At 39.0% G+C, this 144,179-nt stretch overlaps 11 protein-coding genes and 1 pseudogene across 18 annotated transcripts; 10 read left to right on the top strand and 2 right to left on the bottom strand.

Moving 5' to 3' along the window:
• Nucleotides 1-37,428: 37,428 nt before the first annotated feature.
• fyco1b (FYVE and coiled-coil domain autophagy adaptor 1b) lies at nt 37,429-63,733 on the bottom strand. Of its 5 annotated transcripts, none has more exons than XM_085141081.1 (18): nt 63,608-63,733; nt 62,984-63,067; nt 61,903-62,009; nt 60,471-60,596; nt 59,037-59,143; nt 54,761-54,904; nt 53,301-53,397; nt 50,750-53,191; nt 49,606-49,698; nt 48,227-48,345; nt 47,676-47,843; nt 47,175-47,315; nt 45,656-45,864; nt 45,367-45,508; nt 43,344-43,448; nt 41,531-41,741; nt 39,475-39,584; nt 37,429-39,383 (listed from the first exon to the last, which is right to left on the bottom strand). In XM_085141081.1, the coding sequence occupies exons 2-18, from the start codon at nt 63,042-63,044 to the stop codon at nt 39,308-39,310; spliced, it is 4,458 nt and encodes a 1,485-aa protein (XP_084997207.1). In that variant the 5' UTR covers nt 63,045-63,067; nt 63,608-63,733; the 3' UTR covers nt 37,429-39,307. The 5 variants fall into 5 exon arrangements, with proteins under 5 accessions (XP_084997207.1, XP_084997209.1, XP_084997210.1 ...); XM_085141083.1 differs by having other exon boundaries at nt 45,367-45,505; XM_085141084.1 differs by having other exon boundaries at nt 45,367-45,502.
• Nucleotides 63,734-64,700: 967 nt separating this feature from the next.
• On the top strand, nt 64,701-69,166 carry LOC146497563 (chemokine XC receptor 1-like). 3 transcript variants are annotated; one of them, XM_085141088.1, is made up of 3 exons: nt 64,701-64,969; nt 65,872-65,910; nt 66,835-69,166. In XM_085141088.1, the coding sequence occupies exon 3, from the start codon at nt 66,847-66,849 to the stop codon at nt 67,888-67,890; it is 1,044 nt and encodes a 347-aa protein (XP_084997214.1). In that variant the 5' UTR covers nt 64,701-64,969; nt 65,872-65,910; nt 66,835-66,846; the 3' UTR covers nt 67,891-69,166. The 3 variants fall into 3 exon arrangements, with proteins under 3 accessions (XP_084997214.1, XP_084997213.1, XP_084997212.1); XM_085141087.1 differs by lacking the exon at nt 65,872-65,910 and having other exon boundaries at nt 64,702-64,969; XM_085141086.1 differs by having other exon boundaries at nt 64,703-64,969; nt 65,872-69,166.
• A 99-nt stretch (nt 69,167-69,265) lies between these two features.
• On the top strand, nt 69,266-71,195 carry LOC146497562 (chemokine XC receptor 1-like). The gene is made up of 2 exons (XM_085141091.1): nt 69,266-69,382; nt 69,556-71,195. The coding sequence occupies exon 2, from the start codon at nt 69,584-69,586 to the stop codon at nt 70,589-70,591; it is 1,008 nt and encodes a 335-aa protein (XP_084997217.1). The 5' UTR covers nt 69,266-69,382; nt 69,556-69,583; the 3' UTR covers nt 70,592-71,195.
• LOC146497561 (chemokine XC receptor 1-like) lies at nt 70,829-73,427 on the top strand. The gene is made up of 2 exons (XM_085141090.1): nt 70,829-70,944; nt 71,506-73,427. The coding sequence occupies exon 2, from the start codon at nt 71,538-71,540 to the stop codon at nt 72,549-72,551; it is 1,014 nt and encodes a 337-aa protein (XP_084997216.1). The 5' UTR covers nt 70,829-70,944; nt 71,506-71,537; the 3' UTR covers nt 72,552-73,427.
• A 2,201-nt stretch (nt 73,428-75,628) lies between these two features.
• On the top strand, nt 75,629-77,770 carry LOC146497560 (chemokine XC receptor 1-like). The gene is made up of 2 exons (XM_085141828.1): nt 75,629-76,102; nt 76,243-77,770. Exon 2 carries the CDS (start codon nt 76,253-76,255, stop codon nt 77,270-77,272), a length of 1,020 nt encoding a protein of 339 aa, XP_084997954.1. The 5' UTR covers nt 75,629-76,102; nt 76,243-76,252; the 3' UTR covers nt 77,273-77,770.
• A 1,900-nt stretch (nt 77,771-79,670) lies between these two features.
• Nucleotides 79,671-81,858, top strand: LOC146497559 (chemokine XC receptor 1-like; annotated as a pseudogene).
• Nucleotides 81,859-90,165: 8,307 nt separating this feature from the next.
• Nucleotides 90,166-91,225, top strand: LOC146497558 (chemokine XC receptor 1-like). The gene has a single exon (XM_085140177.1). The coding sequence runs from the start codon at nt 90,218-90,220 to the stop codon at nt 91,223-91,225; it is 1,008 nt and encodes a 335-aa protein (XP_084996303.1). The 5' UTR covers nt 90,166-90,217.
• Nucleotides 91,226-98,150: 6,925 nt separating this feature from the next.
• Nucleotides 98,151-101,380, top strand: LOC146497557 (chemokine XC receptor 1-like). Its single transcript, XM_085141849.1, has one exon. It carries the CDS (start codon nt 98,276-98,278, stop codon nt 99,272-99,274), a length of 999 nt encoding a protein of 332 aa, XP_084997975.1. The 5' UTR covers nt 98,151-98,275; the 3' UTR covers nt 99,275-101,380.
• Nucleotides 101,381-111,787: 10,407 nt separating this feature from the next.
• On the bottom strand, nt 111,788-116,527 carry LOC146497556 (chemokine XC receptor 1-like). Its single transcript, XM_085141543.1, has 2 exons — nt 115,676-116,527; nt 111,788-115,514 (listed from the first exon to the last, which is right to left on the bottom strand). Exon 2 carries the CDS (start codon nt 115,502-115,504, stop codon nt 114,539-114,541), a length of 966 nt encoding a protein of 321 aa, XP_084997669.1. The 5' UTR covers nt 115,505-115,514; nt 115,676-116,527; the 3' UTR covers nt 111,788-114,538.
• A 6,433-nt stretch (nt 116,528-122,960) lies between these two features.
• On the top strand, nt 122,961-131,823 carry LOC146497555 (chemokine XC receptor 1-like). Of its 2 annotated transcripts, XR_014870892.1 has the most exons (3): nt 122,961-125,213; nt 125,368-129,918; nt 130,041-131,823. XR_014870892.1 is itself a non-coding variant. In XM_085141542.1 (2 exons), exon 2 carries the CDS (start codon nt 125,378-125,380, stop codon nt 126,356-126,358), a length of 981 nt encoding a protein of 326 aa, XP_084997668.1. In that variant the 5' UTR covers nt 122,961-125,213; nt 125,368-125,377; the 3' UTR covers nt 126,359-131,823. The 2 variants fall into 2 exon arrangements, 1 of the variants encoding a protein (XP_084997668.1); XM_085141542.1 differs by having other exon boundaries at nt 125,368-131,823.
• An 858-nt stretch (nt 131,824-132,681) lies between these two features.
• Nucleotides 132,682-135,786, top strand: LOC146497554 (chemokine XC receptor 1-like). Its single transcript, XM_085141540.1, has one exon. The coding sequence runs from the start codon at nt 133,064-133,066 to the stop codon at nt 134,072-134,074; it is 1,011 nt and encodes a 336-aa protein (XP_084997666.1). The 5' UTR covers nt 132,682-133,063; the 3' UTR covers nt 134,075-135,786.
• Nucleotides 135,787-137,106: 1,320 nt separating this feature from the next.
• On the top strand, nt 137,107-142,723 carry LOC146497553 (chemokine XC receptor 1-like). The gene is made up of 2 exons (XM_085139714.1): nt 137,107-138,253; nt 139,592-142,723. Exon 2 carries the CDS (start codon nt 139,632-139,634, stop codon nt 140,613-140,615), a length of 984 nt encoding a protein of 327 aa, XP_084995840.1. The 5' UTR covers nt 137,107-138,253; nt 139,592-139,631; the 3' UTR covers nt 140,616-142,723.
• Nucleotides 142,724-144,179: the final 1,456 nt, after the last annotated feature.

Below are 144,179 nucleotides of genomic sequence, written 5' to 3'. Positions count from 1 at the left end.
AGAGCTACGTGCTGTAGTATTTATGGAGAACTGCACTGGAGCATATTTCTGTAGGTTGAAACCCCTCCTAGTAAGCGCTCATTGGGCAAATATCTATGCAAAAGAATACAACCATGGTACCATAAAACAGGAATTAAAGTTTTTCTCAGCTTCAAAGCAAGCAATTCCAGCAACTATAGCAATGAGTGGAGGTTACTGTTGATTGACTGAAGACAGAGTAGGAAATGCATTAGAGGGTTACCTAGGCAACTGGAGTTTGGAATGTTAGCTAGCAGCCAGCGACAAAACAATGCACGATGAGTTAATCACTTCCTGTGCAGATGTCCTTAAAGAGTTTTGAAGTCATTAATGCTGCAAAACTAATGCAGTAGACGATCTCTTGTTTTGATCTGTGTGTGACATGAAGAGCCTATCGCTTCCCCCTTCTAAAATGGCGCACTTTCTTTTTTCTGTTCCTGCAGCATTTTCCTTGTAAGAACACGTTTTGTCTACTTAGTTTCAGCATTTGTTGAATTTCTGGAAGCTCGACTTGTTTTCATTAATGTTTGTGCTTTCTGTCCTGCATTTCCTTTGTCCCTAGGAGCCACTGTACTTACACACAGCTTTGTAGAGTCAGGTTTTCATTACCACCACATTCGCTTTCGTAAAACAAAAACAGCAAGCAAATCATATCAATCAAGCCTTCTTTTGTCTTTTGATACATCGACAGTATGAAAACTTGCACGTGTTTTTGTTGTATGAGGATCATAAATAACCTGAGGCCGTGCCTTTTCAAAGCCAAAATACATAACCTAGGGATGAGGGATGAATTGGCTCAAAAATCTGTTGTTCTACTGTTGTTATAGACAACATTATGTAGACCATCAAAGAAATTAGTGTGGTTATGGTCAATTGTGTCTGTAATATGCCAGAAAATACAGCAGACACAATCTGCTGCTCATAATAACCAAAATTGTTGTTTCATTTGTTGTAGTCGGTGTATCTAGGTACAGTTTGTCATGTGAAATGTAGGTAGCAAACAAAGAGTTGATGTTACAGAGAAACAGGACAACAGAAAAAATTGCATTTTCATCAAACAACAACAAAAAAAGGAAATTATATGATGGTTTTTACCCAGAATTTAATTTGGAGATAGTTTGGGTCTAATTTTGTATTCATTGCCACTCTGTTTATTCTAAAACAGTGTGGCACTGATGTCTTTGTTTTTACCACTATGACTTTTATTTCTTAGTCACTGCCTCGCTAATGACGGCAGGCGACAGCATTGCAAATGATTCCAAATGGCCTTTCGCAGGTTGTGTCTAAATTTAATGGTTTGTTTGCAAAATTATGCATCTTCTGTTCACATTAAAGCCCCATCCTGTGAACAATCATGCTAAATGCTCCTGAATCCAGACAGAAGCAGAAATTATCACCAGATGATGACTGTCATCAGCTTTTCTTTTTTTTCTCTTGGCTACAGAATATTAAGATTTTACCACTTATCTCACTACTTAGACATTCACATTACTCACACTCTCATAACACATACATATAGGATCTTGGGGGTGGGCACGCTACACGGAATCCAAAAGACCATCAGGGTGTACACCTCACCCCTGGCATCGTTGCCCACCTCTCAATTTTAAATACACGTAGACATTGAGGACTAGCAGGAGGGGCTATGCGCTTACCTGCTGCTCTCTGGCAGGGGGGGGCTAGGAGGAGAAATTGGCCGTCCGACTGCTGCGGAGTTGGGGCAGTTTGCCTCAGACATCGGTGCGTTGGCGGTTCTTTGTGTCCGGGGATGGGCGTCCAGGAGCACACCGGCTCACTCATTGGTGGCTGCTTGTCGGGGCCTGGAGCCTGGGGCTCGCTCGGGCCACTTCGGGGGTGGGGTGCCCTCGGCCTCTCGGCCTGGGGCTCGGTCACTCTGGCACAGCTGGCTGCCGGCGGAGCTCACGGGCACGTCACTGCAACCCCCCTGGCTTCTGCTCCGCGGCTGCTGAGTGACCCCTCATCTGGGACTCTTCTCAGCTCTTTCTGGGATAGTGGCGCGGCTGCCCCTCTGTTGGTCTTCCTTGGTCTCTTGTGTTCTGAGGGCCTCTGGATGTCTGGAGTTTTGATCTCCTCCATACCTGCTTGATGCCCTGGTGGACGGGGCTGTGGCTCCCCACACCCTCTAGCAGATCATTACATGAAGGAACCTTTTAAAAACAAGAGCGCTCATGCTCACAGGTGCACAAACGGGTGCTCACACACACAAACTACACCCTTTTTGGCTCCTACATCAAAGCACACGCTGCCGATCTTACGTGCTGCACAATAATGTTTAATATTATTGTGCAGCAAATTTGGGAATATTTACAGTTATATTCCCATATATCATCATGATGTTGTTTATTCTATTGCTCTCGTTTTCTTCTGCTTGTTTTCTTTTTTCATTCTCAACAGGTGAAATTAAAAAAGTATCTACTGTTATCTATTAAAAAAAAAAAAGATTTTACCACTTGGATTAGAGAGGTGCGTGTTTCGGCTTCTTTTTCATTCTAAACATTTACCCAACATATTCTCAGGATTCAAACCCTCCTGTGAGCCAAGATTTGCTACATTAATCACTATGCAGTTGCTCAGTTGATTAATGGTTCCACATACAACGTAGTAATCACTGTCATCCTACTTTAGATAACTAATTATAAGTTGAGTGGAAGCCAGCTGCATGACCTCCAGGCTTTGCTCGAGCAGCTGGAGGTTTCAATGCACTACAATGACCATTTGGCCTGCGCTGGTGACTGAGATCTAATGAGCCTCTTGAGGCAAGATTACAAATGTATTACTTAGTGCTACTTGTTGGTGATCCATGAGAAATTCATTTTTAGTGGATTTGTAATTAAGAGATTGATTTCAGGTTGTTTAGCCTCAGAGTGATTTGCCTGGCTAACATTTGCCATATTTGGAGTGTGTCTGTTTATAAATTCACTGTTAATTTACTACTAGATACCGAATAATAAAGTGAAAACACGACTCCTTTTTTTTTCTGCAAATTTGCTAAAGGTAAAAAAAATTGAAATTTGTTCCCAGGTTTTGCACAGCTGGACTCTTCCTGGCAGATCCTGTCAGACTGGATGTGATGCATGTGTGAACTGCAGTCTCCAGACTTCTCCACAGATGATCTAAAGGCTTTGACTCGGCCACTCAAAGACAGTTGGAGACTTGCCCTGAAGTCACACCAGCCTTGTCTACATGATGTGATTCACTGTTGGGCTGATAGGCAAACTGCCACCTCAGTCTCAGGTTGCTGCACTGTGAAGGAGGTTTTTACCCCAAGGACCTCTCTATATTTTAGTGCATTCATTCTAGTTTAAATTATGAAAGGTGTCCCTGTCTCTACATCTGAGAAGCACCACCCAAAAATGTTGCTGCTATCAATAGTAGTGTGTGATATTGAAAATTTTCGTATTGATCCAATACCAAGAAAAGACAGGGTTAGCTTTGGTGTTATTGACATATACTGAACTTAGAGGATAGAAACAAAGTATTGATCCTCTTGCACTAATATTAATCCAATACCAATACCTGAGTTGGTATCGATACTATTGATATTTATTGATACAATCCACCCACCTCGAGCTACCACAGTTCTTTAATATCTGCTTCTTAAGTGATTATCAGCCCAACTTTTGGATCCTACTGCATTCATTGAGGCTATTGTTGTTTTATTGTGTGTAATAGTTTTTATCCTGTTTTAATAAATATAAAGAAGGCAACAGGCTCACAGTTTTCCAGACACTAAATAACTGAAAGCTTCAGAAAAGAATCCTTCTCAGATTGAATAAGATGGTATTGACGATAAGAAGCTCAAGATCACAAATTGTTCATAGAGAGTCATCCAAACCATGCACTAGATTATTAATGACTAAACTCAAAATTTGAATTTATTTTCAGTGTCTTCTTCCTGCCATGTGTGTGCATTTCTCTCTGTCGATTTGAAAAACTCAGTGTGACATTTACTTAGGGCAAAAACGTAAACCCTCAGTCTCCATCTCGAATGTGCTAATGTTTTTATATTATTCTAACCATAGCCACCAGGTAGCAGACTATTATATGTCAGCTAGCCTAACTTCAGAAACCAACAAAAATCACTGCTGTTTAGTTTGTTGTTCTTTATTTATGTCCAAAGTGACAGCAGAGCTGTACACTTGAGGGGTTTTTTCCCCAAAAAATCTTTCAGTCAGAAAGTGGTCCACATCATGTTGATAGAAACTAGCAAGCTAACTTCCTGCTAACATCTAATTCTGCTAAATCACGAAAATTGTTTTTGATGGATGCCTGAATTTTAAACTTTATTGAAACACCTGAGTGAACAGATACACTGATTATTTATTGGAGATGAAAGAAATTGGATTGCTTTTAACGCTCAGTGATGCGGCTGCTTTATATTGACAAATTCTAAGGAAACTCTCGTGTGTCTTGCTCAGAGTTGCTTCCATCTAGGTAGTCTGCTATCAATGCCTCATTAATAAAGTGAGCTGGTGAGCAGGTTCTTGTATTGCTGCAGAACACATTTTTGCTAGAGTGACAGCTTGATTCCATATTTATTAGATGGAGAGATTGTTGTTGAACTTTTTAATGTGGTCTTATACTTGAATACCATCTAGATTATGCATTTAAAAGCTGCAGTCAAAAAGCTCATTGACTGCATCCATTAAAGCAAAAAGCATACCTAATCTAAAGTTGGCTGTTAGTCATCTTGCGCAGCAATACACCACTCCAGGGCTCCTGTCACGCCTGGAGCACTCACTGGAAGTCCTATTTAGAAAGCGCATTAAACACCATCTGCGTCACATGCTGAATATCCTACACTGTATCAAAAATTGGGAGAAGAGCATGAATTCACAGGGAGCCAAATCTGGTGAGCTAGGTGGGAGGGAGTAACATTTGTGTTAGTGCCAAAAATCTTGCATACTGTCGTGTCTTAGTTTAAGTTCCCTCCCTCAGGCGCCTCAGGATGTTATAGCAGTAGACTGCATTGGTCCTGGGAGAAACATTAATGGTCTACAAATGAACCTCAAGAGAATCACTGGCACTGCTGATGGTCACCCCTCTGATCTTTCTGGCTTTGAGATAGCAGAACAATCCTCAACACAACGGTTGGTCATCTATTTACAGAGATCCTCAGAGACTTTGACCAGGTACAAATTGCACTTTCAAGAGATGAAAAACTGTGTGTAACACAGGTCTCGATGCAGATCAGGTAATGCCACATGCAATCTTGACTCATGAAAGTTACCAGAGGCACTACTTGGATTCCCACGATGCTTTGTGTTCAACAGGCCTCAAAACTTCATCTTACCACTTACATACACACTTTAGTTAGCCAGACATGGACTCCAGCCAAAGTTTTAACAGCACATTCCATATGATTAAAGCAAATGTTATTTATTTTATCCATTTAAAACTACAACTGGGCAGCACAGTGGTGCATAGGTTAGCCTTAGAGCAAGAAAGCCCTGGGTTTGAATCCACCAGCTGGGGCCTATCTGTGTGGAATTTAAGTGGGCTCCCTTCTGTCAAATGTGGGTTCTCTCCATGTACTCTGGCTTCATTCTACTGACAAAAAAAATACATGTTAGGTTACTCTGGATTGACCATAGCAGGGGTAGGCAACTCCAGGCCTCAAGTGCCAGTGTCCTGCAGGTTTTAGATCTCACCCTGGGTCAACACATCTGAATCAAATGATTAGTTCATTACCAGGCCTCTGGAGAACTTCAAGACATGTTGAGGAGTGTTTAGCCATTTAAATCAGCTGTGTTGGCTCAAGGACACATCTAAAACCTGCGGGACACTGGCCTTTGAGGCCTGGAGTTGACTATCCCTGGACTATAGGTATTAATGTGGGGCTCTGTCTATGTTTTAGCCCTGACCTTTCACCCTATCACAGCAGGTCCCAGTGGAAGTGGAAGAAAAAATGGATGTAATAAATTAGCAACTTATCGAAGTCAAGGGGATCCAAAATCATCACTTTGATTTGAGTTTTACTTCAGTTGACGAATCAGTTTCAGAAGTTCCCATTATTCTTTTAAACTAATAAGCAAATGTTATGCTAACAGGTTAAATTAATATGGCAAACAGTCTAAAACAAAACCCTTCTAAGCACCGTTTTAGGATCTCCAAACTAAGCTGTGCTCAGGTGTTGAGGTGCAAGCATTTGCAGACTGTTCTCTTTTTTTATGTTGCCAGCTCCTGCAGAGTTAATCTTCTTGACCCATGTGGATTTTTTACATTTTCAGCTTTCGTGAGCTTTTTAGAAAAAGTTCATTATTAATTACTGCCTTTTAAATCTTTGCATAATGTATCACTTTTTTCCTGTCAGATATTAACACCTACTCATTTTAATGATTTATCTACACACATCCTCATATGTATCCTAGGTAGTTAAGTACTGGATGTCTATTGATTTTATTATCCCCTTACATGTAAATTTAGACTTAATGGAATCTTCCACATTAAACCCAATAAAAGGGTTCTTACATTAGACTAAAAGCTTCTTTCTGCTTTTGACACAGAGGCTTTTGGCCTCCTTGATGCATTTCTTTTTGACCATGAGTCTGTTGTTTGAAGACCTTTCACTTGCTAATCCTAAGACTTGATACTTTCTCATCACACAGCTGAACTTTGATTTTGCAGTTTAATTACAAGAGACATTCTCCACCACAAAGGTTATTTCAGTCAGGATGGCATTCTTTCAGCAGTCTTTGTGTATAAATCCTGGACTGTATTCAAAGTCAGCAGGCAAAAATCAAATGACCTACCTCCTGACAAATTATCAAACTGAAAGAGAAGCTGAATGCCAGGGAAAAGCAAATGAGTCCAGTTCCTCAGAATAGCTTTGAACTTGTTGCCAGAAAGCAGTTAATTATGCAAAATTACCTCATTAGCTTATCTCCAATCAGCAAAAAAGAAATACATTTCCCAGTACTTTTGCTAAGTTGTGAAATTTAACAGTATAATTTGGGGTATTGTTTGGCATTTCGAATGTATTTAGTTCGTAGCATTAACTATATTGGTGAAAGAAGGCAGGATTATTGAAAGATTCAATCATGCTATTAGTAGTTTTAAAATGATGGTCATATATTTTTTAAAAACAGAGATCCATTAGATCTTAGAAACAGAGATCAGTTTCAACCTTATACAGATTTCAGCTTAATTCAGAAAGCTATCATCCAATAAAATTCAGCAACAACTGAAAACAACAAATTTTATGTTTTTCAACTTGGAAAACAGTGAAACTGTTTGTTTTAGCGCCAGGCAGTATCATTTATTACTTCTTTAATTATACAATGCAGTATTCTGTTAATTACCACATTAATATGCATTCAACTGGTTATCTATACCTGATACAATCCAAGTATGATTACGAAGCATACCGAAACCAAGCAGTTTTAAACAGGAGCAGATTTTGGCAGCAACGCACTGTTCTGTATGGATGTGGCTCCCACAGCTTCAGAAAAATCAAGGCACAAAATTCCCAGTTGTCATGGAGACAAAAGAATCTGAGGTGCTTTGTATATAAACTACTTGTTGGTAATGTGCAGAACTGAGATGTCAGTCTCTTCCGTTAGATCTCTTAAAAGATAATAAAACAAGCAAACACGATTTAGAAAGTAATGTAAGAGTCAAAAACCCTGGTTCTTTGCGTCTAAGTGCATGTTAATACAACACATAAACACAGACTCTGCTCAAGAATCTGCAATCGAGAAGCGGATCCCTTTCTCAAAGCTTGAGTCACACTGCAACTCACAGTTCTGTCAGTTAAATAGACCAGATTAAAATGAACCCCTTTACATGTACAAATGTACAAGCAGGAGGCAGAAATGAATGGCTGAACAGGACGTTAACATGAAAAGTTGTTTTTGTGCCTTAAACTGCAAGAACTGCAAAAGTATGAAAAAAATAAAAATGGAAAAAGTTCATCACATCAATCAGAATATCTGCTTGTTTACAGACTCTGAACTCCAGCAACCTGATTAGCAACAAATTGCTGAAGATAGAAGGAGGGTTATAACATAAAGGTATGAAATGCAAAGGTCACTTTGAAATCTTGATTTTCTAAACATTTCAAAGATCTGATGGCCCCCTGCACAATTGTAATAAAATAAAATAATTAAATGGCCTTGCTAGGATCTAAGAGGGTATCAGGCCAATGTCAGTCACTTATTTAGCCACTGGAAAGTAGTTCATAGCTAATCTAATATTATTCTCAGCTGTTCATTCAGCAAGCCAAGTCAACCCTGTAGCTATAATTGGCTCGGCTCATAAAAGCCATTACTTTTGGATAATGGGTGTGTAGGCTTAACTCAGACCAGCCGCTGGATATGTAGCTGCTAGTTAGCTAATACCAGGCAAACTCTAAAAAAAGAGAGCTAATGAACTGCTGTTTCATTTCATTAGAGAGCTTTTTTTAATATTTTATTTTGAGTCATCGAGATGCTTTTGTTTTCTGACATGCATCGAGTTTGACTTTGACATCATGAAATAAACTTGGCGTGGAGAAATAAAGTTGGACAGTGAACCATGTTAAAAAGCCCAAATCAAATTACCTACCTGTTAAATTCACAATGACTGGGCCGTTTCTTACAAAATCCTATAATTTTGTGTAATTGGACTGATGAGAAGCATGAAAAATTGGAAGCACAAGACAAACTGTACTTGTTTGGAAAATAGTATAAGAAAATAGTACTCCAGATGGTAGAAAAAACACATTAATATGGCTGTGACTAATCTTAAACAACATTAACTGAATAAAAAAGTCACTAAAGCTCTTAGATAAACATTAGAAATGAAAAGTGTTATAATAAAAAGCAAAGCTGTCAGTTTACCTGTTGATCTATATTTCTACGCTTGCTTATGGTCTGGGTAGTGTAGTAATGAGATCATCGATACAAGAGTCGGAAATTAGTTTGCTCTAAAGGGTGGCTGGCCTCTTCCTCAATGATAAGATGAGGAGTGCAATCATTTCAGGGGGATTCAGGGAAGAGATGCGACTGTTCCACATCAAAAGGAGCCAGCTGAGGTGTCTGAGTATGATACCTCTTGGCTGCTTCCTGAGTGAGATGTTATGAGCAGGGAGGAGGTTCCGGGGAGGAGGTCCCAGGAAAGCCCCATAACATGCCGGAGAGATTACCTCTTGGCTGGCCTGGGAACATCTTGGTATACTCCAGGATGAGCTGGTGGAGGTGGCTGTGGAGATGGAGGTCTGAGCCTCTCTGCTTAGGCTGTGGCCACCAATATTTTTTAAATAGGGTGTGTCATTTTGAACATTTTAAATTCAGACTACATGGACAAAGACATAGATAACAAATGTGTGTGTCTCTTTTAAGCACACTGAAACTAAATGGCAGTAGTGTAATCAAGCTCAAATGTTGCAAACAAGACTGAGTTAAACATTTTATAATACAAATATGGTATCATTTTCTCTTAAGGTTCTCCTGAAAAACAGTTTGCCATGGTACTTAACAAAAGTTTAAGCCAGTCTACAATTTCTCAGAGTCATACAACATGTGAACGCTTATATGTGATACAGGTTTGGTTCTAGCCTGCATGCAAAGACATTATTAGGCATAACATATTTTTTAAATGAGAAAATGTACCACAAAAGGCACCAGCCCACAAGCATGTAATAAGTTCCGTCCTATGGACATGCACACACAGATGTTTGGCTTGGATAGCTGAAGAAAAGACATGCCGTGCAATTCTGAAGCTTAGCAATGCGAGCAAGCATGAAATGTTTGGCAGCCTGCGATGAGCACAGACTCTGGTGAGACATGGCAGAGGACAAGTAAATCAAAAAGGGCTTTAAAAGCACAAAGTAGTATGCATGAAGAAGTTCAACAAAGAAAGTAGTGCTGGCTGTGCGCAGAATGCGTAATTATGAATGGTTAAATACATTTTTAAAGGACTACATGATAAGTGTGCTTTGAAGAAATGCATACATCACGAGAGCTGAGCGCTATACAGTGTACACTGTTCAGACAGTTTGCAGTTTAAAGGTCACCAGAGCTGAGACTGTGTGTCCTGACCTCATCTGCTGTGGCTGAGTCATGTTACAGCAACTCCAAGCAGTTATATAGAGGTAGGAAGTCAAAAATACTCACAAAGTACGGCACGAATTAAACATGCTCATTAAAAAAAGAATTGATTTCAGACCCCCTTTTTGTCACACAGAAACATAAACTATTCCAGGCCATTCATCCATCCATCCATCCATCCATCCCACACCCTGGATGGGTCACTGATGTATCATAGGGCTAACACAGAGAGACAAATAATCTAAAAAAGGTTCAGTTAACTAAACATCTACATCAGAGATGTGTGTGTTTTTGTGTAGATGTGTCTCTGACCTTATATCCCTCTCTCCCTTATCAGTTTACTCTTTAGCTGTTGTCACACTATCTATCTATCTATCTATCTATCTATCTATCTATCTATCTATCTATCTATCTATCTATCTATATATATATATATATATATATATATATATATATATATATATATATATATATATATATTGTTACGAAATCAGTTTTACCCCGGTTCTTTTTATTCCTCGAGCATCCAGAGACAAATGTTGAGACCTTTCACAGTTCAACTGGGGGAGGGGTCTTCTACAATCTACTCCTAAGTTCATGACACAGTCAGGCCTTTATTACATTACAGTGTCAGTGTCTCTACAATAATTCTACATTCTATGTTACAGTTTTTCTCCATTGGTTTGGCTCATTTCTTTAAACAGAAATTACATTCTCAAAACTCTAAGATCATTTGGCAAAACACTCTTACAGTTTAGCACAACACTATAGCTCACCTGCAAAAGCTCATATCTCTTCCAAAACTGTTCACTCAGGCTTCAATCTAAATCCCTTTCTCATTTAAACAGTCAGTGTCTCCAAAATGGCAAAGATCCTTCTCAATAGCTTTGGCTCATTTCTCGACACAGATCGGACATTCTCATCATTCTTGGTGCTTTTGTCAAAATAAACCTGGATTGTTGATCACAACAACATGGTCCACCTGCAAAAGCTCATATCTCCCCTAAAACAGTTCACTCATGTGTCAAAACTACATTTCTTTCTAATCTGAATAGTCAGTGCCCCCAAAATGCATCGTCCCTTTGGCATTGTGTGAGTACTGCCATACAAAATGTTTAGATGTTTTGTCACTATGGCAGACGACCAACAATATACAACAGAAACAAGTAGCCTCCAAGGTTTGACATCACAGATTGCACTCACACTACCAAGGAAATGATAACCATTTTTTATTCACACGCAAAGAAAGTTTCATACATATGTAAAAAGAAAATGTACATTACAGTAGTAAATTGTATGAACACAAAATCAAAAAACAAGGACTTATTCAGTGGTCGCTGTACTCATTCTCCCGCTACACAGTGACTGGAATACTTCTCTAAACTGTATGAATTATGTAATTCCATAGTTTACAGTAATTTGTTCAATATATTTCTTGTCATATTTAGTATCAAAACATTCCACTAGTCCTCTCCACCTGCTAGTATAGACCTACCACTGTAGGCAGGTGCACACAAAATCTCTACAGTAAGTTATACATTTTTTGCCTCACGCACAGTGCCCTGTCCTATACAACATATAATTCCATCATAGATTACATAGAGTACATACCTGTTTTCCCTGCGAAAGGTTTGGATAATGGAGGAGACTGTAGAGCAAGGCAGATTAGGCTGCACTCGATGACCTGCCTCTGACATTGTGAGGCCATGGTTTATGACATGGTCTATAATTGTGGCCCGAATTTCATTCGGGACAGCACAGTGTCTTCGTGCTCCTCGGCCTCCTCTTCCCCCTATTCCTCCACCACGCATTCTCAGTCCTCCTCTTCTTCTTCTTCTTTTTCTTCCTCCTCTTCCTTGAGGAAGAACTTCCCCTTGTCCGTTTGCTTGGCCTTGTCTATCCATGTTCAGAGATCTGACTGGCTCTGGTCAAGCTCTATATATCTGTGTTTGGCAGCACACAATCATGGACACCTAGTTTCACCTGACTGTCAATGACTGTCATCAATTTATCAAATATTCAAAGAAATTCATATATGGTATTCATGGTATTATGTTCTTGACCAATTTTGACAATTGAACAGACGGTTGTGCATGCGAGTATTTATACAATGAAATCATTTTGACATGTTTTGGAGAGAATGATCATTAGACTGATAATCAACTAATCAGTTTAGATCTACAAGATCTATTCATTTGGAAAATGTGCTAAATGTGGGCTAACTGTATAACTGTAGGCTACTTGTACTTAATCATTTGCAAAGATGCACTGAGACAATTGAGACATGTACTAAGGCATTTGCCATTTGATAAAATGAATGAGAAATGCCATTCTGTTGTGAACATTTGCCAAGAGGTTTGGAGGTTTGTCCATGTTATTTTGAGAATGTAATTTCTGTCTCAAGAAATGAGCCAAACCAATAGAGCAAAACTGTAACACATTTCTAAACTCTAAAATAAGCTAAACATTTCTACAATACATATATATTATATATGTATATACATATATAAAAAAAACAAAAACACGGCGTGCTGGGTGTTTTTGTTTAGAGGACCCTTCAAGCTCGGGTCCTCTACCAGAGGCCTGGGAGCTTGAGGGTCCTGCGCAGTATCTTAGCTGGACTGCGCTCTTCTGGACAGAGATCTCCGATGTTAGTCCCGGGATCTGCTGGAGCCACTCGCCTAGCTTGGGAGGCAAGTAACCCCGGCGGAAGGGGCTACATGAATAGGATATATATATATATATATATATATATATATATATACAGTATATATGCTTGATTAAATTTTAAACACAGTCCTAATGAACCCCTGTGGTCCTCACACTGGGATGAGCCTATTTTAAAAACAGAGGTCTTTGGGGAAAAATATACCTTTTAACAAAATAAATCAGTGTCTGTTTTGGCAATCTGACTATGAAATGAAGCGATGAAGATTCAAAAATACAGAAACAGTTGACACAAAGTTGGCCTTTTCTTCCTTGTGTTGACATTTTATTGTTTAGTCATTTAGACAAGCACACTAGAAATCACATGAAACTAAATTCTCCACACTTGGTTTCGCACAAAAATAAACATCGGAAAGGTTTTTCCCCTGACTTTACAATGTGTTAATCCCAAATATTTAACATGGCGACCTGATCTTTGGTAAATGTGCCAATATTTAGTAGTAAACACTGACTGTGGGCTTACAGTGCAGCTTTTCCATGTGGCTATGAGGACATAGGGCATAATAAACAATGCAGCTGTGCAATTACTGGCTTATAGCTTAAATTGAAAAGACACAGATAGAGACAGCTGGTAAAATATTTAGAGTGACTGTACAAAGTAAAAACAATTATGAAGCTTTATATGTTTAAGTGTATCATAATATGCTTTTCTGATTCTTGAGCAGCTATGGATCTAAAATGTATGTCCACAGTAGGAAACTACTGTGGTGGTGGGGGGACTTCATCCAGAAACACAAGGGGCTATAACAACACAGGGCTGCAGACTGGGAGCATTTACAAGAACAAAGAAGGTACATTCGGACAAGACTATTTATATGCTATATAAAAACTGAGGGCTGAATGGGTGCAAGAAACAGGAGGCAAACAACGCACAGGTGAAAGTAATCAAGACAAATAGACAGAAAGTAAAGCAAAAAACAAGGTGCTACAGAAAACCATCTATCAAAGTAAATCCTGAAACACACTATAAAAGACACATGGGACAGACAACCCACATTAAAAATAAAGGCAGAAAGAAGGGAAATACAATACAATACAAATATAATAATACAGTGCAACACATAATTACTAGTTGTTACTAAGGCATACAAACAGTAGTAGGGCATGTTGTGAATTGTGGATGGACACCAAAGCATAATCTGTCACAGAAGTCACATTGTTTTAAATAAGTCATGACAGTTATCATAAATAGACCTTTTTCACTGCACAAACATTTGTTGTGTCTTGATGACTTACGAGTGTATGTACTATCTATTAATTGTTGTGTCATTGTTGTCATGGAGCTGAGTCTTTGACCCAGCATTTTGAGTTTATTTTGCATTTGTGATTCTTTCCTTCAAGTTTTGTATGGTTTAGTTTTGAGTTTAGTTCTGTTAGTGTCTCTGAGTTTATTTGTACTTCTGGTTCATGGTTTCTTGTTTGTTAGGTTTTGTGTCTTTGTCTCGTCCCCGTGTCTTCTGTGAGAGTCAGTTGCACCCTGTGTGTTTATTTATCTTTTTGTTATCCTTCTGTTTGCGACTGCCTCTGTTGCTCTCTCTGTCCTGCAATCTTTCTCTCTCTCTCGTCCCTGTCTCTCGTCTCTAGCTCCCTGGCTCGCTCTGTCTTTCAGCTTTGTCATGTCTGTCTGCTATGGGTGCTATTGTATTCCCACGTCAAGTTGTGTGTCTTAGTCTGTGTCTCAGTGTGTTTCCTGTTTTATTTTGATAGTCCTTGCCTCATGCGCTTGTGTTTAGTTTTGCTTCCTGTGTCTCTGTGTCTAATTTGTTCCAGCTGTGTTTTCCTGCTGACTCCACTCTCCTAATCACCTGCCTGTGTATTTATTGTGTCACTTCCCCTTTGTCTCTTGCTGGAACGTCAGTTTGTCTCCCTCCATGTGTCTCACCTATGTTCCATGTTTCCATGCTACTAGTACTTCCCAGTTTAGGTTATCGTTAGTTTTTGTCTCCTTTTGCCTTTTGTTTTGTGGTTGTCATCCAGCTTACATAAACAGCTCACTTTTTGTTAAGTCCAGTCTTGTCTCAAGTGTCTGCATTTGGGTCCTCTCTTCAAACCCAAATATCATATAGAAAAATCAAATATCATATAAGCAAACTCTAAAACAAGCAAAACAAAATTTAGAGAAAACATTTTTCCTTTTCTATTCAAATATTAATATGTAGTCAGCACTGTGTCCCTGACCTTATAGCTTTCTCTGTGGTTATCAGTTTTCTCTAAAACTGTTGTCACCATCTAATGGATATAATGAACCCCTGTGCTGCTCACACTGTGATGCATCTATTTTTTTTTTTTTTTTTTATGTATTTATTTATGCAAGTTTCAAAATTTTTACACATTCACAAACAGCGGGACAGAAGAACACAGACAATAATGACAATAACAACAAAAAAAAATCAAAAACAAAACACAGGACCAAACAAACAAACAAAAAAAACAAAAACAAAACACAGCAACAAACCCCACAACAGGGTACACGGCCAGCATTTATTAAGACAGCAGAGAGAGGGGGAAAAAAAGCAACTGGTATACATGTCAAACAACTCACAATCCAGTGAGTCCAATCCACAAAATCAAATTCACAAGAGCGCTAGGAGGAGCCGATAACAATTATGCAATAACAGTTATGGGCATGGGAAAGCAGTCAAAACAACGTGTTCAGGACCCAGGGCGTGAACTGTCCTTCTTAATGTGGTCTATAAAGGGCCCCCATATCATCCTGAACTTCTCCATGGAATCAGATGTAGAGAACCGAATTTCCTCCAGGTATAAACAGGAGACCATCTCCTCGAGCCACCTCTTGAAGCAGGGAGGGGAGGCAGATTTCCACTCCCCCAGAATCAGACGTTTGGCAATCACCATACCAAACATGAGGGCCTGTTGAACAGCAAAGGGAAGTGCCAAGGAGTCGCTGGAGCATCCCAGGATCACCATAAGACAGTCAGGATACAGTTGCCTATCGTAAACAGTGCTATAGAAACTAAAAATACTAGTCCAAAAGGCTGTAAGCGTAGAACAGGACCAAAAAAGATGGCCAAGAGTACCGTCCACAAGTTTACATTTATCACATTTGGGGGAAACGTTAGGAAAAATCTTGTTCAATTTGGTTTTGGAATAGTGCAGTCTATGGACAACCTTAAATTGAATTAACTGAAGCCGGGCGTTAACAGAGCATAGTTTTATCCGGCTTAACACTTCAGCCCATAAATCGTCAGTGATAACCAAACCAGTGTCCCTTGTCCAAGCCTCTTTAATATGGCAAGAGGGGGGTGCCGAAGAAAAAAGGTTAACAAACCGAGAAATTAAGTGTTTTGAGGTGGGAGGTTCGTTCATTATATTGTAAAAGACATGCTGTATGGGGATGGTATCTAAATTTGAGAATGCTTGCTTGACATAATTCCTAATTTGTAAATACCGAAAAAAATGACTTGTAGGGAGATTGTACTTTGTCTGAAGCTGAGCAAAAGAGGCAAAATGATTGTCAATATAAAGATCCTTTATAGCAATCAATCCTTTGACAGGCCATTGTTTGAAAGCAGCATCCATCGTACTAGGCGTAAAGCTAGGATTGTGGCAGATCGGGGCAAAAGCTGACACTACCGGGAGGTTCAAGATTCTCTTAATTTGATTCAATATTTTTATGGAGTTGCAAAGAATAAAGTCATCACGTGTACTTTTAATAACCGATTTTGAGAATAAGATAGCTGGCAAGGATGCTCCAGTGTGCTCGATAGCAGTGCTAAGCTCCAATTCGAGCCATTTAGGGCTAGACCCGCATCCCACAGCCTCACCAACTATAGGCAGATTCCAGAAGACCCAGGCTCTGGCATTACAGGCCCAGTAATAATGTCTGAAAACTGGAAGGCCCAGACCACCCTCGTCCGAGGGCTTTTGCAAGTGAGACTTCGAGATGCGAGGGGGCTTGTAGGCCCAAACAAAAGGCATGATAATGGCATCCAACGCTTTGAAAAAGGAAGACCTGAGAAAAATAGGAACGTTCTGGAATAGGTACGTGAATTTAGGGAGCACAACCATTTTGATTATATTGATACGGCCAATCATTGAAAGTGGGAGATGTTTCCATTTATCTATCATACACTTGAGCTCATCAGTTAGAACCAAATAATTAAGCCTGAAGAGGAGTTTTGAGTTCCTAGGGATGTTAATACCCAGGTATGAAAAATAATCCTGGGAGACCTTAAAGGGCAAACTCGACAGGAAATCAGGGCCCAGACCAGACGACAGCGGCATAAGAACAGACTTCTTCCAATTTATGGTGAACCCTGATAGGTGGCCAAAGCTGTCAATCAGCTCAAGAAGTGGAGGAAGGGAGATCTTTAAGTCTGAAAGAGCCAATATGATATCATCCGCATACAGACCGATGGTGTACTCTGACGCGCCACAATTTATATCAGCGATATGGGAATTGGCTCTGATGGCAATGGCCAACGGCTCAAGAGCTAAAGCAAAAAGCATTGGAGAGAGGCAACAACCCTGCCTTGTCCCACGGTGTAAGAGGAACGGGAGCGACCTCTCATGGTTGGTAAGGACCGAGGAACGAGGGCAAGCGTAAAGCAACTTAATCATATTCAAAAAATTCGACCCAAAACCAAATTTTTCAAGAGTAGCAAACAAATAACTCCATTCCACCTGGTCAAAAGCCTGCTGGGCATCAAGTGAAATCACCGCAGAATTGGGCAGTGTCGTTGAGTACATTGCATTTAAGAGACATCTAGTATTAGAAAAAGAGAATCTATTGGGGATAAAACCCGATTGGTCAGGATGAATTAAAGAGCCTATATGCTTATTTAACCGGTTGGTTAGGACTTTAGCAATTATTTTTTGGTCTGAGTTGAGAAGACTTAGGGGACGATAGGATGAAGCATTAGTTTCGTCTCTGTCTTTTTTCAGGAGGAGACATATATGGGCATCGTAGAAAGAATGAGGGAATGAGCCGTTTAACACTGCGCAATTTACCATCCGAAGTAGCAGAGGAGTGATAACGTCAATATGTGTCTTATAAAGCTCTATCCCAAAACCGTCCGGACCACAAGCCTTTCCGTTAGGAAAGGAGCAGATTGCATTTCTAATTTCCTCCAGCGTAAAGTCTGCATCGAGTAAGCCCCGTGCAGCCTCAGGAAGAGTCGGGATGTCTAAAGCATTAAGAAAATTAGTGATTTCAGTAACTGTGGCCGTGGTACTAGACGTATATAACTGACAATAAAAACTGCGAAATCTGTCATTTATCTGCTTGTGATCAGACAACAACTGGCCAGTTGAAGAGAGAATTCTGTGTATCGCCCTATCAGCTTGAATGCCCTTCAGCTGTCTGGAAAGCACCTTGTCAGCCTTTTCACCAAGCTCAAAATGCTTCTGTTTTAATCTACAAATACAATTCATGACCTGCTCCCCCAACATGTGGTTGTAGTCATATTTCAATTTGAGAACGGTACCAAGTGTGTCAGCAGCCCCGGTGTCGCGATACTTCTCCTCCAACACAGCCAGCTCTGCCTCAATATTAGTACGCAGCCTGAGTTTGTCCCTTTTCTGAGAAGCTTGATAAGCAATAATATGACCTCTAATAACGACTTTAAAGGACTCCCACAAAACCGAGTCTGAAACTGCACCATTATCATTGAATTGTAAAAATTCTGCGATTTTAGTAGATAGGTAAACCGTAAAAGAGTCATTTAGATATAAAGAGGGGTTAAATTTCCAATTGTATTGGGGGGTATATAGGTTAAAGTCAATTACCGTTGAGAGAGGTGCGTGGTCCGAAACTAAAATACTGTGATAAGTGGAACTAACCACTTTCGAAATAAGCCTGGAATCAATAAGAAAATAGTCAATTCTACTGAAACTGCCATGGACAGGGGAGAAGAAAGAGTATTGCTTTTCTAACGGATGCTGGTGCCTCCAAATGTCAACCAAGTCCAAAGATTTAGTAAGAGTATTGAGTGCAGAAACAGCTCTCAAGGTTGGGGCCAGGGACGCAGAGGATCTATCCAACAATGGATCGAAATAACAATTAAAATCACCACCGATAATGATATTATGGTCATTGTATTGTGAGACAAGATTGAATATTTTACTAAAGAAGTCAGGGTTGTCAAAGTTAGGGGCATAGATGTTCAAGAGGACTACAGGGGTGGAGTTGACCGTACCTGTAACAAGTATGAACCTCCCACCTGGATCACATATCTGAGTTTTGAATATAAAAGGAATAGTTCTGTGAACAAGAATGGCAACCCCTCTTGCCCTGGAAGAAAAGGCGGACTGGTACACCTGTGACACCCATACCGATCTTAATCGCCTCTGCTCTGAAGGTTGGATATGGGTCTCCTGTAAAAAAATTATATCAGATGACAGAGATTTTAAATGCGAAAATACTTTACCACGTTTAAGAGCTTTGCCCATACCCCGACAATTCCAGGTCGTAAAAGTGATGTGGCTCATCCCCAACTTAAGTGAGTGAATGATGTACGACGATGTGGAAGGACAAAATGAAGGCTTTGACATTTGACAAATAAAGAGCTGGCACTTACATCAAAAAAACAAAAACGACACATATTTAGAAACATGTAGACACCCTCCCACCCACCCCACAACCCACCCACCCACCCCACAAACCGCAGAAAAAAGAAAGCGGAACACCCCCAATATCCAGCAGGGAGGCAGCCGGGAACCAGGGCCAGCCTGACTGAACGCTAATACTCAAAAACTACCGTGGAGCCCCGTGCGCCCCACATATAATCTATTTAACAAACATAAAAAATAAAATTGTGCACAAAGTACGAAAGATCCAACTCAAATATTTAGATGGATATAAAACTTTTTAACCGGTGCAACAAAACTGCAAATATGCAGAAATGAGATAGAGCATACAGAAACATATGCATATTCCAAATATCAGAACGTAACACAAATACTGTAGAAGCAAAGCCCAATAAGCAAAATAGGCACTGTACACCGTTTCAGTGCGGGAAAGAAATGTACTCTAGGTATGTAAATCACAGTATGTGCACCAAAAAACCTTTATATTGCGCATTGATCAACTGAGGACAAAGATGTTGGATCAAAACATTCAACTTAGCTGGGTAGAGAACATTACTGCAGAAAATGCGCAAATATGTAAACATGTCTTGAAATTAGTAAGTCACTTGTGAATTATTAGTCATTTGCAGAGCCAATGGAGTCAGCAAACCGTGCAGCTTCCTCCGGCGACATAAAAGTCTTCGATGTGTTATTATATTCGACTTGGAGCTTTGCAGGAAAGCGAAGAGAGCACTTAGCACCGGCGTCGGTCAGCCGCTGCCTCACACCACCAAAGGCCTGCCGCTGCGCCGAGACCTCCGCAGTGTAATCAGGAAAAATGGAAACTCTGTCTCCGCGGTACAGCAAAGGAGACCTTTGCCTGCTGAGTCGTAGTATGTCAAACACATCCCGGTCGTTGTGGACTTTAGCGATGATGACACGTGGCCGTTCATTGGGCTGTGGCTTCGGTCTCAGGCTACGGTGGGCACGGTCTATTTTTATCGGCCTGCTGAAGTTCTCATGACCCAAAAGCTCTGGAAGTAGGTTAGCAACGAAGTCGGTAGGGCTGCCTTTCTCATCCCCTTCCTTAACTCCCACAATCCTCACGTTGAGTCGGCGAGAGCGCCCCTCCAGGTCGTTGACTTTAGCTTTGAGGAGGGTGTTAGCCACCTGTAGCTCTTTGCACGATGCTTCCAGCGTTGCTAATCGGCTATCGTTAGCGGACATAGCTTCATCAAGGTCCTCAAACCGGCGCTCAGACTCATGATATTTCTTCTGGAGAGAAGTTAGCGTTGCATCAATTGCATCGAGACGGCCCTCAACTGACTTCTTCAACCCGTCCACGAGCGAGGTTATTTTGGAAAGCTCAGCTCCATGGTTAGCGATAGCCGCTAATATGGCATCATTACCTGCCGCCGACTGGCTCGCCTTGGACGTATCCCTCTGGGTCTCATCTTTCTTCGGCATGATGACAAAAGATCGGCTCTGACAGTCCGCGAAACAGATTTTAAAACTACCCAGCTAGAAATAAACTTAAAGTGCAACTTTATGAGTGGAAGGCACGGAGAGCACAGAAAACACGTCTACTCCATAGCTGCACACGAGCGCCCCCGTGATGCATCTATTTTAATAAGTCATAAGATACTATACATATTTTACTCTAAATACACACAATATACAGAGTGAGCATCATTTCTTTTATGGGTTACAGGTTAGATCAAGTCTACCCCCCGATACTTGGTATCAGACTTACATTTCTGGTTTATGTTACAGTTTTCAGATGATGCATTTCACATATAATATGTGTCCCACACAGACTTATATTCACAATGTCTCACTTTCCTTTTAAATATTAACAAATAATCATATGTTTATTCCCAAAACCACCCTCAGAAACAGTGAAACCACACTTATGATGCTACAATTTACAGCAAATTTAAACTGGTTCGGTACTCATCAGAATTAATGATCACTGTCTGTTATGTGAAAGCTGAAATAATGGCAATCTGTTGCAATCAAATCAAAGCACATGTACATTTTTCACCGGAGCCATTCAATCATGAGTCCTTTTCATCAGATTGTCATGGCAACTTGGGGCTTGGAGACTTGTGTGTGAGTCAGGATTTAATCACGTTGTGGGGACCTACATCTGCTTCTCACAGACACATTACTGGGGCATCTCTGCCTTATAACAGGAGAAAAGCAAGACCCCAAAATGTAAGCCAAATTAAGACCTGTTTTAAGATTGTGGTAAGATTCAGACAAGTAGCAGTTTTAATAAGATACAATAAAAAATGATACAATAATACGATAATATGAAGTTATGGATACAAGAAGTGTGTTTTACAGGCACCAGGAAATGCTGGAAATTTCCGATGTCATTTCACTGATGTGAATGTTCGACAAAACATAGAAGCCGTGATGAAATAAGCAGAGCTCTCATCTGTCCGACCTGTGAAGGTTGAATTTGGAATTGGGTGCTGAGATGATTTGAATGAAAAAATGAAAAAGGGCAGATAAAGTCAGAAAATAGAAAACAGACAAATAGGATGAGTGGATAAAATAATTTAATAAATCAGATGCAGCAGATAGGTGGTTCCTTCTTCAAGTGAAGTTGAGCTTTATTATGTTCTCAGCCCACAGAAGATTTTTTTTTGCTTTTTTTCTAAACCAAAGTATGGGTCAATCAGATGGTGCTCTTTGGTAATAATAATTTTAAATTCATGAAGGAAAAAATAGGCTTATGTTTCCAGCACCTGAGGGATTGAGGCCAATGCCTCTGGTGAGAGCGGTGAGATGGAAACAGTAAAACCGTGGGTGGTAAAACCAAAACAATGAATTGAAGAATAAGTTAAAATGTTTGAGGCAGTCCAAGAGTTTCAATGGAAAAATGTTAATAAAAGAACCACAAACCATATACAGCCATGGCAAAAAGGTTTTATATAGGATATAACAAAAAAATGATCTAGTGTTTGCCAGGTTTTAAAATTAGATGAATTCTAACTCATGACCTCTTACACTGTGTTATATTTTTATTTAACAAAAGCTAAGACAAAATATAGTAGCACTGTGTGAAAAATTAAGTACACCGCATAGTTGAGTAGTTTGTAGAGCTACATCTAGTAACAATCTGCCTCTTATGTCTGACGCCACTAGACGCTTCCAGGTCCAATATTCTTCTTCAGTTCCCAAACTCAAACAAACTTCTAAATTCGTTCATCTTTAATAAAATAATCAGTGTGGCTGCCCTACCAGGTGTAACAATAAAGTTTAACATCCAGGCATTCATTAAAAACAGGTTTCATGACGTTTAACAGCATTAGATGTTATCAGGGAGTTAGCTAGCTTTGATCTAACAATGATATAGCACGTTCTGACTGATGGATTTCTGAAAAACTAAGACATACAGTTCTGCTATCACTTTGGACATAAATAAGGACAGAAAACTAAACAGCAGCAATATTTGTAATGTTACTGAAATTGGGCTAACTGGCATATAATGTTATGCTGAGTGGTGGCTAGCTACAGAGCTACAGTTAAGATAGTATAAATGCATTAGCACAGTGAAGCTGGTGGATCAATGCTAGCTTTTTTCCCCTTAATAGTTCATTTGAGGGTCGCCACTGGGCAGAGACACATTCAATTGCAAAAGATGCTGAAAACTGATTAGTAAAGAGAACCTCTGAAATGATCCATATGCAATATGAGGTTAGTCATTACTGCTGTATAGTTTGGATTAGTTTGTGTGAAAAAATGTATACTCCTCAGCGTTATGTACCCATTCAAATCTTTGTTAGCCTCAAAGTGAATCTTTTCTGACATGTTCAGGTATTTGGTTTCTGGCAAACTGTGAGCTAATGGGCTGAAGTTACATCATAAGGTTTTTAAAACTTGAGCTTTAAAACACGCTGCAGATGAATAGAGAAATAAAAACCCAGAGAGGCAGACAGTGATCACAGACTATTTTAAGGGCTTGTTCAGACTAAATAGAAAAAGATACAAAAAAGGTTAAAAAGACAACGGCCTTAATAAACACAGTGTGGTTTGGACCCGGAAGCAGGTTTCATATGTCATCACTTAACAACTGGATAACGAAAGTAATCATTTCAGGTTGAGGAGTGAGGAGTTTGACAAATGCAACGCCTTCTTTTCTTTCATCAACCTTTCCCAGTTTGGGCAAAGTTTTAGCTGTCAGACATCTAGTGTCTTACATTTATCACTAGAATACTTGGGTATTGAGAAGTTTATGGTCCACCCAATGACTGCAAGGTGCCTAGGTCCTGTGGCTGCAAAATAAACCCAAATCACCACACTTCCATCACTGTGCTTGAGGTATTTTTGCCAACATGCTGTGTTTGGTTTCCTCATGATGTGGTGTTATGCACTATGGCCAAACATCTCCACTTTGGTCTCATCTTTCCAAACAACACTGATTAAGTCAGTATCTTAAGTCTTGTGCTTTGTTCAAATGCAGCTTTACAACCTAAGATGTTCTTTTCAGAGAGTTGCCTAGCAATGCTTCCAAACAAGACAGTGTTTCTCTAATTGTATTGTCATGAATGTTAACACATAACATGCTAACTGAGGCCTGCACTGTTACAGCTTTTTCTCTGAGCACTGCATGATCGAAACCTAGCAGAGAATTTACTTGGAATTCCACTCCTGGAAAGATTGACAACTGTATTGAATGTTTTCCATTTGCGAATAATCTTCCTCTTTCAGCCTTTGTAGAAAGGCTGATTCAGATTTTTTTTTTAAATGACCTTCTAATACTTCCTAGAATGAGTAGTAATAATTGCTTCTCTAAGATCACTGCTAACCTTGACAGTATGTCACTACATCTGAATGCTCCAGACCTGCAAACTGCTAAAGATGTCTGCTATTATAGAAGTAATCACACTTACTGATGATCAGTTAATCATAAATAAATTTGATTAAGGGCACTGAGTTACTACGCAAGTCGAAGGTTGTATTTAACTTGACCCGCAAAGGACCAGATTCCTTTTTTTATGCATTTATATGTAAAACCTTTGACTATGAAGAGAGAGAGTCATGTACTTTCTTAGCATCACATAACATCACTACATGCTTTGATTAACTAGCATGTCTAATAATGGCCTCTGCTTTTATTTTTAATAATAACATAAAAAATAAAGTAAATATAGCGACAGTCATTCTTGATGTTCAAATCTAATCTGCAAATGTCTAAAAATGTATTCCAGGAGTTTCCCATTTTCAAAAAGAGGATAAATATAAAACAGGACAAAGTGAGCTGAAATCCAAAAGTTCATTTTCTTCAAAGCTTGTGACTTTTGAGAGGTGAGGTTTTGATCTGGAACCATAGCCAGTCCTGTCCTAACCATCTGCTCTGCTCCGAGGGCCGGGCTGCTGTCATCACATTCTGCCCCCAACTGCCCTCTTGTCCATGACACACACACACACACACACACACACACACACACACACACACACACACACACACACACACACACACACACACACACACACACACACACACACACATACACACACACCCCCTTTCTCTGCTCTCGGTTTTTTTATACCTCCTTCTCTCCTCTTGTTGTCACTCCAGCTGGTGGTTTTCAGTGAGGGCTGTCAGATGCTGAGCTCCCTGATGCGGAGGCGAGGAGTGAGGAGAAGAGGACGAATGGATGAATAAAAGATCACAGGGCAGCTATCACCCTATTCTGTTTTCCAATGAAAGGAAAAATTCTGACGCAGATGCACATGAAATGAAAAATGCCACAGTGTTTTGAGACTGTGTGAGAGAAGGAAAAGGTTGAGCAAGAACAAATAATCAAATATGTGCAGTTTCAAAGTTTGTTGGGTTTTTTTTTTTTTTTTTTTTTTTTTACACGTTGATTTTTTTTTTTTATTTGTTTTTTACATTTTGGCACATTAGTGAGAAGGAGTCATTGTGGACAGAGCAGTGCCCTTTTTGACAGGTTGTTCTTGGACTTTCTGTGGATTATATTTTACTTTCCAGATGAATAAATTGAGGTTTTTTTTGTTTTTTGTTTTTTTTAATTCTGCTCAGTGACTGAATGTGTCATCAAGCTCTACATCCTCTTACATTAAGAGGGACCTAAAATTGTGAGATCTGAGGGAATTACAGCTTTTTTAAAAAAGGGATCAGTGTGATCGTTCCCCGTTAAATTTGCACTGACGAGCGTTTGGAATTGTACCTGTTCTGCCCTTGATCCTTTATTCCACATAAACTGGATACTTCACTCATTTGTAGTTTTTGGCAGAATCATTTGTCTGTTTAATTCCTTGTTGTTCTCTTGGCAAACCCAGTCTTTAGAAAGAATTTCTAAAATAATCTATTTCAAATTATTAAATAAAAAGCTACTTTATTTGATTTAAATTCTTATTTTAATTTATTTGGTATGTGCAGAATGTCACAAATAAACGTGGAAATCTATATGTAGATTTGTTCCTTGCATGCACTGTATATAAAAGATGGCACGACACTGAGTTCTGGACTCAATTTTGAAATTTTAAGTGGAGCGTTTTGGTGCTGTCATGATTATTTTCAAACCAGGTGAAACAGGATAAGAGGCTGCTAAACCGAGAACACTGTACACTCGTATGGTTTCATGTATTTCACTCTAAATATCTAAAATATGCAAAGTAAGTGTCACACCTTTTTAAGTAAGACTTGAAATTAATTAAACCACAAATGTATTAAGAAAATATTTACTGAGGTAACAAGTCAATTGAAATCAATAAGCCTGCAGAGTTGCCCCCTGCTGTACATTAGAAATAATGCAGGTCTCTTGTTACACTAGGAGACAGCTCCAAAGGGCTTTATAGGAGTCACATGTCAGACAGGTGATTATGGAAGATGACTTGTGAGAAATATAGTTTATAATGCCCATTTATTGTGACATCTACCTTTGTGGATAGCATATCTGTGATGGTGGGCACTGAATTAGTTTCAAATAACTTGCAAATGGGATTACATAAATAACCACTCACATATCCAAATGGCATCGATTGTGTAGAAAGAATGTTATTTGTACAACACGTTCACAATATTAGATCCAGAGTGGTAGTAACACGTAAAGAAAAAAATAACATTTTAGGCTTTTGGCTTTGTTTTAGTTTAGCAATCAGGTGGTTGACAAATCAAAATAGCGTTTCTTGACCAATTCTCATCCAAAGACATTTGTAGGTGCCAGGGTAGCCACAATGCTACTCTACACTATTTGTAGAGGCTATTTGTAATTATCCGCTACTTCAGCCACATCCAGGGGGACACAGGAATAGTTATAATATACAGATAAAAGTACTGGCTCATAATCATCCATCCATCCATTCATTTTCTTATCTGGGTCAGGGTCACACGGGCAGCAGAATAAGCAAAGAAAATCAGGGTTCCCTCTCTTCAGCTCCCTCCTCCAGTTATGCTGGGGAACAGCATATCCTGGTCTACCTCATGGTCTCCTCTTGGTAGGACATGCCTGAAACACCTCACTTCTCTCTTCACCATGACTGATACAGTGTGGGTGTCACTGAAGCCATGGTCCCAATCTGTCTGTCAGTCTCCTGCTCCCCTCTTTCCTCACTGATGAACAAGACTCCAAGGTATTTAAACTCCTCCACAGGGTCCTGGAGTGAGCACCACCTTTTTCTGACTGGGAACCATGGCCTCAGATTTGGAAGTTCTTATAGCCACTACCTCACACTCCACAGTGAACCACTCTAGTGCGAGCTGAAGGCCACCACTTGATGATGCCAACAGAAACACATCCTCCACAAAAAGCAGACATGAGATTCTGAGGCTGCTAAGGTGGAAGCCTTCTGCCATCTGGGTACGCCTAGAAATTCTGTCCATAATCTTGGAGTAAAGCCTCAAGAGCGAGGGAGAGCACCTGGTGGCCAGGGCCTAGCCAGTGGGGTCCAGCTAAAGAAGAGATGGGCCTTCCCTTCTGTTGGACCACCATCCACAGGAGGTGCTGTAGGGGTTAGGTGTAGTGTGTGAGTGCTGAGGCCCTCACAGACTGATCTTCTGCTATCAAGGCTATAAAATCATGTTTCTTATTACAACAATAGTGGACATGCTTGAGCTCATCACCAGAGAAAAAATCAGCATCATATTTTCTTGCTGTGTCAGTCCATTTAATTCAATGCCAGCATTTTGGGGGGATGTAATGAAGACCTTACAAATCTGGGACTGACTAACTTTAATTTTCCGCTTTAACTTCAAAAACAACAAGCCTGTTCCTGGGAATCCATCCGTACAAAAAAGAAGCGGTTTTCCACGGTGTTCGCACAATTTGCCCACAAGAGCTCAATTCCTCTGTGCAAACACCACGTCCTCCCCACCTGTGCTCCCCTCTGAATAAAAGAGAAAGTAATTGTGTGCTTTTCCGCGCCCTGAGGTCCACAACGTTTCATCCCTGTGGCTGAACATGGAGCTCGCTGTGGTAATTAGCGGGGTTAATATCCCGGGCAGCATCTCTAAATTAAATCTCCAACTCTGTGGCGATGAGGCTGAGTAATGCACCTGCTCACAGTAATTACAGATACAGCCTGGGAGTGTGCTTGTAATGAGTTGGGATAGTCAAGGTTGAATCACTTTAAAGACACATCCTGCCAATTTGCCAATAATGTTTTTGTCTGTCTACATGGAAATAGAAATTATCTTCTGGCAAATGAAACCTGGGACAGGCTTCACCTTTCTTTAAGTTGGACTAATTCATTTTAAAGTTAGAGCGTGGGCATTTTTGGATAGAGGGATAGGATAGATTACCATGGCCTCCAGAGGGAAAACAACAACAGTTGAGCTTTGATATTTCACCATTTCCTCTAAAAGCAGGCCAGACTTTGTATACATGCAGTGATCTGCTTTATCTACCAGATGGCACATGTTTCTGACCACTTTTGTTTCAGTACTGCTGAAGGTTAACATTTTTAATTTTGAGCAGAATATCCTGACATTGTGTTGAATAAAACAGATGTCACATGTGTTTAGAGGATATTCACTTCGATAAAACGCCAAATACATACAAAAATAATGGCAACAGTATCCTTGGCTAAGACATTGGACTTATTTATACCTGACACTTGATTAGGGTGTGACAGTTAAAGCACTGAATATATACAAGAAAGCACTTAAACTTGGCTTAAATTTAGCTTGTAGCATAAACCTCCTTATTGACTATAGCGATGAGCTATTTAGATGCCTTCACCTTACAAGTCTCAATTCAGATTACACTCTCATATAGTACTCTGTGCACATAGTGTAATAAGTTGTATAGCAGTTGAGTTTAATCTCCATAATGTTGCCTCAAATCAAACACAAAGTGTAAGCTGTTCTCTCACTGTAGTCAGTGTTGCCAACCATGCCTGTTTTATGCATTTTGTTGTGTTGACACTGTTCCCTAACATGAGCACTGGTGGTTTGATGGGCACCAGTAGTACTACTGTTATTTCATTTAGCCTTACGTTTATATGTACTCAGCTTGCCATTTGTCGTTTTGCCTCCTTAGTCTTGCATATGTTCTTCTGTATGCTCCATTTTTGTAAAGTCCTGTTTGTCCCTGCATTTTTGATTACTTCTGCTCTAGAAATTGAATTACTTTTGAACTCATGTTTAATTTTTGGATTTGACAGTCAGCTATTATGACATCGCTTTTTGTTGGTGAACTCTGCCTCCTTTATCCAGCACCAGAAGTCTATATCTAGGTCTCAAATATGATTTTTTCTTTATAGCAGTCTTTATTTCTGGGTTAAGCAGTCAAAAAACACCTACTTAAAATTTAAAAGAATGCTTGTTGTAGCTACTGACATAACGTATACATGATTGGCTCTACAGTTTCCATTGATTGCTGCAGCTTTAGTCCATCTTAGAGTCCCAAGAGTCTTTTTTTGTTTGTTTTGACAATGTCCCAGTATTTAAATGAATGCCATTACGCCACAAAGCTTTCCGCAGTCCTGTAAAGCAGTCTCGGACAGATCCCAAGCTCTTAGATCTCCTCTGACAATTTTCTCCCACCTTTGAGGCTGGCTCTCTGTGTAAGTATGTGCTCAGGCAAGATGGCCTTCTGCACTAATTGAAGTCAATGACACAAGCTGCAGGGGCACGTGAACAAATTGCATCTCCATGGAAACACACGCTGACAAGTGTGTCCACTGAGGAGCCTGCAGCGCTACATAGGATTTGCTGTATACACTCATCTGAAGTCCCTCATCAAGAAAGAGGGGGGAGGGGGTGACAAATCAACCCCAGACACAGTAAATGAGAACAGAGAGCGAGAGAGAGACTCTTATTGTCTGAGCCAAGTCCTGCGTCCTGAGTCCAGTACATGTGGAAAAAGACACATTACATCGTCCCCTGGAAATTAAATCAAACGTATGAGTGAGTTATTCAGATTCAAGTTCACATTAAATGAGGCTTATCTGGAGGGGAGGGTGTGAAAGAAAGAAGAGCAAAAAAAGGGAAAAGTGTTAGATGATAACATAATAAGGACACAAGTTTATTATTAATTTGGTATATAGTAACACAAAATTAAGGGAAAAGTAAACTCAGACAAACACCTCACCCTGTCATGTATAATTAAATATAAACAAAACAACAATGAACCTTGTGTCTGAACTTTAAAGCCAGCACAGATGGAAATTGTAATATTTTAAATACCATGACAGCAGGGCAACGACTTTTAGGCACTAGTGGCACATTATTCGTGAACACAGCAGTAAATGAATAATTTTACTGCAAATATATCACAAGTTCAAAAAAATCCTTACCAATGAGAAAGCGATAAAAACAGTGAGTATTATATTTTTATGTTTTCATAAACTTTACAAGCTGAGAAAACTGTGCAAAAAGTTAAAACGTTTCCGAAACTCACCGTCTTGTTCTTTTGGAACAAACTCGGGATGTACAGGATGTGAGTATCATTGTTTTTCAGTGTCTGTGTTGAACTCTAATGGCATAGCTGCTATTAAAGTCCTACACAAACACGCGGATGTCAAGGCCCTTTGCCGTGCATTTCATCAAAAACGACAACCCAACATTCGCTAATGGTCGACCACGTCTGTGCGAGAATTTGTTTCCCTGGGGCTTCAGAAATCATCTTCTTTCATGCTTCTTTAAAAATAACATCTCTGATCTTTTGAGATGTTGTGGGCAGAGGTTGCTCAAACAGTTACCATGGAAACAGTGGCCATCAAGCTACCTCCACAAAGAAGAAAGGCTGTAATGAACAACTGTGCCCTACCCTCCCCCTCCTCCTCCCCCTCCCCTTTCTGCTTCTATATGTGATTTAAGATGGTAGGGATTTGTGGGTGGATTAATGTACAACTGGAAAAAAAGAAATAAATATGGTTCTCAGGCAGCCACTCACTCATATAAATAGTGTATCCAGCACATATACGAGGACATTTATATTCGTTCTCCTAAGCTCTTCTCCTCATGAATCTGTTTCTGTTAATGATCAGCCTGCTGGATCTATGTGTCAGGCCTCCTGTATCTCCTATGCATTCATCACAACAGCTTCGACAAACCTGGCGGAGACACTGTAAATAGAGAAACAAAACTCCAGACGCATAAAAAAAAGAAAAGAAAAAAAATCACTGCTTCATGTGATACCTGCAGCAAAAAAGTACAGGCTCAAGCTGTGTGCACAGCACACAGCACAGCTGTGATATGTAGTAATAATACTTTGGTCTGCGACCACTGCAGGATAATGCAGCATGATGAGGTCATCATCACTAGTTACTGTGATTTTTATTCAACTCCACATTTTGACTCTCGGAAAAGCCAAGTGTGTTGACCCCACCTATGAAGGAACCGGATAATTTATTTAGGGATGTCCAGGTCAAACCTGCTGGGTATTTGTTATGCAATTTCCTGTGGGTTTTTTTTTTTACACTGAATGTTATTTTTTTTTTACTTAATGTCTTTGTTAGTGACTTCTCCTTTGTGATTGCTGCCCTCCCTTAATCAGTTTCACCTGTGTTGTGTTAGTCACACCTGTTTCCAATTAGCCAATCACCTCCAGAGTACATAGACCTCCAGCTGTTCAGCTCCAATCTGCTAGATTTTAAATCACTATGGCTACGTTCACACTGCAGTCGAAAGCGCATCAAATCCGATTTTTTTGACCCTATGCGACCCATATCCGATCATGCTATGACAGTGTGAACGGCACAAATCCGATATTTTCAAATTCGATCTGGGTCACTTTCGTATGTGGTACTGAATTCAATACATATCCGATGTTTTAGAAAGCGACTGCTGTTTGAACGGTCAGGTCGCATTAAATCCGTCTTTTACGTCAAGACAGAAGCCAATTATCAGCGCCAGAGAAGCGCCCGAGAAGACATCCGAATGCTTCCTGGCCATCCCGTGTAGATGTCAGTGAAACTGTTGGGAAGACAACGTTGGAGAAACGTGAACATTTTATTTGTACTGTATAATCTGCAGATTCTGACAGAAATCTGCAACTATCCCTTGAAGCACCGCTCCTCTCTTAAACAGCAATAAGGATAATTATTAGGTTATTTACATAATAATGTAAATAACAAAATAACTTAAAGCAAAAATTGGGAAACGTGAAGTCCGAAGTCTTTATATTAAGGGCCATCTGACAAACAATATTGTTTGCTCTGGGTCTAAACAGAGCGCGTGTGTGAAGTCTTCTTTTGCGCATGCGGGCTGCTTTGAGCGTTCACACTAGAGCGCGTTTGCTGTTGCATTTTATTTGTAGTGTGAACAAGCAGACAAAAAAATCGGATTTGATCGAAAAATTGGAATTGAGCATTAAGATCTGCAGTGTGAACGTAGCCTAAGTGACTTCTGTTCTTGAAACAAAAGTCACAAAGTACATAAAAGTATAAATGCAACAATTAAGGCATCTGCTCTGAAAGTGGTCACCAAAATTTTGAGATCCTATTTTACTTAAGCACTATATACAATATGCCTCATTCAGCCACACGTGTCTAAGTGCTTTATAAACAACATAAGGACTTTTGTTGCGTCTTCCTCCTCTCACCCCAACCGGTTGCGGCAGATGGCCGCCCCTCCCGGAGCCTGCTGGGGGTTTCTTCCTGTTAAAAGTGAGTTTTTTCTTCCCACTGTCGCCAAAGTGCTGCACCCCATCTGCCATGTCACAAAAACTGTGTAGTTTAAAATTTAGACTATGTGTTGTTTTTAGGGAAGCTTACAGGGAAGTCAGTTCAGACTGTTGGGATGTGATACCATGGCAAAATGTGGTCCTTAATGTAATTACCACAAAGGTTTAGTTTTTGAAAGGTTTGCATTTTATAAATGCCCCATTAGTTGCCTCTTACCCAAAGTAATTAGAATGTCTATTTTTAACTTCTCACAAGGTATCTTTGCCTGATGTAAACATGTAAAACACACAGCTATATACTGGCCTAAGAAGTTTGTGTAACAGCAAGTATGAGTACATTGGAGGACAATTCCTAGCTTGGGCTGTGTGTGCTTGTGCAATTTTTGCAGCACAGGTGTGAAGCCATAAGAAATCGGGAAACAGGAGAAAGTTCAAAAAAAGGAAAGGGGAGTCCAGCAGAGGAAAATGAGATCCGCTGCTGTGTGAGCAAAATGTCTGACTGGCCTGCAGCTTGTGATGGAGGGTCCCAGGGCAGCAGGAGCTGAAAGTGTCTGGTTGAAACTATGAAACTATATTTGACAGGAGCAAACTGTCTGAGGAGCCAACGCGACCTGCCATTACCACTACAGGGGGCTGCAAATCCTGAGCGGAGAAAGTGTTGAGAGAGGAAACACACATACAGTGAGCAAACAGATGGAGGCACATTCACAAAGACACACCAGCGTGTCCGTGTGTCTAACCTCACAATGCATACAGACATGCGTAGACTGCTAGGGACACAGCGGCAAGTCCGGATCAGTGCTGTGCTCTCTGCACATAGACAGGCTGCCAACTCACTCAGACCCATCTTTATTCAGTTATGATAATGCAGTGTCACGCAGGTACAGGTTATGTTAAGGTGTCTGAGGGGAAGACTTTAATAAAGCATGAGAGGTCTCTAAACAGGAGTGTTACTGTGGACAGTGGGTGGTCTGAGACTTTATCCACTGCAAATTGGAGATGTTTAGGTCTACTGTACTATAAGTTATATGTTAGAAACACAGTATTTTGACAAAGGATGTTTTTTGTGTTTACAGTGAAGAGACAAACTGTCCATTTTTTAAAATTATATAAGCAACTAAAATGTATTGTCCCCACTGTGTTGGGCTAATTCGCTGCTCTGACTCTACACAGGCTATCAAACACCCACCTATGCACAGTAAATGAATTTTTCATTTCATTTTACTGCCAGTAATGCTGATATAATACACATTATGATTGATGGACAGTGAGTCAGAAATCCGCACATTAGGATTAACCCATGTGCATGATTCTGCCAACCTCAACATTACCGTGCCAGCATTGTCAACAGCAATCAGTTGGAGCAATGTGACACGGAGAACAATGTGGGCTAACGTCCTGAGACTCCAGGGGGCTGCAGAGCTACAGGCTAAATGTGTGCAAGCTTTAGAATTACACACCATTACAGCATAATATGAGTGAATAAAAGGGCTTTAAAGACAAAACTGTTCTGCATTCCAAAAGAAGTTTATTAATAAGTTCTATTTAATAGGTTAGCCAAGATAATTTTTTAGGGCACTGTCTTGCACTATGAGCTCCATTTTCACATGAACGAAGAAAAAAAAGTTTCAAGAGTTTCTAGTGCATGCTATGATTAACTTCATTAGTAGATCTCTTATAGCATCAAAACAAAGAACAACAACAAAATACTGTAATTCATTTTCACATCAATCATCAGGTAAATAAAACAGACTTTTCTTTTGATTCTTCATCAGCTGTCATCTATGAGGTGCTAATATCTTCCACTCCAAACAAGAGCACATCAGAGATAACGTACCTCACACATTTTACTCTTTAGTTGCAATGTGTTGCATCCCTTTTAATTAAAGTAGCAGAACACAAATACAGTGCGTAACAAATTTATTAGACAACATAAAAAAGAAAGACACAAATATTTCAGAAATCTGTCAAAAATGTGTCTAAAACTAAAAACCTACTTAATGAACTGATGTTTTGTTTTTATACTGGACTTTTCTGGGAAGTCAGAAATAAATCAAACATCCGACCACTAAAACGAATTAATCTGTTCAGGAATGCACATTAAAAAACTGTAATTTGGCATCTTGAAAAACAATAATAATGTGCAGTACTTTTTTCTGTAAAACGGTAAAAAATAATTAGATTTTTAGAATTAAAAATATTTCAATCAAAGAGCTGGAACATGCTGGTGGATTAATGATTACAGACACATAAAAAAAGATTTTTGGTAACTACCAATACTGTGAAGGACTGTGTTTACGTTTTTCAACTAGAAAAGAGAAGTTGGACTGATAAATGAGTTTTCGGGGGGAAAAAGACACACTTCTGTGTAACTGTCAGATACATGACGATGAGAACAGAACAGCAGGGGAGGCTGTAAAGCAGTTTCTCCACATATAAAGGAAAGTGTGATGTGCTGTAATTGTGGAATGACATTTCATATAAATGTGCATCGTATGCACGCTTGTGCAACAATGTGATTTTCCCCTTACATGCTCGCACGTGTGAATGTCCCCATCTACATTCAACACGCAGTCACTATTATAAACAACCGCCTCCGACAGACACGCAAATTCATACATGTGCACAGCAACAGAGCAAATGACAGATTCAATGAAGGCGACAGGCAGGAGGAGAGAAAAGCAGGAGGGGAGTCGGGGAGAGGGAAGGTGGATGTGACATGATTTACAATGAGATCATTAACCTTGAGAAACAGAATGGCCTGTGCGACATAAACACTATCTCTGAGACAAACACCCTCTTAGAACAATACCATGTGTACACACACAGACACAGACTGATGTACGAAAAGGCAAACACACATCCTGTGATCCTTAAAATAACACGACTTAAGCTGTGTCCCAGACACGGTGAAGATGTAATGGATTCACACTAGAAGAAGAACAAGAAGTGGCAAAATAAAGGCATAATGAGAAAGAAACGAGAAGCAAACTATATTCCCCTTCTCCTATTTTCTTTTTGGGGGGTTTTTGGGAAAGAAGACAAATTCTTAAAATGCAATAAACACAATTAATGCAGTAGCCGCTCAGAGCTGAAGTGACTGCTTCAGGAGAAAGGGTGCAAAACTTCAGCTAACCAAAAATATTCAGACATGCATTCTGATTTTAAAAATGATATACTAAGACATTTAGATGTTTATATCTGATCATGATTTTATACAGCAGAGACAGTGGGCTTCAAGCCACAGTACTTCCAGTGTTGGTCCCAAGCCTGGAAAAAACTGGGATGGTTGCATCTGGATGGGCATCCGCCATGAAATCATTGCCAAATCAAACATGCAGATGAGATTTTCATACTGATTCAGTCAGGGCCCAGAACAACAGGGTTCTGGTGGAAAATGTGCAACTGTTGGACAAAGACAAAAGACGAAGAAAGGGGGAACACCACAGAGAAGATTCATGGATAGTGAAGGAGGGTTGGTGTGACAGAGGAGGATAGGGTAAAGATTGCTAGAAGAAGAAATTTTAAGGATATGGGTACAATATCCTGCACTTGAGCTATAAGCTAATAAGAGCATGCTAACACAGGACATTCACAAGGACATGCTAGCACATGTAGTTCTGCGTCTCAGCTACAGACTACCTAACAGTTCTTTGAGTACACAGTATATTTAAAACAGTCTTACTGTACTATTTTAACAGAGTATCAAATAAAATTTATACCAATTATGAATGCAAGTTAACAATCTTAGTAACTAAAATACTCATATATAAATATGATAAAAATGTAACTTACAGTTGTATGCAAGTTACATGTTGTAGTTTCCCTCAGATTTAATATTTCTTTTGTGTTTCTCAGATTTTTAATTTGGACCGTTTCCCCAACCTTTCCCAGCTACATGCTGCCTATGTCTCTTTTAACATTTTAACATACCAACTCTGTGCTTCGAGAACATTTTGTTGCTTTGTGAGAAAAATGCTGTTCAGATAACAACAAATGCAGTTAATGTGAAATTTGAGATTGTAGATGTATAGTTAGGTGGGTTGGGAAATTTATCCTCACCACAGGGAGCAGTCTAACCCACAAGGTGGCTTTGCAAAGTGTGAAAACTACACAGAAATCGTAAAAAATATATAATGTTATCACTCCAACTCCAGCTGGGTGGATATCAGGATTATGTTACTAAAATATGCAAATTAAAAATTGTTCATTCATTTAAAGCTGTTTGAATCATAAATAACGTGCTATTGTTTCTTTCCAAAAATGTAACATAAAAATATTTTCTGCTTTTGTACATACATTGTACATTTTAATAAACGTGGTGTAACAACAACAGATTCAGTAGTCACCTGTTATGTAAATAAATGTTTCACTGAATGTATCCTTTTTCATCCCAAGAGCTGGTAAGATTGCTGTTACCAGCTTCTAGTTCCTGTCCGCCATAGAAGTCGTACAGCCAGGTATGATCATGCTGTGGTCAGTGCAGTCAGGGCGTGACAGTCCCGGTACAGCGCCGCATGAAGCGCATCAAACTCACTGAGTTCCCTCTGGTCTTAATCAGCTCACCGAGCTCATCAACATTCCCCATGATGATCACTGTATCAGCTCCAGCACTGAAACCCTCTTGTTTACACCGTAGCTCCTCTGAGATTACAAGCAAAAATCACCCCCCACAGAGCATCTATGAAGGGGGAAACTATCTATATAGGCCAAAACTACTTTCTGTAAACATGCCTTATAATGCTTTACAGTTGAGGATTTTAACATCAGGCTAGCTTTTACTCCTCGTTAACCTCACAACCTTCAGCAAATTCAGCTGAATTGCTCCTCTGCAAACCGTACATGCATGAATGTGCACGGTAGCTCTTCTGGTGGTTGTCGAGACACTTCCATCGTGAGCAGATTGACATCCACAGACCAGTGTGGCTAAAAAACAATGTGACCATCAAATACACACAGTGATATGCTTCAGATTAAAATGACCAGCAACCACACATTCATCACACAATCCTTATTTATTAACCATAACCTTACATCATTTCTAGTATAAATATTTAGTTCTCATAAGACGTGTCGGCAGATTCCCTCTGGTAAATCCAGCTGTAAACATCTACAATCAAACACTGCCTACATATGGAGGAGAAAAAAAACCTCATTCATCATCTGGCACAAAGGCTCATGGGATACACATAGACAAAAAGCCCTTTCACAAAGTGCATTATACAGCAGTCATGTCGCAGTGTCTTTAAATAGAAAATCCCATTTAAGAATTGTAAAATATATTTGGCAACTTGTCACTCTTAATGAGCAGATGTATAAAAATCAATTATCATTTTTCCTTGTTTTCTTTTCTCCTGTCAGTTCTTCACAACATAAATTACAAAATGGGTTTAAAATGGTGGAAGAGATTTTGTAAAACCTCTGGATAGAGGAAAGCAGTTAAATCAATGTTACTCTGTCAGTATTGTTAAATGATGAGACACTGAGAGGATTGCTGATTGAAAACTTGGATTATCTTCCACATTAAACCCTTTAAACGTCCACATATGAAAAAATTCAAGTATTAAAGTAACAGAATTTTTGGACTTGTGTGATTTGAATGCTGAGGCTCGTGTTTTCTGTTTGACGCACTGCAGGTTTTGCACATTTCTCATAACAAAACACTCTAATTAACTCATCCAGAACATTACACAGCACAAGCATAAAAAAACCCAAGAAAACGATTCTAAAGATGATTCTTTTTTCTTTCTAGAGACAGTAACAGCTTCGTGGTTTTCATGAGAATTTGTCCCATTTTTGCTCACTTTAAATGTAAAACCATCAAGAGTGATGGTTAAACTGATGGGAAAAAACAACTAAATACTGAAGCACTGAAACTTACATTTTGATATATGCTTAATGAACTTGGGAAAGCTTGCACACACACTTAATGTTTGCATGCACAGAACTCAAGCAGCCACATTCCCCTCTGTCTTCAGCTGCAACCACTAGAGACAAAGCACTGAAATAAAGCCTGTTTACTCAAGATAAATAAAACCAAATGCTTTCCGGGTTCTTCCTGTGGTTCTGTTTCTTCCATTTAAGCTTCGTCATGATTGCGACACATCCATTTCATCTAATTTCTGACAGCTGAAAAGGCAACAGTAAGAAAGATATGTGAAAGGACTGCTGGGCTCATTCTACCGCAGCATTAATGTCCACTGAAGCGTCAGTTAAGACTCTGTTAACATCAGAGTTGAATTCTTCCACTGAAAAGTTTTACACTCAAAGTTACCGTTAATAAATCAAGTGATTCGATTTGATCTCAGCTTGCAACCACAGACGCTTTCACAACAAGAGGCTCCCTGTTTGATTATGACTCAATCGCATGTGTTTGCCAGCAGTCAGAGCTTTTCTGGGAACAATGTACAACAATTATTACTGTATATTATTTTTTTTTCTCATAAAGCATCTTTATCTGATGTATTTATGGCCACTTATTTACGCAAAACCCCACATCCCCCCTGTTTTTTTAAGTATATAAACACTTTCTCAACCCTTTTTATTTGATTTTGATACTTTTGGATATCAAAACATAAAACTTCTCATACTGTGAAAAGAAGATTTTAACTGACACACACATTAAGCGGTCACATTCAAATACGAAAGCGCCTGAACTTTGGATATCCTTCCTTATGTATATTTAAACTAGCTTTCATAAAAGTGCATGCTGACATACCGTAGTGTAATATTGTTATTTACTTATGTGTTTTAATGCTGTGACCTTTCTGCTGAGGCTGCTCAGCATCAGAAGACTCTGAAGTGATACCTATGCGCTTAAACAGCCTTGACAGTTTGAAAAAGTCAGTGTTACACATCCTCGTGCTGCTCCTGCCACACTCAGAGGAGGTCTGTTCCATCGTAGACCACAGGCTTGTCTAGACTCAGATGATACAGCACTTTCTTAGAGATGAACCTGACAAACAGGAGAGACAGAGAAGGCTTTATGTTCTGCTTTGTTCAGTCTTATTCTGAACAGTTGTTGCTTAGAGCACAGTGTGACTAACCTGGAGAAGGAGTTGTCAAAGATAAGTGTGTATTCTCCAGGATTTCTGACTTTTAGTTCCCCCTGTATTGTCTCCTTGTGGGAGTTACAACGGGTCAGAGGGATCAAAACCTGCAGAGAGCAAAGGAGAGAAATCTTGGCTAAGGATTTCTTCTGTGTACACAAGATGGCAACAAGAGGCAACATTTTACCAACTGTGAAACCAATTCAGAATCAGCTTACTGAATCTAAATCCCAATAAATGTGCAGAAAAGCTGTCGGACTTTCTCCACTGCTCCGTGACCTTTTTTAACCCTGTCCTGACACATTTTTATGTTTGCTGCCGGGCAGCTTACACAGTGGGCGGCTCTGCTACGGCTGCATAAGAACCACAGTAGAATAAAATATTAGCTCTGCTTTATCACTGAGGAAATATGAACTGAATAATTTAGTTGCTTCTGCATGCACACTGCATATTACATCAGGGGTCACAGAACACAGCCCCACACTATCAGCAGGCTGGGAAAGGCCGCTTGTCCCTCTCTGACTTGATTTATTGCTAATAAATATTTAGGAAAAATCCTGCCACAGTCTGAGGTGTTTTGTTGACTTGGATGAAATAAACTGACACAAACTTCTACTTCAATCACTGGTGGTTAGACGGTTAGGCTAAATACACATCCACGGTATTATTAAGGTTACACTATATAAACAATCTCTAGGCAAGTGACCAGATTTCAATGCCCAGTTTATGGTCCACGCTCTAAAGCAGTGTTACCCACAGAGAATTTAATTTGGTGACCCACCCAACTCATTTTTAAGTTTTGTACCCATCTTTATGAGAAGGCTGAGATGGTTTGCACATGTGTGGAGGAGGGATAATGGCTATACTGGACAAAAGATGTTGAAGCTGCCAGGCAGAGGAAAAGAGGAGGACCAGAGAGGAAGTTCGTGGATGGAGTGAAGGAGGACATGCAGAGGGCTGACGTGACAGAGGGCGATGCCAGGCATAGAGTGAGATGTAGGTAGATGATCTGCTGTGGCGACCCTTAAAGGGAGCAGCTGAAAGAAGAAGGTGAGTCCTCTTGCTGTCATTTTTTAAAGTTGGGTCACTGCTAACTAGTTAGCCCCACCTCTTCTCACTTCTGGTTTATCTGCCAGCTACATCTCTGGAGGTTCTTGGCACCATATATACATGTACAGTTTATCTGTCATTGACTCTCTGGCAAATAGAAAAAATATATGAAAAACACAAAACTATATACAAAAGCATGTGCACATATGCACATCTGTGTATATGTAAACCCATCAGTGCCAGAATTTAAATGGGAAACACTGACCAATCAGGTTTGAGCGGGCTTTGGATGCACATAGCTGAACGATCTGTATGGAAAGCAAAAACATGGTGGCATTTGCCAGAAAACATCTGAAACCATCAGCTATCGTCTGACAGCGATTTCATTTTTCTAAATTAATTTTCATTTGTGAGTAATGACCTGAAACCGACAACTGCTGCATGCACAGGAAGTCCTCCATATTCTAAGACATCAAACTGGCAGATTGATTTTCATATCGCATCAGTGTTAAAAGTTGGCTACTAACACATCCATTACTATTCATTTGAAGTCATGTTTGTGTGGCGGTAGTCACGGCAGTAGTGCCTTTTGGTCACTATCCTCTCCTGAGGGGAACATCTGGCTATTTAGCTGCTGAATGCTCCACTGCGTTCAGCAGCTGTTAGATTGTGTTTGTTGAACACCAAGAACACTGAGTCTGAGTCAGTGCTAAAAAAAATCAGTTTGAAAGATAACCAACAAACCCAGTGTTGTGATGAGCTGCATATGCGAGCGACTGTTTTCTGTAGATCGATTCTAATCTTTCATATTGCTTACCCTTTTCATTTTATAACTATCAAATAAGATCAAATGTTCACGTTAATGTTCACTGGTGAGTTTATATTCCTTTGGAGATCGGTTTACAGTTGAATAAATCCACTTTATTGGAATGGAATTGGATGGAAATGTATCTCTGTGAGGTCGTGTCCTTCACCCATGGTTATACACATGCTGGGCTCTCACCTTGGCTTGTTCCAGTGGAGTCTCACTGCTCTCCCTGTAGACCACACTGAAGGAGATGCTCTTTGGTTCAGATGTGAAGGTCCAGGACACAGTAGGACCAGGGTTGCTCATGGTGATGGGGATGGTGCTGTAACAGCTGGATTTGATGAAGAGCTCTCGGGGGCTGTCGCCAAACGCTGCGATGTCATCCACCGTGAAGTACACAGAGAACCTACAGCGTGTGGAACGAAACATTTCACGCTGAAACAGTGGCACTGCAGTACCCAACTCAGTTTAATCCCATATCATTTATCCATTTTTTAAACAAAATCCTAATTTCCAATTTACTTGATATTTTTCAGGGTTTTTTTCAGTTTATCCAGTCACTGTGCACAAAAAAGTATTCAGATATCTATCAAACACCTTAAGAAACACACCACATTTACTGTTAATGAGCTAGAATAGGTAACTTCAGGGTCATATTTCTGTTAAACTGTAAAAAATATTAATTACAAATATAGTTGGCTGGTATCTTATGCTACATGACTGGATTTGCAGCAGGTTGAGAGCAGCTAAAAAGCTAACATTTCTCAAAACACAGTGGTAATAAAAAGTACCAGAATTCCCGGACTACAGAGCGTACCTGATTAAAAGCCTCATGCTCTAATTTTAGAAAGAAAATCAATTTTGTACTTGTACTTGTACTTGTATTGTACGTTTCACTCGTAATATCAGATATTTACACAGAAATATTACACGTGAGGATTTTTAACGTTTAATTTAATCCGTAAGGTAACATAAACATGGTAACATAAACGTTATGGTAACATACATAAATACATACTGCAAATGCTTCTTTTCCTCGAACAGCGCCTGTAACACGGCTACCTTTAAGTATACGTACATATCAGTAACACACAAAATGTTTTTGGCCGCATGAAAAAAAAAATGCATTAGCCACATGTCAGTATAAGCCGCAGTGTTCACAGTGTGGGAAAAAAGTAGCGGCTTATGAGCCGAAAACGACGGTATGTTGAAGATTTCTGCAGAATTTCATAAATCTCTGTAGAGCTGAAAAGATTGATGTGCAAAAAAACAAGCTCACATTGCAACGTTTCTTTTCTGATTAAAAAGGAATTTGAAAAAGTTATCTTGGAAGTGAGAAACGTCTAAAATCCTACAGACCAAACCTTCATTGATCAGCTGTCAGATTGATTGATAACAAGAATAATAATACTAGTAGTGTGCAGCTAGCAAGCAACCTTGAGCTGCTCACCCCTTGTGGTGATGAGAAAATGATTACAAAAGTCTGGAATTTCACTTCAATCTTTTTGAATCATTTTCATCTTGATTGGCTCCATCTGACGCTCACTGAGTGGCATAAATCATCTGGTCATATGAATCGCTTTATAGCATGTTTACACGTTTGAAGTAGTGCATTCCCTGAATCTATAAATAGACTGTTTCCCTTTTAAAATGTTGAAATTCAAAGTCCTGTTTACAGTTTTTGACCTTATCAAAGGTGTGTTCTTTAACACTGAAAAACAGTGCTAACAGCAGAAAGTTTCCACACTGCCTGAACAAACCAGCTCCAGGTTACACCAGAAGTGAAACTGGATCTGCAACATGTACTGCACAATATTTAGAGAAGTTGATAACCCCCAAACCAGATTTGCTTTGTTTTTCAGTTCCCTTTTAGGATGTAGTTCAACACTTTTATCACAAAAAGACAAGAGAAACTTCTTCTGAAAATTAGAAACCCAAACAAAACATTTGACCTCACAAAATGCAACTACACTTGTGGCTTTCAGGTGTAACTTTCACAGAAACTTACGTCAGTTCTCCAGATTTCAGCAGGCAGATCTCTGCGTCCTGTACCGCAGCGCTGAGGTCGTCAGTATCCTCTGATGTGAGGTCTCCTGTACTGGCACTGCTGTTTCTCATCAAAACGGCATTTATATTTTAGATCAACACATACTTTACGGCTCATTATTCAAGCATTTTTTGAAACTTACAAAAACACTAGACTGAATACATGTATGAGACTGAGCAGCAGTCTTGAGCTTCCCCTTCTTCCGTTATATTTTGCTAAACAAATGAAAATTATTGTAAGAAGGGCACATGTGGGAGGCAATATTTAAGAAAATCAGTACAGTTATTACAATAAAAACACTGAATTTTGTAAGGAGTTGATTCACAGTCTTGTAGACATCTAAAGCATCAAGAAATATATCTACCAAAGCCTCATCGGGCAAGTTTTGATAATTTAAAAACAAAATCTATTTAATAAAAAAAACTCACTAGTTTTCCAAGTTTTACAAAATTGTTTCAGTTTATATAATCCAGTGTTTTTAATTTTATTCAGACGTTTAGTTTTTATTTTTATGGTAGTTTACTGAAATGAAGTTTCAGTTAGTTATAATAACCATGGCAGCAACTGATAGAATCGTGCTCTAACACAAATTGAAAGTTGATATTTGGTATGAGCACCTTTATTCTTCAGCACAGCCTGACCAAGTTTTCTTGCGATCTCTTTAAGCAGTCATCATAGAACCATAGAGAAGCCTGTAGAAGTACATCAGTACTTCTACAGGCTTCTTGAAGTGCATTCAAAGCTCTTCTTTGGATGTTTCTACCTTTTGTTTTGTTTTCGGGCGATTGTGGCTCAAGAGTTGGGAATTTGCCTTGTAATTGGAAGGTTGCCGGTTCGAGCCCCGGCTTGGACAGTTTCGATCGTTGTGTCCTTGGGCAAGACACTTCACCCATTGCCTACTGGTGGTGGTCAGAGGGCCCGGTGGTGCCATTGTCTGGCAGCCTCGCCTCTGTCAGTGCGCCCCAGGGTGGCTGTGGCTACAATGTAGCTTGCCATCACCAGTGTGTGAATGTGTGTGTGTGAATGGGTGGATGACTGGATGTGTAAAGCGCTTTGGGGTCCTTAGGGACTAGTAAAGCACTATACAAATACAGGCCATTTACCATTTCTGTCGAGTAGATCCCACACTGTTTCAATAATAATGTTGATGTCCAGTCTCTGGACAATTCGGGGGTCAGTGATCATCTAACTGGCATTGTGTTTGGGATGAACGCTGTTGCCAAGCTATAAATTCCAGATGGCATTGCATGGTGGATCAAAATCCGATGGTACAAGTTTTCTGTTATGTGTAGTCACAACACTGGTTCATCCTTTGAGTTAGGTGACTTTCTTGAATTACTCATAGATCAGTGTTGACTGGCTTGAGTTTGTTAAACAAAGCAAAAAAGAACATTCTTCTGAAAATGATCCAGTAAAATGACTGGAGTGGGAAGAAGTAAAAAAGCTGCCAATGTCCAAAGAAACACTGAAAAAAAACAATAACAGGAAAATCGGACTGCTTGGAAGAAAAATATGAAGAACTGAGGAGTGGCTCAAGACTTTTGCACATTACTTAAATACATTTAAAAACAACAATAAAAGCCAAATAAATTAACAATAAAATCCTAAAGAATAGAGCCCTCAAGTACAAGTAATAGCTTATTGACTTCACATACCAAAGACGCCAACGTACTGCTAAAGAAGTACAAATCTATGTCTTAGAGCATATGTCATTTGTTTTGGGATATGCAAATGTGTTAAATATAAAATTGTAATTATATTCCGGGGTAAGTGAATTTTTCAATAATCACTTTAGCAGTCATGCTTATTTCTGGCTGTTTCTGATTAATCTGGAGCACACTAAGTAGACTGTTTCAGAGGAGGCGCGTTGCAAAGGACAGGTGCAAATAGAAAATCTGTTTTGGTGGCTGTTATTAATCTGCCATGCAGTGTCTGATAATCCTGTTGCTTACTATATCTGTCCATCTCTGTGTGAGATACTTACAGTTGTGCTGCCCCCTGCTGTCCATGTCCAGGCGAGCAAGCGGTGACAAAAGACAGGGATTCACTGTCATACACCCCAATCACTTCCTCATCTGTGATAATGTCAAAAACACCATCGTCCAGTTTCTCATCTCCACCTGCTCCTAGAAGATAAACATCATACTCACCATAGATCTTTATTCTTAGCTCTTACTGTAGTGTGTATATCACTACTGTGTCCCCAATATAAATTAAATATGTAAATATTTTATCCTTTGACGCATTAATCCAGTGAGTGTGTATGAGACTACCTGAAACACCGCTTACAGCCAGGCCAGCCTGCAGAAAGCGCCTAAATGGTGTTCCCGGTGTGCTGTGAGTCACTTCTTCCTGCGGGTGGCGCTCAACTACTGCACTGTGCTGGTTGTAACAGTCCTTACAGCAGCGCTCTCTGTTGCCACCCTGCTGGGTGCTCACCGTGTTGCTGCAACAGTAGTAGCAGAAAGGACGACCACACAGCCTAGAAAAAGGCAAAAAGATTGAGACAGAGCGTGTTAGTGCAACTCGCTGTGAAATGTTCACTGGAGAGAACTGACCTGTGCGTTGTAGTTCCTTTTATGTGAAGTATAGATTTGTACAAAAAGAAATGAAACTATCAAAGGTAAAAAAAAAAAAAGGGCATTAAAAAACAGAAGAAGTGTAAAAATGTAACTGCAAGGACTTGATAGTTCCTTAGTTTTCAGCCTTCACCTCTGGGTAGTCAGCAGTCTCTGATCTAAAACCCTAAAGCAGTGCTACGGGACAAAACATGTGACTCATAACAGCCACTTCAGAGGTGGAGTGGATAAACAAGAAAAAAGCTCAATTAAATGACCTATGAGTAAAGCTTGAGCACTACTGATGTAAGGTAAAAGAAAAGGAAGAGCATTTAGGCATGTAAATGTGGTTAAGAGGCTGCTGAAGCTCCAACAGAGCATCAGAACAGGGAAGAAAGCTTTAAGTGGCGTTGAACTTGACCATGTTGTTGGTGCAAGACAGGGTTGTGTGAGTGTTTAAGAAACTGCTGATCTACTGGAATACTCCCACACACCCATCTGTAGGGTTTACAGACAATGGCTTTAAAAAGAGGAAATCTACAATGAGCAACAGTTCTGAGTAACAGTGCCTTGCCAGAGGTCAGAGCTGAATAGTAACGCTGCTTCAAGCTGATAGGAAAGCAACCACTTGTTACTACCAGTTTATGCAGAAGACCATCTCTGAATTTACAACACACCGAATGTTGAAAAGGACGGATTACATCACCAGAAGATTGTACCGGGTGTCACTCCTATCAGCTCAGGAAACGTCCCGCAAATTCTCGAATTAGTGCCATGAAGGTTTGAGGCAACTATGAAGGCAAAAGAGGGTCCAACCGGGTACATTTGCTGAATTGAGGGTGATGTATTTGTGAGGGATACCATTCACTGGTAGAACAGAGTATATCTGAAAAATGATCACAAAGCCTCATGAGGCACAAAGAGTTCTGTATCATAGTCACTTTGACTTTGTCTTCACTTCCCTCAAGTCACTGAGGGTCACGGTCATGCATTATCATGTCCTACACATGTGTGCATGTTTTGAATAAGCACAGTCTTTTGCAGAACTAAGTTTGTACAAGTGCTTTGCAATGCACAATGTAAACCAAGTGAGGAATGTGTGAGAAAACAGTCATCACACAACCACAGTGTAAACAAGCAGTGAATGACCTCAGTGTTGAGAAGCTGTGAAAGAAATGAGTGTGCTTTTACTGGTTGGTGCTTCCAAGCAGTTTCTGTTTTGATGAACCATCACCTGCAGCTGTACTTGCGGAACCACCAGCTGAACTGAGTGTGGCAGCCCAGACAGTAGTTAACGTCCCTCTCCGACTCCTCATCCCGCAGCTTCTGCTCAAACTCCAGAGCGTCTGACTTCTGCCAAAGGGCATCTTTGTCCCTGCAACAAGCACAAGCATATTTGTACACTTTTCAAAATCCGCCCTTCCAGTGTGGATGTCACGGTACCAGAAATTTAGATTATACTGATACCAGTAGAATTACTTTTGAAAGCCAATTTGATACGAAAATAAATGGACTGTTCTTAAAGTTAAACTCTATTATTAGGAGGGTTTTTTTGGTTGGAGGCAGTTTATTTAAAATGCTAACATTAAATTTTATGAGACAGACTGAAATGTGATGGTTGCAGAATAGCCTAACCAAAAACAAAAGGTAAAAAAGAACTTAAGACTAAAAACAAAAAACTCCAGAAATGAATTTGTATAAAGCTAATCTGTGGAGAAAGAAAAGACGTTTATACCTGATGAGCTCTACAAGCCTTTCTTCCAAATTGATTTTGGTACGGTAAAGATCATCCAGTTCAGCAGCCATTTTCACGTCAAAGCTTTGTTTGTCCTGTGTGACTCTCCGTAGGTTTTCAGCCATCTCCTGACAGGCCCGCTGAGCAACTGCTAGCGCCTCCTCAGATCTGCATATAGCACAAATACATGCTGACCAAAAAAACATGGAGGATCAAGCATCCATGCAGACCTTATCCCAGCTGTCACTAGGAAAGCAGGGTACACCCTAGAAAGGCTAACAGTCATCACAGGGCTAACACACAGAGACAAGCAGTCATGCTCTCATTCACACCTACGGCCAAATTAGACTCGCCAATTAACCTAACATGGGTGTCTTTAGACTGTGTGACAAAGCGGGAGTACCCAGAGAGATTCGACTCCGTGCCACCAACACAGACAATGTGTATTTGGTTGTTTCTGGGCTAGAACACTCACAACAGACAAGATTAAAAACTTTCATCAGGAGCTTTAATTTGGTCCAGAATGTGTGATTATGAATACAGTATCTCACCTTGATAAATTCCCTTTCAGATGGATTATCTCGTCTTCTTTCTGCTGGATGAGGTTTTCAGACTCGGCCATCTGGATGTTTGTCTCCTCAATCTGTTGGCAGTATCTCTGATTTTCAGCCTGCAATCAGCGCAGCAAAGCACAACCTTATTTCTTGCTCTTTGTGAATTATGTTTGTGAATATAACATTATGGTTACTTTAATTGACAATATACAGAATGGAACTGCAATTTGTATTCTCATTTATCAACCCCACACATGAAAATGCAGATCGAGCTGTGCAAGCTACACATGTGTTTTGTCACGCATCATCCTCCAGCGATGACTTTAGTGTGGTCAGTGTTAGACAGCAAAGAAGTTCCATTTCCACATGTAAAACCACTTCACTATGTGAATACTGTCAGCATGTTGACCACAACTAAAAATCTTCTTGCAAAATTAAACCAAAGCGAGTTTCAGGTGGCTTTTATGACGATGAATAACAGACAAAGAGCCTTCAAAATAAATGTGGGAAAAAAAGAACTATCTCAGGGAAGTTCTCTAAAATAATTAGAGATGTAAAATACAAAATGCTTCACATAAAGCAGTATTCAGAAGATGTTTTCTTTACATGAATTTCCCACTCAGGACCATAACCCGTTGGTTTTAATGGTCAAAAACCAACAGCAATTATTTTTAAGAGGAGTCTGTTTGTTGGTAGTTTGGCTCTTTAACTTTCTTCTTTAACGCAAGTGGAGGAGTTTAAGTATCTCGGGGTCTTGTTCACGAGTGATGGGAGAAGGGAGCGGGAGATCGACAGACGGATTGGTGCAGTGGCTGCAGCGATGCGGACGCTGTACCGGTCTGTTGTGGTAAAGAGAGAGCTGAGCGTAAAAGTGAAGCTCTCAATTTACCGGTCGATCTACGTCCCTACCCTCACCTATGGCCACGAGCTGTGGGTAGTGACCGAAAGAACGAGATCGCAAATACAAGCGGCGGAAATGAGCTTCCTCCGAAGGGTGGCTGACCTCTCCCTTAGAGATAGGGTAAGAAGTTCGGCCATTCGAGAGGGGCTCAGAGTAGAGCCGCTGCTCCTCCACATTGAAAGGAGCCAGCTGAGGTGGTTCGGGCATCTGACAAGGATGCCTCCTGGGCGCGGTTTTCCGGGCATGTCCCACCGGGAGGAGGCCCCGGGGCAGACCCAGGACACGCTGGAGAGATTATATCTCTCAGCTGGCCTGGGAACGCCTTGGATATGCTGGAGGAGGTGGCTGGGGAGAAGGAGGTCTGGGCTTCTGTGCTTGGGCTACTGCCCCCGCGACCCAGCCCCGGATAAGCAGAAGAAAATGGATGGATGGACTTTCTGTTTATGACACCGTACTGAATTTTTTAACCTCTTACCTCTAGCCCCTTGAGGTTGTTCTCCAGGGCAACTACCTTCTCATGCTCAGTCTGGAGCTGCAATTTAACATCCCCTAAATCTTGAATCGTGCTCTAGATGGACAAAAAATAATCAGAAATTCATCATTAAAGTTGAGCAGGGTATGTAGAAAACATATCTAGTTGCACTCTAGCCGAGTTGGTATAAATCTTTCTATATATTCTAGTTATTTTCAAAATCATGGCCTAAATATTTTAGTAGTAACAAAAAAGATGACTTGTTTATATTGCATATATGCATTTGTATTTCTCTGTAATAACCAGTGATTTTCCCCGATAACCAGGTGCAGGTTCTGTCGCTCACCTCACTATATTAAAAAGTGGAATCATCAAACAGCTCTGTAAATTGCTGTACAATTTGAGGTTAATATTATTTCAAAGAAAAGTGTAGGCAGCAGATAAAAACTTCCACGAACTGACATAGAATTGGTGGAATTTCTGGCAGTTTTACAAAAACGCAAAGCGTGAAAATCTCCTCTAGTGCTGGGGAGGCTTTCACATGTAAATGAAAGTGCAAATGCAAATTGGGACCACTGCTCCAAAAGTAACACCTTTTTTTCTCAAATGTCCTGACTCCATTTAAGATCTTGTATGCTATAATTAGATCAGGCTTCCTTTATGTACTCATGACTGAAACTTGAATAATCTGCTTTATATTTCCAAACACATGATGCTGAATGACATTATGTGGCATTACTCATATGCAAATGCAGCACGTAGCAGGGGTTTCAATGTCATTTTTGTTGAGTGCTCAACTTTAGTGTCATTTCAGCTCATCGTGTAAGATCTGAATTTTTGTAACCGACCAGACTCGAGATTAAAGTGCACAAGAAGGTCAGTCTGTACTAATATTTCAGTTATATATCAAAGCAGGAGCAAAGAGATGGTCAGAAAAAGGAAAAAAAAATACCTGCTTTATTTTCTGCTTTAACTTAAGTAACTCTATACCAGCACTGATGGGTTGCGACATATTCATTCAGAAGAACACATGAACAATGCCAACCAACCATAATCACAGCTTACAAGGACAAGACTGATGCACAATCCTAAATCTGCATTAAAAGAATGAGCTCACATTGTACATGTATACTTTACTCTGCCTGACCTGGAGCTGGTTTTCCTGGCTCACAGCTTCACTGCTGAGCTGCAACCGGAGTTGTTGATTCTCTTCCTGGTTCATCTCCCGCACAGCTTCGACTTCCTGTTGGGCCTCCCTCAACTGTTTCTCCAGTTTCTCCTTGGATGCCATCAAATCCTCAGTGTTTGGGAGCTGACTGTGGAGCTCCTGGTTCTCCTTGCGCAGCTGCTCCATGCAGGCATTCAGCCTTCCTACTTCCTGAGCCGCCTCCTCCTCCAGCTCCTGCAGCTTTGTTGACTGACCCTCCCAGCGCAGCCGAGCCTCCTCGTTCTCAGCGGTCAGCATGCACACGTGCACGCCTAGTTCTGCGGTCTCTGTGTTGGCTCTGTGAAGGGCCTCCCTTGATTCACTGTTCTCCAGACACAAAGCATTGTAACGCATCTTAAACTTATCAAGCTCCTCTCTAGAGGCCGTCACCTCTGCAGCAAGACCGGCTCGAGCCTGTGCCTCGCCATCTCGCTCACGAATAAGAGCCTCCTCACGCTCGCGAGATCTAAGAATTTCATCCACATGCCGGCGGTTTAGTTCCTCCACTTGGGCCTTCAGTTGTTCTACTAAAACACGAAGGTCTTCTCTGGAGGTTTCTGTCACCTCCTGCAGGGCCTGAGTTTTCATCCTCTCCTCATTTCCTGCCAGGAGTTGTGCCCTAAGCTCCACCACCTCTGCCTGGAGCCTGGTTACCTCTCTCACGTTGACTTCCAGTTGTGCCTCAGCTATAACCAGCCTGAATGGGGCCTCTTTGGATTCCACTGAGGAAGTCTGGTGCTCACTGTGAAGCTTTTGCATTTTTTCGTTGCTCTCTGCGGCTCCTTTTTCATCATGCAGCTCCCCACTCCTGCTTTCTAGCTCATCAGTTCGACCTTGGAGAAGCTCACATTTTACAGTCTGGTCTCTTAGCTTAGCTTCGGTTTCCTGGAGCTTTTCAAGTAACTCTGCTTGGCTTTTCTGCGATGCTATAATGTTCTTGTCTAACTTTTCAGCTTTGGTAGTGAATGAATCGAGTTCCTGTTGAGTTGTGGCTAACTGTTTCTTCAGTGTGGACTGACTGCCGAGAAGCTCAGTATTCTCATGCTCCAGCTTCTTTAACTGAGCATCAGATTGCTCCCTTTGCATAAACGCCTTCTGAACCATCTCCTCCAATTTCAGGTTTTCATCTAAAAGCTTTTTCTCTCTGTCTTCCACACTCATCTTTGCAGCTTCTACTCTACTTCTGAAGTGCTTCTCAGACGCCTTCGAAGAAGCTAGCTGGTCTAACAGGGCAGCCCTGCTCTCAGTTAGCTCGGAAATGCTTACCTCACTTTTCCTAACTGTTTGGAGAAGCTTAGCATTTATTTCCATTAGACTGCTGAACTGTGTTTTGTCATCTGCAGTATTCTCTGATTGACTGCAAGATGTTATTTCATCATCAATAATTCGAGGGACCACTGTTTCTTTCCCCACGTTTAGCTTATCTAACTGCTCCTCCAAATGTTTGATTCTTTCTGAACTCGCAGCTAGCTCTTTCTCTCTGCTTTTAAGCGTTTTTCTTAAATCTAAGCTCAGACTCTCAAGTTCCTCATTCTGGCTGCTACTGAGACTACACTGCTTTTCTACCTCCTCCCTCTCTTCCTGGAGCATTTTTCTCAGTTCCTCCGCCTGCTTTTCCCTGCATTCCAGTGAGGCTTGCAGGTCCTGAAGCTGTGCTCTCAAATTCCCTGTCTCTTTCTCTTTCAAAGTCAATGCCCCCTGAATTCGACCAACCGCACTCTGGAGCTCCTCTAACCGCGTGAGCGCTGCCTCCCGTTCGTCATCAGCTCCAGCTTTTACTTCACCTAGCTTCTCCTCAGCATTCTTCAATTCTTCTTCCCTGAGTTTTAGTTCCTGCGACAGACATTCACAGTGCCTTGCCCTGTCCTCAGCCTCTCTCTTAGCCTCCAACCTCCCCTCCTCTGCAGACTTGAGTTTATCCAGGAGTTCCTGGATTTTCCAGGCTGATTCACAGTAACTAGCAGTTTGTTGGCCCCTTTCTTTAAGAGCCTCATCTAACTTAGAAAGAAGCTCCATATTTTTGTTCTCAGCAGTTGTGAGTCTATCTTGAAGTTCACTTCTTATCGGTTCCCTGCAGGTTTGATAGTGATTAACTCTTTCTTCACTGTATGTTTCTGGGTTACTTTGGACTGCTGTAGATGTCGAATTGGCAGACTTCTGAGCTGACAACTGTTCTTGAAGGTGCTTTACAATATCTTTCAGCTCCGCAGCCTCCTTGCCTAACTCCTGAACCCGCACCAAAAGCTCCTGCTGTCTGAGCTCGGACTGGTCAAGCTCAATGCGCAGATTCTCTGCAATGCTGCAGGAAGAAGGTTCCCCCAGTTCTCCCAGTTCATCAAGACCACTGTGGCTCAAGTCTGGGACTGGAAGGAACTCCTGACCCTGTTCAGTGCATGGAAAAAGAGAGAGCAGAGGTCAGGTGCATTAAACGTTAGTCACATTTAACCAGAAAATTGTAGGAAATTATATTGATATAACAGTTTTTGTGTACCTGTGAGTGTGAATAACTGCTAACCAGACTGTTCACACTAGAGCAGCGACTCGGGGGTTTCCAAAGGTAAGCTGAGGAGCCAGATCCTAATGTTCGCCTTTGTTAATGAGACACCAAATATTAGGATCAGTGAAAATGCTTTATTTTAAAGTTCTGCTAATTTTCTGTAATATATACCAGAAAGAACTGCATTATTTAGAAATGGTTAACAGGAAGTAAAAACCACACCTATATATGCATACCAAGAACTTCGCCAAGATTTTAAAGAACCCAAGAAAATATACAATATTTACAGAGTATAACTGAGTTCATTTTAAAAAACTCTCAGTTCTTCATTTTAAAAGGAACTATCCTGCCTAATTTTACTGTGGGAGCCCACACTCAGTGGCATTTTATTCTGTGGAAATGATTAAAATAACAAACAAAAAAAATTGCCATAGACTGCCATAAAGTCTACTTTTAGATGAGATTAGTTCATTCGATGAACTGAGAAAAGTTCATTTAATTTTAGCAGTATGTTAAATGGACAAACAGATTTGAAATGTAGTCCAGCTTTTATGCTTTTCTTGTTAGTGGAGAAAATATGAGTCAGTTTACACAAATACAAGCAAGGAAGTCACTCAGACGTTACACATTTCTTCTCTGGAATTAGAAAGTGATGATTTCATGTTACTCATTGGAAATAGAATTGACAACTGCAGCAAATTCTTTTTAAGAATTTCTTAAAAAGAGTGCAGGACTCTAGTGTCTTCTTTTCTAATAGCTTGTAAAAATAGTAATAACAATACATTTTATTTATAGGCACCTTTAAAAACCCTCAAGGTCACCTTACATTATTTCAGCAAAATAAAAACATAAAGTAAACAAATAAAATCACAACTATAAAACTAATCGAGGTAACAAGACTAAGACCAAGTTATAATGAAGGGTTTGCAGTTCTGAACAGATTGAGTCGTGATTTAAAAGTAGAGGGCATTTATAGTCTGGAGATCTGGTGAAAGTGCACTCTATATGTACGTAAGATCCATAGGTATGTAAGATCCCACAAATACGGAGGAGCAAGGTTATGAAAGTATTGCTTGAATTTATCACAACAAAGTTGAAAGTTTTGACAAAGCTGCTGATAGAAGAAACAATGATCCAAGTTCACACACTGTCAGCAACCACACACACAGACAAATAAACATACCCACACACCCCTATGCACACACGAGCAATACAGCAAAAAGACAGAACTGTGAATGTGCAGGGAGATAAGATAATTAGGCGTTAACTTCAAGTTGTGAAAAACCCAGTACGCTTTCAGCACAATTCAACATTTGCAAAAAAATAATGTGTTCACTCTAGATATTTAGTCTCTTTGAGATCAGATCATTTATTTAGTGACCTTACATGTTTTCCAGGTTGAAGAATTATGTGTTATAAAGTTTTTTAGTCTTCTATTGTTCATACATACATACCTTGCAAATTTTGGCCAATCTGCATCAAGGTCATAACCTCTGGCTGCCACATCAAATTGGATCTGGTTGAGTTCATAAAGATTGTTGATTATGTCTCCAGTGAGGTGAGACTTGAGGAAAGGACTCCGGGCATAATACCAGTCACTTTATCGGAAGAATACAAAAAAAAAGTTGCAAAAACAACTCACAAAATGAAAGTCAGAGAATTTCAACTAGTAAAAACAGAAACATTCAGAAAAAATACATTTAAAGGTATGATATACATCACAGACATTGGCATACAAAGCTAATATTCAAATTAAAGCTTTCCCTTTATGCCCACAACTTGTCAATAGAAACAATGGCAGTAAAAAACATAGCTTTAAATAGCACTATAAAGCATTATTGTCACCTTGTTGTTGTTAACCTTGTTAAATGTGACAAGATATTTTATCTTTATATCTTTATACCGTACCTTTTACATAATGACAATACACATCACACTTTTAATAATAATTGTTTCCAAGTTATAAGACTTCTTGTTAATTTTCACCCAGTAACTCATTAAGTTACCCTTGAACACCTTGGTGAAAGTAACGCAAATTTTAATGGCTTGTTAACACGACTCTACTCTACACAAAGTTGCATTAGAATCCATTCAACGCTTATACATTCAAATTCAACAATGTATTCGTTTAATAAACAGTGGCCTCAGTGGAGGCATGTGGAGGAACCATACACACAATAGCCTGGCACCTCCCCATTATGCTGGGGATGCTATCAACCAGTGTGGTTGTGTCGGTCAATCTGTCACAAACAGCATGCCCAAGCTGATCCGAAAATCTTCAGTGGTGTTGAAATGCTGGCAGGCCATTCCATCCTCTCCATCTACTCCCAAATTCTGGAGGCAGTCTCTGATAAACCCCGCTCTGTGAGGGCCACCATTGTCATCTTGGGAGATACAGTTTGCTCCCATATAAAAATAATACGCCAAAACTGTTTCTGTGAAGATATGGGATTGCCACTGGTTGCATAACACCATCTCAATATCTCTCTGCATTGAGGTTGCCTCCAATGATGACAAGCCTCGTTTCCCTAGAGAATGAATGCCACTCCACACCATCGCACTGTGTCCACCAAAGCCTGTTAACTTATTGGTGCACCAATCAGTATAATGGCCTCCTCTACATACTTTGACCCTATGATCCAACTGTCACAATCAAAATCTGGACTCAAGCTTAAAACAAGTCTCAGTAATTGCTGCTCAACCCCCAAATATATTTCCTCCCAAATTTGGCACCGTTTAAAGGGAAACCAAAAATAAATAAATAAAATAAAATGTATTTATTTATAGCAACCAAATATCAATATCCTTGCTATTCCTTTTCCTTGCTCTATCAACAATAATAATCACTTCCTCATATACTGAAAAACAGAAGACATTATGTGCTATCTAGAGAACAGAGAAATAAAGGTTTCAAAGATTTAAAAAAAAGAATTCAGACAAAAAATGAAGACATAAAGTAATGAAGCTACCCTTTCTGAGAACGCTTTAAATAAAACAACTGTCAATATGTTTGCAGTGTAAATCTGATGGCACAGTCAGCATCCAGTTGGTTTGTCTTACATAAGCTGAGCCTATAGACTGAAAACAGGGAAAGTTTTACTGAAGTATTCAAAGTCTTGAAATTTAAAAAAAAAAGAAAGAAAGAAAAGAAAAACTATTTCTAGACTATTTCTAAGTGCACTCAGTCCAGCACCAAAGGTCGTATAAAATGGTATTTTGTTTTTTTCATAGTTCATATTGGGAAAAATGCTTTTGCACCCCAGAGGTGAAGAAGTATTTGCTCAAACATAGAAGCTGCACAAATTTGTGCTTTGAGTTTTATAACATTGCTTGCAAGATGCCTTATACTTCTAAATTGGAAAAATAAAGCCCCCCCAACTCATTCTGCTTTGTTAAGAGACACAATGTATCATTTACAGTTGGAGAAAATTAAATTTTCATTGAGAGATAATGTTAAACAGTTATACCTAATTTGGCAACCCTTTATAGATTACTTTAATAAGTAAAACTGAGAGGGATGGCCTCCTCCCATATCTGCTCCAAGATTATACACATTGGTCTGGGCAGGTGTATTGTTTTTTGTTTTTTGTTTTATTTTATTTTATTTTATTTTTTTTTTGGGGGGGGGGGTTCTCTCCCCCTCCTTTGTATATACTTATTTAGGTATATAAATATGTATGTATAGACATAGATATATGATTGTTTATATAATGGTAATTATATTTTATGTAAAAAGGAGGGGGAGAGGAAGGAAGGGAAGGGGAAAAAAAGGAAAAAAAAAAAACTATGTCACTGTAAATGAGATACATACTTTGTTGCCTGATTTGAGATATGAGTTGACCCTTTTTTTATTCAAAACATTTCATTTGTTCTACAGACAGGGACAATTAAACCCAATATTTAGCTTCATCATTATTAGGATTTTTATGAATGATATCTGTTTGTAGACTTATATAATTGTATGTAATTATACATGTATATTGTATATTGAGGTAGGATCAAATGAGTTTACCTTTAAGTCTGTTTGTACCAACCCTTTCTTTGTCTCCTTATTGTTTAAAGTGTATTTTGTTATTTTAGTCATGTTCAAAATAAATCAATCATTCAGTGACAAAAAACCCCAAAAAAAAACAACATAGAAGCTGCCACCCACCACCAAAACACCAAACCTGTTTCAGATCCATTCCTGACGTTCCTCATTCCAGTGTGTTTGCTAACTACGCTGAATCTCTACTGAATGTAAAATACTTACAAAACCCACTGTGTTTAAATATAGGTTAAATATTTTCTCTTTCATACTGCCAAACATGGCCCATTAGACTGCGTCTAATTTGTACAGCGCTTCCTTTATTTGCAAAAGGCACAGATACTGCATCTCTGGTTTTTAAGATGAGCTATATTTTTTTTAACTCATTTCTTTATTTGTTAATTACTTATTACTTAAACCTGCATTTTGTTAATTGCATTTTTATTTTATTTTCATTTTGAATACTGTTTATGTGAAGAGAAACTGGCAAAGTTAGCATGTCATTGGTGTAAACTGCTGCGTTTAGTTTTACTGTGCGTGGAGAATAAACTACTTCTTTTTTTCCTTAAAGCAAAAATAAAACTGACATTTTGATTTGAGAAAAGACAGGAACTGAGCAGTGCTACAAAGGTCTATGGTCAAGTTTTTTTTTTTTGGTTGCTGTGATTTCAGTCGAAAAGGAGAAACAGGACATAAAAAAGGAAGGGACAATCACACTTCCTAAGAACATCCAAAACAAAGCAGTACAGTATGCCTGGAGTAAAACACACATCTTGGCAACAGCTTTCTAACTGTCATAGTCAGGAACTATAAAATGTATCAATTTATCTTCAATAACACGTAATCTTTGATGAATTAGGACATTTAGAGATAAACCACTGTTCATGTTGCATGTAGCCATGAAGGAAATGCATGCAATCAACAGAATTACACATTCTAATTAGCATTGATTAATCGGTTAGTCCAGGGAAATACTTTAAGCTTCCATTATTAAATTATGTTTTCCTAATTTTGTTTTGTCAGTTTTTTGTAGATAATTTTCAGATAAGTGGAGATTAAACCTTTACTGCAGTCATTTGCGCAATGTCAGCTTTATCACTGCCCAGTATCCAGAATTTCCCATCTTGCAGCACAGAATACATTAAAGCTGACCTTTTAGATTTCAATATCATCAGCTACCATGAAAACAATGGTATTTATGAATTTAAGCCTAAGTGTGCATCGAAAAGGGTTTAATATTCTCACTAAACTGAATTGTTGTAACATGTCCATAGATCTCAATGTTTAAGTCAAGCATTCAATCTGATATCATGTTTTTTTTTCTTAAAGCAGACATGAAACATACCATTGAGTCCTGCTTTCATAAACTGATACAGACTTAAAACTAGATTTGAAAAATAAGTGTTTAAAGTTACAGATTTTTGGGCATGTTTAGCGCTATCTTGTCCAAGTACAAGATCACAGAAGCAATTGCTCAATGTAACTAAAGCACATATAGTATCCACTTTAAAATGTAAAATAGTGTTACAGATAGTGTTTCCACAGTTTCTATCATTTACAGAATTATTTTGCTCATAACACTAAGAAATATTGTAACATCTAAGACAAAAAATAATCATCTAATTATTTTTAGTCTTAGATGTTGCGATATTTCGATGCGTTAGGTGAATATTAGATTAATCTGAGCTGATGTGTCCTCTCACCTTGTGACCTTTAGATTCATAAAACATTGCTGCAGTGTGTCAGCAAGACGCTGGTGAACGAGCGAGTAGCGGATGAAAGCCCTTCCTTTCCCCAGTGATGTCTTCAACTGAGGACACACAAAAATAGACTCTTTTGTCATAAACATGCACAACACTGGCAAACTCAACCCAAGGTGGACTAACCTCCACTGTTTTTCTTATTTAACTTGTTAAATAGGTCAGACTTAATACAATTTCTACTTCCTAAAATACATTGTATAAAGCATTAAAAGGAAACTGTTAAGACTTTTTAAAATAAGACTACAGCTCTTTTTCCATTTTTGAGGTTAGTAAATATAAAATCTGTTCATCGCAGACTTTAAGGATCAAAGTTTTAGTTGTCTTCAGCAACAGTCTTGGCCATTTCAATTTAACATGGAAATGTTAAATTCTACTGCATAAATCGCAGTTCAGCTTAAAGATATCTAAATTTAAAGATGATCACTATATAGAGAATAGATGTTCAATGTTATTTCTAAGCCTAGACTCTCCAATGCATCGGCAGATGGAGGGATTTAAGTAAGATAAGAGACACAGATACACCAGACAGACACCAGCTGGAGACGTCTTTATGTCTGTGACCAATGGACAGCAAATAAAAACAGTAAAAGAAGAGAAAAAAAATAATAATGTTTTAGGCTTTCAGAGTGCCAAAGGTTTTTAATTATTAATTATCAGTCAGATGTTATTGACTAGACTGTGTGACTTCTGAAAATAAACACGCTGACCCATTTAAACCCCACCCCTCCCCCCTCAAAAAAACTTTAAACCACAGATCTGTCTTCCTTATGTTATCAAATCAATGATTACTTAACAGCAAAAAATATTAACAGGCTTGTGATAAAGAATTACAAAAATAGTTTAAAAAAATAGATGATAAGTCAAAAATTATCTGGCACATAATTCAGTACCCTAAAATTATCATCTATAAAAGTGGGTACCCAACGTCTATTGGAATGCAGGAAAATAATCATGAAGTATGCAGATAATGAACGTAGTCATAGCTGTTGCCTTTACAAACAGAACAACATAACTTGTAAATGCTAATAACCAATACACTGATCACTTAACCACCAAATATTACTAACAGTTCAACAGGAAACCAATTCATTACAATACAAACTAGGACCAAATCATGAATAGTTATTGAAGTATGAGGCTCACCAGTGTGAATTTCCAGGACAAAAAGTGAGGAGGAAGCAGTACAGGTGGCACAAGTATAAGATAGCATGTGAATTAGCAGCGTTGAGCCTTAGTGCACCTGATTGGTTGGACTATTAGTTACATGGTTATACGGTCACTGTCTGTATACATGTGCGCATGTGTTTCACGCCATGGAAGGGCTGAGGCACGAAGGGTGACTAAGTGTACGCGTGTGCTGCAGAGGAGGATTACCTCAGGGATGGACTTAACGAAACGGATGCCATCGTTAGCTCCCTTGATCTTAATCAGGCAGTCGCAGAAGTAATCCCAGTAGTCTTTTCTCTGGCCAAGAAAGGTTGTCTTCTCTTTTTGGTCAAACTAAGAGACACAAAGGACACAAAATTATTGCATTCATATACAACGTGCTCTGACTGTACTACATCACCGTGGTGACTGAGTTGCTAGTGTTTAGTAGTTGTTAATGTAATTCAAGAAGATTAAGGGAAAGAAAAAGACATAGTTGAGCTACACAAATGTGTATTTTCTTCAACTTGGACTTTACAAGAACAGCTGAAGCACATTAAAGAAATTACTCACTGGTATCATGAATCATAACCTTTAAATACAGGAAGGCTTGTGAGATGTTTCATTTTAAGAGTTCACAACTTAAGAACACTAGTCTACAGCACTCCCAATACTACTGATAAGTCATGTTTGACCAGGCTTCTGTTACATGCAGGTAAATAGTTCTGTGTTTGTTTCTTTTTTGCAAGCAGAAATTGGTATATGGTAAATGGCCTGTATTTATATAGCGCTTTTCTAGTCCCTAAGGACCCCAAAGCGCTTAACACAACCTGTCATCCACTCATTCACACACCGGTGATGGCAAACTACATTGTAGCCACAGCCACCCTGGGGCGCACTGACAGAGGCGGGGCTGAGACTGGCGCCACCGGGCCCTCTGACCACCATCAGTAGGCAACGAGTGAAGTGTCTTGCCCAAGGACACAACGACCAAGACTGTCCAAGCCGGGGCTCAAACCGGCAACCTTCCGATTACAAGGCGAACTCCCAACTCTTGAGCCACAATCGCCCCCAAATTGATCTCTTTGCTCAGAAATCCACTGGCTACACCGGGATCCCCTTAAAATTAGCCACTTCCACCAGAAGCTAATGGTGTATTCACACTAGGCAATCTATACAATCCTGGAGAGTATTTACTGAGTGTGATCGCTGTGTGCCATACTCTGGTGTGATTAACCTTACTGTGCCTTGATCTGGTTGAAAAAGAGCGGGGCCCAAGGTTAGGTCAACTGGATCGGGTAAAGCATGCACATAGTTTGATGGCTAGACATGCCTCAGCAACTGTCTAGCAACGGCCCCCACAGAAATAGCCTTGCTAAGCAATTAACAAATATGTTCAAGACAATGTGTGACCACCTCCCCAGTTATGCAGAAAAATGCATAAAATTGTGAAACCACAAAAGAAAGAATGAATGAAATAAAGGGAAAAGCAAGCATTAGATGGAAGTGCTGAGATGCTATGATTAACTGATGCGTTCTCTGGCTCAGATCCATTAAGGGCTATGTGAGCACATACGATAAAGGAAGAGTGTGTGGGGGGAGTGGTAGGTACTTATGATTTAATTTACCCAATGCTACTCTCTTTGATATGGCGACATACCTGCAGCAGGTATTCTAGTTTGTAGAAGAACTTGTGCAGGTTGGCGAAGTCGTCCGTTATGGGTTCACCACACTCCCTGTGTTCCTTACTTAACTCTATCACTGCATCTACAGTTTAAAAAAGAAGAACAAGAGCATTATTAACCCAAACACAAACATGTGATTTTGTGTAGACAGATTTTTTTTTTGTCCCAGAATATTGTGACATTTAAACCAAGCAGCCACGTCACTCAAGCCATAGACAGGTGGAGTGAATACCTTTGGTCATGTCACTATAATACCGTGTTTGGCTGGGAAATCTTGGGTCATGTGGACACTACCAAGACACACCTTAAACATAATTGCAAAAGAAGAATATTCCCCAAGATAGTGACCTCCCACAGCAAAATTATGAGACACACCAAAAAAAACCTGATCCTAGTATGTTGACTTAGCCTCTAAACTTAATGGGATGTACAGAAACATGACCTATTTACAGTATGGAGGCCCAAGTACGGTTTGGATACTGAAAAGCTTTTATAGGACTTTACTGTAATTGATTATTTTTTATGTTTTCTGTGAGGGAAAAAATGAATCTTGCAGAGTTATTTTTAATGTGACTGCTTTATTTCTTTTTTTAATCTGAACACATAGTGTTGATATACAGTATGAAAAAAGGTTCTATACATATCAGGTGTGCAAAAACTCAAACTCTTCAGCTATGAATAAAGTACATGAAAAGCTCAGTGACACCGACTTTAGACCAACTGCACAAAATTGGACCCAAATCTGATTCCCTATTCTTGCAACCCAGGACATTCCCAAACGAGCTGCCAAAACAGCTCAGACAGGTCATAGCTTTTTTGGTGGCAGGTAGAGACTTGACACAGCATTTGTCTGGTGATGCTGGTAAATGCTGTAACTGGTTAGTGTATAGTTCATCTGGTAAAACAAACGAACAAACATTTACATATAAAAAAAATCTTTGGCTGATGTAAATATTGCAGAATCCTTTGGACAAGACACCTGATGCATATTGCATGATATTGTATCTACTGTAACGCACATATGGGGTTTGCTGTATGTGTGGAGAGCTTGATTACCATGCAGATCTCTGATTATCCTCTGCAACTGTTTATCCCCAACTGATGAGGTGGAGGCCATTGTAGGGATGTACTCAGGCAATTCTTCACAGAGGGATAAAAAAAGGGAAATTCAAGTTATCTAGCACGTCATCACGAGTTCTCCAGAACACACACACACACACACACACACATCGAAAACACTCGGAGGTAAACAGTGCAGTCCTAAATTAGTTCCTCCTGCTGTAAAGTAGGAGGTTCACGAAGGCTCTGGTGGCTGTAAAACGCAGTAACTGTAAAGTTAACAAAATGTAACTGCATGTACAAAGGGACAACCACAGGTCACCATTTGTCGCTACATCGTCTTTGTCAGAGCGCACTGGGACAAGATTTGTCTAGATTTATCCACCGTCGCCATGACGAGCCAATAAAGTTGACTCGTATCACTTTAGAATGCAACAAAACGCGACATAAACATCGATTTGTCAAAACCTTAGCGAGCGCTACAGGATGGACATGCACCTGCTCTCAGCGACTCGTTTCCTGGTTTATTCCATCTAGATTTCTGTCGCTAATCATCCTAATTTGGTTGTAAATAAGGATAAAGACTTCGGTGTTAAATAAATCACAATACAAAACACGTACTTGATGTATAAAATTGTCCGGACTGTCCAGTTTATCAGTGGTATAGCAGAAACTTGCTGCCGTTGGGGGGCGGGCTCTGGAAATGATTGACGGCTGACTAACCACGGTGTATGGCCGAGGTCTGTTCACGTTTGGTTGAGATACACCATAAACAAACAGAAAGCTGAACACATGATATGTTTATATGACACGGAATACACATGATATATAAAATAAATGCAAGGTAAAATAGAAAGCTGAATACAGTCTAATACTGGATATACACGATACAATATATAAAATAAATACAATGTAAAACCGTTTAAGAGTTCAAATTCATAATAGAAAGTAAAAAATTAGTGCAGGGTATTCAGTTGTTAGAATTAAAAAACTTAAGAACTTGATGGCTGCTTAAATAAAGGGACCATTTAATGTAAAAAAAAAAAAAAAAATCCAAGCTAAATAAAAGAATTACAAAACAACTGACTATCATTAAATATCTGGGGTACTTAAAGAGGTCTGAATCTGAATTTATTTAGAAAAAAAAGCTCTTGTTGTTAGTTTAGCAGTCTCATAAGGATAAAAAATACCAAAGTGACCACAGACATATGCCCTCAAACAAGCACGCACAAAATCAGTGTGCATTTATTCACATTATTGACTTTTCTGTTCTAGTTATTGCTCAGACTTTTCTTAACACTCAGCATCTGGGTAGGTAGGTTAAATAACAGCCATGAAGTGACATCAAATGCAATTTGTGTTTACTAAGGGTTACATATTAATAAATTAGACACATACTTCTTTCCATCCATCCATCCATTATCTTCCGATTATCCGATTATCATGGTCGCGAGGAGGCTGGAGCCCGTCCCAGCTACAGTAGGAGGACAGGGAGGCTACACCCTGGACAGGTCGCCAGTCTCACGCAGGGCTAATAGACAGACAGACAAACATTCACATTCTCATTTTTACCATTCTTAATGGGTAATTTAGAATAATCCGGCTAAGCCAACAGCACTTCCTGAATGTCTATTTATTGTAAAAGGACTACCTTTGATGCATTGGAAAACTGATTTGATATCTCTTCCCTATCGGCTCTTTTCATTGTCTTTGGTTTATCTGCAGTAATGAAAGTTTCTCAATAAACAGTTACAGGTAGAACACACATTTACAAATGAAACCTGTACACACCACTAAGTGTTTTCAGTTACAGGGAACATGTCTTCTTCACATGTGAAACATAAGTCCCACAATCACTGCTTATTGGATGAACTGAAAAAAATGTGTAGTTTCTGTTCACCTTTGTGATATTCAAAACCACCCTCACCAACCTTTCGCTAACAACCTTGCTGAGGACACTGGTGTGCAAACCCCTTTGTGCAGGTACAGTATAGTTTGATTTTCTTTCATTTCAGTCAAAGTCTAAGGTTGACCTTTGCTGAAAGTGACGTTAAAGTTTGAGTGTGTACAGGTTTAATCAATGTTTATAGAGTGGGAACATTTTTCAGGCGTGACTGCTATTGCAGATTTGTGCACACATTTTGATTAATTTGTGCATTTAATTCAATGAAAACCTGGACACTGATTAAGGATACTATGGAGAAAATTGAAAACAATGACACACAACAGCACTTTGTGCACTGCACACAATGAATGTATGTAGCCTTTTTGTGGCTTTCCCCCCCTTTTATGATCATTAATGCTATCTTATATTCACTGAACAAACTGAGTTGCATTGACATAAATAAATCTAGAACTCTACGTTTTAATTAGAATGGTTTCAAAAAAATCCTACTTATTACCTGAATGGATTTTTGCAAAAAAAATTCTCAAGCAAATTATACTAGCAACACACAACAATTTCCTTTTTCTCAAATTACAAAACTTCTTGGAGTAGCTTATCTTTATTCTGTGTGGTAAGGTAATATTTTCTTAGATTTACTAACTTTACATCCCAATTCTAATATGATTTATTTCATTTTCTACATGATACTGCTTGTGTTAACATAAGCCTTGTATCATAAGGCTTTCATAAAACATGAAATTACAGATGCTTTAAAGAACAGGCCATCTAATAACCATACCAATCCTGATTACTTGCAATATTCCAACATTTACATATGGACCAACATTAAAGATGCATTGATTTCCTTAGTCAATTCCAATTTCCAATTTTTTGTAAGTGTGTTCTCTCAGTACCAATTTTTCATGTTCCAGTTTTATTTCTAAAACCTGTACTTGATGGCATAAACAAACAAAATTCAACTTTGTGTCTTCACTCACAGTGAGGAGCTTCCATGGTAACGACACATTAGTATGCACCTGTGAGTATCTGTGCACAATTGAATGACACTTGGAATGAAGTTCACAGTCAGACATATGGGAGGCTGACTTACTGCTCAGGACAGAGAACTCTGACCATCAGATGGCTCCTCTTCCTGACTGGTCGATTAGTGCATCTCTAATTACCAATTAGTCAATCAAACTTTAACCAAAATCACCTTTTGTGTGTATGCACAATAATCTGATAAGAAAACTGAAAAATATACTTAGTAAAAATAAGAAATAGCAAAACAGCTAAAAATATGAGCTAAAAAAAAATTAATAATATAATCTACACATGCTATATTATTTTTCTTTTGCTTTCTAATTGCTCTCCATAGTGCATACTCAGTCAAAAGTCAGGTTGAAAAGGTAAAGTAAGTTTTGGTTTATGCTTAAAGCTTTGAGCCCCTCATCTTCTCTAAGGTTCTCTACCAGACTGTTTGGTCAGGCAATTCACAATGTGCTGTACCTTCTCAAACTGCAATGTTTCTCCAAGCCAGTTTGTACCCACTGCAATAACTAAATATACACAAAAGTGGCTCAGTCACAAACAGTCCTTGATTAGTTTTTATTTGCTAGCTTCTAGGTTTGCTGCATTTCTTCTTTGATGTTTTCTTTGATAAAAGCCTGTCAAAAAACACAAATCAGTGCATAGAATATACTACATAAATACATTTTTTTAAGTTCATAAATATAAATAACTTTTAAAATGTATTATTGGTTAAATATTATAATAGAGAGTAAGTGAGAAAAGTGAGATATACATCCAAATACAGAGTCAAAGACCATTCGCTAATATTTGTTAGATAGCCTTGTCTAACAAAGGTTTATAATATTATAATTCCTTAAGTAAGACTGTGAAATTTGACCTACTTGATTTACCTGTCTAACAGCCTTTTTTAAATTTATCTTTATGCTGGAAGAAAGTGGATACAATGGATAACATAGATACTATCAGCACCAGCCTTGACTCAACCTCGTACAACTATAATTATGACGACGATGAACTCTGCAACAAAACAGGTGTCATCCAATTTGGAGCAATCTTCACTCCAGTCTTTTTCTCCATTGTGGTGATTCTCAGCATCTTTGGCAACATCCTGGTCCTCGTGGTGCTGGTCAAGTTTGAGAATTTGAAATCCCTCACCAACACCTTCATTCTGAATCTGGCTGTATCAGATCTCTTCTTCACAGCTTCTCTGCCCTTCTGGGCCTACTACAACATGCACGGATGGACCTTAGGGGAGCATGCATGCAAAATAGTGAACTTTATCTTCTGCCTTGGATTCTACAGCAGCGGTATCCTCCTCATCCTGATGACTGCTCACCGCTATATAGCTGTTATAAATCCTTTGTCTGACATTGTTTCCACCACAGGGTATTGCAGTATTGTAGCGTCTGCGATCATTTGGCTTGTTAGCATCCTGGTTTCCAGTCTAGCTTTTGCTTCCACCAAAGTTGCAGAGTCAAAGTACTGTGTATATACTAATTCTTTTTGGAGCCTGTGGGGAATCTACCAGCAAAACATCCTCTTTCTAATTACCTCAGTGGTATTCATGTTTTGCTACACTCATATCATGTGCAGGTTGCTTCATCCTGTGCAAAGAAGACGAAACAAAACTTTGAAACTAATTTTTATTCTCATGGTTGTTTTCCTTGTTGGATGGGTACCTTACAATTTAGTGATATTTCTGCAGTCATTTACCTACTGGCCCAGAGAAAGTGACTCATTAGGGGAAGATTGTCAATATAGCAAAAACCTGGATTATGCGCTTGAGATTACTCGACTTTTTGCCTTTTCACAATGCTGCCTTAACCCCGTGTTTTATGTGTTTGTGGGGGTTAAATTCAAAACCCATTTGAAGAAAATGCTAAAGAGCTTGGGCAGCAAAAAAAACAATAACAGCTTTCGCAACAGAAAAAGCCGGCACACAATAACATCGATAACAAGTGGTGAAGAGTTGTCATTGGCACCTTGATGTTGTAAAAAAACAGAACTAATACATCTTGTTCATTAACATAGTTGATTCTCAAAATGTCTCAAACTGATTTCATTGTTCTTTTGAATCTGGGTTCACTTGGGAATGAACTGCCAATATGTTTTTCCAAAATGATTTTCCCCAATGTTGGTGCTTTTTACAACCATTTTCTGACTCTTCTTCAAAATTATTGATCAGTAACCTATATCAATGCAGCATAACTGCTTATTTTCATCAGGTTATTGCTTGCCATTTATTATTCAGTCAAATATGTTTATATTAACATTCACTAAATAACATTAAATAAAAAATAAAATGCCAAAAATAGACTGAGCAACATAACCTGCTACTTCTTTGTGAAACTGCATTTGGTTTCCTAATGTCTTTAGCCATCAGTGATCAAAGTATGTACAAATATTCAAGAGGTTTATTGTCATCATAAACATCATAATGGAGTGTGGTCTATATGATTTTAAACCAGAAGAGCTGGTTTGACTCTCAGAAACTTTTTGAGATATCTGGGATTAAGACTTATGTTTTTGGAGTTTACAGATAATTGTATAAAAAAGAGCACAAATTGAAATGACTGGCAGTTACTAATAACAGAAACTGACTTTTTAATGCAAAGTCTGAGTAGAATATTATAGAGCTGTTCATCCTGCCAAACCTATGATAGTAACTCAAACAGCCTCATTCAGATGATTGGATCATAAAGACTTCAAGTTGTTCTGGGGTCAGAGTGCAGTCGTATAATTTACTGGAAAGGTGCAACTGAAACAAGAAGAATAGAAAAGTGGGAAACTTCTGTTTAACATCAATGGCGTGTAATATGTTGTAATATTTTGTAATATGTTGTAATATGTTATGTTTAATCAAGTTTGCTTCATGTACTTATCTGTGGTTATAGTTTCTGACCAAATTCTTCTATGATCAAATAACCTTTTATTGCTGTAGCAATTTCATTTGTGTTTAGATCTGCTGATTATGCTGTACATGGTATTACAGATATATATGTCACTTTGATTATCCATGATAAATTTCACGATCACTTTGGTAGCATTTTAAAAAATATATATTTCCAGTTTTCAGCAGAACATAACTTCTTCCCAACAGAGTATTGGGTATTGTGCTTATTTTCATATTCTAATACCATCAGCATTATTCTTTTGCTTTACAAAATAATAAACAAAAGAAGACATGCAGTTTTTTGGTGTTCATTTTGGCTAGTGCTGCATGCTTGTAGTCTGTTACATTTTTAATAAAACTATGGGAAAATATTAAAATGTACTTTTCATTTTGTTTAAGTTGGATTTTCAATGCAGAAAAAAAAGTTGCCCATGGTTTTTGGGCATGATTTTTTTTTTTTTTTTTGTTAAGACGGCCTCTCTGACTTAAAGTGAAACAAAAAGAGGAACTGTTACTTTAGTCAAGACCATCAGAGCTATCTGACCAGAGTGTAATTCAACACCAGAGTTCACAGCTGATTTTTGAGGTAAGTTGCTGTATTTTTTCTCCTAAGTTGGACTTCAACTAGCTGCTCCTAGTTGCTAACATAATATACAAAGATTAAAACTAAACTGAAGAATTTCTGTTATTTTATAGAGAACTGCTCAGTTAACGTCTTTAATTACATTTTAAAAATCTAATTTTTTGTTTGTTTTTTAGAAAATTGACAAAGGAAAACAACGTCACAATGAGTGACTATGGACTGAGTGATCATGTTAAATATCTTTGTGAGACTGACTTTCCAAACATCACCGGCCCCCTTTTCATCTTGATCTTCATCATCAGTGTCATAGGCAATGGTCTCCTCTTATGTGTTCTTTTTATCTACGAGAAACTGAACACAATAACAAATATGTTCATCCTGAACCTGGTCTGCTCTGATTTGATCTTCACCATCACACTTCCATTCTGGGCCGTTGATCATTTACACCACTGGGTCTTTGGGGACTTTGCCTGCAAATTCCTGACTGCTGCATACTTTGTTGGGCTGTACAGCAGTGTCATTCTGCTGACTGCCATGACAGTGGATCGTTTCATTACCGTGGTGCTGCACAACCGGCTGAGCAATTATGCTATAAGGCAGAAGTCTGGAGTTGGTGCCTGTATAGCTGCCTGGGTCATCAGCATCTCAGCATCCCTGAGTGATGCTATGATAGTAAAAGTAGTAGACTGGGAAAATGTTACCTATTGCGTGCCTGAATTTGATGACAAGCTTGGACGTTATCTCCAAGTGTCACTGCTATTCTTCCTCCCATTTGCCATCATTATTTTCTGCTATTCTGCCATCCTCAAGACAGTTTTGCAAGCTTTAAACAGAAAGAAGAACAGGGCTGTAGCTGTGCTGTTGTGTATTGTTGCAGTCTTCTTCATTTGCTGGGGGCCATACCATATTATGCTTTTAATTCAATCTCTTTATAAACCTATAGGTTGTAAGGCAGAGGAACGGTTAGAAGTTGCCTACCGTATTTGTGAAATGCTTGCCTATTCTCACTGCTGTATGAACCCTCTGCTATATATGCTCTCACAGAAGATGCGAAAGCATCTGTTGAATCTTTTGCGCTGCGAAAACCTGTGCAGGAAGAACAGGGAGAGAGGCACAGCTCTCAGTTCTGTTAGTCAGAAAGCAGTTTTCATAGCTGCGAGTTCTGCTATAAACTTGGAACTGCACAACGATCAGTTAAACAGCCACTTGTGAAGTTAAACATCTGTAAATATTCTTATTTAATTTGACATCTTTTTTATGTTCTCCTGAAATTAAATACAAATTACATGCATTTTTAATTTTAATGTGCCAAGTAAAAGCAAAATGTATGTGTGTAAGAATCTGTTTTCTACTGCACTTTTACAAGCAATGCTGTTTTTGTAAAAAAAAAAAAAAAATGTTGCTGAAATCCAGTGAAGCTGTTTTCACTTCTCTCTTCTCTCTGCACATGTCATGATAGGCTAGATGGAAAAAATGCAATGAAAGCAAATTTCTGTGGTCATATTAGTACGAAGTGTAAGTGTATTAACACAATCAGTGAGGGAAACACAGAGTGCATGCACAAGGTAGGCTCTTCTTGGCTGTTTTTCTCTTTTGAATTAGGTGATAATACTCATGAGAAATGATTCATGTAATGATAAAATATTAGTATTTATTATAATAACAATAATAAAGTATTATTTATTTATTATTAACAAAAATAAATGTTGTGACAGAAACACAGGAAATGTAGGAATATGGAGTGGAATTTGATATTACTGCAATATGAATTAACCAGAGAATATTAAATAAAACTTCAGTGATGTTATGCAAGCAACATTATATGTTTTGACCATTTTCTTCACTGGCTCACAATAACCCCTGTGGACTTGCTTTATTTGCCATTCATAGATTTATGATGTTATATCATTCTTTTTACATTTCTAAATTTAATTTTTCCTGAGTGCTGTTGAAGGCATGAATATTATGCTGTTCAACTTTATAATCATTTGTTCTAAACTGCATTAGTTTTTATCTTGACTAACATATTTGTACCAAAATGCATTAATTATGTTACTATATATAAATAAATTAAAAAAAAAAACTTCACAGTATAAGATTTTTATTTTTTTTCACTTCCTCAACAGCACTTTCCTCACAAGACCTAAACAAGTAAATCATGGCCTTGGACAGCGACAGTTATGATTACATACACTTTAATGAGACTCAAAGCAGCGAGATCGAGTATGACATTAAGATATCCAAACTTTACTATCCTGCTGCTGTCAACAGTCTCGTCTTCTGCATCAGCCTGCCTGCAAACAGCTTCCTGCTGTGGGTCCTCTGGATGGAACGAGCTTGGAAGATCACATCGGATATTTTACTTCTTCAGCTCACAGTTTCTAACCTCTGCCTCACTGTGACATTGCCTTTTGCAGCCTGTAATGCACTCCATACGTGGGTCTTTGGAGAGTGGGCCTGCGGAGTAGGTACAGGGATTTGTTTTCTGGGACTGTTCACCGCCGTGGTGATCCTCACTGCCATGTCTTTGCATTCTTATGTTACTGTGGTTCAGCCTTGGTGCTTGTTTGCACAGGCCTTAAGAAAATATGGTGTTCTCATAGGTAGCATTGTGATGTGGCTGGTGTGTGCTGCTTTAAGCATTAAACTGTCTGTGAGTGGTAGAGTCATCGAATTTGCTGACATGAAAGTGTGTGTAAATTTGGTGGAGTCACTAACCATGAAACTCACTGAAATCTACACACAGATTTTTCTTTTCTTTCTCATTCCTGTCCTTATCACTTCATTCTGTTATGTTCACATGTGGATAATGGCGAAGCAGGGCAGGATAAACAGCCAACAACAGCCTTCAAAATTGATTTTAGGCATAACTGTCAGTACTTTTTTATGCTTGGCTCCTTCTAGCATCCACATGTTTATACAGTCCTTGCTACTATTGGATTTTTATGAGGACACACATGAACTGATATATGCATTGCACTATGCTTGGTTGATCATTTATCCCATCATTGACATCTACTGCTGCTTTATCCCCTTGGTGCATTTAATAGGAGTACAAAGGTTTAGGAGGTATCTCCCCATGCCGTGCAATACATTATCACTGTGCAGAGATGAGACTAAAACTGACAGTCCAATGGCATTAATCCCTCTCCAAAATGCGGAAGAAATTTGAATTTACTGTAGCATGCATGCATTAGGATGAGGCGGGTAGATGCTTGAGGGTTTGATTAGATAAATTAGCTGAACTTAATATAGTACAAGCAACAGTAACAAGAACAAAAAATGGGCAGCACCTATTAATGATAGAGTCTGACTTTGTTGATGCCAAAGGGGTGTACCACACAGCAAGATTAATGGCTTAGTGACCTAAGTTTTCTGTTACGAAAGTGACTTTGTTTTTACCTGGCTAAATCACCATGGTAACATGCTGAATACCCAACCAGTGAAAGTTGATAACCACCTTTGTAATATTCGTTATGTCCCACATGGGTTTTCAGTTTTGTTGAGCCAGTTAAGACAAAGAAAGCCAACATTCTCATAGTATACCTCTTTGGTACAGAGTGGTTCTTAATGGCAAATAAATAAAAAACAGCTCAATTAGTCAAGCTTTATAGAAAGACAAATGCTACATCTAGTGCTTCATGCACAGAAAATTCAGGGTGTTCTGTGGTTAGACTGGGATTCTACCAGTTACTGCAAAGGTGTCCATCATATAAAGAGAAACAGAAGTGACAATTTCATTTTGACATTGTGCAGTGTGTTGTGTTTCAATACCTTTTCTTAATGTTTTTATCTGTGTTTATATACTTTCTGATCAGAATCTTCTATTTTATACTTGTACTACTCCAAAATGATCTGTTGATTATACTGTACATTGTAGAAGTGATATTGTAGATTGGTCTCTATGATTACATGTGTTACATTTTCTGTTGTCATAAAAATCACTTTCAAAGTTATTTTTTATACATTTAATATCATGATTATTTTCACATTTTATTTCATGTAAAGTATTCTCAATGCATTTGATTAAAAAAAAAAAATAAAACTAACTTTTGTATCTTGTCGAAGTTTATTTAATATGAAAGAGATACCTTTTAATATTTTCTTAACAGCATACTTTCTTTTTCAACAAGCAAGCAACTAGGAAGTAAGTAAGCAAATTTCACTTTGACCTGTCGACTTGAAAGGTCAATTTTCTCTTTCTAATCATGTTGGACCAAATTCCTGGTGCAGATCAGTTAGAGTGTAGTGTGAAGAAGCCACAAATAACTCACTTAGCATGATAATATAAAAGGCTCAACGATTGATCCAGCGTGTTAACACCTTGCATGTTCAGTTCAACAAAGCAGGCAAGTTCAGCAGGTGCAGACTCAGCCATCAGATTTAGCATGTATGAAAAACAAATAACCAAAAAACAAAACAAAACTGGTTGCTGAATGTCCTTAATTTAACCAGTTTAACCACTAATACAACATCTTGAGTTTTCATAATCATGTTAGAGTTAATATATTATTACATATAACTGCAATTTGTTTATTTCTGTATTTCTAACATTTATCATTATTAAATATGATTTAATCGTTAAATAAAGGAAACAGCTGCATGAAAATCAAAGATGAACTAGAAAAAATTGCATTTCCTGCGAAAATGCTGTGTGGATGCCTTAATGCTGAAGATGTCTGCTGAAAAAAAGCTGAAAAAACATAGCCCTGAGCAGGTTTCGAACCTGGCCCTTCTGGTCTCAAGGTAGCTACTCATCTCACTGAGCCAAACTCATTCTCGCAATGAAGAGGTGGAGAGACTGGCAATTCTGCTGAAATGAGCAGAAGCTGCTGAGAATTGTGCTGATAAGAGGTGAAATGGCTGAAAACTGGCAACTGGCAGAAAAGAGGTGAATCAGAAGAATTTCTGCTGAAAAGAGGTAAATAACCACAAAGTTGCGCTGAAAAGAGATGAATCAGCAGAATTTCTGCTCAAAAGAGTTTTTTTTCTGAAAACAGCTGAGATTTGTGCTGAAAAGAGGTGAAAATTCTGCTGAAAAGAGTTCAATCAGCAGAATTTCTGCTGAAAAGAGGTGAATGAGCAGAATTCTGCTGAAAAGGGTTTTTTGCTGAAAACATCTGAAAAAGCTGGGATTTGTGCTGAAAAGTGGTGAAAAAATTTAAAATTCTGCTGAAAAGAGGTGAATGAGCAGAATTTCTGCTGAAAAGAGTTAAAAAAAGTTTAACTGTTAACTGAAATAAATGTTGCCATAAGCGGGATTTGAACCTCGGCCTCCCAGTCTGAGAACGGATGCTCATCTCACTGAGCTAAAACACAGGTCAACCCGGCAAGGAAAATCAGTGACGCCACTGATGAGATGGCAGAAATGGGCAAAAAATATTGCAAAAAAAATTAAAGTTAGGCAGGATGAGAGGAGTTGTGTTTGCACAGACACGTCGACTTTCTGATGACTGGGAGCAATGCACTAAAGGTAAAGGAGCAAAACAAAGTATCGATCCTATCATGCTAGCATTGATACCAGCAGTGGTATTGATACTACCAATATTCAAAATGATTTAATAAATGTAAAAATGAGCATGCACCAGCATTTTGGATACTGGATTTAATAAACTGGTCTTTATTATCAATGCTGCAGCAGGATGTAAAATGCAAATTGGGACAGCTTACGCTGAGAGGTACAACCAAGTAGCTGGGATAATGTACAGGAACATCTGAGTTGCATATGGACTTAAAGTCCCTAAGTCCCAATGGGAGACACCAACAAAGGTGGTTGAGAACAACAGGGCTAACGTCCTGTGGGACTTCCAGTTTCAGACAGACAAGCAGCAGCTGGCCAAGCAACCACCACAGTGGTGGCTGACAAGGAAGCGAAGACTAAGGTTGTGATAGATGTGGCAATCCCAGCGGACAACAACATCAGAAAGAAGGAGCATGAGAAAATAGAGATGTACAAGGGACTGTAGCAACAGCGGGATGTGGAAGGTACTAGTCCAAAGTGGTCCCAGTGGTAAAGGAAGCATTAGAAGCTATAAATCTGAAATTGGAAGACTGGCTCCAGCAGATTCCAGCACAACATCAGAGGTGTTTGTCCAGAAGAATGCAGACATAGGAACATCTAAGATACTGTGCAGGACCCTCAAACTATCAGGCCTCTGGAAGAGAGCCAAAGCTTAAGATTCACATGCACACTATCCCTTCTAAGGGGTGGTTATTTTTTTTATTTTTATATTGGGGAGGGGGGGGGGGGGTAACAATTACTGGAAAGTGTAACTTAGGATAAAAAGCGTGAAGTTTTAGTTTAATAACAGTGACGTGTATGCTGTGTTTCATCAAGTTATTTTCAGGTTTTGCAGTTCATATGATTGGGACCTTTTATTGTTATTCTGCTGTAGCAATTTTAAAGTACATTGACCTACTGAATATGCTGTACATATTATTAGAAGTATATTTTAGGTTATCATTGTCAGTTTTTTGTAGGTTTGCTGTATCTTTCCAATTTTCAGCTGAAAATAACTGCTTTCCAACAAGTTTTGGGTACTGTCCTCATAATCACATTTTAATATCATCAGCAATATTCATATGTTTTGCAAAAGAGAAAGAATGGTTACTGCAACTCTGACTTACTGTGAATAAAAAGAGGAACTGTAAGTTAACACAAGAACATCACAGCTTTTCCAGCACAATGCAACTGACCACAAGACATGACAGCTGATGATTTGGGTAAGTGATTTCTCTATCCCTGTGGCTTACATAAGGTGAAAACTAAAACTAGAATCAACAGTTTGTGTCATTTTATAGAAAAAGCAGAGGTAATGTACCTACATTGTATAAATCTAGTTCTGTGTTTTTGTTTTTTCTAGAAAGCTGACAATGACAAACAACTTCACAATGAGTGACCATGGACTGAGTGATGTTGCATATCTTTGTGAGACTAACTTTCCAACCTTTACTGGCCCTTTCTTCATCTTGATCTTCATCATCAGCGTCATAGGCAACAGCCTCCTCTTATGTGTTCTCTTCATCTACGAGGGCCTGAAAAGTATCACAAATATTTTCATCCTGAACCTGGTCTGCTCTGATTTGATCTTCACCATGACACTTCCATTCTGGGCTGTTGATCATTTACACCACTGGGTCTTTGGGGACTTTACCTGCATATTCCTGACTGCTGCATTCTTTGTTGGGCTGTACAGCAGTGTCATTCTGCTGACTGCCATGACAGTGGATCGTTTCATTCTCGTGGTGCTTCACAACTGGCCGAGCAACCAAGTTAAAAGGAAGAGGTGTGGAGTTGGTGCCTGTATAGCTGCCTGGGTCATCAGCATCTCGGCATCCCTGAGCGATGCTATTAAAGTAAAAGCAGTAAACTGGGATAATCATAACTATTGTGAGAATGGATCTGATGACAAGCTTGGACGTTATCTCCAAGTATCACTGCTATTCTTCCTCCCATTTGCCATCATTATTTTCTGCTATTCTGCCATCCTAATGAAAGTTTTACAAGCTTTAAACAGAAAGAAGAACAGAACTGTTGCTGTGCTGTTGTGTATTGTTGCAGCCTTTTTCTTTTGCTGGGGGCCATACCATATTATGCTTTTAATTCAATCTCTTTATAAACCGATAGGTTGTAAGGCAGAGGAACGGTTAGAAGTTGCCTACCGTATTTGTGAAATGCTTGCCTATTCTCACTGCTGTATGAACCCTCTGCTATGTATGCTCTCACAGAAGATGCGTAAGCATCTGTTTAATCTTTTATGCTGTAAAAAACTGTGCAGGAAGAAAAGAGAGGAAGACACTGGCCAGAACACTTCTGTTACTCGTAATGTAGCTTTCACAACTGCGGGTTCTGCTGTTCAGTTGGAACTGCATCCATTAAACATACACAGTTGAAATTAAACACCAATTCAGTCTGTAACTTTTTTTATTTGATTTGACATCTTTTATATATTCTTCTGAAATTATTTTTTAACGTGCAAAGTCAAAGATTTATGTGTGTAAAGATGTGCATTTCACCGCTTTAATCAGCTGTTCCTGTAAAAAGAAAATGTTGCTAGAATCGGTTGAAGCTATTTTCACTTCTCTGTTCTTATGGTATGTCAGGATAGACTGGGTTGGAAAAGAAATGCACTGACAGCAGATTTTTGTGATTGCTGATAGAGTCATACTGGTCAAGTATGAGTGCAATAACACAATCATGGAGAGACTCATTGAGCAGTACCTAAAGTCACATGGAGTGCAAGCACACGGTAAGCTCTCTGTGGCATTTTATCTCTTTTGAAAAAGGTGGCAACATAGTAATGGGAAATGATTTATGTAATCATTAAAATCTAAAGGTTTTAAAGAGAAATATAGGAAAATGTTTTTAAAAAAATGACTCTGGATCTTATATGGGTGTGAAATTAAAGTGAACTCTTTTTACTATTTCATTACAAAGGCGAAAAGAAATGTCTCGCATTATGAACTGAATAATTACCATGGGCTTGGTTGTTACTGCAATAACTAGTGGGTATTTAAGACTTTCATTTTCAGATCATTTGATTTACTTTTGTGTGTCAGTAGAATTCGGGTGAAGGCACAGTGACTTTGTTGGTCAGACCTGGACACCTGGAGTTCTGTAGCTGTCACGGTTTTGTTTATTTATCCGCTGCCTTGGTCTCAGTTTGAGATCTTGTTGCTGAATGTTGGTACTCCTGCTTTTGTATTTCTCTCTGTATGAGAAGAGGCTGACTCTTAGTTGATGATTTAAATTATATGCATGAACTGATCAACAGCTTATTGACTTCTCTCTTTGTTTGCCTAATATGTTAACACACTCTGATTTCAAATTTCAGTTTGAGAAATTCAGTCTTCTTTTAAATCTAGTTTCACTTGGGAATTACCTGCGAACATGGTGTCAGTCTTTTCGCCTGCATTCTTAATAGTCAACTCTGACTTCTGTATTGCATATCTGGACCACTCCAAGTTAATTGATGTGTAATATGATGTGCTTCGTTTGGTATCTTTCATGTAGTTTTTTGTAGTTATCTATTCTTGCTGTAAAACCATGCAGTTTTACAACTGAAAACGTTCGATGTTGATCTACTACACTGGGCGATATCATAAATCTGTCACTTTGATGATATCATGGATCCATTTCATTTTATCAGCAGGAAATACTTTCTTACCAACACAATGGTTGGTATTGTGCTTTTAAATAAAAATTTTATAGTCAGCATTTTCATGCTTTACAAAAAACAATCTATGTTTATGTGTGTTCTGATCTGTGCAGCATGTTTGTACACAGTTATATGTCCCTGATAAGTATGAGAAAAAACATATTCAAACATTTGTGTTCCAAACAGACGGTTTGTGTCATGGTCCGCGGCCCGGTGTCTGAGGAGCAGATGGGATGCCCACGCCTACGGGTGTGGCTGTCGTCTCCACACCTGCATCCCCTTCCAGGCGATCATCAGGAGGACTATTTAACCCCGCTCAGCCGGCTGCTCCACGCCAGTCCATTAGTCACCATTCAGCGGTTATCGCTCTGTGTGTTTGAGCCTACATCTGCCTGTCCTCCTGCCCGCCTGGAGTTCGAATAAACCACTGGTCATCATCTCCTCCGTGTCCCTGGAGCTCTCCCGCAGACCCTCACCCCTCCCTCCGGTTCCCACGGCCCAGCCCTGATGGTAAGATAAATAACTATACCCCGTGTATGCTGTTATCTTCCCGCTCCCCAGTAACTCTCTTCCCTTTTCTGTTGCAGCCTCCCACGGTCCTGATCATGGCGTTCCGGAGTTGTTTGTCTCCCGGTCCCTTTGTTTTAACATTAACTCAGCGTGTTTTCCTTTGACCATTCCGGGACACCCTTAGTTCAGAAATAAAGTTTATTTTGCGTGCATCTCTGCGTATTGTGTTTGCTTCTGGGTCCAGCTTGTGTGCTTGAACTACGGTTCTTGACAGTTTGAGTTTCATTTTCAACTTTCAGTTTCACTATGAGAACAGGATTGCATATGGGTTTTTTTTAAAAAAAAATGTGATCTTTGGTAAGGAAGCATCTTTGACTTAATTTGAAACAAAAAGAGGAACACTGATTTGTTTAAGTACATTACAGCTTTGTCAGCACAGCTCAATTCAACAGAAGACTTGACAAGTGATGCTTGAAGTAAGTTGTTGTGTTTGCTCCTCTAATTTTGTGCTTTACTAGAATGCATGGTTTATGTAACATGAAAACACTAAAACTAAAAGCAACAGTTTGAGTCATTTTAGAGAAAAAATCTAGCTTTGTGTTTATGTTTTCAGAAAATTAACAATGCCAAACACCTTCACAACCAATGACGAAGTGAGTGATGAGGCTGCCTATCTTTGTGAGACTGATTTTCCAATTTCAACTGGGACACTCTTCATCTTGATCTTCATCATCAGTGTCATAGGCAACAGTCTCTTCTTATGTGTTCTCTTCATCTACGAGAAACTGACAAGCGTCACAAATATTTTCATCCTGAACCTGATCTGCTCCGATTTGATCTTCACCATCACACTTCCATTTTGGGCTGTTGATCATTTACACCACTGGGTCTTTGGGGAATTTGTCTGCAAATTTATGACTGCCACATTCTTTGTTGGGCTGTACAGCAGTGTCATTCTGCTGACTGCCATGACAGTGGATCGTTTCATTAAAGTGGTGCTGCACAAGTGGCCGAGCAACCATGCTAGAAAGAAGTATGCAGTCGGTGCTTGTATATCTGCCTGGGTCATCAGCATCTCAGCATCCCTGAGTGAAGCCATAAAAGTAAAGGTGGTAAACTGGTATGATTTTAACTATTGTGAGGATGGATCTGATGAACAGCTATCTCCAAGTGTCACTGCTATTCTTCCTCCCATTTGCCATCATTATTTTTTGCTATTCTTCAATCCTCAAGACAGTTTTACAAGGTTTAAAGAAAAAGAAGCACATGGCTGTAGCTTTGCTGTTGTGTATTGTTGCAGCCTTCTTCATTTGCTGGGGGCCATACCATATTATGATTTTAATCAAGTCTGTCTATGCACCCAAAGGTTGCAAGGCACAGGAGTGCTTGAGTATCATCTACCATATTTGTGAAATGCTTGCCTATTCTCACTGCTGTATGAACCCTCTGCTGTATCTGATCTCACAGGATTTGCAAAAGCATCTGTTGAATCTCTTGCGCTGTGAAAAACTGTGCAGGAAAAACAGAAAGAAAGACACCAGTCAGAAGACTTTTGTTATTCAGAATGTAGCTTTCACAGCAGAGCTCTGTTGTTCAGAGTAACTGAACACTGATCCATTAAGCAGGCACAAATGAACTGTTGATTCAGTGTGTAAATACTTTCATTTTGAATTTACATCTTTTATATATTCTCTTGAAACAATATACATCTATTTTTCAGGTGTTTAATGTGCCAACTAAAGGACGTATGTGTGTAAAAATGTGTATTTTATGCTGCACCATCATTTTCTGTTTCTTCTGTTTAAAATGTTGCTTAAATCCAGTGAATCTGTTTTGTCTTTTCTGCTGTCTCATGGGAAAATGTGTCTTTCTGTGGCATGTGAAGATTATTCCATTAACACCCATTTTTTTGGCATCCCAGGTAGAGTCAAACTAGTGTGATGTGCAATACAATGAGCAGTACCTAGAGTGACATAGGGTAGGTGCTTAATAGACAAATTTATGTAATGCAGATGGGCAAATATATCATTTAAGAAAGAAAATGTCGATTTTATGCAAGCAACAATGTTTGCTGAGACCTTTTGTTTCTTTGACTCTCAGCGATCCCTGTAGGCTCACTTAATGTAATTAAAGATCTCTGTCATATTATTGCTTCACCATTAAAAGTGGTCCTTTTAATTAAAATCAAATTCTATATACTTGTTTTGAGAAGAAATGCCCAGAAAGTAATAGTCCTCCCAAAAGTGGAGCCACCACTCCACCTGAAAAAGACTCAAGGGAGTGGGAATCATTGATCATTTAACATTAATCACAGTGTAAGATACAAAACAGAGCAGTGGCAAAGTACTGACATTCTTTATTTAAGTAGAAGAGAAGACACCTGCGTTAAAAAAAATACTCCAGTAAAAGTTAAAGTACTGAGTCAACGTCTTTATTTAGGTAAAAATAAAAAGTAAAGGATCTGAAATCTATTAAAAGTAAGATAAATGTAAAAAGTAGCTCCATGAAGCAACTTTGCAAAAGTAACTGAACCTTTTGCAATATTAATATTGATATTTCTGTTCTTTACATCACGGCTGCTTTCCCATGCTGTCAATCTCAATACTGACATGTCTGATTTCTTTGAGTCTCTTTTTATGTAACCCACCTCCTCCCCATCTCCACCTCTGGCACCTCAGCCAAAGCTCTATTCAAGCCTCAGTCTTCATCTTCACCACCACCTCCAGCGTCTAGACTCTGGGGGGTTTATCAGAGTCTTATCGCAAATTAATTCATTTCTTTGTCACAATAAATCATGTTCAATTCCTCCAAGTGATCTCTCCTTATAGAAATGATAATAAAATAATATTAGTACATGAGAGTACAAATGTTAGTCTCATCTAAATTCTAATTTTTCCAAATCTACTCACCTTAAAGGAAGAACACAAGCAGTGAGAGAGAATTTTAAAAATGTAATATTTTTTGTTGCTTAAATTGTAGAAGGTGAATTTTTCATCCACACCTAATGTCATGTGAGTGCTGTGTAGGAGGGAGAGGGAGGACCCAAATGCAAGACTCGAAACTCAAAATGATTAACTGAGGAAGGCAGATTTATTTTGCTGTGACAAAAATGCTAAACACAAGAAAAACATAACTTGAACTGGAAACTGGGAACTAGGAAAACCAGGAACACGGGAAACCCCACCCACACACATGCGTGCAGCTGCTAGTTGATGAGAGACACCTGGAATGGCTAACCGAAGGCCGGACAGTCCTGATCCTCAAGGACCCCCAGAAGGGACCGATCCCATCCAACTACTGACCAATAACCTGCCACAGTACCACACAGAAGCTCTTGTCAGACATCATAGCGACTAAGATGAATAGGCACATGGCTCACTAATAATAATAATAATAATAATAATAATAATAATACATTTTATTTTAGGGTGCCTTTCAAAAACCCAAGGTCACCTTACAGAAGAACAAAATTAATAAAAGGAGCAATAGTCATAAAATACATAAAAGAAATTAAAATTGCAAAACAGAACTTGACAACAGATAAAATCAGCACTAAAGCGAATAAGCCAGTTTGAACAGATGTGTTTTTAACTGTGACTTAAACACGGGAAGAGAGTCTATATTTCTTATGGCTGGAGGAAAAGCGTTCCAGAGCCAGGGAGCAGAGCGACTGAAGGCTCTGTTCCCCATAGTGATAAGACATACGGACGGAACAGTAAGATGAATAGCAGATGAGGATCTGAGAGGGCGGGAAACAGTGGTGATATGAAGCAGGTCACACAAATAGGAAGGAGCAGATTTATGGATACACTTGTATGTGAGAAGTTTGATTTTAAAGTTTATCCTGGCTTCTATGGGCAACCAGTGAAGCTGCTGAAGAACTAGGGCAGGGGTTAGCAACCTTTAACACCGAAAGAGCCATTTGGACCCGGTTTCCATGCAAAAGAAAACACTGGGAGCCGCAAATACTTTTTAAAATGAAGATAACACTGTATATATTGTTTTTTACCTTTATGCTTTGTGTGAACAACTAAGGTGTGTTGCTTATGAAATCCTTGAGGTGCTACAGAGAAAATTACATTTTATTTATGTAATTAACACATTTTAAACTCTTAAAGAAATATAACAAAAGGAAAGACACCCAGCTGAACTAAAATGATCCATGTAGCAAACAAAAACTGTTATATCGCCTTTGGACTTTTGGAGCCTTGACCTGACTTTTAAAAAATAACTGGAAAAAAAAGCATTATTCTGCTGAAAAAGGAAAAATAGATATTTGCAAAATTCTACCTAAATATGTATTTTACCTGGTTAATGTTTGTGGCGGGGCATGGTCTGCAGCGCCACTGCAGGGGAGGCGGACGCACCTGAGCGGCACCCGCAATCACGCCTTCATACAGCAATCATACAGCAATGACATCGGACTGCTGATGAAAAATGAAAAAGTCTACTTAAATACAGTACTTTGTTACTGCTCTGTAATATATTATCACAAAGCAGACACAGATGGAGGTTCAGAGAAAGAGTATGATGTAAAAGAGTGTGGTTAGCCTCAAACAAAGATACCCTAATTACTTTAACCTATGTTGTAAAGAAAAAAAAGACTTCTTGTGTTTCCTCACTTGAGACGCTCTGCAGCCACCTTCAGGTGCTGCTTGTTTAGCGCTCTCTCTGCATTTATCTTAGTCAGAGACGCCATCCTGCTGCTTCTATCAGCAGTCGCATCCTCATTAAACATTAGCGACCTACTTCCACCGGCAGCCATACATGTCCATGTGATAACACTGTCTCCACCATGCCTCCCAGATAATATGGTATGCTTTGCATCATGACCAGTTTCTCTCCTTCTCCATATTTCTCTCTTCCCATTGCAACATCACACATTCACAGTGTGGCAAAGTGGAAGTCATGTAAGCTTAGATTAGCCACCAAACACCTGGGAACCAGACAGATGTGGGACTGTGGATCTTCCTTATTGAACTTACACATAAGCTTCATTTACTCACATGCCTACTAGGGGTGCAACGATACACAAAATTCACGGTTCGGTTCGGTTCGATACTTTGGTGTCACGGTTTGATATTTTTTCGATACAAAAAAATGTTCAGGCTTTTTTCTTAATTTGTCATTTGTTAAAATTATAAATATATATTTTAACTCAAAAGTACAGTTTTTAAATTTAATGTTGCTGAAACAACAAAGTAATAAAAAAATTAATCTATCTGATCGAGAAATCACTCATCTTTGGAAAAGAGAGTTTATTACAGAGAAATGGCTCTTTCCAAAATAAAAGCTATACTACACGCTTCTTCTGGGCTACATTCTCAGCTTTCACATATTAAACATATCAGGTCCCCATAAGGAGAATCATGTGCTAACGGCTGTCTAAATGACTCGGGTAAAGTTTGTAAAAAGCGTGCTTGTTGTTTTTCTCTGCTTCCACTTGTATTTGCACTAGGATGCTGTCGGTGTAAATGTGCAGTCATATTCGTTGTGTTCCCACTAGTGCTGTCAGCGTTAATCTGAAATGACGTTAACGTCACAACACGGCAAATCTCTGTTAACGAGCTACCGTGGATCGCCCGTGCGTGGGGCTGGACAGCGTCAACACGTTAACGAGCAAACTGTGCTAATGCAGTAGTTCCCACCCATGTAATTGAGCATTGCGTGGCACATCAGACATACTGTTTTACTCTTGTCCATGACGGGCTTACCTTCAGGGTCATACTTCACATGAAAACCAAGATAGATCCAAACGTCAGATCTGAATGAGGGTGGGGGAGGTTCAATTTGCCATGTTGCAACGAGCTTAGCTTCTGTCTCGCTAGCTTGTGCTGCGCTCAGTGGATCTGCGCTCGACAGTGCAGCCTAGGCGGAGTAGACGAACGCAGATCCACTGAGTGCTCAACACAGACAGCATCGTCAGAAGAAAAGTTGATAAAATAAATTAAAAATTTTGTATTGTTCGATACATATGCGTACCGAATCAAAAGCACTGTATCGAACGTTTTAATATTGATACGAGTATCATTGCACCCCTAATGCCTACATTAACAATATACTCATAAAATGATGCTGCATGGCACACATTGAAGAAATTATATTTAAAGGCATACTTGAGTTATTGTATGTGTGACAGTTTACTTACTATGCAGATCTATGATTAAACTCTACAACTGGTGATCTCCCACTGATCAAGAGGAGGTTATGGTGTAGATGCTGTCAGGCAATTCTTCATATCAAATCTGTATCAAACGTGTAAATATCAAAACGTGTAAATATCAAATCTTTACACGTTGTCAAGAATATACACAAAAATGTGAGTTAATTATTTTCCAATTTTTCCTGCTGGTTTAATCATCTCCACTCCCTGTGTCAGAGCTAGGATCACATTCATACACATTGTAACTTGCAAGTAGATGTTAAAAAGTATGTATCCTTCTGGGGCAGAAAAAAAATTAAATAAGCAAAATAAAACAGGAAAAATATCATTAACATTCATAAATAATGATGTAAGTTAAACAGAAGCATCAAACAAGTCTTCATTTGAGCCAAGATATGGTGAGTGTCATGGTCCTGGGTCGGTGACCCAGCGCTTTTAGTTTATTATCATTTTCTAGTTTATTATGATGATGATTATTATTGTTTGAGTTCTATGTGTTATATTCGGTCTGCCTTTGAGTCTGCGTCTGTGTCTCTGTCTGTCTATCGTGTCACCCTGCCTGTTTGGAAAGCTGTCTGTTTAGTTCTGTGTCTTGTTTGGTTCCTCGTGTCTGAGTTTCCTGTTTTATTGTGAAGGTCTCTTTCTGATGTGAGTATGTTCAGTTTACATTTCCCCTGTCCCATCAGCCCTGATTCCTCCCAGCTGTGTTGCCCTCCTGTGTGCCATTTCCTGATTACCTGGTGTGTGTATTTATAGTTGGTGTCTGCCTGTGCTTCTCGTCGCGTCGTCTGTGTTCATTCCCTAGGTTTCTCTACGTCTCTCTGTTCTGCCGTCCTCATCTGCTATCTCCGAGTTTCTCCCGCTGACCTTATGTTCCAGGTTTGTTTGTTAGTTTCACCCAGTTTAGGTTTATGTTCTGTCCTGCCCTCACTTCTGTTATTTGCACTGTAAATAAAACCCACTTGCACCTCCACCATTGTCTGCCATTGGATCCTCCTTTCTCACCCTCCACACGACTGCCGCCCCAGCCGTGACAGTACGACGCGACCACAAGATGGATCCAGCAGCTTTGTCCGGGGAGAGCGACCTCACACGCGCCCTGCGCCTGGTGGACTGGGTAACCCACACCTCCAACGCACGAGCGAAGGTTGTGGGGATAAATGCCATTGAGGCTATTCTGGATGGAAATCCCTATCTCCACCAGGTCAGGGGATTTTCGGACTTAATTCACGACCTGCATAAAGCCCGGGAGGTGGTGCAAGCTCGGGAATCCACAGACTTTGTCCAGCAGCAGCGGACTACGGCCGCCCCGGAACAGCCACGTCAGCTTCTCCCGCCGGAGGTTTTGCCCCTCCCGCCGGAGGTTTTGCCCCTCCCGCCGGAGGTTTTGCCCCTCCCGCCGGAGGTTTTGCCCCTCCCGCCGGAGGTTTTGCCCGGCCCGCCGGAGGTTTTGCCCGGCCCGCCGGAGGTTTTGCCCGGCCTGCCGGAGCCATCCGCAGGGAGGAGGCGACGATCGCGCCGTCGACGCGTCACCCCACAGCCTGATATTAGGGCTATAGCACTGCAGGCTGTGGTGAGTGAGAAGGACACTTTTTCTGTTTTGGACTGTGGGACAGTTTATTCAGGGGCTTTGTTTTGTGCAGCAGATGACAAGGAGAACTGTTTGTTGCCTGTTCATTCTCCTGCTCAGCTGTCTTTAGCTAGTTTAGCTGCACAGCCGCAAGCTCGTCCAGCTGCACAGGACTCTGTTTCTAGTACGTACGTTTTGCAGAGAGACAAACACGTTAAGAAGGCAATCGTTCCTCAACAGCTGGCTAGTTTAGAGACTGTTACTTGCTCCAGGGCCTCCCCAGAGGCTGGGTTTCGGCCCCCAGCAGACTCTGGACCCCTGGAGGCTAAGAACCCAGCTGAGGACTGCACCCGGCTGTCGGTGCTCCGCGCAGCTGCCGTCTGTTCTGCGCCCGCCAGAGGTCCCCACACCTGCTGGTTCTGTTCTGCGCCCGCCAGAGGTCCCCGCACCTGCTGGTTCTGTTCCGTCTCTGCCAGGGGTCCCCGCACCTGCTGGTTCTGTTCCGTCTCTGCCAGGGGTCCCCGCGCCTGCTGGTTCTGTTCTGTCCCTGCCAGAGGCCCGTGCGCCTGCTGGTCCTGTTTTGTCCCTGCCAGAGGCCCGTGCGCCTGCTGGTCCTGTTCTGTCCCTGCCAGAGGCCCGTGCGCCTGCTGGTTCTGAGACTGTTTTCGCTGGGGGGCCCGAGGAGCCCGTCCAGCCTTCTGCCTCGTCAGCTGGAGGGCCCGGGGAGCCCGTCCAGCAACTGTCCTCGTCAGCTGGAGGACCCGAGGAGCCCGTCCAGCCTTCTGACTCGTCAGCTGGAGGACCCGAGGAGCCCGTCCAGCCACCAGCTGCTCCACCAGCGGCCGCATCCACAGTTTCGTCCACGCCGTCGCCTGGTCCAGCTTCCGTGTCTCCACCCACGCCGTCGCCTGGTCCAGCTTCCGTGTCTCCACCCACGCCGTCGCCTGGTCCAGCTTCCGTGTTTCCACCCACGCCGTTGCCTGGTCCAGCTTCCGTGTTTCCACCCACGCCGTCGCCTGGTCCAGCTTCCGTGTTTCCACCCACGCCGTCGCCTGGTCCAGCTTCCGTGTTTCCACCCACGCCGTCGCCTGGTCCAGCTTCCGTGTTTCCACCCACGCCGTCGCCTGGTCCAGCTTCCGTGTTTCCACCCACGCCGTCGCCTGGTCCAGCTTTGCCATCATCTACTTCGCCGTCGCCTGGTCCAGCCTCTGCATCGCCTTCGCCGTCGCCTGGTCCAGATTCAGCTCCGCCTTCGCCCTCGTCTGGTCCAGATTCAGCTCCGCCTTCGCCCTCATCTGGTCCAGCCTCTGCCTCAGCTTCCGTCTCGTCTGGTCCAGCCTCTGCCTCAGCTTCCGTCTCGTCTGGTGCTGCGAAGGCCACGCAGCCTTCAGGTCCCCAACTGCCGCCTCAACACCGTCGGTCATCTGCCAGGCCGCACGTTGGGCATCTTCGTCACCGTGGCCGGCCTCCGGACTTGCATTCCCGCCGCCGTCGCCGTCCGCACGGTTGGCCCCAGAACTGTTTCCACGCCACTGCCTACTGCGTGGCCGGCCTCCGGACCTGCCCCACTGCCACTGCCATTCGCATGGTCAGCCTCCGGAACTGAACTGTTTTGGCCTCCTGCGCTGTCAGCCCCCTGAACTTGGCCATCTGGGCCTTTTTGGTCTCTGTCCCTCCGTCCTGGACCCCCTCCGCCCGCCCTGGTCGGGTCGTTTTCTGTTTTGTTTTGGTCTGTTTTTGTGTTTCTGCTGGGCTGTCTGGAGCCAGCCCTTGAGGGGGGGGTACTGTCATGGTCCTGGGTCGGTGACCCAGCGCTTTTAGTTTATTATCATTTTCTAGTTTATTATGATGATGATTATTATTGTTTGAGTTCTATGTGTTATATTCGGTCTGCCTTTGAGTCTGCGTCTGTGTCTCTGTCTGTCTATCGTGTCACCCTGCCTGTTTGGAAAGCTGTCTGTTTAGTTCTGTGTCTTGTTTGGTTCCTCGTGTCTGAGTTTCCTGTTTTATTGTGAAGGTCTCTGTCTGATGTGAGTATGTTCAGTTTACATTTCCCCTGTCCCATCAGCCCTGATTCCTCCCAGCTGTGTTGCCCTCCTGTGTGCCATTTCCTGATTACCTGGTGTGTGTATTTATAGTTGGTGTCTGCCTGTGCTTCTCGTCGCGTCGTCTGTGTTCATTCCCTAGGTTTCTCTACGTCTCTCTGTTCTGCCGTCCTCATCTGCTATCTCCGAGTTTCTCCCGCTGACCTTATGTTCCAGGTTTGTTTAGTTTCACCCAGTTTAGGTTTATGTTCTGTCCTGCCCTCACTTCTGTTATTTGCACTGTAAATAAAACCCACTTGCACCTCCACCATTGTCTGCCATTGGATCCTCCTTTCTCACCCTCCACACGACTGCCGCCCCAGCCGTGACAGTGAGCTTTGGTAATGTTTTGTGTAAACCACAAGCATCATTGCTGCAAACGTATGTTACGTCAATGGTAAGATAACCACTGTGAGGAAATATATTGTTGTCACATCAGACTGAATGTGAAACACAATAGTAATGTTAAGTTAAAAACTAAGAGAGAATATAAAGTCTACACGGCAGAATAAAGTTCCTAAGAAGCCTTGATAATATAATGCAACATATTGCATTAGGTAGAAAAGTCAGTGCACATCTTGTTTCTTATTCACCTGATTTTTGTAGCTGTCACAGGTTTGAGTCTGTTTTCTCTCTGCTGCCTCTGTCTGAATTTAAAACATTGCTGCTTATAGTATTTGTGCTTTTTTTTGGAGCTTGTGTTGCAGATGTTTACTGTTTTGTTTATAGCTCATAGTTATAAGTCCTCTGTATAGGTCACCTCCTCCCTGTTTCAGAAGAAGCTATCAAATTTCTATGTAATGTAAACTTGGAACGTGGAAATTTTACATAAAATTTACTGCATCTTATTGCCTTCGAGCACTTTCAAACAAACTCAGTGATGGTGCATGAAAAGCAGTACCAGCTAAATTGTTTATAGTAAGCCTGGGTTATCACACTCTTTGTAGATTTGCTTTCATTCTGTACAAAACTGAAAAGCATTTCAATCATTTTTGCTTTGCATATTTTTTTGAGTGATTGTTTTTGACATTGTATTTTTTTTTTTGTATTTTTCGTAAAATTTTGTTTTGTATATTTTGCATATAAACTGGACAGTTGACTTTTGTATAATTTCAGCTCAAGCGGAAGGTATTTTGTGTAGTTGCAATATTAATTAATAAGTGAGATAATAAGTGATATACTGTAAATATGATTAATTACAGTATAAGCCCATTTGACTGTTTTCTTAGTTTTGATGATGTATCAACATCTTTTCTCTTTCTCCCATTTCAAAGCCTAAAGTGGTGTTGGCTGGGTAACTTTGATGGTGAGCTCTACTAATTTGCTTGCTGTGGTTATTCTTGGTTTGTGTTTATGTTTTCCAGAAAATTGAAAATGGCAAACTTCACATCCACTTATGATGGAGTGAGCAATCATGCTGCATACGTTTGTGATATTAATGTTCCCACCATCACTGGTCCCTTCTTCATCTTGATCTTCATCGTCAGTATCATAGGCAACAGCCTCCTCTTATGTGTTCTTTTCATCTACGAGAACCTGAAAAATATCACAAATATTTTCATCCTGAACCTGGCCTGCTCTGATTTGATCTTCACCATCACACTTCCATTCTGGGCCGTTCATCACCTACACCACTGGGTCTTTGGGGACTCTAGTTGCAAATTCCCGACTGCTGCATATCTTGCTGGTTTGTACAGCAGTGTCATTCTGCTGACTGCCATGACAGTGGATCGTTTTATTTCTGTGGTGCTGCACAAGTTAAAGATCAACCATGCAAAAAGGAAAAAGTATGCAATTTGTTCCTGTATAGCTGCCTGGGTCATCAGCATCTCAGCATCCCTGCATGATGCAATGAAAGTAGAGGTTAAAAATTGGGATGGTAAAAACTATTGCTACAAAAAATCTGATGAACAGCTTGGACGTTATCTCCAAGTGTCATTGCTATTCTTCCTTCAATTTGTCATCATTATTTTGTGCTATTCTGCCATCCTCAAGACAGTTTTGCAAGGTTTAAACAGAAAGAAGCACAAGACTGTAGCTTTGCTGTTGTGTATTGTTGCAGTTTTTTTCATTTGCTGGGGGCCATACCATATTATGCTTTTAATTAAATCTCTTTATAAACCCAAAGGTTGTAAGGAAGAGGAACAGTTAGAAGTTGCCAACCGTATTTGTGAAATGCTTGCTTATTCTCATTGCTGTATGAACCCTCTGCTATATATGCTCTCACAGAAGTTGCGAAAGCATCTGTTGAATCTCTTGCACTGTGAAAATGTGGGCAGAAAGAACAGAGAGAGAAGCACCAGCCTCAACACTTCTGTTACTCAGAATGTAGCTTTCAGTGTACAGAGCCCTGCTGTTTAAATTATTTACATTTAATACATATTAAATCTGTAAATACTTTTATAACAAAAAAAATGGGTTTATTTAATGTTAAATCTTATTACATCATCCAATGACATTTCAACTTTCTTGAATTTAATGTAACAAGTTAAAGATGCATATTTCACTGCTACTTGTGGTATGTGTAAAGGTATGGTAGATTTCAAAAGATTTTCTGCCATTTCAGCCACCTATACTTTCTGTTTGAGAGTCACAGCTTTGATTTTAGTCAACAAGCATTGTCTATTGGGTGAAGATCAGATGACTGACTTGACCATTGGAAGATAAATTAAAGGTACTCTTTAATTTGCTTGCAGTATGCTTTGGGTCATTATCTATTTAAACTCCTGTGCGATCAGTTTTGCAGCATTTGGCTCAGTCTCAGAAGAGAGTAAATCCTGTATAATTACATGCATTGATTGTCAGCCTGAACAGAGGTGGCAAAAGTATAGACTTTCTTTACTGAGGTAGAAGTACAGATACCTGAGTTGAAAATTGCTGGGGACAAAGTACTGAAAAAAGTAGAAGCTCTGAAATTTACTCAAAGCGAGAAAGTAAAAAGTAGCTTCTTGAAGCACAATTCTACTAACCATTTTAGTATGAAGGTAACTGAATCTTGTGCTATATCAATATAACCATGGAGAAACGAGGAAGTCAAAAAACTCAAAAGAAATTGCAGGGCAGCAGAAAGGAGATGGAGGAAGAATAAAAATGCAATCAACCATCAAATACTTTGCGAGCAACTTAAAATGTACAATAATACACTAAGGAATTTTAAGAAATTCATACTTTGCCAAAATAATCAGTAATAATAAAAATAATCCCAAGGTCCTCTTTTCTACCATAGATTATTTATTTAACCCTGATTTTAACAGCTCCCAAAGAACCCCCACAGACTCACTCTGCGAACCACTTCAGGGGAAAAAAAAAAGAAAAAAGAAAAAAGTTACGTTGAAACCAAGCACACCATTGTTTTTCTTGTGACATTACCAATAAGTTTGATGTGTCACATGGCCTTCTTCCTATTGAAAAAACAAAAGTTGTATCCAAGATGGCCGACTTCTAAATGGCCACCATGTTCACCACCCATCTTGAGGAGTTTGCCCCCTCACATATACTAATGTGCCACAAACAGGACTTTAATATCACCAACCATTCCCATTTTATTACGGTGTATCCATATAAATGGCCCACCCTGTAGATAACCAAACTAAAACCTGACATTACAAAGAGTAGGCATGCAGGGGTGTTGAACTCCAGTCCTGGAGGGCCGGTGTTCTGCAGGTTTTAGATAACACCCTGGGTCAACACACCTGAATCAAATAATTAGTTCATTACCAGGCATCTGGAGAACTTCAAAACATGCTGAGTAGGTAATTTAGCCTTTAAATAAACTGTGTTGTATTAAGGACACATCTAAAACCTGCAGGACACTGGCCCTCCAGGCCTGGAGTTCCACACCTGTGGTGTAGAGGAATTACAACTATAATAAGAAACAAAACCTGGAACACAATCTTAACCTCAGAACATTAAAGAAACCAGAAATAAAAGACCAAACACATAAACATTGCATCACAGACCCACAAACTTCTACTCATCTCAGATTAGAACTACTTCTATTACTTAAAAATATTTATGTTAGAAAATTAGTTATAATTAGTGACTGGCACCTACAAACAGTCAAGAGGCTTAGCTGTTCAAGCCAAATTTAAGAGATAAGGGACTTGAGATTTGTTGTGCCCAAAGATCTGGTTCCAGTATTCTAGAAACATTTAATAATTTCGGATTAACACAACAAAACAACATTAAAAGGGAGTGGCAGCTATCAATGGCAGATATTAACTTTTGCTGGTTAGCGAAGATTATTAAAAATTGGTTTGAGCTAAGGTGAGAGGGGGGCGAGAGGGCGATGGACAGACTGGTGCTGCAGCTGCAATAATGCAGTCGTGGTTAAAAGATAGCTGAGCATAAAAGTGACGCTCTTGAATTACCAGTCAATCTACGTCCCTACGCTCACCTATGGTCATGAGCTTTGGGTAGTGACTGAAAGAACAAAATTGCAGATACAAGTGGTGAACATGAGCTTTCTCCAAAGGGTGGCTGGCCTCTCCCTTAGTGAGTGAATGGGTTAAATGCAGAGAGGAATTTCCCCACGGGGATCAATAAAGTGTACATTATTATTATTATTATTATTATTATTATTATTATTATTATTAGATACAGGGTGAGAGGTAGGGATGGGTATTGATAAGATTTTCACAATTCCAATTCCATTTTCGATTCTGTTTAACAATTCGATTCTTTATCGATTCTTTTTAAAAAGGAGAACACTAAGGTCGAATAGCTTAGAACTTTGTTTTATATCTTCTCTTTGAACAAGATAGAAATTTAGGAGTAACATGGCCTTACAAACCCAACAGTGAGATCTTAAGAGATCCACAGCCTACGGCTCTTCAATGGGGTGTCACAGGGTCCCCAGGAAAAAAAATTGTAAATATTAGTCTGTAGCAATAACAAAGTATAACATAAATTATTCTGTAGCAATTACACAAGAATATCCAGTAATGTCCCTGCCTACAATTAAACACACATTCACTTACCGAAAATTGGGGCATCTGCTGTGGCAAATGGGTGCAAGCCTTTTACCACAAACTTAAGTCTAGAGATGGCACGATACCACTTTTTTATGTCCGATACCGATACCGATATCATAAATTTGGATATCTGCCGATACCGATATGAATCCGATATAGTGTTTTTTAATCAATAAAACGTTTTTTTTTTAATATCTTGCTGCATTTTGTAAAAGTTTATACTCAAGTTTAAATAAATAACAACACTAAAGCTATTCTGTTATACCTGTATGTAAAAAATACACTGCGCCCAAAATATTTCATAGTTCAGCAACACTGATCAATCTAATAAACGTAAACCTGCTCCATCCTCCCTATTCTGGTATTTTAAAGAGTACTTAGCAGAAATATCAAGCAACCTAACTAATAGGGTTGCAAACTCCCAGCAAAAAAAAAAATAGGGAACCACCCCCCACCCTCCAGCTCATGATGCTTAATCGATGTAATCAAATTAAATTTGATGCAGGGGGAAAATGCACAGAAAGAAATTATTTTTCAAGAATAATTAAATAGATTCAACATCTTTCTTCAACAGAATTGCAGACTGCACAGATGGTACCTTCCCAAAGGAAAAAGTACTATAGCTTACTAGGGTATATTAGACTTAACAGTTACTATATACAGTAATGGACTTCTATGTATTTTACATCAGATTAAAACTTTGGGTGTAAGAGTCAGATAATTATTTATTAAAAGCTAGACATTTTAAATGAGAACAAGAAAGAAAAGTATGTCTTTGTGCCCCCTTTTCCCTGTTCATGCCCTATCGGCCCCCCTGGCTAAACTTTGCTAGATCCGCCCCTGCACAGTTACCAGCCGTCAGCTACGTAGAAAACGATCCTGGTCTACAAAGTAATATTAAATAAATTCTAACAACAGCTTATCAAGCTTAAACATGCTGCTGTTGTTCAGCCGCTGGTTTCCTCTTTCTGGTGCAAAGTGGGCCAAAAACAAAGAAGAGAGACAGACTCGCGACAGAAAAGCCGATCAGCTGATCATTAAGCAGTTTCACGATTGAAGTAGCAGCAGGAGAGAGAGAGAGAGAGAGAGAGAGAGAGAGGCAGTCGCTCCATATATCTGTTGTTAAGCTTAACATGGGAACTACAAACATTCAGAGATGAACTTACACGCTTGCTTTACTTCTCTCTGGGAAAACTTCCTCGGAGATGAAATGCTGGTTTGCTAGCAAGGCTACAAATACACACAGCGGCTCTATCACGTGATGCACACTGCTGCAACGTGCTACAGTTATGAGCCGAGTTACTCCGTGTAGCAAGTTTTGTGAGGTGCTTTTTTGATATTTAATGGATCGGATTACATTTTTTATTTCTCGCCGATATCCGATCCAGTAATTTGGGTCAGTATCGGACCGATACCGATACGTAATATCGGATCGGTCCATCTCTACTTAAGTCACTGCTCGGTGACATTCGACATCCTGGCCTGAAAGGAGATGCTACCGGTAGACTGCAGTGAGAACTGCCAGCATCTGAACCAGCCAGACTCTGTCTGTCTCTCTCATCATGGTCACCTAAATGCACAGTAATGGCAGGTTTTGTAATAAGGCAGATCGCGCTAACATAATATGCACTGTTAGTTGATTATTTACCTGCCGCATTAACGGGAGAGGACTTGCAAACGTTACCACTGCTGCTGGGTTGAGATTCACGAGTCCGGAGCGGAATTAAAAACACAACATTCATTTAAGGTCATTGTGTGTTTTGTGAGCAAATGCTTTTGCATATTCGTAGTGTTTCCTCCCTTAAATGAAATATCTACTTTGCAAGTATTGCAAGTTGCCCAGTTGTCATCCGTTCTCGTAAAGTATAATCAAACTTTTGAGCGTTTGAGCCGCCATGTTTCCTGCCAGGTACATGACGCTCCGCAACGCGGTGACGTCATTCGGGGTGACTGGAATCGATAAGGGAATCGTTTGCAAAAATGGCAAACAATTCCAAGGAATTGAAACAGTGGGAACCGGTTCTCAACAAGAACCGGTTTTTGATACCCATCCCTAGAGAGGTTTGGCCATCTGGAAGGGGCTCCGATTATCTTCTCCACATCGAAAGGATGCAGTTGAGGTGGTTTTGGCCCACCAGAAGAAGAATCTGAGGCAGACCCAGGACATGCTGGAGAGAATATACCTTTTGGCTGACCTGTTAATGCCTTGGTGTTCCCCTGATAACCTAGAGGAGGTCGCCAGGGAGAGGCAGGTCTGGCCTTCTCTGCTTTGGCTGCTGTCCCTGCAACCCGGTGTTAGGTCTGCACTTGCAGGCCTTGCTAGTTCAGAGACTTCTCACCGTGAACAAAGCAAGATAATCAGAGCTCAATCCACTTTAACTAGCAAGGGAAGCCGGTCTGGTCAGGATCTTGGAGCTACAAGCTCCCCACCTGATCCCAGCCAACTTCAAAACTCCAGTCTCCCCTCCCATTGTAAGACCCATATGGTGTGTCATAAAAGTTAAGGCACTGTGTGTGTGTGTGTGTGTGTGTGTATGTGTGTGTTTGTGTTTGTATATGTAACTTCCTGGTTACAACTGTTTTAACAACATCCCTAGTCATAAAAAGGGTAATCTCCCCTCACCCCGTATATGGCTTAACGCCTTTTAATGGTCCACCATATACAAGCATAGGTGAGCCCATAAATGGCAGGAAGTAAACATTCCTTACTAAATAAGGAAACCTGTAGCACCCTCAAGGATTGACGTACGCACGATGTAGTATAGAACAGGGTTTATTCTGGTCTTGGCAACCCGTGAGAACTGCTCACGGACAAAACAATAAAACAAAAACATCACATCAAAATGCGCTCTTGTACGTAGTGTCAATCAATCAAAAATCCTTAATTACAGAAAATAAAACATTTAAAATACACAAACCTTGTGAGCTGACATCCAGGAGGTGCTAAATAATCCTTTATGGCCTTATTGCCTTATCTTCCACTCTTTAAACAACATTTTCTCCATGTGTGGAGCTAACTGTGAGCTGCTGCATGCAGACACCGTGTGCGCTAGCAAAAGACAAGTGGCTGGGTGGAGACCCAAACAGCAAAGCTGTACCCTACATAGTTCACCACCAGAGGGCGCAAAGGAACAAAATCCAGACATACAGCTTAACAAATATCAAATGCAACAAACATCAAATGCAAAAGACCGTTACAAAACCAGAATTTTACCTGCAAGTGTGCCTGCAGTTTAAGACAAGGTTTACAATTTTAAATGCAACAATGACAACTTTTAACGAAATCAACACCCAGCTCCAGAGAAGTGGAAGAAAATGGATGGATGGATGGTTTTTGCTACCAAAACTATTACAGTAACTCAAATATTCAGGCTCTATAACAATGGCAAATTTCTGGTGACAAGATCTCAGACGAATCAGGCTGGTGGGGTCAGAGTGTGGCCCTATTGTAAAGGGTCTAACAGAAAGAAAAAAAAAAAAACAGAATAAGAGTGTGAGGCTTCTTTTTAACCACAGTGGTGTGTAACATGTTTTGTTTCATGTTTAGTTGTTTTCCTCTTCTTATCTGCTTCCTCATCAAGAGCCTTGCTGCTGTACTACTTTAGCACTTGTTCGTCTACCTTTTTATGCTCTACACAGCATTAGAGATATCATAAATCAACACCATTTTTATGATCTGTGTTAGATTTTATGTTTTTATATTTAGTTGTATTTATATCATGTTTACATGTTTTCAGCAAGAAATACTTTCTTTCGAACAGAATACTGGGGTTTCTGCATTTATTTATGTAAATAAATGTAACTTTTGATTGAGTCTGTTTTGATTAGATGGCTTTGAAAAAAAAACATACATTCAACATTGTTTCATTTCATTTCAATGTAGAAAGAAGTGATTGCTCAAGCTTTTTTCTTCACAGTGTGGCTTTCGTTAGGGTGGTACCCTAGCTCAAAGACGAGACAAACTATCAGATATCTCACGAACATCACACGTTTTTCACCACAGTGCAATTCAACAGAAGACTCAAGATTGAGGTAAGTTTAGAGGAATGTAACATACGTATAGACAGTTATTTGTCAGGTTTAATTTTGATGAAGTTTCATTTTTCATGTGACAATTTGTTGCACAAGTTAACTTTGAATTTTTTTTTTCATAATGTGGTTTTTGTTAAGGCAGAATCTCTGAATGAATGTGAAATAAAAACAAGAACTATTAGTTTTCCGAAGAACATTGTACAGCTTTTGTGCTGAATCATAGGGCAATTCAGCAGAAGACTTGACAGTTGATGTTTGCGGTAAGTTGCTGTGTTTGTTTTCTGAAATTTGATACTTTTTTAGTCACTGTATTTTATATAATATACAAAAACTAGAATCAAAATCAACAGTTTCTGTCACTTTAGAGAAAACTGCTCAGTCATTGTGTTTGATTGCATTTTATTTCATGTGTATGTTTTCCAGAAGATTGAAAATGGAAAACTCCACATCCACATCCAGAACGATTGGTGTTGTCGCATACATGTGTGATACTAATGATCCCATGATCAATGGTCCTTTTTTCATCTTGATCTTCATCCTCAGTATCATATGCAACAGCCTCCTCTTATGTGTTATTTTCATCTACGAGAATCTGAAAAATATCACAAATATTTTCATCCTGAACCTGGCCTGCTCTGATTTGATCTTCACCATCACACTTCCATTCTGGGCCGTTGATCACCTACACCACTGGGTCTTTGGGGACTTTGTCTGCAAAGTTATCACTGCTGGATTCACTGTTGGTTTGTATAGCAGTGTCATTCTGCTGACTGCTATGACAGTGGATCGTTTTACTACTGTGGTACTGCACAACTGGCCGATCAGCCATGCCAGAGTGAAGAGGTGTGCAATTGGTGCCTGTATAGCTGCCTGGGTCATCAGCATCTCAGCGTCCCTGAGTGATGCAATGAAAGTAAAGGTTGAAAGCTGGTTTGGTAAAAACTATTGCTATGATGAATCTGAAGACAAGCTTGGACATTATCTCCAAGTGTCACTGCTATTCTTCCTCCCATTTGCCATCATTATTTTCTGCTACTCTGCCATCCTCATGAAAGTTTTGCAAGGTTTAAACAGAAGGAAGTTCAGGACTGTGGCTGTGCTGTTGTGTATTGTTGCAGCCTTTTTCATTTGCTGGGGGCCATACCATATTATGCTTTTAATCAAGTCTCTCAATACAAACAACGATTGTAAGGTACTGAAACGGTTAGAAGTTGCCTACCATATCTGTGAAATGCTTGCCTATTCTCACTGCTGTATGAACCCTCTGCTATATATGCTCTCAAAGAAGTTGCGAAAGCATCTGTTGAATCTTTTGCGCTGTGAAAAAGTGAACAGGAAGAAGAGAGAGAGATGCAGCAGCCTCAACACTTCACAACAATTCACACTGCAGAGCTCTGCTGTTTAGATGGAACTGCACAACTATCCATTTAACAGTCACTAATGAAGTTAAACCTTGATTCAGGCTGATACAGTCATAGTACTTTGATGTGTAAGTGTATTAACACATTCATTGAGGCAAACAGAGAGCAGTAATTAGATTAACTTGGACTGTAAAAGTGACAATATCTGGTGTATTTTTACTTATACCTTTATTTTAAAGTAGATATGACAAATTACTTTTTTAATTAACAAAAAGTGTAAAGGTTGGGATAAACATGCTTTAAAATTATTGAAATGCTGACACTGATGTAACAGAAATATCAATCAACCTTAACTAGATAACCAGAACCTTAAATACAATGTGAAAATTTAAATGAATTGTACTTAATAGACAATTCAATCTGTATCCAGTTACTTAAACTTTAGGGAAAAACAGTATTAGACTGCTCCATCAAGCTCCATCTATGCAATCTATATGACTCCTTCTGTATGTTCTTTTCAAAATGGTGGAAATTGAAACTTCCAGATTTTATGGCCACAAAGGAGGAAGTGATACTGTAGATAGCATGATTCTGTTGCTTAAACTCAAGTTATTTCTTCTATTTCCAAGTCTGAACTTTGATTTAGTAGGATTTCAGAAATGCACAATAGTTTTACCCCTTCGAAAAGAAGTGTGAGTACCTCGCATGTTCAACCAATGTCCATACTTCAGGAAGTAGAGGGCAGGATGAGGCAGAAATTATTTTACTCAGGACAGCTATAAGGGGCAATAGGTGGAGTAAGGCCAGACATCAGAGCAGGAATTTGAAAGCTCAGAGGAGGACATATCAGCTTTTGAGGGGCCTGGCCGCGGACCTAGCATCAATAATAAGAACAACTGTTTAATGCAGGGCTCTGAAGTTTAGACATTACAATATGTAGAAGGGGAAATAAGAATGTATTCAATTTAATTCACACACACACACACACACACACCAACTAAGAATTTGATTTCTTCTTTTATCCTCTCCTCTTGTTCATGTAATTAATAATATATATGTAAATAAAAGTGGACTAAATCATATGCCTTCGTTCTTCATTTCACTTGAATTATCGTTTCACTTACAATCTGAAATTCATCCTGGGCTGAAAATTTTGTTATGCATAAACAAGAAAACAGGACAACAGTGCCTGCAATCAGAGGACCACATGTTTGGTGGTCTAAATATCAGCGCTCACATGGCGGTCCCTGAATGACATCAAACAGAAAACAGGCAACCAGGTTTTAGAAAAAAAATCAGCACACAAACAACGGCCTATCTGTAGTTATAGCCAGATCAACAAGCAGATTCTTGAATAGTACAATGGTCAAAGTACCAAATGATCTCGATCTCTCTGATAATGGGACAAGAATAAAGCCTCCTGAAAAGAGAAAAGTCTCTTAAACAGCACACAACAAGGCTTCCATGGAAACATGATTCCCTTCACGGGCCAGGCGTCAATTCAACATTTAGTCTGCTTATCTTGCAGTTTATGACAGCTCCTTCTCTATAATGAAATGCAACCACTATTTCCTGAACTAACGAACTGTGGTCTGATTAGTTAGTTCCTTTTTATAACACCTGACTTAACTTCCTGTTTTAACAGGCAGTGTATTAGGTGTTGCTTTGCTTGTGTATCAGAATGAATATTTATTCTAGTAATGCTTTGCTTAATTTCTTGCACAAATTCTATCTCTTGCTTTCATGCTGATCAGTGCACATCCTGCTTCTTTAGTTGTTCAGAAAAAAAAATCTAAAAAAAGAAAAAGAAAAGAAAAACATTGCTATGTGTGATTTTTAATTTCTTGAGCCTCACGTTTTACATTAGCTCTTATCCATGATGGACTTTGGGTGTTGTCATTTGCCCCTTCTCAGGCCCCAAGATTATTTCTGGATGCTTCTAAACTGCATTTGTTTTTATCAAGATGTGACTAATGTATTTGTAACACAATGCATTTATTAATTCAGTTCATGACATTAACCTGATTGATACAGCTTTAACTATTAATGATGTAATAATGTTATATCGTCATTACTTCGGTTACTCAGTAGTTATTTGCTGACAAGACCTGAACATGTAAATCATGTTCTTGAAGAGGGACTACCATTATGTAATTATTGTCACTAAATAATAAATATTATTTTTGAATTACTTATTTATTTTGAAACTATCATTTTTTTAAAATTGTGTTTTATTGTATTTTTATTGGCTATTATGGCACTTTTACTCTTTTTGTGTACAGCGCTGTGTGAACACACACTGCAATGAAAGCAGTTCAATTGAGCTCCACATGGAGAAATCAGCACTTTACATCCTCTGCATTAAAACAATTCCTGTGGGTCTTTCTAAAGGGAACAAGCTTGGAAGATCACATCAGATATCCTACTTCTGCAACTCAGTTTCTAACCTGCGGTGCAATTTTGAGGCTTTTAAAGAACTCCATGATGGGATCTTCGGAGAGTGGGTCTGTGGAGTAGGGACAGGAATTTATTATCTGAGACTGCACACCTCGTCTTTGGATTATTATGTTTTTGCGTTTTTTTAAAAAATCCAGTTTTTCTCTATTGATCCTTTAAATGCAAAGCAGCAGTGAACCCTTCCAAAACTGGGATGCCAGATTCTTTCTTTATCTTTCATTTGGAAAATGCAGCAACAAACCTCTGCATCTATTATTGCAAAAGGCATCAGGGAACCCTTCTGCCTCCGGATGTCAGTTTTCTGCCATCTATCTATTGTTTGCTAAACAAAAAACAAACAAACAAAAAAGCTATGGGCACTTCCCTCTATCCCTCTTTCGCAAAATGCAGCAGCAAGATTTTGGGCACCGGCATCCTGACACCTGGATTCCAGCTTCATGTTCGCAAAATGCAGAAGCAAGTTTTTCTACCACTAAGACGCCAGGTTCTCACTCTCTCTATCCCTCATTTGCAAATGAAGCACAAAGCTTTTTGCACTGGGATACCAGGTTCTCTCTCTTCTAACCTTTATTCGCAAAATATAGCAGCTCACTTTTCCAGCACTGTATTGGCAGCTTGTGCCATCTACTATTAAAAACAACAAAACATTATCGTCACCGTGTCGCCAGTCTTCTTCTCCATATCAGTTCTTTGTCCAGGTTCTCTCTCCTCTATCGCTCCTTTGCATCATGCAGATGCAACTTCCCGGAACCGGGATGACAGTTTTTCTTCTCCTGTACTGTTCATTTGTAACACAGCAGCCCTTCCTGCCAGTTTCAATTCAATTCAATTCAATTTTATTTATATAGCGCCAAATCACAACAAATGTCGCCTCAAGGCGCTTCATAGATACAGAGAAAAGCCCAACAATCATATGACCCCCTATGAGCAAGCACTTTGGCGACAGTGGGAAGGAAAAACTCCCTTTTAACAGGAAGAAACCTCCGGCAGAACCAGGCTCAGGGAGGGGCGGCCATCTGCTGCGACCGGTTGGGGTGAGAGAAGTTTCTACATTATTGTTTTCTTCTTTGCAGTATGCAGCAGCAAACCTGGCACCAGGGGCTGGTTTTTCTGCCATTTGACCATCATTCACCTTATGAACATTACTGGCACCATGTTGCTGGTTCATTGCTCCACTATCCCTCCTTTTCAATAAACTGCAGCAAACCTTTTCTCGTCACAGTTTCCAGCTTTCCAGTTTCTCTGCCATCTATCCCTTCCATGCAGCAATGCACCTTTCTGCACTGGATCTCCAGTTCCAACATTCTCTCCTTTGCAAATGCAGCAGCAACATCTTCACACAGGGATGCCAGGGCAGCTTCCACTAAAACACAGCTTGTGTGTGTGTGTGCTGGAGACCAGCTGAAAATCTGAACTGGGTACCAAACCAGTCAACTAAGCATTTTGTGTGATTAGCAATAAACACTCCTCAAAGTTGTGTTGGGTCAATCACTACAATCCCACTCATAAAAACTTCAAGTCAAAAGATCGTCCAGGGACAAGTCAAGAATAAATAACACAATAGGTCAGTTTCAGCAAATCTTTATACAATTGTATTAGGGTTCGGAATACAATTGGACCACTAACAACCTTACAACCCACACAGGTGCTGTTTTTAACTAAATCCACTCCAAGTAAATACGATACCACAGGGACACTTATTACATGCACTATGTGCTTCAGTGAGAAAATAATTTATACCACTGCAAATAAATTATACTAGATACAACAAGTAATTTCATCATAAACAATTGCAAGGGCTGAATCCTATGAGTTGTTAGCCCCCTACTTAGGGATTGCACATTGCCCAAACAATATTGCCCCTAGCCCAGTTGACATGAACACAAACCCAAGCATAAAATAATCCTTTTTAAAATACGGCCCTTTCCCTAAAACAAACTAGGGTGTAAGATCGACAACAGGAGAAAAGAAAAATGGTGACACATGTGCAGCCCGTCCTGCAGGAGATGATACAGTACTACCTGACAATATATTTTTTTTCATGTTATATTCAAAGGTCACAGGTCAACTCCAAGTGACTCCTCTGCTTGCCAAACCACATGATTAATGAATACAATAGACATCACCAATACATTTCAACAAACTTCATTAAAAAACATTAAGTCTACACCTTGAATCTTTGATGAAGGGCAGTATGATCATAAAGTGGTTAAATGGCAACCAGATCTACTCATGTTCTAAGGGCCCATGTTCTTCACACTCAAAAACTTCCCAGCATTCCAAAACCACAATTGTCTAGAGCCACACATCAGAACAAAGCAGATAATAAGAGCATCTGATTCTACTTCCTCTTTTATATCTTCCTGTTGATCCCCTGGGTCCTGAAGCCTTCCCCAATACAGTAGTTTCAGTTTCACCTTTTTTGGATTATGTGTTTTGCCTTTTTGGATTTCAACGGCCTGGAAATTAAGAGCTTGCTTTAATTTCACCACACTCCACTTGTCGTTGTCTGGATGTGGGTCATCAATTCAATATTTAGTCCGCATGTCTCACAGATTACAACATATCCTTTCTCTGTATTAAATGCAACCACATTTTCCTGAACAACAGGACTGATATCTGATTAGCTAGTATGTGGCTTTGCAGCAGTTGCTCTCAAAACAGCCTTACACTATGCAGTTGATCATTTTAGGGTTTTTGCAGTTATATTTCTATACTGTTACACCTCACTGAGTTTTAACAGGAAATATACTGGGTGTTGTTTTTCTAACTAATCCATTTATCCATTTTTATTGTTGCCTTGCCTCATTGATTGTGTCAGTTTGACCTGCACACACATACAGACACACAGTTACATTATTATAATCTAAGCACAGAGAAGCCAGTTGCTCTCACTTTTCCACCCTCTGTCATGTGTCCACCTGCAAACCACTTGTTTGTTTTTCCATATTGTCAAGCACTACACTACACATGCTACATCAAGGGGGTATATATATATATATATATATATATATATATATATATATACATGTATGTGTGTGTGTGTCTGTGCTTGCATGTGTTTGTGTTCCAAGCATGAGCTGAAAAGCTGCCACAACTAAAGAAGAAAAACATTTTAAATAAAATTTCACTTACCCCATAAATGCTGTGTGCACTGGGTGCCTCACAACATCAAAATGTTTACTGGGTTTTATTTATTTATTTTTATTACATGTTTTTTTGTTAACCCTCACTCTCTATGACTCACTGAGTATGAGAAACAGTTATCTCAAGATGATCACAGCTTTTTCACCACAGTGCAGTGCAACACAAAACAAGACATGACGGCTGATGTTCAGATTTGTGATCACTACTTGTTTTTACTCCAGATTCTGCACATAATTACTCTTCATGGCTTACCTGAAATACAAAAACTGAAATCAAAATTTAGACACTGTGTTGTGGGGACACAAATTTGTTTACACACTCACATTGTGAGGTCTTGCCTACTTTATGGGGACAAATTGCAATGTAAATCATTCAATTTTAGGCTTCAGGCTTGAGTCAGGGTTAGGGTAAGGTTAGGTTTCGGATAAGGTCAGGGTTATGGTTAGGTTCAGGCAGGGACTTGTGATGGGTAGGGTCAGGATAAGTCTCCAGGAAATGAATGTAAGTTAATGTAATGTCCCCAAAAGTGATGGAAACACAACATGTGTGTGTGTGTGTGTGTGTGTGCGCGCAAATTTAATTCAGAAGGCATGTGTGCAATATTAAGTTATATATACGTTTATATAAGTTATATATATTGTTTAGTATTAAGCTTTGCTTGTTCCATATTCAGTTTTTCAGCAAAACTTGTTTGAGTCCATAAGAAAAGATTCCTTGTTATATTTGGAGGAATATTTTTTTTCAATGAATATTAATGTTAGCCCGCGACTTTGATCCAGTTTTGAATTTTGGCCCACTGTGTATTTGAGTTTGACAGCCCTGACTTAGACTGTTGTTCACTACAACAGCGGTCCCCAACTCCCGGGCCTCGGACCGGTACCAGTCCGTGAGTCGTTTGGCACCAGGCCGCGAGAGTTGAGGCTCAGGTGTGAAATGTATGGTTTTCAGGGTTTTTATCAGTTTTCAGCGTTATTTTGTTATTGTTTTTATCGTTAACTCGGTTTTCCTGGGTCTTTTCACGTGTGTTATGAATAAATCTTCTTTTTTTCGGTACCGGTACTAGTTTTATTTTGTTGTATTTATCCGCAACACCTTAAAGGCCGGTCCGTGAAAATATTGTCGGACATAAACCGGTCCGTGGCACAAAAAAGGTTGGGGACCGCTGCACTACAAGACTTGTTCTGTTCTCTTTTATAAGTTTCTTCCCACAGTGATAATAAGAGCTGAACAAGCAGTTTCACTCCCTACCAGGAAGAGGAGAGCTGAACACTCTTATCTTCACTCCCTAACAAGAAGAGGGGCCGCATCCTTCAGAATCACACACACACACACACATACACCTACATACGCACCAACATTCCTCTGTCTATGAACAGAGGTATTCACTATTGTATTACCCTTGTATATAAATAAAGACCAGGGCAGTGGCAGAGTGCGAGTCCTTGAGCCACACTCTCGGGTGCGAGCGCTCTGTGACTGCCCTTGCAAGTAAAAACTGCAGCGTGTGTGTTTCTACTCTCTGACTCTCAGCTGAAGAAGTGTCTTTAGAATACATCTCTTGTCAAATTTTATGATTGATATATCATTAGGGACCCTAAAGCTCCCCCAAAATAGGGAAAAAAATAAAAAGTCATGCAGTAGAGGGTTAATGACTAACCTTGTATTGTGGATGGATTATCTCAGTTGTTCTCCTGACTGATGTTTGGTCCGTTTGCAGCTAGTCCAACTTCAGTAACCCTGCAAATGTCACTGCTGTTTACTTTCCTGTTTTCATTTATGTCTGAAGTGATAGCAGAGCTGTATGTCTTAATTTGTTTCAGAAATCCCTCAGTCAGAACATGGTATATTATATTTAGATCGAAATCAGCGAGCTAACTTTTATCAATGGAAAAAAGTTAGCATTCATTCTCCAGCTTCACTGTGCTAATGTGTTTATATTATGCAAACCACAGCTGTGTAGCTAGCCAACACATAGCCCAACTTCAGTAACCCTACAAATGTCACTGCTGTTTAGTTTTCTGTCTTCATGTATTTTGAAGTGAAAGCAGAACTGTATATTTTAATATTTCAGAAATTCCTCAGTCAGAACATAGTGTATTATTTAATCTTAATTTTTTTAGGAGACTTAGCTTACCACTAGAGGGAGCCCACATACCACCATGCCATTTGCCATCATTATTTTATACTATTCTACTCTCCTCAAGACAGTTTTGCAAGGTTTAAACAGAAAGAAGTTCAGGACTGTAGTTCTATATACCTAAAGATTGTAAGGCACAGGTACGGTTTCATATCACTTACTAATTCTCATTGCTGTGTAAACCTTCTGCTGTGTACGCTCTCACAGAAATTGCGAAGCATCTGTTGAATCTTTTGCGCTGTGAAAATGTGTCCAGAAAGAACAGAGAGAGAGATGCTGGCCAGACTGTAGCTGTCATTGGACAGAGATCTGCTGTTCAGTTGGAACTACACAATTTTCCATTAAACAGCTACTTGTGAAATTAAACATCGAACCAGTCTATCAATATTTTCATACATACAATACAGTTTGTACTTTTTTAATTTCATATCTTTTGCATGATCACTTAAAATTATCTAAATTAATGTTTCACTTTTTAATGTTTCAATCAAAGATATGCATGGGAAAAGATGTGTATAATGAGCTGTTTTCACTTTTCTGATCTCAGATGTATGACATGTAATGGTAGGCTAGACTGAAACATGCTCCATGTCATCATACACATAAGTGTAAGCATATTAACACAGTCATTGGGGGAAATAGTGAGCAACACTTAATGTAGAGTGACATGGACTGTATGCACAAGTCACTTTGGTCTTTTATTCTATTTTGAAGTAGATCATAATACATGTAGCTATGAGAAATTAAAAAAATATAGTAAGTGTAAAGGTTCAAATAAACATACAGGATAGGTTGTAAATGTTGCCCTTTGAAGTCTGTAATGAACTCTACATAAAGATTTCCCTTTTCATTCTCATTCCTTTCCATACATTTACATGTCAAAATGTGGATAATGACAAAACAGGGTGTGTGTCAGGCGGCTGGCTCTGTGACCCAACATTTTGAGTTTTTTTGTGTTTTGATTGCTTATATATTGAGATAATGTTAAGTTCTATTATTATTATTATTAGTTTGTCTTAGTTGAGTTTTAGTCTAGTTTATGTTTCTTCTATGTCTCCTTATTTATGAGTCTTTTCCTGTCCTCTGTGCAGTCTGTCTTGTTCTCTGTTTTACTTGTAGTTAAGTCAGTGCTTTCATCTCCTTGATCTGTTCTCATGTGTTTCTCCTTCTGTTCCATGTCTCCCCAGTCGGTCATGTGTTTCATGTCTGCGTGTTCCATGTTGTCAAGCTTGTGTTATCATGTCTACATCTCGCCATGTTTCATGTTTTATTTTGAAAGTCTTGTGTTTCCATGTTCAGTGTGTTTAGTTTTGCATCCCCTGTGGCCTCATGTTCAGCTGTGTTTCCCCTGGTGTTTCCACTTCTCTCATTACCCTTTTCTGTATTTAAGTCCTCTGTCTCCCTCTGTTCACTGTCGGTTCATCTTTTTTCCTCCCTCCATGTCACGTCAGGTTGTTCATGATTCGGTCCAGGTCCCGGTCCCTCTTGTCATAGTCATCATAATCATCCGTAGTTATTCCCAGTTTATGTTTTAATTTTAGTTTTAGTTCTCTATCATTTATACTCTGGCTGTTCATTCATTCCTCTCCAAAATGTTGAGGAAATTGAATTTACAGTGCTTAGACATAAACAGGAATTAGGATTGGATGGTTAGATGTGTTTGATTAGATTAGGTAAATTAGCTGAAGGGATTATAATATCAACATTAGATTTGTTTTTTTACATAAATTTTTTTCAAACAATACTGGGTCAGTAATCTTAGCCCTCTAGAGTACAGTGTTGATCCTGGGCAACAGAAAATGTTTTTAAGCCTCATTCCAAGCAAATGTAAATTTAAATTATGCCAACCAATAGGAGTGTTTGAATCTTTTTCTGACAAATGGTCACAGGACCATATTATGTGAGAAGAAAGTTAAGAATATTTGCCGTAGTAATCATATTAAAAATGAGATAAACTCTAAGAAAAAATATGTTTGAGAATAAAAAGATATAGAAAGGGTTTTTTGTAAGGTTTTCTACACTCAGACATTCAGTTTTTCTTTTCGTTGCCTCAGGGCAACATTGTGAGATAAGGGGGTACTTTTCGAGGGTATTGAGTATTTGTATACAAGTTTGTGTACCTTTCACATGTTGCTGATGTGATGTGATATCTTTTGCACAGTGGGAGGCCATAAAAAAACTTCACCATTTCAGCGACAACAGTTGGCAGGTCACAAGGAATATTGGTGGCTATGTTGAGATACAATTCAGCCTATCCCATATCACATCCTCGTGAAGCTCAAATAGCTTCCTATCCAGGAGACATTGTATATGGATGAGCAAATGGTGCCACGTAGCGGGGAGAGCAAATTCAAGCGATACCTACCCAGTAAACCATGAAAATAGGCTTTTCAAGTATTAGTCCTTGCTCAATTAAATTCAACTCATTTAATTTTATTTACTCAATTATATTTACAATTTTATATACTAAGATTTGCAATTTTAACATTACTGGACATCACATTTTTGGGTTGTTAAGACCACAAATACTACATTTTTCTCTACAAGGGCCTGATATCCACTTATGAGGACATTTTACTGCCACTGTTCTATCAAAAATTTAAACAAATGTCCTCATATGTGAATATCAGGCCCTTGCAGAGCAAAATCAGGTAAAAAGATAATTCTTTGTTGTTGAAAAACTGTCTGAATTCTTTCATCTGTAATATAATGATCAGTGTGGCTGCTCTACCAGGTGTACTCTACCACAATTAAGTTTAACATCCAGGCATCCATGAAAACAGAATTCATAAAATTCAACAGAGTTAGAAGTTAGCAGGAAGTTAGCTCGCTGATTTCGATCTAAATATAATATACCATGTTCTGACTGAGGGATTTCTGAAACAAATTAAGACATACAGCTCTGCTATCACTTCAGACATAAATGAAAACAGGAAAGTAAACAGCAGTGACATTTGCAGGGTTACTGAAGTTGGACTAGCTGGAATATAATGGTGTGGTACATAATCACTAGCAACACAGCTATGTTGGCATAAGATAAATAGTGAAGCTGGAGGATGAAATCTAACTTTTTTCCACTCGATAAAGGTTAACATGAGGGTTCCTGATGGTCTGGGACAAATGCAATAGCATGGCAGGATGCTGTAAACGGACCAAACTTCAGTCAGGAGAACAACTGAGATAATTATCCACACTCCACAATATCAGGTTAGGCATTGATATACTGCTGCATTGCCTGGTCTTTAGTTACATCGTAAGGTTTTAAAAATGGAGCTTTAAAATGAATAGTGATAATAAAAACCAAGATAGGCAGACAGTGATCACTGACTGTTTTTTGGGGCTTGTTGAGATTTAATAGAACAAGATAAAAAGAATTAAAACATGTTAAAAACAGAACAGCCTTATTAAACGCAGAGTAGTTTGTGCCCGAAAGCAGGATTCATCACGTCATCACTTAAAGACCGGATAATTTTCCACAGTGCCTGCTCTCCTCCTCTGGGTGGAGCCTTCATTGCTCCTCCCAGGATTCCCACCTGAAGCTAATCACCAGCCTTTGCCAGAGTATCTGCCAACCTATGTTAACCTATGTTAGTTTCTGGCCTCATATTGGCCTCTGTGATATGATTTTGAGTATTTTTTTCTCTAATTTTATTTGTAAAGAACTTTTGCTAATGCCAAGCATGAACAGAATATTGTGAAGTGGTTTAAGTTGCGAAATACATGAAAATGTTGCTTTCCAGGCTGTTCTGGGGTAGGTTTGGGATCCTACAAGTTCCTGCTTTTCTCAGCAAGGAGTATTAAAATTGAGTTCAACACAAGGGCGTAGATTTGGCATGGACGGAAGGGACATGGCCCCACCAATATTCAGCGATTATTGAATTGTGCCCACCAATAATTTGATTTCTTCGAGTAAAGAAAAAACAAACCCGATAGAAAGAAAAAAAACTATCTGTCAGCGTCTCATTCACCCAGCGGCGCAGAAAGAGTTAAATTACGTCCTCTACTGGAGTCCTACCTCATGTGACAAATATGGCCAATGTGATTGGCTGTGCCTTTCAGGGAGCTCTGTTTAGTTTCAGCAGCGGCAAGCCTGCGCTGCGAGGAGGAGAGGAGGACGGCAGCAAAAAGGAAGAACCTGGATATAAGCAGTGTTGGGAAGGTTACTTTTAAAATGTATTCCATTACAGAATACAGAATACATGCCCCAAAATGTATTCTGTAACGTATTCCGTTACGTTACTCAATGAGAGTAACGTATTCTGAATACTTTGGATTACTTAATATATTATCATGCTGTTTACAACTACATGAATGTACTATTGCTGTGATTTATTACTGTTACTGAAGGTCCGCGGCTCCGAACCGTAGTAAAGGGACCTCTGGCTAATGCGGGAAAACTAGCTTTACTTTGTTGTCTGGGTCAACTTTGCTAGCGAGAGACAGAGAGAGGCGTTGAAAGGCTGCTCCAACGGAACTTATTGTGTTTGGAGGAAAACACGAACACGGTGTACAGTCGAGTCTTAATAGCTTACTTACAACTGGGCTCGTCAGGCACTCTTCTTGGCTGCAGTGGTTATTATTATATTTACATGCTTCCAGCTCCCGTTTTTGCTCGATGACAGCTCATACTTTTCCTTTTTCTCCCTCCCACACTCACAGACACATAACGTGTATGGCAGTCCATTCTCCCAGCAGCACGGACTACACTGCCTATGATGCTACATTCTTTAGAGCTATACCGGTAGCATTCTGCCTATTAGCTTAGCACAACACAACAAAAAGGCCTGTCTCACCCAGGAAACACGCAGAGTTGTAACCATGGCAACCGTAACGCTGCCACCTGGAACAACAGAACGTAGCTGTCAAACAAAACCCAAACAGGCCTGACCCGCCACAATATGAAACAGGGAAGTACCGCCCTGTAATCCATTTATTTCAACAAGGTAACTGTATTCTAAATACCACCTTTTTAAACGGTAACTGTAACGGAATACAGTTACTCATATTTTGTATTTTAAATGCGTAACGGCGGTACATGTATTCCGTTACTCCCCAACACTGGATATAAGAAAGTATTTTTCAAAGAAACCTATAAGTCACTTAAAGCCAAGTTCACTCATAAAATGTGTCCGTCATAATAACGTTACAGGCTATGCTAGGCTTTGGCCCACATCAGTCTAAAATTGTATGTAACCATGAATAACGTGTTTTGGAAACTAACTGCACAACATGCAGCACTATTAGTTTTCTCAGTCTCCCAGAGTAGCATTTCTAATTTTGATTGAAAGTGTCAGAGAAAACAGCAGCCTCGAGCAAGCCAGGATATTAGTTTACAGAGAAAGTTAAAATTATATATCTAATGTTAAAATGTTGGTGACACAATAATTTCATCCTAATGGCAATGACGTATTCATAGGTTAATTTTTGAGACAAAATATCATGAGGTAGTCATGATTTTGCAAAAATCCACCTTGTAGTGCAGTTTGCACAAATTGTTTTAAAAATGCACTCACACTACAAACATTACTGATGAGTCAAGATCTGCACAAATTGACAGAAACACTGAAGCAGCTGCACATTTTATTCTTATTGTCATGTATGTCCTATTTGTCAGGTGACAGAAGAACCAACACAAAGCTCAGAGAGCAATGGTGATACAAGATCACAGGTGAAATTGGATGATGACTTGTTGGTTCATGACTGTATTTGAAGCACATGTGTGACTGCATGTATTTGGAATGTCTCACTGTTATTTATCAGGTGACAGAGGCAGCTCTGCCATGTTGTAGCTCAGACAGAGGTGAAGAGGCGAGGTCACAGGTGACTGACTGATGATTTGATGCTGTAGATTAACGAGAGGAGAAGGCATATGTTTGGCTCCTTCACACAGTGGACATTGAGTTGTTGTGTGGGACATGTAGTCCATGTCTGTTGCTGTAACAGTAGTTCATGTTGAGAATAAAACATCCCAGCTCACTGATCTGATCGGGGCAACAGTGCCTAAAATGTTGCATAATGTTGCTGAGAGATCTTTTACTTTGTGTTAATCTGAGATGAGTATTTTTATGGACAAAAACCACCAGGTCATTCAGTGTTTCCTTAGTGCTAATGTATCAGAGATGTTGATGTATTATAACTGAAGTAATGTTGTGAAGTCCTTAAAGTCATATTATTTTATTGTCACGACTGTATTTGAAGCTATTTTTATTTTTGTATGATACCTGATTTATATGGAATATGGCTGAAGTAAACTAAAGTCTAAAATACATTTGTTTAATAGTAATTTAACATATAAAACTATGAATTGTAATTTTAAATGGTTTAAAAGCATGTAGAATAGCATATGTAGGCAAGTATATTTCTCCTTTTATCAAGAAGCAAAGACAAAAAGTGGAAAAAAAAGAAACGGGGCAGGGCTCGGTGGTTGAATCATCCGTCCCCACCAATGCCAAAACCAAATCTACGCCCTTGGTTCAACACATTAGGGTTACGCCCTAATGCAAAAAAAAGGACGCATGTTCTACCACAAAACATGATATGACAGCTGATCAGTTTGTTTACCTACCTCATCTAAACATTTTGTAAATGGTATAGCAGTCTTTTGGCTTGAAATTACACCTGAAATCTCCACATTTCTACTTCTTTTCTCAAAATATATTTTAAGTTTAATCTTAAAATGTCACTCTTTTCTTAATGTAACCATAGTACATATAGAGCTGTCAGGAGATTAGGTGGAGGAGAGCCAGACATTAGAGCAAGAAGGTAAAAATTCAGACAGAGGACAAACCGGGCTCTGAAGAGCCTGATAAAGGGCAAAATAAAGACACCAAAAGCTCATAATGTCTATGTCATTTCTATGTGTAATGTCTAAACTTCAGAGCCCTGCATTAAACAGTTCTTCTTATTATTAATGGTAGCTACCCACTCAGGCCACTCAAAAGCTGATATGTCCTCCCTCTGAGCTTTCACCTTCCTGCTCTGGACCGTGGACATTGGCTGAAAATGTGAGGTACTCAGAGTTTTACTGCATAGACTCAGACTCGCATCACAGACACAGGACAAAAATTAATTGTTGGACCTTAGGAGGTTTAAATAAATAAAATATATTAGAAAAGATGAATGGAATAAGAATCAGAAGATTAAATGCAATTTTTTAAAGAAGATAGTCAAATGATTTAGAAATGAAATATGAAATGAGTCTACCAGGATCACTGTGACTCAATGAAAAAGTCACGTCAAATATTTTAAATACCTGAAAACTTGTATAATTCATTGCATATTTTCAAGTTTTATTTAACATCCTGTTTCATTTCAAGCAATTATGCAAAAGATATGAAATTAAATGAGTAGAAACGATATTGTATGAACATATTTCCAGCCTGAAGGTAAAAGGAAAAATACACCAGATATTGTTACTTTTACAGTCCATGACACTCTAAATGCTGCTCTCTGTTTGCCTCAATGAATGTGTTAATACACTTACACATCAAAGTACTATAACTGTATCAGCCTGAATTAAGGTTTAATTTTATTAGTGACTGTTAAATGAATAGTTGTGCAGTTCCATCTAAACAGCAGAGCTCTGCAGTGTGAATTGTTGTGAAGTGTTGAGGCTGCTGCATCTCTCTCTCTTCTTCCTGTTCACTTTTTCACAGCATAAAAGATTCAACAGATGCTTTCGCAACTTCTGCGAGAGCATATATAGCAGAGGGTTCATACAGCAGTGAGAATAGGCAAGCATTTCACAGATATGGTAGGCAACTTTTAACTGTTTCAGTACCTTACAATCGTTGTTTGTATTGAGAGACTTGATTATAAGCATAATATGGTATGGCCCCCAGCAAATGAAAAAGGCTGCAACAATACACAACAGCACAGCCACAGTCCTGAACTTCCTTCTGTTTAAACCTTGCAAAACGGTCTTGAGGATGGCAGAGTAGCAGAAAATAATGATGGCAAATGGGAGGAAGAATAGCAGTGACACTTGGAGATAATGTCCAAGCTTGTCTTCAGATTCATCATAGCAATAGTTTTTACCAAACCAGCTATCAACCTTTACTTTTGTTGCATCACTCAGGGACGCTAAGATGCTGATGACCCAGGCAGCTATACAGGTACCAATTGCACACCTCTTCATTCTGGCATGGCTGATCGGCCAGTTGTGCAGTACCACAGTAATGAAACGATCCACTGTCATAGCAGTCAGCAGAATGACACTGCTGTACAAACCAACAAAGAATGCAGCAGTCACGAATTTGCAGACAAAGTCCCCAAAGACCCAGTGGTGTAGGTGATGAACAGCCCAGAATGGAAGTGTGATGGTGAAGATCAAATCAGAGCAGGCCAGGTTCAGGATGAATATATTTGTAATACTTTTCAGATTTTCGTAGATGAAGACAACACATAAGAGGAGGCTGTTGCCTATGATACTGAGGATGAAGATCAAGATGAAAAGGGGACCAGTGATGGTAGGAACATTAGTATCACACATGTATGCAGCATCATTACTCAGTCCAGATGTGACGTTTGCCATTTTCAGTTTTCTGGAAAAAAATAAAACATACTTACAAAATAAAATGCAACTAAACACAATCACAATTTCTCTAAAATGACAGAAACTGTTGATTTTGTTTCTAGTTTTTGTATAACAGATAAAACCAAGGGGATTAAAGTACCCAATTTCAGAAAAAACACAGCAACTTACCACAAACATCAACTTTCAAGTCTTCCGCTGAATTTTACTGTTGTGTAAAAGCTGTAGGGTGTTCTCTTGAAAACTAATAGTTCTTCCTTTTGTGAGTGCCGCCCTACCAAAAACCACATCATGACGTGAGCAACCTCTTCTTATTCTATACGCTGAAAATGAACAATAAAACACATGTTTATTTTACTTTATTTGTTTTAGCTGTGTAATTGAAACAGACTAAAAAAAACTTTTATTCTGTTTTGTGTTTTTTTTTTTAAGCATGAGGATACTGTTAATAAAAAATTAGAAAAGAAGCAGAAACTCTAGTACTGTTGGGTAGAAACTATTTCTTGCTGGAAAAAAATGTAGACACAATATAAATACATATAAAACTGTCAAGAGATTTATTCTAAAATACACTTCTTCAGCTGAGAGTCAGAGAGTGAAGACACACACGCTGCAGATTTTACTTGCAAGGGCGGTCACAGAGCGCTCACACGAGAGTGGGGGCCCTGTGATCAGCACTCTGTTCTTGCACTTGTCTTTATTTATACACAAGAAAAGTAATACAATAATGAATACATTTGTTCAGTGGAATGTTGGTACGTGAGCATGTGCGTATGTGATTGTGTGTGTGTGTGGAATGTGGGAAGCAGCTCTTTTTTCCTGGTAAGAGGTCAGAACTGCTTGTGCAGCTTCTTACTATCGCTGTGGGAAGATTCAGATAAAAATATCAGGTTTTATAAAGAACAATCAGTTCTAAGTAATAAAAAGGTCATCATGCAGTATTCTATCACATGTAAACTTATATCATTGGAAGCTTATACTGACTACTAAGTACAATTTTCCATTGACAAAAACAATCAAAATGATTGTAGATAATCAAAATGATGTAAATGTATGATATCTCTAATTCTTTGTAGAGCATAAAAAGTAGAAGAACATACTAAAATTGGTAAACTCGAACAACAGGAAAAGGCTCTTGATCAGTATGCAGATAAGTGGAGGAAGAAAACTTGACGAAACAAAACATGTTACACATCACTGTTGTTAAAAAGAAGCCTCACACTCTTGATCTGTTTTTTTCTGTTACACCTTTGCAGTACCTTGTAGGACAACACTGTGACCCCACCAGTTCTTGTCATCTGCATGTGACACAAGAAATATGGCATTGTTATAGAGCCTGGATATTTGAGTTGCTGTGACATTTTTGGCAGCTAAAACCATTCATACATCCATTTTCTTCCACTTCTCTGGAGCAAGTTTGCAGGGACAGCAGCCAAAGCAGAGAAGCCCAGACGTCTCCCTAGACGTCTCTTCTGTCTTCTCAGGGGAACACTAAGGTGTTCACAGATCAGCCGAGAGATACAGTCTCTCCAGCATTTCCTGGGTCTGCCCTGGAGTCTGCTTTTGGTGGGCCCGAACCACCTCAACCGGATCCTTTCGATGTGGAGGATTAGCCCCTTCCCCTTGGCCAAACTCCTGGCCCTATCTCTAAGGGAGAGGCCAGCCATCTTTTGGAGAAAACCTCATCTCCACCACTTGTATTGGCGATCTTGTTCTTTCAGCCTTCAGTGATCTTCTCTGGCTCTTGACGAAGGCAGTCACACTTTCTCCCTTTCCCTTCCCTTATCTTTCCTGCTTGGCTTTCTCATGTCTCTGTCTAGTCTTGTCTACTCTTCTCCCTCTACCCTGGAAGAGTCTCACAGTCTGTTCTCTAAAACCTAAAAGAGGAATTATGGATTTGATCAACTTGTCCCTAAAAGCAATTGACACCCGTTTCTCGACGAGAAGCCTGGGTTCGGGAGAGCCCATTGAAGACATCTACCTTTTTGGAACCATGATAACAGGGTTCTTGCTGATCGGCACTGGCTTGGCACTGGTTTATCGAAGAATAAAGAAAGCGGAAACAGCTGTTCAAATCCCCATATGGCTGCCTGCTATGTTGATTGGAATGATGGAGCAATCCATAGCTTCTCAGAATGGGCTCATTAGATCCAGCATGGATGACATCTTGGAGAAGCTTGCTTTCCAACGGGAATGGTGAGGAACCAGTGATGGACATTAGATCGACTGTAAAAGTGACATGCCGTGGTTCACACTATAGCAAGAACACCACCATTATTTCATGCGGCTACCACATCGGCGCCAGCTGTAGTCTCAAGGCTGGAGCTGAACATAAGAAACAATTTCTCCCCTGATAACAAACTGTGTTTAGACTCTTCGTTCCAAACGCCCTCGTACGCTTATGTCCAAAGCTAAGTCGGATGGCGGGTCTGGGCCTAGCACTGGAAAAATAGCTGCAGGGCAGGATGGCTGTGTCTGCATCGGCTTCTCACCCCTTACCCACCCCCGTTGCTTGTCATGTGCTTCATGATGTTGTGATGTGGACATTTATGTGCTCTATGTGCAGGGGAGGTTTTTTTTGTTTTCTGTTCTCAGAAAACAAAAAACTAGTAGAGGTCTCTTTTTTTCCCCTCCTCGACTTGCCCATTGTATTTTACATTTCAGTGTTTTTCCATAATACTATGGATTATATTGGGGGGGGGGGGGGGGGGGGGGGGGGAAGTGCCCATTTCGCTGCAGGGCAACTTGCATGTGACAAATAAAGGCTTTCTTGACTTGACTTGACTTGGCTTCAGTCACTACCCAAAGCTCGTGAGCATAGGTGAGCGTAGAGACGTAGATTGACCGGTAATTCAAGAGCGTCGCTTTTACACTCACCCCTTTTTTCACCAAGACTCTGATTCTGGTCACACTTGTTTGTGTTCCAGGTTTTGGTTCTTATTATAGCTGTAATTCCTCTAAACCTATTCTTTGTAATGTCAGGTTTTAGTTTGGTTATCTAGTTTTTAGGTTGCTTTTGCAGCCTTATTTCTGCAATCATGCTCCCCTGTGTTGTACTGTACTGTACACCACCTTAGCGATCTTCACTGTCATGTGTTTGCATTATTATGTTACCGTGGTTCAGCCTTCATATTTGTCTGCAGAGACCTCAAAAAAATATGGTGTCCTCCTCAGTGGGCGGAGCCAAAGCTGGTGTCACGATCACATCACTGATGTGGTCAAGTTCATGTAACCCAACAAATTAAATAAATGCATTTGGTACAAATATATACACAGTTGTAAAAATAAATAAATGAAATGTAAAAAGAAGTATAGCAATAAAAATCAGAAGATTAAATGCAATTTTAATTAAGTGGGCCGTGTCAAATGGCATCAAATATGAAATGAGTCTGCTGTGATCCTGTGACAACAAATGCTTGTGTGTGGAGTCCATTTCACTCTAGGTATTACTAAATGTTTTTCCTCGGTGACCAATGACAATGGAATATTTTTCACCTAAAGTCCTAACCTAAAGTCACATGTCACAGATTTCAAAGAGAAGAGAAAAATAAAAACAGCTTCATAGGATTTTGACAGCATTTTATTATCTCCAGGAACAGTAGTGCAACATTAAAATGCACATCTTTAGTTGTACAAAACTTTGACTTGAAGCATTAAAAAGTGAAAAATAGATTTGGATGACTTCAAGCGATTATGCAAAAGATGTGACATTAAATAAATACAAAGTGTATTGTATGAAAGTATTTACAGACTGAATCAACATTTAATTTAACAAGTGGCTGTTTAATGGAAGGTTGTGCAATTCCAACTGAACAGCAGATCTCTGTGCAGTGAAATCTACAGTCTGACCAGTGTCTGTCTCTCTGTTCTTCCTGCACACATTTTCACTGCGCAAAAGATTCAACAGATGCTTTCACAACTTCTGCGAGAGCATGCACATCAGAGGTTTTACCCAGCAATGAGAATATGTACGTTTTTCACAAATATTGTAAGCGATATGCAAGTATTCCTGTGCCTTACAATCTTTGGGTATATAGAAAGAGGTGATTAAAAGCCAAATATGGTATGGCCCCCAACAAATGAAAAAGGCTGCAATAATAGAGTGTTGCACCACCCTCCAGAAAGTGGTGCGGTACTCCGAACGGATAATTGGAGGTGAGCTTCCCTCCCTCCAGGACATCTACAAAAAGTGGTGCCTGAGGAAAGCAGGGAGGATCATCAAAGACTCCAGTCACCCCAGCCATACACTGTTCAAACTATTTCCGTCAGCCAGGAGGTACTGCAGTGTCCGGTCCCGAACCAGCAGACTGAGAGACAGCTTTTTCCATCAGGCAACTTTGACATTATGCACTCCATATGTACATCTATGCAATTTCTTTTGCACAATATTCAACTGCTGACCTCTGTATATTTTATTTTATTTTATTTGTATATATATAATTAGTATAAATATCTAGTAATGTGCATACATTCTTATATTTGTACATATATTTATTCTTAAAATTCTGACATTCCTGCTCTTACATTTAGTTGTGTCTTATGTTTATTGTATCGCACCTCTGTTGCTTGTGAAGCTTGCACACAAGCATTTCACTCATATGTGCTGTACCAGTGTACCAGAACATGTGATGTGACAATAAAAGCAGAGCTATAATCCTGTACCTCTCTGCCACCCTCAAGACAGTTTTGCAAGGCTTAGCAAAACCGCCACCCTCAAGACGGTTTTGCAAGGCTTAGCAAAACCTTGCAAAACTTGCATAACAAATGTATAACGCATGATCACTCACTTTGTCATCAGTGGATGTGAAGTTTGCCATTTTGAATTTTCTGGTAAATATGAAATTAAAACACAATTGAACACAATGATTGAGCAGTTTTCTCTAAAATGACAGAAACTGTTGATTTTGGTTCTATGTTGTATATTATATTGTGGCAGAGCTTCGTGTGCGGTGCAGCTGTGGGGGAGGTGAGCGGCGTCAACACACACACCTCACCGGCATAAATAGACCGAACTAGGTCCTGTTGTGGTTGTTGCTGGTATGTGGTTGACGGTGAGCTGGAAAGTAATGATGTGCGATACCACTGATTTCCTTTCCGATCCAATACCAAGTAATATTCAGGGTGGTATCGACGATACTGATCCGATACCGATACGTTGTACAAAAACTGATTTTATTTATTGTATCTCAAATTATAGCATCATAATGATTACAGGACATCAGAGTACTTGTTTCCAACAATGACGGCAGCTGCTTAGTTTTAATATTACTCTTATTTCTCTTTCTGGGTCGCAAAAAAACTTTTAACATATTTTCAGGTGAGAATGTAGCTGTGTAAACTTCAAATATCTGAGCCGACCGACACATCGTCTTCAAACCCCCGAGGTCTTTCGCTACTCGGGTTAAACATGATATATAAGTCACTTAGATAACTTAAAAATGTTATTGTTTGGCTTTTTCAGTGTTTTATTTGTTCGTGAGTAAATCAGTTTGGCTGAGATTAAAGTTATTAAATTAGATTAAATTAAATTTAACTTTATTAATCCCTCGGGAGGGTTCCTCTGGGGTTTTCACACAGCTGAATAAATGTCAAACAGAAAACTGATTAAACAAAAGTGTGAGACGGTCGAGAGTTTACGCCAGCGCCCGGTTATATTTTAGATAGCAAGGAGCAGACGGCAGAGTTTCACTCCACCGAGGGAGCTCGTGACGTATACCCGGCTTTCTCGACCACGAAGGCCGTGTCCTCAGGTGGAAGCAGCCTCTGAATTTGGACACCCCCGCTGTATCCGGACATTTAACGTATTTCATCCGATAAATAAACACTATAAAATGTATTTATCCCCCCCAACAGCCTTTTTGAATGTCTCCCTAGTGTGGCCACAACACCTCACGTTTTTGCCACATGTATCGCAAACCACGTCTCAGTTTTTGTGGAGGTAAAATAGGTTCGCACATGACTCCAATTACGCTCAGCCATTGTTGTGAGTGCGCACACCAAGGGGCTGCGAGACAGCCTATTTCGCAAATGACTATGAAAGGCGGAAGAGGAACTAGTTCCTTTGAATGTAGACAATCCGAATGTTATAGTTTCTTTCCACTGTGTTCCTGTTAATGATAAACTACAAATTTACCCTAATTTACTAAAATATCAATATTTTAATGTGAGAATCGATTCTAGAACATAAATGATTGGTATCAGAGGAATCGATATTTCATGATCGATCCGCACATCACTACTGGAAAGCTTCAGCCATAAATAAAAGTGTAGGCTGAAAAGCATGAAAATGCGTTTGGGTCTGTTGTGGATCTTTCACATATATCACACCAAAAGGACTAATAAAAGTACCAAATTTCAGAAAACAGACACAGCAACTTACTCCACACAACAACTGTCAAGTCTTCCGTTAAATTTTACTGTTATGAAAATGCTGTAGGATGTTCTTTTGAAATTTATTAGTTCCTGTTTTTGGTTCCCACTAAGTCAGAGATTACACAAAAAACCCAAAAACGACATCATGAAAAAAAAAGGTTTAAATTAACTTGTGCAACAATTTTTCACATGAAAAATGAAGCTTTATCAGAATAATCCGGGAAATAACTGTCTATTATGCCAGCTATTCAAAACCCATATGGTGACTTGAGCAACATCCTCTTTTTTCTTTACACTGAAAATAAACAATAAAATCTATGTTTATTTTATATATTTTTTCACTAACTGAAACAGACTCAAAAAGAAATGTAACTTTTGTTCTGTTTTTTTGTGTAAAGCATGAGGGTATCTAAAATTAGAATAAATAAAAAGGCAGAAACCCCAGTATTCTTTTGGAAGAAAAGTATTTCTTGCTGAAAATATGTAAACATGATATCAATACACATAAATGCAAAAACATAACATCAAACACAAATCATCAAACTGATATGGGTTAATGACATTTCTAAGGCATAAAACAGGAGACAAACATACTAAAATTAAACTAGCACAAAGCTACAGATTTTATTTCCATGTTTTTTTCCCATGGTTCAAATTTTCAAATTGAGATATTTTCCTCACATGGTATATTGTGGTTGTTTTCATATCCTAATTTCATTAAAAATGATTCCTAATAAATTCATACAACTTAGACTTTTTAGTTTGCTAAAATTTTGTTAGATATACAAGCAAATTACCCTGTCGTCGTAACAGGTAGGTTTTCAAAACTCACAAGCTTAGTGTTAAGTGAAGACATGAGCTGTCTACTGATTACCACTTGGTGATTTGCTAGATTACTTTATGGAGGAAGAAATCCAGGGCACCCGGACATATTAGCTGAGTTGCATCCTTTGGAGGACCCGGCCCACATAGACTGCGAAGGCCGGGTCCTCCAAAGACCGAGAAGGCCGGAAATGTGAACCTCTGAAATGGGATGGTCTAGCCTTCAGATTTGCATCACCACTGTCTCGGTGGAGTTTATGTTCCTTGTTATCTAAAATATAACAGGACATTGGAGTAAATTCTCGACCATCTCACACTTTTGTTTTATCAGTTTTCTGTTTGATGTTTATTCAGCTGTATAAAAACTGTAACTTTAATCTCAGCCAAACCGATTTACTCGCAAACAAATAAAACACTGAAAAAAGCCAAACAATACAATTTTAAAGTTATCTTAGTGACTTATATATCATGTTTAACCTGAGTAGCAAGAGACTCCGCGGGGTCTGAAAACGATGTGCTGGGAGTCCGGTGTTAGCCGGCTCTATTGAACCTTGACCACCCGGTCACCTATCGAGTTGGTGGGTAACAGACGTCTCCGAAAATGTCGGAGCACTTTTGCAAATATGTGATGTCTCGATAAACTGAGCAGATATTTGAAGTTTACACAGCTACATTCTCACCAAAAAATATGGGAAAAACCTATCCCAGAATTTGCACCACGAAGGATACACCTGACCCATCCTTCAAATGCAGCGAAATGAAGAACGCATTTGTCGGCCACATTTGGAGCAGCGTTCGAATTGGAACAGCCTTCGTCGCCTTTCTGTGACATAATCGGCCTTGAAATGTGGCCTCTGAAAGATGCAGCCCCTGAACTGAGACACAGCCACAGTGTGCTACTTTCCACCGTTTATCTTCTACTGATGAGGAGGATGTCACTACGTTGAATTATTGAGGCAATTCTTCTTATTGGATGAAAAACAGAGAAATCCAAGGTAACTGGTTTGGATCCGTATGAGGCAGAAAGGTGAGAAAAGAAAAACAAAACAAATCAAACAAAAAAGAACAAAAAACCTAGTATAAAAGTGTGTTTTCAGTGCCATTAAAACCCACTAACAATGTTTAATAATAGTTAAATAGATGCATGAAATGAACCTTCAATTCAGCCAAATTACTGTGAGCTTTGGTTATGTAATCTATGAGCAGCATGACTGATGCTACCTCACTCGTGCATTAACATCCTAATGAGAGCGTGTGATCTGCATGTTGGAATACGGTTACCAAGAAGCCTTGATCATTTTAAGATATTAAAATGATGTAAATATTATAATGTAACATTTTCATAAGTAAAATAGCGGTTGCTGACGAAGCTCCTGTTAGTTTACCCAGTTATTGAGTTGTTTATGTTTATATTTACTTTATGTATTCGTGTGTGTATTTCTGTTCCTAGTTCTCATTTGCTTCAGAGTTTAGTTTTTACCTGAGTGTCCCTTCCTCTTGTGTCTAGTCTTTTGTATTTAGTCCAGTCATGTGTCTGTTTTCCATGTTCCTTTAGGAATCCTTATGCTTTTGCTTCTAGTTTTGCAGCCATGGCTTATTCTGCTGTCTTGTCTCCACTCATATAATCACCCATTTAGTCGCCGTCTCCCCTTTTTCTCATGTCAGAATGTCTGATTGTATTTCAAAATCTGTTCGACTTCCCTAATTTTTTTGGTATCTCCGGTGTGTTTTCTGTAGTTAAATATTTCAGTCTGTGTATTTCTTTAATTTTAGGTTTTATTAGCTGTAGCTTCAGTTTCGCTTTTTTGGATTGTGTTTTTTGCCATTTTGCCTTTTGCCTTTTTGGATTTCAACAACCTGGAAATTAATAGCTTACTTTAAAATTTACCTCACTCTACCTCTGCATGTCTGCATATTGGTTATCCATTCAATATTTAGTCTGCATGTCTTGCAGATTACGACAGTTAAATTAAATGCAACCACAGTTTCCTGAACAAGAGGACTGATATCTGATACTTAGTTTGTGACTTATTTCACAGAAGTGGCTCTGAAAACAGCCTAACATTATGCACAGTATCATTTTGGAGTCTTTGCAGTTATATTTCTATACTAACTGCACTTGCAAGTTGCATAAATTTAACAGAAAATATATTGGGTGTTGTTGTTCAGCTTATTTTTATTTTTTTTTTACTGTTGCCTTGCTTAAATGGTTGAACTGCTGCTATATCAGCCTATAGCATCTCTTGCTCTCATGGTCAGTGCACAACCTGTATCTTGGTTTAGATGTTCAGGCCAAATGTAAAAAAAAAAAAGAAAAAAAGAGGTGATTGTTTTCATATTGCAGCATGTGGGGAAGGAAAAGGGTTGCCCAAGTGATTTTGTTTTTTCATGACATGACTGGACATGACATGGTTTTTGTAAGGCGGCGTCTCTTCTTGTTTTTTAATCTCCAAAAACATCACAGCTTTTTCGTCACACTGAAATTCAACAGAAGACATGACAACTGATGCTTACGGTAAGTTTATCAGTACTAGTTATACTCTGAATTTGGTACTTAATTATGCTATTTGTATACTACTATACAAAAACTAAAGTACATGTTTCTCTCATTTAAGACAGATTTGCTAAGCTAATGTGTTTAATTATAGTTCTCTGTGTGTGTTTTCTAGAAAATTAAAAATGGAAAACAACATGACAACTAATGATGGAGTGAGGGATCCTGCACATTACTTTTGTAAAGTTGAATTTCCAATTTTTACCGGGACTTCCTTCATCTTGATCTTCATCCTCAGCGTCATAGGCAACAGCCTCCTCTTATGTGTTCTTTTCATCTACGAGGGCCTGAAAAGTATCACAAATATTTTCATCCTGAACCTGTCCTGCTCTGATTTGATCTTCACCATCACACTTCCATTCTGGGCTGTTCATCACCTACACCACTGGGTCTTTGGGGACTTTATCTGCAAATTCGTGACTGCTGCATTCTTTGCTGGTTTGTACAGCAGTGTCATTCTGCTGACTGCCATGGCAGTGGCCCGTTTCATTAGGGTGGTGCTGCCAAACTGGAAAAATAACCGTGCTATAAGAAAGAAGTGTGCAGTTGGTGCTTGTATAGCTGCCTGGATCATCAGCATCTCAGCGTCCCTGAGTGATGCAACAAAAGTAAAGGTTGACAGCTGGGATGGTAAAAACTATTGCTATGATGAATCTGAAGACAAGCTTGGACATTATCTCCAAGTGTCACTGCTATTCTTCCTCCCATTTGCCATCATTATTTTTTGCTATTCTGCCATCCTCAAGACCGTTTTGCAAGGTTTAAATAGAAAGAAGCACAAGACTATAGCTGTGCTGTTGTGTATTGTTGCAGTCTTCTTCATTTGCTGGGGACCATACCATATTATGCTTTTAATTAAATCTCTTTATAAACCGATAGGTTGTAAGGCAGAGGAACGGTTAGAAGTTGCCGACCATATCTGTAAAATGCTTGCTAATTCTCACTGCTGTATGAACCCTCTGCTATATATGCTCTCAAAGAAGTTGCGAAAGCATCTTTTAAATCTTTTGCGCTGTGAAAATGTGCGCAGGAAGAACAGGGAGAGAGACACCAGGCAGAATGTGGCTCTCACTGCTGACAGTCCACATAGTCAGCCATTAAATTAAACATTGATTCAGTTTGTAACTGTAAATGTAGAGACTGTATTTCTTTCATATACATATATATTAGGGGTGCAACGATACACAAAATACACGGTTCGGTTCGGTTTGATACTTTGGTGTCACGGTTCGATATTTTTTCGATACAAAAAAAAATGTTCATGCCTTTTTAATTTGTCATTTATTAAAATTATAAATATATATTTTAACTCAAAAGTACAGTTTTTAAATTTAATGTTGCTGAAACAACAAAGTAATAAAAATAAATAAATCTATCTGGTCGAGAAATCACTCATCTTTGGAAAAGAGAGTTTATTACAGAGAAATGGCTCTTTCCAAAATAAAAGCTATACTATACGCTTCTTCTGGGCTATATTCTCAGCAGCATATTAAACATATCAGGTCCCCATAAGGAGAATCATGTGCTAATGGCTGTCTAAATGACTCGGGTAAAGTTTGTAGCATGTGTGTTTGTTGTTTTTGTCTGCTTCCACTTGTCTTTGCACTAGGATGTTGTCGGAGTGAATGTGCAGTCATATTTGTTGTGTTCCCACTAGTGCTGTCAGCGTTAATCTCGTTGAAATGACGTTAACACCACAACACGGCAAATCTCCGTTAACCCGTGCATGGGGCTGGACGGCCAACACGTTAACGAGCTAACTGCGCTAACACACTAGTTCCCACCCATGTAATTGAGCATTGCGTGGCACATCCGACATACTGTTTTACTTTAGTCCATGACGCGCTTACCTTCAGGGTCATACGTCACATGAAAACCAAAATGGTTCCAAACGCCAGATCTGAATGAGGGTAGGGGAGGTTCAATTTGCCATGTTGCAAGGAGAGCTTAGCTTCTGTCTCGCTAGCTTGCCCTGCGCTCAGTGAATCTGATATTTGTATTGCATGCTTCTAGTTGTTTGTTTTATTATATAAATATATAACGTTGTTTTAATCCATTGTGGGCTGGCTGGACATGGGACAGTTTAGCTAATAGCAGGCACCTGTTGAGGCGTGAGATTGGTGTTTGTTTGTTTTTTCCCTCGTCCTCCTGGGACTAGGCTGGGGTGGTCCCCACATCAGAAGAGGAGTTCCTGTGTCTAACTTTTACACACAAGGAATATTCATCTTGGGTTGTTGGACAATTGACTGGTGGGAATGTGTGGGACTTTGGTGTACAACGAACAACAAATTTTATGGCAAGTTTATTTTTGTCTTTTAAATCAGGTTTTATTATTGCTTTCTGCATCTGGGAATACTTTTTTTCCCCCAGTTAGATGTGTTTGGTCTCTGGGTTTCTGATTCACTTGCTTCCCCCGTTGTATTCAAAGGACCTCCTGGTATGACATTTTGGCGCACCAGCTTTAGGTTCTACGTGTGTGAATATATATGTAAAAACTTACATTCACTGCTTTTATTTGCAATGCTGCCTCTGTACAAAATAACAACAATGTAATCAGTCAAAATCTAAAATACAGTCAGAATGTTAAATAAAACTTAAAAGTAAGGAAGGAATTGTGCTATTAGACAAATCATAAAAATGTGCGGGTATTTAATTTTTACAAACGAAATGTTGGCATTGTGATGAAAGCAGCAGTGGGTTTTTGTTTTGTTTTGTTTGTAACGATTTGTTTCATTGAGTCACAGTGACCCCTGTTGATTTTTGTCATTTATAGATCTCTGGTTTCATGTCATTGTGCCAGAACACAACATCTAAAGTTGCCCACGTTATTTAAATTTTAGTCAGTCTTCTGAATATGGATGGAAAAATAAGACATCCCAGATCTGAATGAATGAAATATTCTTATTAAATACTTTGTTCTTTACATAGTTGAATGTGCCCATATGGAAAAGAAATAGTAAAAACTTACATGATTTACTCATGAAAGTGGCCACTTTCTCATTACTTTCATATATTGTTTTAGTAAGTATCCAAAACATACAAGTTTTATTATATAATCTTTCAAGGGATCTTATATCTGTTTTCACTCCTGTATGCTTTTCATACAAGTTTCACACAAGACAAGACTTTATAAGATTTATATATATCTTTTCCATATGGGTGCTGACAACAAAATCACACAAAAACTATCAACGGAAATCAAATTTAACAACCAAGGAGGTCTGGATTTGGAGTCACACTCAAAATGAAAGTGGAAAAACATACTACAGGCTGATTCGACTTTGATGTGAGGTCCTTAAAACAAGTCAAAATGAGGCTAAGTAGTGTTTGTGTGTTGCCTCCATGTGCCTGTATGACCTCCCTACAATGCCTGGAGATGCTCCTGATGAAGTGGCAGATGGTAGATGGTAGAGGAGATTTGGGAGTGATCTCCTCCCAGGCCTCTTCCACACTCCCTCCCCTTACCCCCAACCAGTCATGGGACATGGCTGTGCCTCCCTGAGCCTGGTCAAGTAAAGGCTTTGACATATATATCATTAGTAAATCTGGCCCTCTATGCCCCTCCTTTATAATCCGGTGTCAGACTGTTAAAGAGAGAAGTATAAGGTCATTCATATTCTCAGCAAACCGTTCTTCTCTTTTCCTGAGGGCTTATCAGTTCTCCTAGTTTTCATCGAGGTGTAGGAACCATGAGAAGGAAGGGAACGAAAAAAAAAAGGTTAGGAATAGAAGATACTTTTGAAACGCACCCTTTGTGTTTCCCTCATCAGCATCAGTGATACAGATTCTTAGATGCAATTTAGGAGACCTACACTATACTTGGTGACCCCATATCTAATTTATATGTTGACTATATTTGACTGTTTTTTTTTAAATATATTTAATCTTTACACTCAAAAGTTTTAACAGCACTGAGACTGCAGCTGAAACAATAAAAAGAACAAACTGATAACATCCGAAGTGGTTGTGGTCTGAGGTTTCGTTTAAAATCAACTGTAAGCGCAACGTTTTACCTTTAGTTTCACTTTGATCTTGATCGAGGAAACTGAAGTGATTTTCTCGCTTCCATTAGCAGGTTGGGAGACATTAAAGTTTCAGAGATGCCGTTTAGTCCTGTATAGGCCATCTCCTCCCTGTATCCGTCTGACCTAATGTAGTCTTAACTTGTTGCAACTAGATATTGTAGTTTTCCTGTCACTAACTGTTTACTTGTTTTATCATGCAGCACCGGGACTTTAGGTGGTATTTGATGGCTCATAGGCTTACTGTGGAAACATGGTGTCCTCCTGAGACCCAGGGGAAAACAAGTTATGATACTTATTTATTTATATTTTTAGAATAATGGAAGCATTGCGTTTAAAACAAACATATTGCATTTTTTAACAAAATTGTTATGTATTTGTTATTTTTATTGTCTGTAGTAGAGTATATTGTATCAGGTGTTGTTTAATCAAAGAATGTTGTGATGTAATAATGTCATACATTTTCAAAATCTATGTGAATTTCCGTTAAAGGAAATTTTGTTACATATTGAAGCAATTAGAAAGAAGCAGATGTAATTACTAAAATATCATATTGTGGCATGTTGGGAGTGGCTAGTTAGCTCAAATCACCATGCCTTGGGAATATGTGTTGCTGTTTAAGATGTTTATTGTTTAGTCAAGAAGTCACTTGGATGAGTGACGAAACGTTTCTCCCAGAATACGCTACGTCCAGATGAACAGAATCAACTTTTAGAGATTTATTTTCCTGGATGACTGAGAATGCATCAAGACGTTTATTGTTTAGTGACTGTTCTTGTTGATGCTGCAGTATAAATTCACTGACAGTTATTGTTTGATGGAAATAATCTTGTACCATGAGTGAGTTCAGGCATGTAGTTATAGACCCTCTGAAGCACAGTGTAATACAGCAGAAGCATTCAGTGAAGTTCTCCCCTTTTCTGCTTGGGGTAGGATAACATGCTCAATCCCAGCATGGGTTCTTTACTGTTAAGAGTCCTCAGCTTGGCACAATATTAACAATAGACAAATAGACTTCTCATTTTAACTTTTGTTTTTGTTAACCTTGCTTCTGCACACCTATACACTCATATCAGTGTTAGATCGTTTCATCCACAAATGACAAAGGACCGGGAGACAGAAAGGATTTTACTCATAACTGTGGAAGTGGAGTTGTTCTTAGAGCTGTCAGGAAATGAGGTGGAGGAGGGCCAGACATTAGAACAAGAAGGTAAAAACTCAGAGTGGGAAATTTCAAGTTTTGAGGAGCCTTAGAAGTAGGGGTGGGTTTTGATTATCGATTTTCTGATGAAAATCGATTCTAGCTTGAATAACGCGATATCGATTCATTAAAATCCTGAATCGATTTTTAAATATAACTTTATTTTGCCCCAAACGACAGAATCTCAGGTTAAACCTCACCTGGGAATACTAGGTGCTGCAAGCGCCTGGGTGGCTGCAGCTCAAGAGATAGAGTAGGTCACCTACTAATTGAAAGGTTGGTGGTTTCATTCCCCAAGTTGATCTCCAGTGCGTCCACTGGAAAGTGAATAGTAGATAGAAAGCATTTACACAGGCAAACCAAAAAAATTGCTTGTAGTACTATGGTAGTCTACGGTAGTGCAAAGTCTACGATGACTGTAGACCAGGGGTGTCGAACCCCAGGCCTCGAGGGCCGGTGTCTTGCAGGTTTTAGATATCACCCTGGGTCAACACACCTGAATCAAATGATTAGTTAATTACCAGGCCTCTGGAAAACTTCAAGACATGTTGAGGAGGTCATTTAGCCATTTAAATCAGCTGTGTTGGATAAGGACACATCTAAAGCCCGCAGGACACCGGCCCTCGAGACCTCCAGTTCGAGACCCCTGATATAAAGAGAAACAGATGTGACAATTTCAGTTTGACATTGTGCAGTGTGTTGTGTTTCAATACCTTTTCTTAATGTTTTTAACTGTGTTTATATACTTTCTGATCAGAATCTTCTATTTTATACTTCTACTACTCCAAAATGATCAGTTGATTATACTGTATTGTAGTAGTGATATTGTAGATCGGTCACTATGATTACATGTCTCCAAAAGTTGAATCTGTTCATCTGGACGTAGCGTTTTTAGTGGGAGAAACATTTCGTCACTCATCCAAGTGACTTCTTCAGTCTCAGCCGACTGCAGGTTTCCCCAATCTTATAAACAGTACATTTGCATAATGACTGAAACCAGCCAACTGAAAGAACAATGGGCTGGGAGGTCAGTTCCTTCATCATAAATATGCAAATTCTCATGACCATTGATCAACAACCACTGACCAAAACCCACTGATCAAAGACCACTGATCAATGTCCATGAGTACCATTCACAGAGAGTTGGGGAATAGTTGCAATCACAGCATTGTAAAATGGCAAATGTGTACCCTTAGGCTCCCTCCTCCTTTTAAAAAAAAAAATCACTTTAAAAGTTGTTGTTTTTTTTATATACATTTGATATTTTGATTATTTTCACATTTTATGTCATGTAAAGTATTCTCAATGAATTTCATTTTAAAAAAAATAAACTAACTTTTGTATCTTGTTGAAGTTTATTTATTTTGAAAGAAATACCTTTTAATATTTTCTTAACAGCATACTTTCTTTTTCAACAAGCGAGCAACTAGCAAATAAATTGCACTTTGACCTGTCGACTTAAGAGGTCGATTTTGTAATCATGTTGGACCAAATTCCTGGTGCAGATCAGTTAGAGTGTAGTGTGAAGAAGCCTGAAATAACTCACTTAGCATGATAATAGAAAAGGCTCAACAATTGATCCAGCATGTTAACATCTTCCATGTTCGGTTCAACAAAGCAGGCAAGTTCAGACGGTGCAGACTCAGCCATCAGATTAGAAAACAATGAAATGAAATTATGAAAAACAAACAACAACAACAAAAAATCTTGGTTGCTGAACGTCTTTAATTTAACCAGTTAAACCACTAATACAACATCTTTAAGTTTCCATATTTTATATATTTAATTTTTTTTTTATCACCTAAACAATCTTTGGATGAGAAGGACAATGTTTTAAGTTTTCTTCATGCACTTACCTGTGACAAAACTGTTCTTAGATCAAAGAGCCGTTTATTGCTGTACTACTGTAGTAATTATAAAAGTATATTCATCTACTGAGTATGCCACATTACAGATATCTCTTTGTTGTTCTGTTTTAGGAGTTTATGTTATTATATCAATTAGTTTTACAAAGTTTTTTTTTTTATTGTTTCCATTTTTTTCAGCAGGATATATTTTCTTCCCAAAAAAGTAGCTTATTTTCAAACTTCATATCATCAGCATTTTCAGGCTTTACCAAATAAAAAAAAATCAGATAAATAAAACTTTATCTTTATCTTTTGATCAGTATCTTTATCTTTTGATCAGTGCAGCAAAACTGTAGACAATTAGTTGTGAGTGATATTGAAACATAGGTGTAATTTTGTTTTAGTTTCATTTTAAATGTGGACAAAATGTTTTGTTTTTTAATGTAGTTTTTGTTTGGGCGTTATCTTGAACTTAGTGTGAAACAGAAAGAGGAACTGTTGGTTTGCTTAAGATCATCGCAGCTTTTCCTGAACAGTACAGTTCAACAGAACACTTGCTGGCAGATACAGTACAAGAGGTAGGTTTCTGTGTTTAATCCCCTTTATTAGTCTCTGTTTTACATATTAAACTAAAACTAAAATCCACAGTTTCTGTCAGTATAGAGAAAACAGCTAAATTATAGTATTTAAATGTGTTAAAAAAAATCTTATTTTGTGTTCATATTTTGTAGAAAATTGACAATGGCAAACAACATGACAAGCGATGAAGTCCATCATCTTTGTGACAGTGACTTTCCTAGTATTACTGGCCCTTCCTTCATCTTGATCTTCATCCTCAGTGTCATAGGCAACAGCCTCCTCTTATGTGTTCTTTTCATCTACGAGGGCCTGAAAAGTATCACAAATATTTTCATCCTGAACCTGGCCTGCTCCGATTTGATCTTCACCATCACGCTTCCATTCTGGGCCGTTGATCACCTACACCACTGGGTCTTTGGGGACTTTATCTGCAAATTAATGACTGCCATATTCTTTGTTGGTTTGTATAGCAGTGTCATTTTACTGACCGCCATGACAGTTGCCCGTTTCATTAGGGTGGTGTTGCCAAACTGGAAAAGCAACCGTACTAGAAGAAAGAGGTATGCAATCGGCGCCTGTATAGCTGCCTGGATCATCAGCATCTCGGCATCCCTGAGTGATGCAATTAAAGTAAAAGCCATAAACTGGGAAAATCATATTTATTGTGATGATGAATCTGTAGACAAGCTTGGACGTTATCTCCAAGTGTCATTGCTATTCTTCCTCCCATTTGCCATCATTATTTTTTGCTATTCTGCAATCCTTAAGACAGTTTTACAAGGTTTAAGTAGAAAGAAGCACAAGACTGTAGCTGTGCTGTTGTGTATTGTTGCAGTCTTCTTTGTTTGCTGGGGGCCATACCATATTATGCTTTTAATTAAATCTCTTTATGAACCCAAAGGTTGCAAGGCAAAGGAACGGTTAGCAGTTGCCTACCATATTAGTGAAATGCTTGCCTATTCTCACTGCTGTATGAACCCTCTGCTATATATGCTCTCACAGAAGTTGCGAAAGAATCTGTTTAATCTTTTGAAATGTAAAAATTTGTGCAGTAAGAACAAGGAGGAAAATATTGGCCAGAAAACCTCTGGTATTCAGAATGTAGCTTTCACAGTAGACAACTCTTCTGTTAACACAGAACAACGCAATGATCCATTTAAAAGTCCCTCTTGAAATTAAACAGTGATTCAGTCTTTAAATACTTTTACAAAACAAAGGTTGTATATAATTTGACATGTTTTGCATATAGTCTTGACATCATATACACAGATTTTGTTTTAGCCTTTTTAATGTGCAAGGACAAAGATGTTTGTAAAATTGTGCATTTCGCTGGCGTCGTTTTATTAGTATTTTTTGTAGAAATTAAAATGTTGCTGAAATCCAGTAAAGCTTTTTTCACTTCCTTGTTTTTGTGGTATGTAATGTCAGATGAATTGGAAAAAAAAATGCATTGACAGCAGTTTTCTGTGGTCACCGATAGAGTCAGAGTAGTGTGTAGTGTAAGTATATTAACATAATCACTGAGGGAAACCGTGAAGCAGAAGGGAAGTCACTTGGGCCTTTAATCTTTCTTTGAAATGGACAATAATGTATAGAGTCATGTAATAAAAAATGAGAAAAGTTTTGGAATATGGACATTAATATTACAGGAATATAAATCATAATAGAAAAAAATTACAAAATGTTAAAGCTTGGACATATGGAATAAATTATGCTTAACTGAAAATTCATACAGGTTTGCAGGTATTCTACAGGTATGCTAACTCTTTGTTTCACTGACTCACAGTGACCCTAGACTCACTTTATCATTTATAGATCTCTGATGTCATCTCATTGTTCTCAAAGACAATATTTAAATTGCTCCACTTTATTAAAATTCCATTTAGCCTTCTAATTTTTCCTCCATATAGTTGATTTTATATTTTTTAACTGTCTTTGATGACAGGACACATATGCTGACATGCTGGATAAATGTTATGATCATTCTAGATGCTTTTGAGCAGGGTTAGTTTCATCTAGCTGTGGCTAATATAGACCTTGTAATGTCGGGTTGCGTTTAGTGGTTGAGACGAGGCGGCAAAACACTTAGCAGGGTAGCCAAAAGAATACACACTCACACTGGCATTGGGAATTCCACAGCATGTTCTTTAGTATACCTTCTCTACATCAACCATATAAGCCCGGTTGAACGGCTGCAGCTTAACAAACATAGCGCGCAGTGTTCGTACAACCCATAACGTTGCAAACAAAGGTGTCTGGAGAGGTAAAACATAAAATCTGTCCCTCCTCATGCACTAGCGTGCAAGCACATGTCCGCACAATCACAGAGAGAGTCAGTGGCACATACGGATGACAACATTAACCCTTGACTTGGGTTGTCTTAAAGAGACACCACACTATTGTGAATGTTACAACCTGACACAAAAAGTGAGGAAATTTTTGCTGTGCTGGAAATGTTGTAATATTCTTAAGCAAACTAATAGCTTCTCTGTCATAATCTGCAGGGTGTTTAGATTTAAAGGTGAGTTGAACCCAAATGCAGACATGAGCAGGCAGAGGTTAACAAAGCGAACTGTGTATTTGATTGATGGCAAAAAAGGAACGAAAGCAGCAAACATCCAAATGGGTGAATCCAAAGCTCAATGGGGAAAACAGAAAACTAAACATCTACGAAAAAACACAATGAGGTGGCATGACGAAACACACTAGTACTGAGAAACACAAAGGACAACGGAAAAAGGAACTACAACAGATACTCTGACAAAGGACAGTGCGCAAAGAACACAGGCTCACTAAAATAAAACAGGAAGCATAAACACAGAGAGACTAAGATACCCAAACTTGACATTGACAAAACTTAAACATACATGGAGACATGACAGACTTCAAGGGGCTTGTGAAATGGGACGGTCTAGCCTCCTTCGCTCTGCCCAGGTTGCCTAGTAACCATGATACTAACAGCTGGAAACGTTTCATACAGCTTTGTTTGACAGAAATGAAGGAGAACATATTTTGTTCATTTGTTTGTTTGTTTCTACATGAGCTTTGATCATTCTCTGTAAGATTAAGGTCAGCTATTGAACGGCGTATATTTGAAAGTAAAGGCTTTAAAACCAAGTTAGTACAAACATCGCTAATGTCACATAACTTTGCCGACATGTGGCCAACAGTAATGTTTTAATGTTCTTCGTTATTAAACATTTGCACATAAATAAGTGACATAATATTCAGTACTTACTCAAAGTTTACTCTTCGGGCGCCCCTCATCCGCCGCTTTTTTTCGGCAAAATTATCCACACCCACCGCCGCGCTATGCATTTTGGGATATGTTGGGCCACCAAGTCTACACCGCCACATCCTTAAAATTCAGGGAAATGAAGGATGCATTTGAGGGCCCCATTTCGAGCAGCCTTTGAATTGGGACAGCTTTCGTCGCGTCACGACAACGTAATCGGCCTTAAAATGCGGCCTTTAAGGCTGCAGACCCTGAATTGGGATACAGCCATTGTTCAACTAGTTTGATATAAGGAGATATAAACTAAAACAAACTCCCCTTTTAGTTACAAATATTATAGCAAGGTGTCATCTTAGTAAATAAGTGAAGGTTTTCTGGCTGGGTCACAGTAGGAACCTTCTCAGTGGACTTTGAAGTACTCACTACCCCTCACAGAAAATGTCAGCTATTTTTAGAACAGAAAAAGGAAGTTGAAAAAGCACAAAAATGTATAAATAATGTGCAAACATGACCCATTTGAGTTTCAGAGAATACTGAAATGTAAGTATACCATCAGAGTCTAAGGAGGTGTTTAAGAGAGGAAGAGAAACACTGAGCACCAACCACAGGGTACTTTCAGTTTTACAAATGATGAAATAGGGATTCACTAATACCTTACCAATGCTTAGTAGTGTGTCGTTTACCATATCTTATGGTGTAACAAGTTATAACAAAATAAATGTGAAACTCTTTGTGCAACTAAAATGTCTAACAGTATGCAGATTTAATGGGCAAAGGGTATTTTAACATTATAGTTTCATCATAGAGAATAATGTAAAATTTCCTGCTTCAAACTCAGTATGAACACAGAGAGAATGCAGAGGTAACTACAGGAATGGCCTGTTTAGGATGGAAACATGGTTATTTCCCTTTTCCCTGTTGTTCAAGTAAGCAACATACATGTAGGATAACACAAAAAACATGTTGGTGTTATTTTTCATGGTATTGCATCAGGTTTCCTGAGTAATTACACTTTGATTCATTTGTTATAAGTATTAGCCTTCAGCAGGAGCTTAATCTTAGCCAGTATAGAAGGAGCTTGCCCCCTGCTTATACTACAAGGATGTGACACTCACATGATGTCCTCTAGTGCACCAGCCAGTGTATTACATATTTTTTCCATCTTATTGGGCTGCTGGTCTTTAGTGAAATGAACTGACTGCATGTTCGTTTATAAGCTAATTTAATTATTATTAGTAATCACCTGTACAATAGCACCGATACTGGGTTGTATGAAGACCAGCACAAGCTGCAGTGGGTCAAAAACGACAAATTAATGCAGCTTCCTCATCTGGATGGATCCTGCACTCCACCTGAGAATGACTATATATTATGTAAGTGCAGTTTGCAGTTAAAATTAGGATTAGATGCTTTGTATTAGAATTAGATAAATTACCTAAAATTTATATCAACATCAGATTTGTTATAATAAATAAAGCTGTAACTTTTCAGATCATTTTCCTTAACACTTCTTTTGTCTGACAGTCAGAAATTGCTGATGATTGGGTCTTTATTTTTATTACTGGTTGCTTATTGCTATCATTTGATTAAACATGGATGTACTAATTTGTTCATTTATAAGGTGTATTATTTCAGGTTAAAAAAGGAATATGACCTTAGTGATTTTAACGTTTTAGTTCCATAAGAGCTGGCTCAAGGACAAGGACTCAGTTAAATGTTACCCATTTTGGTACTTACACAGCTATATCAGGCATAACATGAAATATGTTGTTTTGACATTATATTTTTGCACAATTTGCAACAAATTATCTCCCCAAAACTCTGGTAAATCATGTTTGTGTGATTCATTTGAATGCAATTTAAAGTTGCTTATTGTTTTCTTTGTGATTTGATCTCTGTGTAGAGATGTAACTTAAGCAGGAAGCTTCACTTCTCTGTTCCCACAAAATGATTTTGGTATGTCACAATAAACTGGACTGGAAAAAACAAAATGCTCAGACAGCACTTTTCTTTGGTTCATGTTAGAGTGAAATTAGTGTGAAGTTTACGTGCATTAACACTATCACTGAGAGAAGCTGTGAGCAGGACCTAGCCTGACACATGAGCACATGCACAAGGTAAGGAGTCGATTTATGTAAATGGGAACGTTTGGGAAAAAAATGTAATGAAAAATCCAAGAATATGGAGTGAAACTTATATTACAAGAATGATAATCAAAATGAAAAAAAAAACAAAACGTAAAAATAGACTCTTAAATCATCACCATGAAAAAAAAAAACATTTTGATGTTGTTATGCATACAATAACACTTGTTGTGACAATTTTTTTAATGACTCACTATTACTCTTACAGAATAGGTTTATGTGCCATTTATGGGTATTATAGTGCTTTAGCACATTTCATTTTATGTGGTTCATTCGAAGTTAAAGGCACGATACATACGGAATTGTGATATTTCTAATAAATATCATTAATAAGCATTCTGATCACTTTGACTGTTTATGGTTTGCCTTACAAAAAAGGCAGTGTAACACAACCTCTTAAACACTTTAAGGCAGTTCAAGCTGTGTGTTAAAAGATAGGATCTGTTACGTTAGGCTCCATTAGTCTTTATCTAGGTTGGCCTAAAAAATAATTACTTTATTAATGTATATACTACTACTAATAATAATAATAACAATAATATATTCTCACTTCTTTGCTAGATCAACAGTAATGTCCTCCCAAAGACTCATAAATAAAAGCCTCAAACGGTGATTTTAAACTCTTAATTAGACTAAAAGTCTAGGTTGAGGTTGAGCTTCATCATGGTTTCACTAGTAGGGATCCCAAACCCAAATACACATTACAAATGTTTAGTGATCATGAAGCAACAAGCTGCAGTGGCTTCTGGACTTGGCAGATCCCCAAAGGGAGCCCTTCTAGGAGCAGAATGAATGTACATGCACTTGGCAGGTGGTCGTGAGTGTAATTAGAATGAAGAGAGATGCATTTTGTGCTATAGGATTGTCCTGAAACCTGACAGCAGTGCGTGGAAGGTGGATGAAAAGAACCGGTGTCTAAATTAGACAAAACTGATGCCACTGTGTTCACTTTTACTGTGCACATTATAATTCACAGGAATAGATGGGGATAGGATACAAGTGCAAAAATTACATGTTGAATAAATATTATGATTACTTTGAATTAACTGATATTACATTAAAAAGCCCTCATGGTATTTCTTATAAACATTACAGTATAACACAACAGTCACTCCAAACGACAGATTTCCAAATCATAACCTTTTAACTTTCAACACTGTTGAAGTTTGTATAGTGTTGTGTCTATTACACTGGACTGGATTAGTTTTTATCGAGATTTGTCTGATAGATTTAAATCACAACAAAAAATGTAATCATTTATGTATATTTAAAAAAAGAAAAACTAACCTTATATCTTTACTTCTTCAATAGATCAGCAGCCATTTCCTTACAAGACCTCAACAAGTAAATAATGGCCTTGAGCAGTGATGAGTTTACACTCTTTAATGAGACTGAAAGCAGTCAGGATGACTTTCCACTGTCGGCACTCGAATGTTATTCTGCTGCTGCCATTATTATTTTCTTCTGCATCAGCCTGTCCGGAAACAGCTTCCTGATGTGGGTCCTCCGAAAAGAACAAGCTTGGAAGATCACACCTGATATCTTACTTCTGCAACTTACAATATCTAACCTTTGCATCACTGTGACCTTGCCATTTGAGGCCTGTAATTTACTCTGTAGCTGGATCTTTGGAGAGTGGGCCTGTGGATTCATGACAGCAGTTTATTATCTAGGACTGTACGTCTCTATTTTAATCCTCACTGTCATGTCGTTGCATTATTATTTTTCTTTTGTTCAGGTTTCACGTCTGTGTGCACAGGTCTCAAGAAAATGTGGTGTCCTCATTACTAGCATCTTGGTATGGCTGGTATGTGCTGCTGTAAGCATTAAGCAGTTCATGTATACCGAAGTCATATTTGATGTTCAACTGTGTCTGTTTGAATGGACCCAAGCTCGAGTCTACACAGAGTTTTGCTTTTTTTTTCTCATTCCTTTCGTTATCACTACATTCTGTCATGTCCACATGTGGATAATGATGAAAAAAGGCAAGATAAACAGGCAGCAACTGCCTTCAAAAGTGATTTTAGGGATAACTTTTGGGACTTTTCTTTGTTTGACTCCTTTGCATGTCTGCGACTCTGTAATGTCACTTATAATCTGGGGTTTTGTGAAACACACACATGCAGTGATGGAAGCATTGCACTTTTCTTGGTTTATCCTTTATCCTCTGTCTCAGTTCTGCTGTTGCCTTAGTCCTCTGTTCCATATAATTGGAGCACAAAGTTTTAGGAGGTATCTCCCTATGCTACGTAATCCTTTATCACAAAGCAGAGACGTTAGTAACGATGGGAGTTCAGTTGCATTCATTTCTCTAAAAAACACTGAAGAAATCTGAATTTGTGATGCTTAGCATTAGATTAGATCAGCGGTCCCCAACCCCCGGGCCTCGGACCGGTACCGGTCTGTGAGTTGTTTGGTACCGGGCCGCGAGAGTTGAGGCTCAGGTGTGAAATGTATAGTTTTCAGGGTTTTTATCGGTTTTCAGTGATATTTTGTTATCGTTTTGATCGTTAACTCGGTTTTCCTGGGTCTTTTCACGTGTGTTATGAATAAATCTTCTTTTTTTCGGTACCGGTACTAGTTTTATTTTGTTGTATTTATCCGCGACACCTTAAAGGCCGGTCCGTGAAAATCGGACCGGCCTTTAAACCGGTCCATGGCGCAAAAACGGTTGGAGACCGCTGGATTAGATGTTTTTAGTTCAGATAAGATATTACTAGATCTCTAATTAGATTAGATAAAAACAAATAACAATTAAATAGAATAGCAGCTGTTTATAACAGATAAACATTAATGTTAATGTGAGGATTGAGGAGGATATTATGCAGTGGTTAGTGCTGACAAATATACCAAAGATACGCAAACCGCCAAACTTTACAACAAGGCCAGGTTTCTTGTGCCTCATTCATTTGTGAGTGAGGTTGCTGGAGTTCTTGTATTAAACTTGAGAGAGGCTCAACAGTTCCATGTATTTAGTTTTTCTAACAGGAAACATGCCTAAATTGTTCTAATAGTTTTGTATTTTTCAAAGGTTTTTTTCTCCACCAGAATGCCTAGTTTATTTTAACTATTATAAGTTAACCTAGTTTTTTTGCTTTTTAAGAGTGTGACCGTGATAAAAAAAAAAAAAATCCAATACTAATTTATGTTTCACAACCTTTTCACTTTAAAGAAAGGGGCTGGTTGAACTTGGATGACCTCGTGTAATACGTGTAATGTGTAACGTGCTGTGTTTCGTAACGTTTTGTTTTTTTATGTAAATATCCGTGCCGATCAAATTTCTGATCAAACTCTGCTCTCATCTTTTGCATATTTGCCTTAGCTTATATATTTTATCTATCTTACATGTTTTTATTTGCCAAGTCAAAAATGTATGTTTCTAAAATCTGAATCTCATTCCTGCATTATATTTGCTGTTTTTTTTGTATAAATGAAAATGTTTCTGAAATGCTGTGAAGCTGTTTTCATTTATCTAAATAGTGATTTTAGTATGTTACAATAAGCTGCACTGAAAAAATTGCAATGACTAAAGCTAGTTGATGCTACACTCTGGTACTTTGTTTTGTTTTGTTTTAACAAAAACAAACAACAATTAAATTAATGGCAGATGTTTATAACAGAGTTAAAACTGGACATTTGATTTCTAAGATTGAAAATGAAAATGAATTTTAAAAAAAGAAATGAAAATAAGTGCTCTGACGATGTTTGATTGATTATATGAATAAATAAACAGCAAAAGGAACATTATTGTAGTACAAGTCAACAATATTAATTGAAGTATATGTCAGTAAAATGCAGACAGTTCATATTTTCCCTGACCTTTGACCTTTGACAACGACTCCTTTAGTTGTGATAGGACACTTTTTCAAACTTTTTTCCTCTCTATATTATGTTGCATGACAAAGGTTGATCAAATATATACTGGTTTCAGTACCGTTTGTAGGAAAGAGCAAGAATGACTTAAAATTTATCAGAAAAAAAATGTGACTTGAAAAATGCACTTTATAGCTAAAGTAGATTATAATGAAGGAAAACCGTATCACTGCAAATGATTTAGTTTAAAAACAATGCATCCTTTTGTACCCAACCTTTTGTAGGTATGTACAAGATTACCGTATGGGAACAATAGATCTTGCAATGAGCATTCAAAGGTTAAAGACATATTTGGACACTACACTACACAATTAGCACAAAAGTGCTAGAAAGGAGAACGGTGCACCTGCCTGGGAAATCAGCTTGACAAAAGTAAAGCAATCTCTTTCATCTGAAGGAATGCCGTGATCAAGCTCATCAGTTTATCTTGTAGCTGCAGTTGGCTATTGTTAAGCTCTGCTTGTTTCATACTAGTAGGAAACTGTCGCTATCTCAATTTTATGTGTTAAAGCTACTACAAACATATGAAACAATATGATCCTGGACATGGACATTACACAGAATATAAAAAAAAAAATAAGAAAGAAAGAAAGAAAAGAAATCACTATTTTAGATTATTATTATTATTATTATTATTAGGGATGCACCGATACCGATACTGGTATCGGGTATCGGGGCCGATACTGTAAAATGTGTGTGTACTCATACTCGTAAAAGTTAACCGATACCATGAACCGATACCAACTTATTTCATTAATCAGAGGGTGGCTTGTCATTTCTGTTGTAGTTTTTTAGAAACTTTTAGAGAAACTGGAGGCTGCTGTAGCTAGGCTAAACAAAATGTCAGCAGTGTGGACCGGAACAGCCAACTTTAACTCAGGTTTTGGAAAAGCAAAGAAATTTTTTTTTTTTTTTTGTGGTCATTTTTATTAAGATTTTATTTTTTATCGGCAAAGAATAAAATAAAACTTGTCCGCATTTGTGTGTGTGTGTGTGTGTGTGTGTTAGAAGTATTGGTTTTTATACTCTGTATCGGCAAGTACTCAGATCCAAGTATCGGTATCATATCGGTTTGAAAAAATTGTTATCGTTGCATCCCTAATTATAATTTGTATCTCAAGTAGAATGAAAAGTACAAGATGCATTTTACTACATTTTACTATTATTATTATTATTATTATTATTATTATTATTATTATTATTATTATTATTTATTACTATAACACTGTAACACTAACACTATTACTGTCTTTTTTTGCTGATATGCATGTCATGAATGATAGCATAACTGCAGGTTACATCAGTGCTGGTAATCTAACTGTTCACTGATCAGATTTTTGCTTTTCCAAAGACAAAATTCAACCTCTAAAATATGGAGGGATTACCAATTTACTTTAATTCAAATTCAAATTCAAATTTTATTTGTCACACACACACAACCATACACAGTATGACATGGGGGTGAAATGCTTGTAGCTGTACAATGCCTGACCATTAAATGACAGAAAAAAGTTTTACAGTATTTACAATTTACTACAAAATTTACAAATTAACTTAGGAATTTACAGTAAAAAAAAAAAAAGTGCAAATAGCAGAAAGAGATTATCAAGATTATAAATTATAGGAATTATAGGATTATAGGAAGAGTGTGGTGGTGCGTGTGGTGATGTGATGTGTGTGAGAGTCCAGTCTTATAGTGATGTGTGTGGGAGAGTCCAGTCTTATAGTGATGTGTGTGGGAGAGTCCAGTCCAGTCCTTTACCTGTCTTGCTTAAAGCAAACCTTCATCTGCAACACAATAATAATATTTCATCTTAAACTGTAGGCTAGTCTTTAATTTTAATAAAATTTCAAAATAACACACATTGAAAGGCATCAAGGGTAACAAACAAACACAAAAAAACCCCAACTCATTCATTGTCATACGCTGTGTAAAAGAGAAAAATGTGAAAATTCTAAAATTAAACCTTTTTATATTCTCAGTTGTAGTTCTTCTAATTGTTACTATCACTGTAATTCTGTAATT

Source organism: Neolamprologus multifasciatus, chromosome 18 (assembly GCF_963576455.1).
Source record: "Neolamprologus multifasciatus chromosome 18, fNeoMul1.2, whole genome shotgun sequence".
NCBI lineage: Eukaryota > Metazoa > Chordata > Actinopteri > Cichliformes > Cichlidae > Neolamprologus > Neolamprologus multifasciatus.
The sequence above is the reverse complement of the archived record's forward strand: the minus strand, read 5'-3'. Positions and strand labels throughout refer to the sequence as shown.

Bases quoted from the DNA above. Each gene is read 5' to 3' on its own strand.
- fyco1b (XM_085141081.1), bottom strand. From the start codon at position 63,044: ATGGCCTCCACCTCATCAGTTGGGGATAAACAGTTGCAGAGGATAATC. The intron at 53,398-54,760 runs GTATGTATGTAT...TCATTAACAAAG, and splicing joins GATTGGCCAAAATTTGCAAG to GCGAACATTAGGATCTGGCT. The intron at 49,699-50,749 runs GTCAGGCAGAGT...TTGTCCATCTAG, and splicing joins GCCAGGAAAACCAGCTCCAG to AGCACGATTCAAGATTTAGG.
- LOC146497563 (XM_085141088.1), top strand. From the start codon at position 66,847: ATGGATAACATAGATACTATCAGCACCAGCCTTGACTCAACCTCGTAC.
- LOC146497562 (XM_085141091.1), top strand. From the start codon at position 69,584: ATGAGTGACTATGGACTGAGTGATCATGTTAAATATCTTTGTGAGACT.
- LOC146497561 (XM_085141090.1), top strand. From the start codon at position 71,538: ATGGCCTTGGACAGCGACAGTTATGATTACATACACTTTAATGAGACT.
- LOC146497560 (XM_085141828.1), top strand. From the start codon at position 76,253: ATGACAAACAACTTCACAATGAGTGACCATGGACTGAGTGATGTTGCA.
- LOC146497558 (XM_085140177.1), top strand. From the start codon at position 90,218: ATGTTTTCCAGAAAATTGAAAATGGCAAACTTCACATCCACTTATGAT.
- LOC146497557 (XM_085141849.1), top strand. From the start codon at position 98,276: ATGTGTATGTTTTCCAGAAGATTGAAAATGGAAAACTCCACATCCACA.
- LOC146497556 (XM_085141543.1), bottom strand. From the start codon at position 115,504: ATGGCAAACGTCACATCTGGACTGAGTAATGATGCTGCATACATGTGT.
- LOC146497555 (XM_085141542.1), top strand. From the start codon at position 125,378: ATGGAAAACAACATGACAACTAATGATGGAGTGAGGGATCCTGCACAT.
- LOC146497554 (XM_085141540.1), top strand. From the start codon at position 133,064: ATGGCAAACAACATGACAAGCGATGAAGTCCATCATCTTTGTGACAGT.
- LOC146497553 (XM_085139714.1), top strand. From the start codon at position 139,632: ATGGCCTTGAGCAGTGATGAGTTTACACTCTTTAATGAGACTGAAAGC.